The sequence below is a fragment of the Capra hircus genome, chromosome 5, assembly GCF_001704415.2.
Source record: "Capra hircus breed San Clemente chromosome 5, ASM170441v1, whole genome shotgun sequence".
Classification (NCBI taxonomy): Eukaryota; Metazoa; Chordata; class Mammalia; order Artiodactyla; family Bovidae; genus Capra; species Capra hircus.
The window spans coordinates 36,792,827-36,937,005 of NC_030812.1; positions in this window are offsets into that span (position 1 = coordinate 36,792,827).

The window sequence follows — 144,179 nt, forward strand, 5'->3', positions numbered from 1 at the left end:
GAAGTTATGCCTCGTTAGATCTTATATGGGATCCAACTGGTTCGGTTACAGAAAGTCCTGGAGTCACATTTCATGAAAAAGGCCACTGTAGAGAAATTGATCCAGATGCAAGACAAAGGGTATTTGGAAGGGGAGAAAAAGAACACAAGGAGGTCATTTAGATGCTTATTACTAAAAGTCAGGTTGCTAGCTCACAGCACTGAGATGATCTAGGCACTCAGAAAATGGAGAACCTTGGTCCAGAGGAAAAACCAATAAATCAGAATCCACATTTAAAAAAGCTTTTGTTGTAGTTGCAGTTCAGTCACTAAGTCGAGTCTGACTCTTTGAGAACCCATGGACTGCAGCACACCAGGCTTCTCTGTCCTTCACTATTTCCCAGGGTTTGCTCAAACTCATGTCTATGGAATTGGTGATGCCATCAAACCATCTCATCCTGTCACCCCCTTCTCCTCTTGCCTTCAATGTTCCCCAGCATCAGGTTCTTTTTCAATGAGTCATCACTTCGCATCAGATGGCCAAATTATTGGAGCTTCCACTTCAGCAGCAGTCCTTCTAATGAATACTTAGGATTGATTTCCTTTAAGATTGACTGGTTTGATCTCCTCATTGTCCAACGGACTCTCAAGAGTCTTCTCCAGCACCACCATTCAAAAGCATCAATTCTTGGACACTCAGACTTCTTTATGGTCCACCTCCCACATCCCTATATGACTACTGGAAAGACCATAGCTTTGGCTATACAGACCTTTTCAGCAAAATGATGTCTCTGCTTTTTAACACACTGTCTGGGTTTGTCACATCTTTTTTCCCAAGGAGTAAGCATCTTTTAATTTCATGGCTGCAGTCACCATCTGGAGTGATATTGGAGCCCAAGAAAATAATGTTTGTTACTGTTGCCAGTTTTTCCCCATCTGTTTGCCAAGAAGTGATAGGACTTAATGCCATGATCTTAGTTTTTTGAATGCTGTTTTAAATCAACTTTACACTGTCCACTATCATTCTCATCAAGATGCTCTTTCATTCTTCTTCACTTTCTGCCATTTGGGTGGTGTTATCTGCATATCTGAGGTTATTGATATTTTTCCCAGCAATGTTGATTCCAGCTTGTGAGTCATCCAAGCATTTCACATGAAGTACTCTGCATATAAGTTAAATAAACAGGGCAACAATATATAGCCTTCATGTAATCCTTTACCAATTTGGAACCAGTCCGTGTTTCATGTCTGATGTAACTCTTGTTTCTTGGACTACATACAGTTTTCTCAGGAGAGAAGTAAGGTAATCTGGTATTTCATCTCTTTAAGAATTTTCCACAGTTTGTTGTGATCCACATTGTCAAATGCTTTAACACATCAATGAAGCAAAAGTAGATGTTTGCCTGGAATTCCCTTGCTTTCTCTACAATCAACAGATGTTGGCAATTTGATCTCTGGTTCCTCTGCCTTTCCTAAATTCAGCATGTACATCTAGAAGTTACCAGCTCATGTACTGCTGAAGCCTAGCTTAAAGGATTTTGAGCATTACCTTGCTAGCATGTGAAATGAGTACAATTGTATGGTAATCTGAACATTCTTTGGCATTGCCTTTCTTTGGGATTGGAATGAAAACTGACATTTTCCAGTCATTTGGCCACTGGTGAGTTTTCCAAATTTGCTGATATATTGAGTGCAGCACTTTAACAGCATCATCTTTAGGAGTTTAAATAGCTCAGCTGGAATTCCATCACCTCTACAAGCTTTGTTTGTGTAATGCTCCCTAAGGCCCACCTGACTTCACCCTCCAGGATGCCTGGCTCTAGGTGAGCAACCAAACCTTCATGGTCATCAGGTCATCAGACCTTTTTTGTATAATTCTTCTGTGCATTCTTTCCACTTCTTAATCTCTTCTGCTTTTTTTAGATCCTTGTTTCTTTTATTGAGCCATCTCATAAAATATTACCTTCAGTTCAGTTCAGTCACTCAGTCATGTTGAACTCTGTTCAGTTCAATTCAATTACTCATCAGTTCAGTTCAATTCAGTTGCTCAGTCGTGTCTGACTATTTGAGAACCCATGGACTGCAGCACACCAGGCTTCCCTGTCCTTCACTATCTCCTGGAGTTTGCTCAAACTCACTCATGTGCGTTGAGTTCATGATGCTATTTAGCCATCTTGTTCTCTGTCGCCCCTTTCTCCTCTTGTCCTCAATCCTTCCCAGCATCATGGTCTTTTCCAATGAGTTTTCTCTTCATATCAGGTGGCCAAATTATTGGAGTTTCAGCTTTAGCATCAGTCCTTCCAAAGAATATTCAGGGTTTATTTCCCTTAGGGTTGACTGGTTTGATCTCCTTGCTGTCCAAGGGACTTGCAAGAGTCTTCTCCAGCACTACAGTTGGAAAGTATCAATTCTTTGGGACTCAGCCTTCTTTATTTTCCCTTGGTATAGCCAGTTTTCTTGGAGATATCTCTAGTCTTTCCAATTCTGTTGTTTACCTCTGTTTCTTTTGATTGTTCACTTAAGAAGGCATTCTCATTTCTCCTTGCTATTCTCTGGAACTCTCCATTCAGTTATGTATCTTTCATTGTCTTCTTTGCCTTTCTCTTCTCTTCTTTTCTCAGCCCTTTTCTCAGACCTTTTGTAAGACCTCATCAGACAACCCTTTGTCTTTTTGTGTTTCTTTTTCTTTGGGATGGCTTTGGTCACCACCTCCTGCACAATATTAAGAAACTCCATCCATGGTTCTTCAGGTACTTTCTACCAGATCTAATCCCTTGAATCGATTTGTCATATCCACTGTATAATCATAGGCGATTTGATTTATGTCATACTTGAATGGCCTAATGGTTTTCCCTACTTTCTTCAATTTAAGCCTGAAATTTGCAATAAGGAGCTGAAGATCTGAGGCATAGTCAGCTCCAGTCTTGTTTTTGTTGACTGTATAGAGCTCCTCTGCTTTGACTGCAAAGCATATAATAAATCTGATTTCAGTATTGACCATCTGGTGATATCTATATATAGAGTCCTTTAAAGGTTTATTGAGGTACACCTGGAAAATAAAAATTGTATAAATTTAAGGTGTATCTATGACATCAGTTCAGTTAGTTCAGTTAGTTCAGTTGCTCAGTTGTGTCTGACTCTTTGCAACCCCATGAATCACAGTACGCCAGGCCTCCCTGTCCATCACCAACTCCCAGAGTTCACTCAGACTCACATCCATCGAGTCAGTGATGCCATCCAGACATCTCATATTCTGTCGTCCCCTTCTCCTCCTGCCCCCAATCCCTCCCAGCATCAAAGTCTTCTCCAATGAGTCATCTTTTCGCATGAGGTGGCCAAAGTACTGGAGTTTCAGCTTTAGCATCATTCCTTTCAAAGAAATTCCTGGGTTGATCTCCTTTAGAGTGGACTGGTTGGATCTCCTTGCAGTCCAAGGGACTCTCAAGAGTCTTCTCCAACACCACAGTTCAAAAGCATCAACTCTTCGGCACTCAGCCTTCTTCACAGTCCAACTCTCACATCCATATATGACTACTGGAAAAACCATAGCCTTGACTAGACGGACCTTAGTCGGCAAAGTAATGTCTCTGCTTTTCAATATGCTATCTAGGTTGGTCATAACTTTTCTTCCAAGGAGGAAGCGTCTTTCAATTTCATGGCTGCAGTCACCATCTGCAGTGATTCTGGAGCCCCCCAAAATAAAGTCTGACACTGTTTCCACTGTTTCCCCATCTATTTCCCATGAAGTGATGGGACTGGATGCATTGATCTTCGTTTTCTGAATGTTGAGCTTTAAGCCAAGTTTTTCACTCTCCTCTTTCACTTTCATCAATAGGCTTTTTAGTTCCTCTTCACTTTCTGCCATAAGAATGGTGTCATCTGCATATCTGAGGTTATTGATAGTTCTCCCGGCAATCTTGATTCCAGCTTGTGTTTCTTCCAGGCCGACGACGGCGGCTGGGAGGAGCCACCCCACGTCCGAGGTCAGAGGAGACAGCCGAGAGGAGCCACCCCGCATCCGAGGCCAGGGGCAGTGCCCGAGAGGAGCCACCCCACGTCTGAGGCCAGGGCAGCAACCGAGAGCAGCAACCTCACGCCCAAGGCTAGGCGCGGCAGCCGGAAGGGGCAATCCCATGTCCAAGGAGTGGTGGCTGTGCGGGCGCAGGAGGCCCTAGAGGAGCCATCCCACGTTGAAGGTCTAGAAGGGCGGTGGGAGGAGACAACCCTCATCCAAGGTAAGGAGCAGCAGCTGTGCTTTGCTGGAACAGCCGTGAAGATACCCCACGCCCAAGGTAAGAGAAATTCAAGTAAGATGGTAGGTGTTGCAAGAGGGCATCAGAGGACAGACACACTGAAACCATACTCACAGAAATCTAGTCAATCTAATCACACTAGGACCACAGCCTTGTCTAACTCAATGAAACTAAGCCATGCCTGTGGGGCAACCCAAAATGGGTGGATCATGGTGGAGAGGTCTGACAGAATGTGGTCCACTGGAGAAGGGTATGGCAAACCACTTCAGTATTCTTGCCTTGAGAACCCCATGAACAGTATCTATGACATAATATTTATATATTATATATATATATATGCATTTATACATATATATCACTATATATAGTGAAATAGCACAATCCAGCCACTGACATTCATCACCTCATATAGTTTCTGTTTTCTATTCTCTTTTTCCTTCTTCTCCTTCTCTTTTTGTTCTGAGAACAAGAAAACTCTCCCACTGGAGTTATGGAGAGGGAGGGGCCCTCTGGAATGAATTAACATCTAGCCTGTAGGCAAATTTTAAGTATACATTCAGTTCAGTTCAATCGCTCAGTCATGTCGGACTCTTTGAGACCCCATGTACTGCAGCACGCCAGGCCTCCCTGTCCATCACCAACTCCCAGAGTTCACTCAAACGCATGTGCATCGAGTCAGTAATGCCATCCAGCCATCTCATCCTCTGTCGTCCCCTTCTCCTCCTGCCCCCAATCCCTCCCAGCATCAGGGTCTTTTCGAATGAGTCAGCTCTTCGCATGAGGTGGCCAAAGTATTGGAGTTTCAGTCTCAGCGTCAGTCCTTCCAATGAACACCCAGGACTGGTCTCCATGGCAACCCACTCCAGTGTTCTTGCCTGGAGAATCCCAGGGACGGCAGAGCCTGGTAGGCTGCCATCTATGGGGTTGCACAGAGTCGGACACAACTGAAGCGACACAGCAGCAGCAGCAGCATGGCATTTTTAGGTAGTTATGTTGCACGTTGATAAGATTCATGGGTAATTCATTCACATACTAACATAAGAGATGACTGGCCTATAATGTGAATAGTACTGATGGAAGCCCATCAAAGCCTGGGTTGGGCAGTGGCAGAGGGAGAAGAAAGGAAGCATTACAAATCCATGCCAGAGGGCCCCTCCCTCTCCATAACTCCAGTGGGTCATTGGAATTGTAGACCCACTGTTCCTGGTAGAGAGCTCATTAGAATTGTAAGAAAGAATAAGTGCTCAACTTGTTCTCCCCTCTGATGCCTCTGAACAGAGCAGACATGGAGCTAGGTTCTCCCTTTCTCAGCCTTAGAAACAAATTTGGGAACAGCTGCAAAGCCAGCTGAGACATTTGCAAATAGCCATTTGGCCTCACTTCCCACCCTGGTGTGGCATAAACATGGAGATGACAGTAGAGGGATGATTATCAGATTCAATTTGAGAACACAGGACTGGAGATTGGAGGATAAGTGAGAATTTGGTAAAATGTAGGCATGAGGTGTTGAATCCTTTAAAAAATGTCTTCTTGACACGATAGCTTCACAGATGACAAAGGTATTTGTAGCTCTTCTTCTGACCCTTGAGCAAGTCTCATTTTCCTAATTGAAGAAAGTTGCCTAAATGCTGGAGGTACCAGGATATGGTTTCTATGACGATGGAATGGATTACTGCCCACTGAGTTGAGCCCGGAAGTTTGTAGCTGCACAGCTGTCTCACTAATTACTCTCCTAATGTGACAGAGGGAAAAGCACATTGTAATTTTGATGTACAGTTGTTTCATGAGCATAACATTAGTGCGGAACTTCAGGGGTGCCTGTATTAGCCAGTGAGGCTGAATTAAATATGGAGTGACTCTGGAGGTAGCAGAGGTGTTCTATTAGCTGAATGGCAGAGCACACAATTTAGAAGCTATAGGCTCTGAGTTTTCTCTCAGTAACACTGTCTAAACATAATTAATCAGTTGCTTCTCACAGTAAGTGACACTAATTACTTGCACTCTAATTGCCATGTACGAAGTAATGTTACCCTGATCTAAGTGCTCTGTAGAGTAGCGACATGAGATTTTTAATACATTATCATGGATTTCATGTAATTACAATTCTTTCCTCTGGAACAAAAGTAAAATATTGTAGGCTATTTATCAGGAATCCATAAATAAATAACTACTATTATCACTATTAAGATATAGTGATTGAGCACTTTCCTAATTATTAGCATGTATGTGATGAGAAATGGGTATAGTTGGAAGTGCCAGTCCTTAGAACTGAAAAGTTGCTCTCTGATAGATGATTCTCTAGCAAGAATATTCTTGCTAGATGATTTTCTCTTCCAAAGAAAATTATTCCAATTTATCCTAAATTTTATGAATTTTCTAAAATCAGAGAGAGTGAATTGATAAATAGAGAAAAAGGAAATATTAACTTCTAATCTGATGTCATCTTTAGGTCCTGTATCTTTATTTGATTTTATTTTTCATCCTTTATGCCAGCTGTCCACAGTCTTTTTGGCATCAGGGACTGGTTTCATGGAGGACAATTTTCCACAGACCTGGGGTGGATAGATGACTTGAGAAAAATTCAAGCACAGTAGTTTGCACTCCTAATGCCACTGCTGCTCTGCCTTTGACAGGAGGCAGAGATCAAGCAGTAATGTGAGTGATGGGAGCAGCTTAAATACAAATGAAGCTTCACTTGCTTCTGCACCCCTTACCTCCTGTTGTGTCACCTGGTTCTTAACAGGCCATGGACTGGTACTGGTCCATGGCCCAGGGGTTGGGGACCTCTGCTTTTGCTATAGGTTCCTCTCCTACACAAGATTCTGTTCAGTTCCGTTCAGTTCAGTTAAGTCACTCATTCGTGTCTGACTCTGTGACCCCATGGATTGTAGCACGCAAGACTTCCCTGTCCATCACCAACTCCCAGAGCCTACTCAAACTCATGTCTATTGCATTGGTGATGCCATTCAACCAACCATCTTATCCTCTGTCATCCTCTTCTATTCCTGCCTTCAGTCTTTCCCAGCATCAGGGTCTTTTCCAAAGAGTCAGTTCTTCGCATCAGGTGGCCAAAGTATTGGAGTTTCAGCTTCAGCATCAGTACTTTCAATAAATATTCAGGACTGATTTTCTTTGGGATGGACTGGTTGGATCTCCTTGCTATCCAAGGGACTCTCAAGAGTCTTCTCCAACACCACAGTTCAAAAGCATCAATTCTTCAGCACTCAGCTTATTTCATAGTCCAACTCTCACATCCATATATGACTACTGAAAAAACCATAGCTTTTATTAGATGGGCCTTTGTTGGCAAAACAATGTCTCTACTTTTTAATATGCTGTCTAGGTCGGTCATAACTTTTCTTCCAAGGAGCAAACGTCTTTTAATTTCATGGCTGCACTCACCATCTGCAGTGATTTTGGAGCCACCCACCCCAAATGTCTGTCACTGTTTCCACTGTTTTCCCATCTATTTGCTGTGAAGTGATGGGACTGGTTGCCATGATCTTAGTTTTCAGAATGTTGAGTTTTAAGCCAACTTTTTCACTCTCCTCTTTCACTTTCATCAAGAGACACTTTCATTCTTCTTTACTTTCTGCCGTAAGTGTGGTGTCATCTGCATATCTGAGGTTATTGATATTTCTCCCAGCAATCTTGACTTCAGCTTGTTTTTCATCCAGTCCAGCATTTCTCATGATGTATTCTGCATGTAAGTTAAATAAGCAGGGTGACAATATACAGCCTTGACGTACTCCTTTTCCTATTTGGAAACAGTCTGTGGTTCCATGTCCAGTTCTAACTGTTGCTTCCTGATCTGCATACAGATTTCACAGGACAAAGGTCAGCTGGTCTGGTATGCCCATATCTTGAAGAATTTTTCACACTTTGCAGTGATCCACACAGTCAAAAGCTTAGGCATAGTCAATAAAGCAGAAGTAGATGTTTCTCTGGAACTCTCTTGCTTTTTCAGTGATCCAATGGTTGTTGGCAATTTGATCTCTGGTTCTTCTGCCTTTCCTAAATCCAGCTTGAACATCTGGAAGTTCATGGTTCACATACTGTTGAAGCCTAACTTGGAGAATTTTGAGCACTACTTTGGTAGCATGTGAAATGAGTCCAGTTATGTGGTAGTCTGATCATTCTTTGGCATGGCCTTTCTTTGGGATTGGAAAGAAAACTGACCTTTTTCAGTCCTGTGGCCATTGCTGAGTTTTCCAGATTTTCTGGCATATTGAGTGCAGCACTTTCACAGCATCATCTTTTAGGATTTGAAACAGCTCAGCTGGAATTCCATCACTTCCACTAGCTTTGTTTATAGAGATGCTTCCTAAGGCCCACTTGACTTCACATTCCAGGATGTCTGGCTCTAGGTGAGTGATGATATCAGCATAATTATCTGGGTTATAAGATCTTTTTTTGTGTAGTTCTTCTGTTTATTCTTGCCACCTCTTCTTAATATCTTCTGCTTCTGTTAGGTCCATACCATTTCTGTCCTTTATTGTGTCCATCTTTGCATGAAAAATTCCCTTGGTACCTCTAATTTTCTTGAAGAGATCTCTAGTCTTTCCCATTCTGTTGTTTTCCTCTGTTTCTTTTCATGATCACTGAGGAAGTCTTTCTTATCTCTCCTTGCTATTCTTTGGAAGTTTTTCATTCAAATGGGCATATCTTTCCTTTTCTCCTTTGCCTTTCACTTCTCTTCTTTTCATAGCTATTTGTAAGGCCTCCTCAGGCAATCATTTTACCTTTTTTGCATTTCTTTTTCTTGGGGATGGTCTTGATCCCTGTCTCCTGTACAATATAATGAACCTCCATTCACAGTCCTTCAGGCACTCTGTCTGTTAGATCCCTTGAATCTATCTGTCACTTTCATTGTATAACTGTAAGGGATTTGATTTAGGTCATACCTTAATGGTCTAGTGGTTTTCCCTACTTTCTTCAATTTAAATCTGAATTTACCAATAAGGAGTTCATGATCTGAGCCACAGTCAGATCCCAGTCTTGTTTTTGCTGAATGTATAGAGCTTCTCCATCTTTGGCTGCAAATAATATAATCAATCTGATTTCAGTACTGACCATCTGGTGATGTCCATGTGTAGAGTCTTCTCTTGCATTGTTGGAAGAGGGTGTACAAGATTAGCTTGTTATTTTATGCAATCCAGTGCTTCATATTTCAATTAATGCTTGAGCTTCTTTCTAAACATGTCTTACAAACATTCATGGTTCTAGGAAACTGTTTTGTAAAACCAATTTTAAATTATAGCTGAATAGGCAAAAATTCTTGAAAGGCCAACTCCAAGTTTCTTGACAAGGATGTTTCTTAGAAGGGAAAACTCCTTGGGTTTAAATCTTATAAGGTAAAGAATATCATGTGTGCTTTGAAGAAAGAAATGTGATGGAGTAAAAGAAAGGAAAATAAAATGTGTAGAACAGTCTTATGGACTCTGTGGGAGAGGGTGAGGGTAGGATGATTTGGAAGAATGGCATTGAAACATGTATAATATCATATGTGAAATGAAACACCAGTCCAGGTTCGATGCATGATACAGGATGCTCAGGGCTGGTGCACTGGGATGACCCACAGGGATGGAATGAGGAGGGGGGTGCGAGGGGGGTTCAGGATGGGGAACACGTGTACACTCGTGGCAGATTCATGTTGATGTATGGCAAAACCAATACAATACTGTAAAGTAATTAGCCTCCAATTAAAATAAATTTATATTAAAAAAAGAAAGAAAGAAACAGCAAAAAAGAAAAAAGAAAGAAAGAAAAAGAAAATAGGCCTCTCTTTATAATGCCCTAAGTATTAGAAATGAGAGTAGGATTCAAAATTTTGTGGCTTATACAACTTATTATTTCTTTTCTTCTGACTGTCTTATATAGATTTAATTATTCTGGACTTAATATTCTCATTCTTTTGAATAATTTCTCATTATATGATTTATGTTCAAGAATTCCTTAGTTATTTCTCTGGGGAGCATATTTGCCTTTCTATTGTGGTTTTTATTCATTCTAGAGTTTAGCAGTTTTTTCTTTAAGGAAATTCTAGCTCTTCCTGTATTTGCCAAATCATTCAGTAGGTTTAAGAACTTTTTCTTCAATTTCTAGGTTTGTACTATATATAAATTTTAGATTGTCTCTAAAGAAAAAAGCATGACTAGTGAAAAACTTGGTATACAAGCTAATGTGAGGATATTTCCTTATAAGGTCATCCTGAGGTTTGGAAACTTTATTTATTGGGTATATTGATTTACCACTTTCTAAATCAAAATCCAGATGTCATAAAAGAAAAAAAAATTGACAAACGCAAATACATAAAAATAAAAATGCATGGGAAAAAGTAAGCACCAGAGTAAAGGATAAGCTCAGAAATAATACTTGCAATCCATATTACTGGGGGAAACAACTAATTTTAATGTTTCAATCACTCTAAAAATCCATAGAAAAAATACTGATTCCTGCCCCAAAAGGACCAAAAATTTGAACAGACACCTAAACAAATGGCTTTTAAACTTATAAAAGAAGACTCAATCTCACTCATAGAAAGGCCATGGAAAATAAAAATTGTAATGAAATATATATATTTTTAAAGTTTTGCACATAAATAAACAAAAATCCAAAGCAGATCCAAAATTTCTGATGATTAAATTGTAGGAAACAGGAAACTGTAAGAAACTCATCTGTTACATTTCTGATGAGTTTAGATTGTTACATCTCCAATGAAGGACAGTTTGACAATATTAGGCATTACAAATGCGTACATTTTTAGTTCCAAATTCTATTTTTATTATTTGGGCTATTGATGTACATAAATATCTGCAAAATAAAGCATATGCAAGATTATTCATTGCCATAATAGTTGAGACTGGAATCCATCTAAATGTCCCTATGTAGGTGACTTAGTGAGATTGTTCATTATTTTACTTATTATAATAGGTAAAGAAGAAGCCATAAAAAGGAATGAGGGAATTCTCTATAATTTGACATGGAAATTATCTAATTTACATCTTTAAGTTAAGGAAAAATATAAATACTGTGTGAAGTATGCTATCTTTGGATAAAAAGGAACCAGCAATCAAATTGCCAACATCCGTTCCATAATAGAAAAAGCAAGAGAGCTTCAGAAGAACATCTACCTCTGCTTTATTGACTACTCCAAAACCTTTGACTGTGTGGATCAGAGCAAACTGTAGAAAATTCTTAGAGATGGGAATCCCAGAACACCTTACCTCCCTCCTGAGAAATCTGTATGCAGGTCAAGAAGCAACAGTTAGAACTGGACATGGAACAACAGACTGGTTCCAAATTGGGAAAGGAGTACGTCAAGGCTGTATATTGTCACCCTGTCTATTTAACTTCTATGCAAAGACCATCATGTGAAATGCTGGGCTGGATGAAGCACAAGCAGGAATCAAGATTGCTGGGAGAAATATCAATAACCTCAGATAGGCAGATGACACCACCCTTTTGGCAGAAAGCGAAGAGAAACTGAAGAGCCTCTGGATGAAAGTGAAAGAGGAGAGTGAAAAAGCTGGCTTAAAACTCAAGATTCAGAAAACGAAGATGATGGCATCTGGTCCCATCACTTCACGGCAAATAGATAGGGAAACAATGGAAACAGTGTCAGACTTCATTTTCTTGGGCTCCAAAATCACTGCAGATGGTGACTGCACTATGAAATTAAAAAATGCTTGCTCCTTAGATGTAAAGCTATGACCAACCTGGACAGTATATTAAAAAGCAGAGATGTTACTATGCTGACATGTCCATCTATTCAAAGCTATGGTTTTTCCAGTGGTCATGTATGGATTGGGAATTGGACCATAAAGAAAGCTGAGCACTAAAGAATTTGTGCTTTTGAACTGTCGTGTTGGAGAAGACTCTTGAGAGTCCCTTGGACAGCAAGGAGATCAAACCAGTCCAGGATGGAAATATTTAGGAAATCAGCCCTGAATATTCACTGGAAGGACTGATGCTAAAGCTGAAGCTCCAATGCTTTGGCCACCTGATGCAAAGAACTGACTCACTGGAAAAGACCCTGATGCTGGGAAAGATTGAAGGCAGGAGGAGAAGGGGGTGACAGAGGGTTAGATGGTTAGATGGCATCACCGACTTGATAGACTTGAGTTAGAGCAAGCTCTGGGAGTTGGTGATGGACAGGGAAGCCTGGCGTGGTGTGGTCCATGAGGTCATGAAGAGTCGGACATAACTGAGTGACTGGACTGACTGAACTGATATATATATTGTGTGATGAAACTCTGTATATACATAGGAGTAACTAAATAACAAGAGTTCCTGTTATTGTAATGAGTTACTGTTGGAGGTGACAGTGGTGATGTACAGCGGTGTGAACTAAGCAGAGCTGTGAGCCTCAGATAAGAGAGAGAATTTTTACTTCAGACTTTTTAGTATGTTTTTACTTTTAAGCCATGTGACTGTATTAACTATTCAATTATTAGATGAAGATTTAATTAACACTTTTAAATATTTACCATAAAGGAAAGAACATTTTAAATCAGTTGTGCGAAATAATAATAGCAAGGCCCTTTTAATGAGTCCAAGTGGTTGTATCAAGGAGTTTGCCTATGAGTTTGTTAATTCTAAAATCTCCTTAGTCATGGTTTTCCCTGTTTTGGTCCAAGCTTCCCTGGTGGCTCAGACAGTAATGAATCTACCTGCAGTGCAGAAGACCTGGATTTGATCCCTGGGTTGTGAAGATCCCCTGGAGGAGGGCCTGGCAACCTATTCCAGTATTCTTGCCTAGAGAATCCATGGGCAGAGGAGTCTGGCAGGCCACAGTCCATAAGGCTGCAAAGATTTGGACAAGACTGAGAGACTAAGCACATTTTGATCCAGTGGTTAATGGAGCCCTGAATGGGACGAAGTGTGTATGCAGAACCAGGCCAGGCTACATTGAGAAAGAAGTGTCACAGGATCAGAATATCTACTAGAAAAGAGTAAGAGGCAACTCCCCACACAAAAAAGAGCAAGGAGAGCTGTTTTATGTGTTTGTTTCATATTGTTTTGTTTAACTGAGTTGTGAGATACCTCTTGGAAACTTCTACAATGGTTGGTTTGGGATAGGACTAGATAAAACAGTGAAGAAGGCGATGGCACCCCACTCCAGTACTCTTGCCTGGAAAATCCCATGGACAGAGGAGCCTGGTAGGCTGCAGTCCACGGGATCACTAAGAGTCGGGCACGACTGAGCGGCTTCACTTTCACTTTTCACTTTCATGCATTGGAGAATGAAATGGCAACCCACTCCAGTGTTCTTGCCTGGAGAATGCCAGAGACAGAGGAGCCTAGTGGGCTGCCACCTATGGAGTCGCATAGAGTTGAACACGACTGAAGCGACTTAGCAGCAGCAGCATCAGATAAAACAGATTTGCTTACAATTATGGTGACCTTTGTTTTTACTGTCTTGCTTCATATGACCTAGTTAAATCTGGATTGTCAAGTATTAGCATTATGTGTGACAGCAAAGGAGAGAGAATATATTAACTCATCAAGTTCTGAGGACCAGAAAATGTCTGAAGATGAGAGTCTGAAGCTGCTCAGAGAGATTTTTGTTTTCCTTATAACATGAAGATCTATTTACCAGAAAGGCACAGATGATTCAACTGAGACAATCTGTTTATTTCTATTTGACTTTGTAAACAAGGGAGGGAAGCAGGGATGAGGATGGGGGGTGCCCTTGTTTTCTTTTTCCTTGAAATGCTTATCTGCTCCCTTCCATGAAATTTGTATCTAGATCCTGGTTTTAGATCTTTCCTTGAAAGTCTTCTCATCTTTTATTAATCCTTTTTCCAGCTACTTGATTTGAACCTGGTCTTCTATTGATATGTAGGAGTCACTCATCAGGTTTTCTAAGTATACTTCTCCAAAGGATAGCAATGTTATCATCACCAATCTCATAAGTGAAGGATAATAATTTATATGTACATGTACGTCTTCAGTGCATATTACTGGCTCTCGATAAAAAGAAAATAGTAATGATAAATTTTGAAATATGCCTTTCAAAGATACCAGACAGCAAACTGCATGAGTCCATTTTGAAAACAGATTCAAAGGAAGATGTCTTGAACTTTCATTTCCCATCTGCTAGGTTTCTTTGAAGTGGGAGTTAACCCTGACATGAAACAGCTCCAGAACCAGAGCCATGCCCAGTTGTTTTTGGCCTTAGAATTCCACCCCCAGTGACAACTCCCACACACAACTGTGTGCTTTGATGATTCACTCTTCTCCTCTTGGAGGTAGGCCTTCAATGTTTATGCACTTCCTATACAGCCTTCTTGGAAGAGGAAAAGACTAGCTTAGCTTAATTTAACAAATAAAATCAAGTTAATTATCTGCTCCCTCTCTAACCCAAGCCCCTTTTTTATACAAAATTCCCTCCCTTCTTTGTTTTTGTTTATAGTAAGTTCTTCTAATTCAGAATCCACTGTTAAACTAAAATAGAGAATTTGTCTTCTGAGCAGTAAAAAGCAGAAGGAAAGTATTGTATGAATAACGCAGGAAGAGTGATTTAAAGCTTTTTTTTTTGTTTTAATTTTTGGAGGACAAAATAAGAAAAAAAAATTTTTTTCTACGTAAAAACCATGGAATTTGGTGATATGTCTTTAAGACTAAAACCTATTTTTATGCAACTTTGTTGAGGGCTGGGTCCCGGGGTAGAGTGCTGACTTGAGAAGAATCCTCAAACTGCCTCTTTTTTGCACAAACACTATCCTGTAAAAATTCTAATTACCTTTTGCTTGGAAATGACTAGTCCACAAAATGCAAAACATGATTTCTATAGGGGATTCATGTTCTGTAAATTATTTTAAATCAGGGTCAAAATGATTTCCTCTAGAACTAAATGACTCCCTTTTGAAATCAAATTTTTATTTTCTTCTGTTATTAAGGAGTGAATTTTTAGTACAAAATAGGTAATGAATGTGAAGTTTGTATATTAAAGTTATATTTCCATCATTCACACCAGGAGCTCCTTCCCATTTCAGTCTCAAATACATAAAAGAGATATATTACTTTTAAAATATGCTTATTTTTTTCTTTTTATTTTTCTTTTTATATCCATGCTGACTTTATGGAGCTTTTATATGTATGCTTTATTTTATTTGGCAATAGACAGGAAAAAATTACTTGCAGTTTTTAAGTGAAGAAGTTCAGTTTCTCAAGATGCCCAGGTCCTATGTAGTCAAATTGAGTCTAAAGGTCTTATAAAAATCTCTAGAAGTGTTCCAGTTCTGTATTGTTCTATGTCTTTGGCCACTGAGATTGAATAAATATTTAAAAGATTCTTCTCTTGGGAATTTCCTGGCTGTGCAGTGGTTATGACTTGGCGCTGTCACTGCTAGAGTCCCGGGCTCTCCTGGTGGGGGAATTAAGGTCTTATAAGCCACGGGGCCATAAATAAATAAAATATTCTCTCTCAAATAAAATACTGAATTTAAAGTGGCAGGTTGTTGCATAACCATTTAATTAACATATTGTTATATACCTATTGCTGCTGCTAAGTCACTTCAGTCATGTCCAACTCTATGCGACCCCATAGATGGCAGCCCACCAGGCTCCCCCGTCCCTGGGATCTCCAGGAAAGAACACTGGAGTGGGTTGCCATTTCCTTCTCCAATGCAGGAAAGTGAAAAGTGAAAGTGAAGTTGCTCAGTTGTGTCTGACCCTCAGCAACCCCATGGACTTCCAGGCTCTTCCATCCATGGGATTTTCCAGGCAAGAGTACTGGAGTGGGGTGCCATAGTTATTTGATGCACATACTTAACTTACTCTTTAATCATTTGATTTATTTTATGTTTATTTTCCCAGTAAGATGATAGTCTCCCAAGGTCAAAAGGCTATGTCTTATGTCTCTGTATCTTAGAGAACCCGAGTAGTGTTGAATAGCAGAAATTGAATAAATACAGAATCACGTTACCTCTGCTCAGTCCCTAATTCTACCACTTGCTACCATTCAGATTCTTTGACACTAAAATGAAAATGCATATTTATTGCTTAAGATTGATGAACAGGGGATGTAAAAGGGCTTTATGAACTGTAAAGTTCTAAACAAATATTTGGGGAGCCCCAAAGGGTGCTTAGCAGTCAGCTAGATGAAATCTTTAAAAAGAGGGGCGTCTCAGCAGCACATGAAAAAGAAAGAAGTATCCAATCTTAGCTCTCAGCCTTTAGTGTTTCCCCACCAGTTCTTTCAGAGCTAAGATTTTGCCTGAGGTTCATACTTATGGTTATTGCCTTTTCTTGAAATAACATCCCTCAGTCTCCAAGGGCCAAAGCTATGGGCATGTTGCTGCTGCTGCTGCTGCTAAGTCGCTTCAGTCGTGTCCGACTCTGTGCGACCCCAGAGACAGCAGCCCACCAGACTCCTCCGTTCCTGGAATTCTCTAGGCAAGAACACTGGAGTGGATTGCCATTTCCTTCTCCATATGGGCATGTTACTGGTGGTCAGTCTCCCAGTCCCAGAAAGTTGTCAGGCTCAGTGTTTTACAGTCATCTATCTCTTTTTTGCTTCTTCTTCAGCCTCAATGCTCAGGCGAAGCAACTGCTCAACTGACTGTATTGTTCGTAGCTAGTCCTTCCTTTTGGAGAAGGCAATGGCACCCCACTCCAGTACTCTTCCCTGGAAAATCCCTTGGACGGAGGAGCCTGGTAGGCTGCAGTCCATGGGGGTTGCTAAGAGTCAGACACGACTGAGTGACTTCACTTTCACTTTTCACTTTCCTGCATTGGAGAAGGAAATGGCAACCCACTCCAGTGTTCTTGCCTGGAGCTAATCCCAGGGACAGGGGAGCCTGGTGGGCTGCCATCTATGGGCTTACACGGAGTTGGACACGACTGAAGTGACAGAGAAGCAGCAACAGCAGCAGTCCGTCCTTTCCTTACTCACAGTTACCTTCTTAGCCCCATTGGCACTTCATGCAGAGAATGGGAGAGATTTCAGAAGACTAGAAATAGGCAAATGTCCTCATTCAAAAATAAGTAGAAAGAGTCATAAACAGATTTTAGTAATGTGGATGTCAACTTTACTCTCAAAATTCTAGAATTTATAATTTAGAAAATAATGAAGAAATGATCTGATGTTCTTCTTAACACTACTGGCTGGTATTGCGTGAGAGGCTGTAGGTGGAACTATATAACGTGCCCCTGTATCTCTGTGCTTTGAAGTGAAAAGCTTTTGCTTTAATCACCAAGGCCTCTCTTGAGTCTCAAAAGTCTGACTCAAGAGTTAATGATTAGGAAATGTGAAGATGTAGAAGCAAAGAATAGCTGCTAGGCTAAGATACTGGTAACAATTTAGGCTATAAATCTACCACATGGCAGTATCACTGAACTCACAGTTCCCTGAAAGATAAAGATAAAGACATGGCAGGCATTCCTAAGTTGTTTTTACAGGAATCAGACCTCTCCCTCCACCCAGATGAAATCTGCTCATTGTAAGAATATAAACTCTAGACTGGTTGAAACCAGAAGGTTGATGATGGTTGAAACTTCACCTTGATGCCAACCAATCCAAGAATTATCCAAGAGCTTATGCACTCTGCAGTCCTTTCCCTCACACTGTCTTTAAAATGCCTTCCCTGAAAGCCATGGTGGAGTTTGGGTCTTTGTGGGTGAGCTGCCCATTCTCTTTGTGTGATGCCCTGCAATAAACACTGTACTTTCCTTCCTTACAACCCAATGTCAGTGGGTTATCTTTACTGCCCACAGACAAGGAGACTCAAGTTTGGTACACTAACATAAGCAATTTATGTGTAAACTCAGCATTTGAAAGAATTCACTCTCTCAAATCACATGAATTAAGCCCCTGTTGTATATTTTTCAGATATAGAGGTCACTACATTTTTATGCTTAATGGGCTCATAGGAAAGAGGTGGATTCATAATGTACAATATGCTCTGGAAGTTGGAGATGGACAGGGAAGCCTGGAATGCTGCAATCCATGGGGTCACAAACAGTCAGACACAACTGAGCAACTGAACTGAACTGAATATGTTCCAGATAAATGTAGTATGATAGATATGTTTCAGGGAGTGATATTTCAGGGAGTGTGTGATATTGTCAGCACCCAGGAGAGAATTTTACATTGCTGGGACCAAGGGATCAGGGAGGATTTTCTGGTAAAGGGGATGCCTAAAGAAAGGTAAGGATTTGTCAGAAGAATGGTTGTGGATGGAGAGAGGGTATTCCAGCCAGGGAAGAGAGCTTAGCCAAAGGCAAGGCAGTAGGACATGTTCTGATATGTCCACATTTGAAACAAGCAATTCAGCATTCCTGGAGTCCACAGCTCTCAGCAGAGTGTGACACATCTTGGGGGAGGTGTAGGAAAGGGCTGACTTCTTTCATGGTATTCTGAAGTCAAAGTGGAAAGACATAGACTACAGCTGAGGAGAATAGAAAAGATCAGTAACTTGTTGAAAATCTCTGCTACAGATTAAGGACAAAGAGAGGCAATTTAATTGGGATATACTACAGGACAGTTTTTAGCTCTGTTGATTTGTGTATTAATTCAACAATTATTTACTAAGCACTAACATGTGCCAGACCCTGAGATTAAAATGGTTTGGAAGAAAGAATACTTGCCCTCAAAAATTTACAGTCCAGTGAGAAGTCTGTTTAATATAGTTTTGGCAGTGATTTAAATTGACCTAATGAAGGCAGTTTCCAAATAGGAAAAGGAGTACATCAAGGCTATATATTGTCACCCTGCTTATTTAACTTATATGCAAAGTACATCATGAGAAACGCTGGGCTGGAAGAAGCACAAGCTGAAATCAAGATTGCTGGGAGAAATATCAATAACCTCAGATATGCAGATGACACCACCCTTATGGTAGAGAGGGAAGAGGAACTAAAAAGCCTCTTGATGAAAGTGAAAGTGGAGAGTGAAAAAGTTGGCTTAAAGATCAACATTCAGAAAACGAAGATCATGGCATCCGGTCCCATTACTTCATGGGAAATAGATGGGGAAACAGTGGAAACAGTGTCAGACTTTATTTTTGGGGCTCCAAAATCACTGCAGATGGTGACTGCAGCCATGAAATTGAAAGACGCTTCCTCCTTGGAAGAAAAGTTATGACCAACCTAGATAGCATATTCAAAAGCAGAGACATTACTTTGCCGACTAAGGTCCGTCTAGTCAAGGCTATGGTTTTTCCAGTAGTCATGTATGGATGTGAGAGTTGGACTGTGAAGAAGGCTGAGCGCCAAAGAGTTCATGCTTTTGAACTGTGGTGTTGGAGAAGACTCTTGAGAGTCCCTCGGACTGCAAGGAGATCCAACCAGTCCATTCTGAAGGAGATCAGCCCTGGGATTTCTTTGGAGGGAATGATGCTGAAGCTGAAACTCCAGTTCCTTGGCCACCTCTTGTGAAGAGTTGACTCATTGGAAAAGACTCTGATGCTGGGAGGGATTGGGGGCAGGCGGAGAAGGGGATGACAGAGGATGAGATGGCTAGATGGCATCACTGACTCGATGGACGTGAGTCTGAGTGAACTCCAAGAGTTGGTGATGGACAGGGAGGCCTGGCGTGCTGAAATTCATGGGGTCGCAAAGAGTCGGACATGACTGAGCAACTGAAATGAACTGAACTGAACTGAATGAAGGCAGGTAAAGTAAAACTGGAGGAAGTAATTTATATGATAGAGCAGACGTGGTGTTCCCAAATACCCTGATGGGCTGCATAGACAGGCTGATTAATCAGGAAGTTAGGAATAACAAGTATTGACTATTTCTGACCAGTGGAAAACTAAGCCCAATTTGAAAAGCCCTCTTTCCACCAAAATATTAGGGCCTAGAGAGCTCCTTTACTTTCATAGCAAGAGACAAAAACAGGGATATCATTCATATAGCACTCAAAGAGGAACTGACAGCTAACAGAAAGAAACCATTCTAGGGTCACATTCTTATTATCAGTTTTTACCCAGCATAATAATAATGCATATGATGGTCACCACTTATCTAAATGAGATTATATAACATGACTTTAAGTTAAACACTGCAGCCTATTTTGAGTTGTTTGGTCCCTCTGAAAACTCTGCTAAAGTAATAAAATGTGATAAGCCAGGGAGAGGAAGAGAATAGGGTATGTGACTACTCTTTCTTTTTTTAAGCCTTCAAGAATCGTTGGTATTTAAATTATATGCATGATATATAAATGAAAACTCAGTTATAAAATAACATATTAAAATAATGCCAGTCACACTATATCTTTTATTCCCATATTTCTTCTCTTCTTCCACCTAGGAGGAAGAGAGGTTCATAGAATAGAAAGTTCATAAAATTCTTTCAATAAGTTGCCAGTAAATGGTAGGTGGGATGCACTGTTCAAGTAATGTTATTTCCCTTCAATTTTAATTAATAAAATGCAGCTAGTAGTATCAAATATTAATTAAATGTAATAACTTTAGAATTTAACTTTAAAATTCCTCTGGTTTTACATCAACATATATACATGCAGTATGTAAACAGGTATGTGTATATATTTATACACTTGGATATATTCAATATTGAAGACTCTTGAGAGCCCCTTGGACTGCAAGGAGATCAAACCAGTCAATCCTAAGGGAAATCAATTCTGAATATTCATTGGAAAGACTGATGATGAAGCTGAAGCTCCAATTATTTGGTCAACTGATGCGAAGAGCCTACTCTTTAGAAAAGACCCTGATGCTGGGAAACATTGAAGGCAAGAGGAGAAGAGGACAACAGACGACGAGATGGTTGGATGCCATCACTGATTCAATGGACATGAGATGGAGCAAGCTCCGGGAGATGATGAAAGATAGGGAAGCCTGGTATGCCGCAGTCCATGGGGTCTCAAAGAGTCGGACATGACTGAGAGACTGAACCACAGTTGGTAAGTATTTGAAATCTAATATTTAACACAGCCGTTAGGTTTTCTCTGTGCAGGTGGCTGTATAATTCGAGGAATATTGTTTAGGAATTGTATCCTGAAGGTGAACTTGTTTCAAAATGAATTGACAGCATGAAATTTCAGTTATTTGTTCATTAATTTATTTATTATTGACCCCGAGTTATACACAATAAAATGCAAAAGCCTTGGATATTCTGGTTGATCAGTTTTGGTAATTATATCACTAAATAAAAATATAGACAGTTTTCCTTCCCTCAAAAATTTCCTTTGTTTCCTTTCAAGCAGTTTACCCTACCACCCCTCTTTCTGATTTTTATCAACATAGATTAATTTTACCTTTTCTTCAGCCTAGCATAAATGGACTCATACAGTTTTTTTTTCCTCTGGCTTCTTAATGTACATGAGATTCATCCATGTTGCTACAAGCAGCTGTAATTTAGAAACAAAATTTTAAGTTACTGAGTTTTATACCACAAGTTGCTTATCCATTTTCTTACCAATAAATATTTGTGTTGTTTTCCAATTTGAAGTTGCTGTGAATAGGCTAATATGAACATTCTGGATCAATACCTAGATGTGAAATTTCTGACTTTACAAGAAACTGTTAAACAGAACTCCAAAGTGATTGCAACATTTGTGTATTCTACTAGCAATATATGAGTGTTCCAGATGGCCTAAATCCTCACCATTATTTGTTACTGTCAGCTGTCTCAGCTCTGGCTGCTATAACCAAATATCGTAGACTCAGTGGTTTAAATAACAGATTTTTTTCTCACAGTTCTGGAGGTGGAAATCCAAGATCAGGGTTCCAGTATGGTCCACTTTTGGATGAGGGCCCTATTCCTGGCTTGTAGTTGGCTGCTTTCTTCCTGTGTTCTCATGTGGTAGAGAGCGAGAGCTCTGATCTCTCTTCCTGTTCTTATAAGGACACTAATTTCATAGTGAGGGTTCTGCTCCAATGACCTCACATCGAAACCTAATTACCTACCAAAGGTCTCACCTCCAAATACCATCATATTGGGCGTTAGGGCTCCAACATACAAAGTTTGGAAGAACACAACCATTCAGTACATTCTGTCAGTCTTTTAGCAGTTGTAGTAGGTGACATTGTAACAATATGATTTTAATTTACATTTCTCTGATGGCTAATGTTGTTTTAGACACCTTTCAATTTGCTTACTTAATATTCTTTTATTTTCTTTTGTAAACTGTCTTTTCAAGGCTTCTGCCCATTTTTAAATTGAGTTGTTTGTATTTTACATGTTGAGTTGCATGTGCTGTTTATGTATTTTGGGTATTAACCCTTTACTGAGTGTATTATTTGCAAGTATTTTCCCCCATTCAGTGCATTTTGTTGTTTTGTTGATGGTTTCCTTGGCTTTGCAAAAGCCTTTAATTCAGTCCATTTATTTAGTTTTACGTTTATTTCTATTACTTTAGGAGAAAGATCCAGAAAATATTGCTAAGATATATGTCAACTTGTGTACCACCCATGTTTTCCTCTAGGATTTTGATGAATTCTGGTATTACTGTTAGGTCTTTAATCACTTTGAATTTATTTTTGCATGTGGTGTCAGAAACTTTCAAAATTTCATTCTTTCACATGTAACCATCCAGTTTTCCCAGCACCACTTATAGAAGAGACCGTCTTTTCTCCATTATATATTCTTGCCTACTTTGTTATAGATTAGTTGACCATTAGTGTGGGTTTATTTCTGGCTGTCTATTCTGTTCAATTAATCTGTGTGTCTTTTTTTGTGCCAGTACTCTGCTATTTTGATTACTGAAGCTCTGTAGTATAGTCTGAAGTCAAGAAGTTTGATAACTTCAGTTTTATAAATTTTTTTCTCAGAATTGCTTTGAAAATTCGGGTTTTTCCTTGGTTTCATATTAATTTTAGGATTATTTGCTCTACTTCTATGAAAAAGGCCATGGGTATTTGATTATGATTGCATCACATCTGTAGATTGCTTTGGGTAGTATAGTCATTTTAACAATATTAATTCTTCTGATTCATGAACATGGTATATCTTTCCATCTGTGTCATCTTCAATTTCTCTTATCAATGTTTTATAGTTTCCTGAATACAGGTATTTTACCTCCCTAGGTAGATTTATTCCCAGGTATTTTATTCTTTTTGATATGGGTAAATTTTAAAATTTGTATTAATAATCTGCTGAGATTTTTTAAGTTGAAATTTTAAAGAATCTCTAGACTATGAGGAAATAATCAATTATCATTGAATATGATTTTAGTTATATGTTTTTCATAGATGCCCTTATGCAATAAGAAACATGTCTTATTTCTAATATGTTTAAAGTTTTTGCCATGAATGGGTGTTAAACTTTGTTTCATGTTTTTTTTTTTTTTTCTGCATCTTTTGAAACAATCACATTATCTTTCTCATTTATTCTGTTAATGTGTATAACTGCATTGGTTCATTTTTGCATATTAAAGTAACCTGGTTTACCTTGGAAACACTGCTACATCATGCTGTATTTTATACAGGGTTGATATATTTTATATAGGTTTATACGTTTCTTTTTCTAACATTTTGTTATTTTTTTTCCTTATTTTTCTTTTGCCTGTATGTTATCAGAGAAATCCGTAACTATATTTTCTGATAATATCTCTATCACATTTTCCTTTATATAAATATGCTGGTCTCATAAAGGGAGTTGGAAAGTATTTTCTCCTTTCCTATTTTTGAAAAGGGTTTATGTAAAATTAATATTATATTTTTTGTAAATATGATAGAATTGACCAGTGAAGCTTCTGAACTTAGTTTTATTGTAGGAAAATTTTGACTGTGAATTCAATTTCTTTAATAAATATAGATCTCTTTTGCTTTTCTAATTATTTTCATATCTATTTTGTTACATTACATTTTTTAAGAAATCTCTCCATTTCATCTAGATTGTTGAGTTTATTGCCATCAAGTTTTTCATAATATATTCTAATTATATGTTTAATATATATAGTATCAGTAGTTGTGACCCTTCTTTCATTTCTGATGTGAGTACATTGATTTTCCCTGATCAGTCTTGATAGAGGTTTATCAGTTGCATTAATATTCCCCAAAAAGCAAATTTCTAAAGTGAAAGCTTAGAGAGAAAATTTCCCTCTAAACACTAATTAGGAACACTTCACAAATTCTGATGTATCATTTAGTTCAAAATGTGTTCTATTCCTTGAAGGGTTTTTTGGTTTTTGTTTTTCTAGTTCATGGGCTTTTAGAAGTGTAACACTTAATTTTCAATATTTGAGTATTTTCAAATATCTTATTATTACTAGTTTCTAGTTAAACTTCATTGAAAAATATACTCTCTATGATTTCAGCTTCTTGAAATTTGTTATGATTTAAGGACCTATTAAATGGTCTATCTTGGCAAATGTTCCAAGATAGACGATATGCACTTGAAAATAAGTGTATTTTGTGACTGTTGAATGTAGCACCTTATAAATGTCAATTAGGTCATGTAGGCTCTTAGTGTTCTTCAAAGATTCTATTCTTTTAAGTATTGTCCACTTGCTCTATCAACCAAGAATTTGTTTCACAAACTCCAACCATAATTCCATATTTGCCTGTAACTTCTTTTATGTTTTTCCATTATATAATTTTATCTACTGTGTGCTTAGTCGCTCACTCATATCTGACTCTTTTCAGCCCCATGTATTGTAGCCCTCGAGGCTTCTCTATCCATGGAGATTCTCCAGGCAAGAATATTGGAGTGGGTTGCCATGCCTCCTCCAGGGGATCTTCTCAATCCAGGGATTTAACTCAGGTCTCCCACATAGCAGGTGGACTCTTTACCTTCTGAGCCACCAGGGAAGCCCAATTTTATCCATTAGTTATACGCCTGTTGTAAATAGTTAGAGACAAATTCTAGAGAACACTCAAAGGATTAGCTTTTTGTAATCAGTCATGAGATATTTCTATCTAAGCAGTAATAAAAGATAATATCTGATAAGACATCTTATTTTAAATTATATTTTGTTGGATATGTATATAGGCTCGCCAATTTCCTTTTGTTTATTGTTTGCATAGTGTGTCTTTTTCCATCATTCTACTTTTAAATCTGTGTCGATACAATTAATGTGCACTTCTTGTGAATAGTACATAGCTGGGTTTTCTTATATGCAGTCTAACAATCTCTGCCTTTTCTGTAGATAATTGATGTCATTTTATTAATATAATTCTTTATATGGTTTAGCTTGAGTCTTATGAATTTGTTTTCTATTTATTCCACCTATTTCTTAGTTCTTTTATTCTGCTTTCTTTTTGATCAATTAAATGTTTTTATTCCCTTTTATCTTTTCTGTTGACTTCTTAGATATACCACTTTGAATTTTCTACTAGCATTTTAGAGATTATATCATCTCACAGTTCACCTTCTAATAATGTCTTCCTTTGTGAACAATGTAATAAACTTCTAAAGGTATGATTTCATTTACTTCCTGTCCTCACCCTTTGTGCTTTTTTGTTATATATTTTATCTCTGTATATGTTGTGAACCCATAACATAATATTATTAATCTTTCTTTAGAGAGTAAATAGCTTTCTAAAACAATTAAGTATATACAAACACATATAATAAAGAAGTAAAAATGGTCCTCTAAACTTACCCACATATTTCTGGTTCTCTTCTTTCCTTCCTAAAGATCCAGTCTTTTATCTGCCATTATTTTCCTTCTGCCTAAGGCCTTTCTTTTAATACAAAATTGCTAGAGACAGACTCAACCTTTGTAAGCCAGAAAATATCTTTTCTTTTGAAGAATTTTTCACTGGGTATATAATTCCAAGTTAACAGAATTTTGTTTAGCACGTTAAGGATTTCATTTCATTTCATTGTTTAGCACTTTAAAGATTCATGGTTAGATGAAAAGCTAAACGTGGTTTTTATTGTTATTTCTTTAAATGTAATGTATCTTTCTTCTCTGTATACTTTATCAACAGTTTGAGTAGGAATGTCTATATATGATTTTTCTTCGTATGTATTTCTCTTGAAATTGGAATGGACTTTATGGATACCTGTGTTGATATAGTTATTAATTTCAGAAAATCTTAGCTTTTTCTCTTTAAATATTTATTCTTTTTAAAAAATTAATTAATTTATTTTAATGGGAGGCCTATTACTTTACAATATTATGGTGGTGTTTGCCATACATCGATATGAATCAGCCATGAGTATACATGTGTCCCCTCATCCTGAACCCCCCCTCCCCCTTCCCTCCCCACTCTATCCCTCTGGTTTGTCCCAGAGCACCAGCTTTGAGTACCCTGCTTCATGTATCAAACTTGAACTGGTCATCTACTTTACCTATGGTAATATACATGTTTCAATGGTAGTCTCTCATTTCATTCCACCCTCGTCTTCTCCCACATAGTCCAAAAGTCTGTTCTTTACATCTGTGTCTCTTTTGCTGTCTTGCATATGGGGCCATCATTATTATCTTTCTAAACTGCATATATATGCATTAATATACTGTATTGGTGTTTCTCTTTCTGACTTAGTTCACTGTGTATAATAGGCTCCAGTTTCATTAACCTCATTAGAACTGACTCAAATGCATTATTTTTTTAATAGCTTAGTAATATTCCATTGTGTATATGTACCACAACCTGTGTATCCATTTGTCTGCCAATGGACATCTAGGTCACTCCTATGTCCTAGCTATTGTAAATAGTGCTGCAATGAACATTGGGGTACATGTCTCTTTCAACTCTGATTTCCTTGGTGTGTATGCCCAGCAGTGGAATTGCTGGGTTGTATGGCAGTTTTATTTCCAGCTTTTTAAGGAATCTCCATACTATTCTCCATAGTGGCTGTACTAGTTAACATTCCCACCGACAGTGTAAGAAGATTCCCTTTTCTCCACACCCAAAACATTTATTCTACACCATTCATTCTTTCCTTTGTTTCTTGTTTTCAAATTATATGTTGGTAAACTGTTTGATATGACCCAAGAGGACTTAGATTATCTTTTAATTTTTTTTCTGATTTTTGTTTCTTTTAGTTTCAATTTAGATAATATATATTTACCTGCTTTTAAACTCACTAATCTATTCTTCTTTTGTATTCGGTCTTCTTTTGAATGTATCCAATGAATGCCTCAATTTTGGTATCACACTTTTTTAGTGCTACTATTTCCATTTGATTTTTTTTAAATAGATTCCATTTCTCTGCTGAAAATTTCAATTTGTTTGCATATGTTGCCCATCTTTTTCACTACACTTTTTCCCATAGTAATTGCAGTTATACTAAAGCTCCTGTCTGTTAACTCCAACAACTGAATCATATCTGGTTTGTGTCTACTGAATTTTTTTTTTTTTCCGTTGAGCCACATATTCCTGTTTCTTTTTGGAGTCTCATCTCATAGTTTTTCATTGTGTCTCAAACTTTGTGTATAAATGAATGCTGGAGACTGGAGTACATAGTATTTACCTCTAGAAAACGGCATGTGCATTCTTCTGTAAGGTGTTACTGTGGGGATTTGAGACAATCTAATCACTAATTGAGTTGGTCCTGGTTTATTATGGCTTTAGTTCGATTCAGTTTATTTATCTCTGGGTTCACAGTTTTGAGGATGGAATCTGCAGGGCTTGAGATCTACACACCAGCAGGATTCCAGAGATCTCCATATATTTTATAGCCAAGCTATTATCCTTGACCTGTGAGAAATCTCTCTGCTTTATAATACAGCAGATAGCTTAATTGTTTCCAGGGAGCCAGCCCCATGTACTCTCTGCACCTCAGGAGTTCTCCCAGCACCCATCTGTGGTTTGTCATGTTCCACATAGTAAAGCCTTGGTGCTCTTCAAGGTTAAAGATGGGATTCATTATTAATTTATCTTCATTGGACCTAGGACATGTACCAAGTGAAGAACCAATATAATTCTATGGAAAATCTCTTTTAGCTTTCCTACCCTGCCTTTATCTTTTGATTGGCTGCTGCCAAGCAATCAGTAATACCTGTGTGATTATGGGAACATTCTCTAATCTTTAATGCCCTGTTCCCAGTCTTTGTTAAAATGCTTATCATTTGGTAGAAGTTCCATGCAACTTGGAGGTATTTTCTCAGCCCTCCTATCCTGCTCCTAGACTTTGATATGCTGCTATTACACACTGCGTAAGGATACCATGGAAAAGAACTGATATATGCATACCAATTCACTTTGTGCCTGTTGCTCCTTGGGATTCAAATCCATCATGCTGGTACACATATGTCCATGAAATATTTAAAATTTTCCTGGTCTCTTTTTTCTATCAATCTGTGCCAGGTTTGCTCTTTCCCACAATGCTCATAGGGACATCTCTTCTCTTTTACAAAGACCTCATCTTTTTATCAGTACTCTGATTTGTTTTACAAAACTATGGTACAAAAACTTATCTGGCTTGTTTTTTGTCAGGGTGGGAGCAACAGTCTCTTGTGACTTTCTACTGTCTAACTAGTAAAACTTAGTAGCCTGAGTTGAAGGCTGCTTTATAGGCAACAGCTCAAAATACAATTGGAAACCAAAAAAAATTTGCCTGGAGAAGTTCCAAGTTGCTTTTGTGAGACTGCATATTGTTTCATATACTTTAGTAAGTAAACTATCCCACAAAGTTCGCCATTTCAAGTGACTTCATAATGAAGTCCTAGGTTTCAACGGGAGTTTGTAACTACCTAGGGAAACTAGAAAATTCCAGAAATTATAGCATGGACTTCACTGAGAATTTACCCATAAAGACAGTTAGATGACACATCCATAAAGCCTGGACCAACCCACAGAATTCAGAATTCTCCTCTCTCCACTGTCCATTATCTAGGTACAAGGATAGAATAACATTGTCTATTGTCCACGTTGCTGTGGCAATATGTATGCTTGGAGCCAAGCCAAGGGCTTAGACCTTAACCTTTAAGGAGATATGGTTCAGTTCAGTTCAGTCACTCAGTTGTGTCCAACTCTTTGCGACCCCATTAACTTCATCATGCCAGGAGTTGAATTCATCACCAACTCCCAGAGCTTGCTTTAACTCATGGCCATCAAGTCCATGATGCCATCTAACCATCTCATCCTCTGTTGTCCGCTTTTCTTCCTGCCTTCAATCTTTCTCAGCATCAGGGTCTTTTCAAATGAGTCAGTTCTTCACATCAGGTGGCCAAAGTATTGAGCTTCTGCTTCAGCATCAGTCCTTCCAAGGAATATTCAAGACTGATTTCCTTTAGGATTGACTGGTTGGATCTCTTTGCAATACAAGGGACTCTCAAGAGTCTTCTCTAACATCACAGTTCAACAGCATCAATTCTTCAGTGCTGAGCTTTCTTTATAGTCCAACTCTCACGTCCATACATGACTACTGGAAAAACTATAGCCTTGACTAGATGGACTTTTGTTGGTAAAGTAATGTCTCTGCTTTTTAATATGCTATCTAGCTTCGTCACAGCTTTTCTTCCAAGGAGCAGGCATCTTTTAATTTCATGGCTTCAGTCACCATCTGCAGTGAAAAATAGTCTCTCATTGTTTTCATTTTATCCTCATCTATCTGTCATGAAGTGATGGGACCACATACCATAATCTTAGTTTTTGAATGTTCACTTTTAAGTCAGCTTTTTCACTCTCCTCTTTCCCTTTCATCAAGAGGCTCTTCAATTCCTCTTCACTTTCTGCTGTAAGTGTGCTGTCATCTGCATATCTGAGGTTATTGATATTTCTCCTGGCAATCTTTTTTTTCTTTTTAATTTTTTAAAATTTATTTTAATTGGAGGCTAATTACTTTACAATACTGTGGTGGTTTTTGTCATACATTCACATGAATCAGCCATGGGTATACATGCGTTCCCCATCCTGACCCTTCCTCCCCCTTCCCTCCCTATCCCATCCCTCAGGGTCATCCCAGTGCACCATCCCTGAGCACCCTGTCTCATACATCGAACCTGGACTGGTGATAATATACATGTTTCAATGCTATTTTCTCAAATCATCCCACCCTCGCCTTCTTCCACAGAGTCTGAAAGTCTGTTCTTTACATCTGTGTTTCTTTTGCTGTCTCGCATATAGGGTCATCGTTACCATCTTTCTAAATTCCATATATATGCATTAATATACTCTATGATGTTTTTCTTTCTGACTTACTTCACTCTATTTAATAGGTTCCATTTTCATCCATCTCATCAGAACTGATTCAGATGCATTCTTTTTAATAGCTCTGTAATATTCTGTTGTGTATATGTACCACAGCTTTATCATCCATTCATCTGCTGATGGACATCTAGGTTGCTTCGATGGCCTGGCTATTTTAAACTGTGCTGCGATGAACATTGTGGGGGTACGCATGTCTGTTTCAATTCTGGTTTCCTCGGTGTGTATGCCCAGCAGTGGGATTGCTGGATAGTATGGTCTCCTGGCAATCTTGATTCCAACTTGTTTTTCATCCAGCCCAGCATTTTGCATGATATATTCTGCATAGAAGTTAAATAAGCAGGGTGACAATATACAGTATTGATGTACTCCTTTCTTGATTTGAAACAAGTCCATTGTTCCATGTCCAGTTCTAACTGTTGCTTCTTGACCTGCATACAGATTTCTCAGGACACAAGTCAGGTGGTCTGGGATTCCCATCTCTTTCAGAATTTTCCAGTTTGTTGTGACCCAAGTCAAAGGCTTTGGCATAGTCAATAAAGCAAAAGTAGATGTTTTACTGGAACTCTCTTGCTTTTTCAATGATCCAGTGGATGTTGGAAATTTGATCTCTGGTTCCTCTGCCTTTTCTAAAACCAGCTTGAACGTCTGGAAGTTCTCAGTTCACATACTGTTGAAACCTAGCTTGGAGAATTTTGAGCATTACTTTGCCAGTGTATGAGATGAGGGCAATTGTGCAGTAGTTTGAGCATTCTTTGGAATTGCCTTTCTTTGGGATTAGAATGAAAACAGACCTTTTCCAGTCCTATGTCCACTGCTAATTTTTCCAAATTTGCTCTCATATTGAGTGTAGCAATTTAACAGTGTCATCTTTTAGGACTTGAAATAGCTCAGGTGGAATTCCATCACCATCATTTACTTTGCTCATAGTGATGTTTCCTAAGGCCCACTTGATTTCACATTCCAGGATGTCTGGCTCTAGGTGAGTAATCACACCATTGTGGTTATCTGGGTCATGAAGATCTTTTCTGTATAGTTCTGAGTATTCTTGCCACCTCTTCTTAATATCTTCTGCTTCTGTTAGGTCCATACCATTTCTGTCCTTTATTGTGCCCATTCTTGCATGAAATGTTCCCTTGGTATCTTTAATTTTCTTGAAGAGATCACTAGTCTTTCCCATTCTATTGTTTTCCTCTATTTCTTTTCATTGATCACTGAGGATAGTGGTTGGTGTTTAGACGCTAAATTGTGTCCAACTTTTGAGAATTTCTTGGACAGAGGAGCCTGGTGGGCTGCTGTCCATGGGGTCACACAGAGTCAGACACAACTGAAGTGACTTAGCATGCATGCATGCATGCATGCATTGAAGAAGGAAATGGCAATCCACTCCAGTATTCATGCCTAGAGAATCCCACGGGTGGAGGAACCTGGTTGGCTGCCGTCTATGAGGTCACAGAGAGTCAGGCACAACTGAAGCAACTTAGCAGCAGCAGCAGCTTGCAACCCCATGGACTGTAGCCCACCAGGCTCCTCTGTTCATGGGATTCTCTGGTCAATAATCTTGGAATGGATTGCCATTTCCTTCTCCAGCATATCTTTTGCACCCAGGAATTTGAACCCAGGTGTCCTTCAGTATAGCCAGATTCTTTACTGACTGAGCTGAAGAAGGCTTTCACTGAGGAAGGTTGTCTTATCTCTCCTTGCTATTCTTTGGGACTCTGCATTCAGATGGGTATATCTTTCCTTTTCTCCTTTGCCTTTAGCATCTCTTATTTTCTCAGCTATTTTTAAGGCGTCCCCAGACTACCATTTTGCCTTTTTGCATTTCTTTTTCTTGGGAATGGTCTTAATCACTGCCTCTTTTACAATGTCAGAAACCTCCATTCATAGTTTTTCAGGCACTCTGTCTATCAGAAATAATTTCTAGTCTTATTGATACAATCTCTATCTACATTAGAATAGGAGGGCCTATCCCATTATGGCTTTAACCTTCTCTATATTGGTCACTATATTAAATCCTAGGTCATTCTGTATCTCCCTTGGCTTATATCTTTTTATTCCCATCTCTGTCCATCTCCCATCCTTTCTGAAGCCTAAAACATTTCCCTTGGGCCCCTAGATATGACAATCAACCCTTAGTATATTGCTCATATCTTTTACCCGTTTGCTATAACCTCTCTACCTTCAGGCTCTATAAAAACTTGAATCTCCCCTGAGGACACCATTTCCTCCCAGCATTCTTAAGTGGCAACTCTTCTCTCCTATACCTTTCTTACTTTTGAACCTGAAAATACTGGAAAAGTCTTCCTATTTCCCTGTTGCTCTAGCCCAGTCCCTGCCCATTTCCCTGACTCTGGTCCTCAGGCCAATCCTCTGGTGTATTTCTTTCTGCTGCCGTCATCTACTTCCCTGTCACTCCTCAAAGATCTGGCTCATGGCTCCTTTCATTCTATCCAAGACTACTTTGTCATAAGTCTTAGGTGACTTCCATATCCACATGGATGATGTTCTTGGTCTTCCATAACCATGACCTTTCTCTTCAAATGAGGAAGGTATGCTGACACACAAATGGAAATGAAAGTCTCAGTCATGTCTGACTCTTTGTGACCCCATGGACTGTAGTCTGCCAGGCTCCTCTGTCCATGGAATTCTCCATGCAAGAATACTGGAGTGGGTAACCATTCCCTTCTCCAGGAGATCTTCCCAACCCGGGGATCAAACCCAGGTCTCCTGCATATCAGGCAGATTCTTTACTGTATGGGCCACCCTACCTCAATGCTCAGGCTGGAGTCTTTCCCTAGACCTTGTCAACATTGAAAACTTCAACCACTTCATAGTCTTGGTTATGACTACATAGTATAAGCTTTTTATAGCTCAACTTAATCCCCAAATTTCTTTAATTAACCATCTCTACAGGGAACTTCAGGTATCCCAGGTGGCTCAGCAGTAAAGAATCCACTTGCAATACAGGAACCTCAGGTTAGAGCCCTGGGTTGAGAAGATCCCCTGTAAGAGGGAATAGCAAACCACTCCAGTACTCTTACCTGGAGAATCCCATGGACAAAAGAGCCTGGTTGGCTATCGTCCATAAAGTCACATAGAATCGACAGGAAGGAAGCAACTAAGCACACACACACAGGGAACTACCGTCCATTCCCTATCACCTTGTCACTGCCCTGTATATGCCCTCATTCCCTACTCAACAAGCTTCAGGCTTAAAGAAATGAATAAATATTAGATATAGCCATATAAAATATAAAATTATTTAAAAATACTAAATAATTTTTTAGTTCAAGAAGGACAACATACAAAAAATTATAAAAATAAATAACAATACTTACATTTCTATGTGTGTCATATCCAAATTAAAGCTTTAACTACATTAAAAAACAATATTGCATTCAAATATATTTATCAGGAAATAAAGTTAAAGATAAGTGAATCATTCAACTCAAGAAGTTATAAGGAAAGCAGTAGTACAAACATGAAGAAAATAGTACAAACATGAAGAAAATAAGGCCAAAATGAAAAAAATGCAAAGTAAAATAAAAATAGAGAAGATTGATAAAACCAAATGCTAATTCTTTGAAAAGTTTAGTAAGACCTCTGATAAATTAAGAAAAAATAAGATAAACAATACAGGATGAAAAGGGAGAAACAATCATAGACTTAATAGACACTAAAAGTGGTGAGTATTATAAATAAATATATGTTAATAAATATGAAACCCAATGAATATAAATACCCAGATGAAACATTAATTTCAAAGCTTAAATGAGCAAATTTGTATAAAAGTTTTAAAATGCCAAACTGGTACAAGAGGTTACCCAGTTGCTGATCGAAATTAGCAAAGGCATGCCTGGAGCATATTTCTCTAAGAAGCATATTTCTTTTTGGCTGTTCAGAAAAAATTGGCAAAAACTGCTATAAAAGAAGAATTGGTCTCTATAAATTAAGTCAATGTGGGTTTATAGCAGAAGGAGGAGGAAGAGGAAGAGAAGAGGAGAAAGAAAAGTGGGAAGGAGGACAGAGCAAAGTCCAAAGACATTTAAAGATATTGAAACAGCAATCAAAAATCTCTACCTCCAAAAAGCTTTAGTTACACTGCTATGTAGGTAAGTTCTACCTAACATGTAAGGAAGATTTAGTCCTATTTTGTAAAAGTTTATTTCAGATAAAATGTAAGATTGAAAGATACCTTGCTCATTTTATCAGACTAGCAAAATCTTACACAATGGAATAAAGACAATAAAAATGACTGAAAAAGCTTATAGGTCATTTAAAAATTAATACAGTTCAAATAGGAGTTATAGGATCATCATTAGACTTTCTATCAATGTGCCTCACCACATTAACAACCATGTGAAACAAAGTATATAACTATCAAATATCAGACATCAGATGTTGATAAAACTAAATGATTGTGGTTAAATTCTCAGAAAATTAATAATGGAAAGAAATTTCCTTAACTTGATATAACTGTATATAAAACACCTACAGGAAACATTATAAGGAGAAGCCTCATAATTATTCCCTGTAAGATCTGGAACAAGACAAAATTGCTTGCTATCACCACGACTGTTCAATTGAGTATGTTCTGGACAATACTCTAAGGAAAGAGAAAAGAAATGATAGGTATAAACATTGAAAAGAAGGACATTAAACTGTCATTACATACACACTATCTGATTATTTGCTTTGAAAACCCAGAAGTTTCAACAACTATCAGAGTGATACAAGTTCGGTATGTGCCGGGGTCCAGCCCCGGTGGATCCAGGGAACTCGAAGGGTGGACGGCGTTGGCGTGGAAAGACTTGTTTGTTTATTAATGTAAGATTAGATTAAGAAACTATAGTGTAGTAAGAAGGTTAAGTGGAGGAAGAGGGCTGAATAGCTTGGTTTACGCGGAAGGCCAATAAAATTCCAGACAAGGAATTTGCACCATCTACGTTGGGCCACCAGCGCCCGCTTGAATATCTAAGGGTGCCTCGCCTTAAGCTCCCTTTCGTGCGGGTCTTAACAGCCGGGGCAAGTAAGTAGACCTGGCGAGCCTCCGCGCCCCAGATGGAGATTCAGCCTGAAGTTAAAGTAAAGAGCAGAGAGAGGAAAGGGGAGAGAAGAGGAGAGAGAGAGACATGGGGGGAGCCAGAGTCCCAAGAAACCAGGCCGAGAGACTAGTTCGAGAAACTGGTCCGATCCTTTATTGTTCAGAAGGCCTTTTATACTTTTGATAAAACATGGAGATCAATGGGTAACACAGAATTATGTAGCGTTCGCAGCCCAGACTCTTTCTATACATCATTTTGTATACAAAAGGTCTCAGGTGATTTACATTATCTTCTGGCCAAGAAGCTTGTTAACACTTTTTATCTCTCTTCCTTAATGAATGTTGATTTTGTTTCCCCTGAAGTGTTTTTCTTTAATTTGCATCTCCTTAAAGCATTAAAGTTACATCTCTATAGAACAAAGGTGCAGTGGGATATAACAAAGAAGGTACTTAACTCGAAGATCTAATGTTGCTAATACCAGGTCTACTACTTGTTTTTCTATATACCAACTATATCTAAAAATAAAGGATATGAAAATTTGGCAGCAAGCATTGACCCAAAAAATGAAACTTTTAATCAGTCCTATTCTAAAGATTTTGACTCCTCGGAAGCTCCTGCATTCCTAGGATGTTTTAAGCTTCCTGTGCCTCCTGCGGTCAGGAGGCCTCAAACAATCACATGCGCAGCTGTACGAGTCCTGCAGGCAGGCTAGAAAGCCATCAGAGGGTTTTGGGATTGAAACACTCTTTCAAATGCAGAAGACTAAAGCCCTGAATTGACTTTTTCCAGAAAATGTCAGAAGAGTGGAAAAGCAGAGCACAAAAGCCGGCAGATTTTTGTTGGGGTACATGCTTAGGAATTTCCAGAGGGGTCCCTGAAGTCTGAGCACGCCTTGCGTATGTCAGCTTCCTTCCTCATGACCTTGTCACGGGCGGGATTCCTCACACTGGCTCCCGGCAGGTATGGATTTAAAAAACTACAAATCAGTAGAATTTATCTATGTGCATAGAGATTATATATCTGGATTATCCATACCCTCTACCATATACTAGGCAGGACGATCCTCTAGCTCTCATCATGGGCAGAGTATGTGTGTGAGTGTGTGTGCTTAGTCATGTCTGACTCTTTGCAACCCCATGAACTGTAGCCCACCAGGCTCCTCTGTCCATTGAATTTTCCAGGCAAGAATACAGGATTGGGTTGCCATTTCCTATGGCAAGGTATATTCCTGACCCAGGGATCAAACTCTGTCTCCTCAGTCTCCTGAATTGGCAGGTGGATTCTTTACCAGTGTGCCACCTCAGAAGCCCTTGGACAGAGGATATTTCCATACAAAGTGACTTTGCCTGTGCTATGTGACTTGATTTGGCCTATGGCCTGTTAGAAGACTGAGAAGAGATTTAAACCTGCCTGTATGGTCCACTCCTGCTAGTCATTAAGAGAAGAATATTTCTTGCATAGCTACTGTTGCAAGGAGAATAAAGATATGTAATCAGTTCAGTTCAGTCACTCAGTCGTGTCCGATTCTTTGTGACCCCATGAACCGCAGCACGCCAGGCCTCCCTGTCCATCACCAACTCCCGGAGTTTACCCAAACTCATGTCCATCGAATCAGTGATGCCATCCTGCCATCTCATCCTCTGTCGTCTCCTTCTCCTCCTGCCCCCAATCCCTCCCAGCATCAGGGTCTTTTCAAATGTCAGCTCTTCGCATAAGGTGACCAAAGTATTGGAGCTTCAGCTTTACCATCAGTCCTTCCAATGAACACCCAGGACTGATCTCCTTTAGAATGGACTGGTTGGATCTCCTTGTAGTCCAAGGGACTCTCAAGAGTCTTCTCCAACACCACAGTTCAAAAGCATCAATTCTTCAACACTCAGCTTTCTTCACAGACCAACTCTCAAACCCACACATGACCAACGGAAAAACCATAGCCTTGACTAGACGGACATTTGTTGGCAAAGTAAAGTCTTTGCTTTTGAATATGCTATCTAGATTGGTCGTAACTTTTCTTCCAAGGAATAAGTGTCTTTTAATTTCATGGCTGCAATCACCATCTACAGTGATTTTGGAGCGCCACCCCCCCTCCGAAAAAAGTCTGACACTTTCCACTGTTTCCACATCTATTTCCCATGAAGTGATGGGACCAGATGGCATGGTCTTAGTTTTCTGAATGTTGAGCTTTAAACCAACTTTTTCATTCTCCTCTTTCACTTTCATCAAGAGGCTTTTTAGTTACTCTTCCCTTTCTGCCATAAGGGTGGTGTCATCTGCATATCTGAGGTTATTGATATTTCTCCCAGCAATCTTGATTCCAGCTTGTGCTTCATCCAGCTCAGCATTTCTCATGATGTACTCAACATATAAATTAAATAAGCAGGGTGACAATAAGCCTTGACGTACTCCTTTTCCTATTTGGAACAAGTCTGTTGTTCCATGTCCAGTTCTAACTGTTGCTTCCTGACCTGCATACAGATTTCTCAAGAGGCAGGTCAGGTGGTCTGGTATTCCCATGTCTTTCAGAATTTTCTACAGTTTGCTCTGATCCACACAATCAAAGGCTTTGGCACAGTCAATAAAGCAGAAATAGATATTTTCTGGAACTCTCTTGCTCTTTTGATGGTCCAGCAGATGTTGGCAATGTGATCTCTGGTTCCTCTGCCTTTTTAAAACCAGCTTGAACATCTGGAAGTTCATGGTTCACATATTGCTGAATCCTGGCTTGGAGAATTTTGAGCATTACTGTAAATGTATTTTTAGTAATAGTGTGTGAGATGAGTGCAATTGTGTGGTAGTTTGAGCATTCTTTGGCATTGCCTTTCTTTGGAATTGGAATGAAAACTGACGTTTTCCAGTCCTGTGGCCACTGCTGAGTTTTCCAAATTTGCTGGCATACTGAGTGTAGCACTTTCACAGCATCATCTTCCAGGATTTGAAATAGCTCAACAGGAATTCCATCACCTCCACTAGCTTTGTTCGTAGTGATGCTTTCTAAGGCCCACTTGACTTTACATTCCAGGATGTCTGGCTCTAGGTGAGTGATCACACCATTGTGATTATCTTGGTCGTGAAGATCTTTTTTATAGTTCTTCTGTGTATTCTTGCCACTTCCTCTAGATATCTTTTGCTTCTGTTAGGTCCATACCATTTCTGTGTTTTATTGAGTCCATCTTTGCAAGAAATATTCCCTGGCATCTCTAATTTTCTTGAAGAGATCTCTAGTCTTTACCATTCTGTTTTTTTCTTCTATTTCTTTGCATTGATCACTGAAGAAGGCTTTCTTATCTCTCCTTGCTATTCTTCAGAACTTTGCATTCAGATACTTATATCTTTCCTTTTCTCCTTTGCTTTTTGCTTCTCTTCTTTTCACAGCTATTTGTAAGGCCTCCCCAGACAGCCATTTTGCTTTTCTGCATTTCTTTTCCATGGGGATGGTCTTGATCCCTGTCTCCTGTACAATGTCATGAACCTCAGTCCATAGTTCATCAGGCACTCTATCAAATCTAGTCCCTTAAATCTATTTCTCACTTCCACTGTATAATCATAAGGTATTTGATTTAGGTCACACCTGAATGGTCTAGTGGTTTTCCCTACTTTCTTCAATTTAAGTCTGAATTTGGCAATAATGATTTCATGATCTGAGCCATAGTCAGCTGCTGGTCTTGTTTTTGCTGACAGTATAGCGCTTCTCCATCTTTGGCTGCAAAGAATATAATCAATCTGATTTCAGTGTTGAGCATCTGGTGATGTCCATGTGTGCCCTGTTTCATTCTGTATTCCAAGGCCAAATTTGCCTGTTACTCCAGGTGTTTCTTGACTTCCTACTTTTGCATTCCAGTCCCCTATAATGAAAAGGACATCTTTTTGGGGTGTTTGTTCAAAAAGGTCTTGTAGGTCTTCATAGAACTGTTCAACTTCAGCTTCTTCAGCGTTACTGGTTGGGGCATAGACTTGGATTACTGTGATATTGAATGGTTTGCCTTGGAAATGAACAGAGATCATTCTGTCATTTTTGAGATTGCATCCAAGTACTGCATTTCAGACTCTTTTGTTGACCATGATGGCTACTCCATTTCTTCTAAGGGATTCCTGCCCGCAGTAGTAGATGTAATGGTCATCTGAGTTAAACTGACCCATTCCAGTCCATTTTAGTTTGCTGATTCCTAGAATGTCGATGTTCACTCTTGCCATCTCCTGTTTGACCACTTCCAATTTGCCTTGATTCATGGACCTAACATTCCAGGTTCCTATGCAATATTGCTCTTTATAGCATCAGATCTTGCTTCTGTCACCAGTCACAACCACTACCGGGTATTGGTTTTGCTTCGGCTCCATCCCTTCATTCTTTCTGGAGTTATTTCTCCATTGATCTCCAGTAACTTATTGGCCACCTACCGACCTGGGGAGTTCCTCTTTCAGTATCCTATTATTTTGCCTTTTCATATGGTTCATGGAGTTCTCAAGGCAAGAATACTGAAGTGGTTTGCCATTCCCTTCTCCAGTGGACCACATTCTGTCAGACCGCTCTACCATGACCCTCCCGTCTTGGGTGGCCCCACATTGCATGGCTTAGTTTCATTGAGTTAGACAAGGCTGTGGTCCGTGTGATTAGACTGGCTAGTTTTCTGTGATTATGGTTTGTGTGTCTGCCCTCTGATGCCTCTCCCAACACCTACTGTCTTACCTGTCTTTCTGTTACCTTGGGCGTGGGGTATCTCTTCACAGCTGTTCCAGCAAAGTGCAGCCACTGCTCCTTACCTTGGATGAAGGGTATCTCCTCACAGCCGTCCCTCCTGACCTTGAGTGTGGAGTAGCTCCTCTCAGCCCTCCTGCGCCTGTGCAACCACCACTCCTTGGATGTCGAAGATATGTAATAGATTAGACTTATATCCAACTTGTAACCTAGAGCTGAGTCCAGCAGATCTTAGTCAAGTCTGCAGATAACTAACCAATCTGTAGACTCTTGTGATAGAAATAGACATGCTTAGATTTGTAAGCCAATAAGTTTTGGATTGACCTGTTATCCCACATTATTGGAATGATAGCTATTAATATAACCATCAATAAGTAATTTGGGACAGCTATTAAGACAGCCAGAAATAAGTAATCTTAAATATAATAAAAATTAAAAATTAAATCTTTGTTATAGTTAGTCACTGAGCTTGAGGCTGTTTGTAGCTTATCATTGTTATTTGTGTGTGCTAAGTTGCTTCAGTTGTGTCAGACTCTGTTTGAGCCTATCCATGGGACCCTCCAGACAAGAATGCTGGAGTGGGTTGCCATGCCATCCCCCAGGGGATCTTCCCAACCCAGGAACAGAACCCACATCTCTTACATCTCCTGCATGGGCAGGGGGGTTCTTTACCAGTAGTGCCCCCTGGGGAGCCAGTAGTTATTCTGGTAATAGCTAAATACAGCAGTCAATAATAACACACTGAAAATATAATTAAAAATGAGATTCCAAACGTAACAGCAATAATTCTAGATACAAAATGTATAAAAAGACGATATATAGGCATTAACCTAATCAAGAATATAGATACCTCTATTATGTACCATTCATTCTTTCACATTAGATAAAGATAATATGAGCAAATGGAGTAAGTTCCATTTATTTAAATTAAAATTGCCTACCTATGTTTTATAAGGATGCATGGAAATAAAATAACATATTAATGATATTAGAATGGTAGTCTAAGGATGGAGGGAGGCAGATGAATACAGAAAAAGGAGACAGAAGGCAATCAGTCTGTCAGACAAATCAGGGCTCTTCATTATCAGTTGATACGAAAGTCTTAAACCAAGATGCATTTTACTTCAAGCCTCTACACCTGAGGTCGGGAAAAAAAACTGGAACAAAAATCATCCCTTCTAGACAATACTGAATACTAAGAAGAAACTATTGTTGTAAAACATACGTAAACAACACAATACAGTATTTCTAAAATGAGGGAGAATTAAGCTTTTTAAGCAGAGATTTGTTTTTATTAATTAATTTTAATTGGAGGCTAATTACTTTACAATATTGTAGTGTTTTTTGCCAAACATCGACATGAATTAGCCACGGGTGCACATTTGTTTCCCATCCAGAACCCCCACCCCCACTTCCCTCCCCATCCCATCCCCCAGGGTCATCCCAGTGCACCAGCCCTGAGCACCCTGTTTCATGCATCAAACCTGGACTGGCAATCTGCTTCACATATGATAATATACACGTTTCAATGCTACCCTCTCAAATAATCCCACCTTCGCCTTCTCCCACAGAATCCAAAAGACTGTTCTTTACATCTGTGTCTCTTTTGCTGTCTCACATATAAGGTCATCATTTCTAGCTTTCTAAATTCCATATATATGCATTAGTATACGGCACTGCTGTTTTTCTTTCTGATTTACTTCTCTCTGTATAATAGGCTCCAGTTTCATCCACCTCATTAGAACTGATTCAAATGTATTCTTTTTAATGGCCGAGTAATATTCCATTGTGTATATATACCAAAGCTTTCTTATCCATTCGTCTGCCGATGGACATCTAGGTTGCTTCTATGTCCTGGCTATTGTAAACAGTGCTGTGATGAACATTGCAGTACATGTGTCTCTTTCAGTTCTGGTTTCCTCAGTGTGTATGCCCAGCAGTGGGATTGCTGGGTCGTATGGCAGTTCTAGTCCCAGTTTTTTAAGGAATCTCCACACTGTTCTCCATAGCGGCTGTACTAGTTTGCATTCCCACCAGCAGTGTAAGAGAGTTCTCTTTTCTCCACACCCTTTCCAGCAAAGGAGACTTTTTGATGGCAGCCATTCTGACTGGTGTGAAATGGTACTTCACTGTGGTTTTGATTTGCGTATCTCTGATAATGAGTGATGTTGAACATCTTTTCATGTGTTTGTTAGCCATCTGTGTGTCTTCTTTGGAGAAATGTCTGTTTAGTTCTTTGGCCCATTTTTTGACTGGGTCGCTTATTTTTCTGGAATTGAGCTGCGAGTTGCTTGTATATTTTTGAGATTAATTATTTGTCAGTTGCTTCATTTGCTATTATTTTCTCCCTTTCTGAAGGCTGTCTTTTCACCTTCCTTATAGTTTCCTTCATTGTGCAAAAGCTTTTAAGTTTAATTAGGTCCCATTTGTTTATTTTTGCTTTTATTTCCATTACTCTGGGAGATGGGTCATAGAGGATCTTGCTGTGATTTACATCAGAGAGTATTTTGCCTATGTCTTCTTCTAGGAGTTTTATAGTGTTTGGTCTTACATTTAGATCTTTAATCCATTTTGGGTTTATTTTTGTGTATAGTGTTAGAAAGTGTTCTAGTTTCATTCTTTTACAAGTGGTTGACCAGTTTTCCCAGCACCACTTGTTAAAGAGATTGTCTTTTCTCCATTGTATATTCTTGTCTCCTTTGTCAAAGATAAGATGTCCATAGGTGCATGGATTTATCTCTGGACTTTCTATTTTGTTCCATTGATCTTATTTCTGTCTTTGTGCCAGTACCATACTCTCTTGATGACTGTGGCTTTGTAGTAGAGCCTGAAGTCAGGCAGGTTGATTCCTCCAGTTCCATTCTTCTTTCTCAAGATTGCTTTGGCTATTTGAGGTTTTTCGTATTTCCATACAAATTGTGAAATTATTTGTTCTAGTTCTCTGAAAAATATTATTGGTAGCTTGATAGGGATTGCATTGAATCTATAGATTGCTTTGGGTAGTATACTCTTTTTCACTATATTACTTATTCCAATCCATGAACATGGTATATTTCTCCATCTATTTGTGTCCTATTTGATTTTTTTCATCAGTGTTTCATAGTTTTCCATATATAGGTTTTTTGTTTCTTTAGGTAGATTTATTCCTAAGTATTTTCTTCTTTTCATTGCAATGGTGAATGGAATTGTTTCCTTAATTATTCTTTCTGTTTTCTCATTGTTAGTGGTTAGGAATGCAAGGGATATCTGTGTGTTAATTTTATATCCTGCAAATTTACTGTATTCATTGATTAGCTTTAGTAATTTTCTGGTGGTGTCTTTAGGGTTTTCCATGCAGAGGATCATGTCATCTATAAACAGTGAGAGTTTTACTTCTTTTACAAACTGGATTCCTTTTATTTCTTTTTCTGCTCTGATTTCTGTGGCCAAAACTTCCAAAACTATGTTAAATATTAGTAGTGAGAGTGGGCACCCTTGTCTTGTTCCTGACTTTAGGGGAAATGCTTTCAATTTTTCACCACTGAGGATAATGTTTCCTGTGGGTTTATCATATAGGCTTTTATTAAGTTGAGGTATGTTCCTTCTCTGCCTGCTTTCTGGAGGGTTTTTTATCATAAATGGATGTTGAATTTTGTCAAAGGCTGTCCCTGCATCTATTGAGATAATCATACGGTTTTACCTTTCAATTTGTTAATGTGGTGTATCACATTGATTGCTTCACAGATATTAAAGAATCCTTGCATCCCTGAGATAAAGCCCACTTGGTCATGATGTATGATCTTTTTAATATGTTGTTGGATTCTGTTTGCTAGAATTTTGTTAAGGATTTTTGCATCTATGTTCATCAGTGATATTGGCCTGCAGTTTTCTTTTTTGTGTGGCATCTTTGTCTTCTTTTGGTATTAGGGTGATGGTGGCCTCATAGAATGAGTTTGGAAGTTTACCTTCCTCTGCAATTTTCTGGGAGAGTGAATAGGATAGGTGTTAGCACTTCTTTAAATTTTTGATAGAACTCAGCTGTGAAGCCATCTGGTCCTGGGCTTTTGCTTGCTGGAAGATTCCTGATTACAGTTTAAATTTCCATCTTGTGATGGGTCTGTTAAAATTTTTTATTTTGTCCTGGTTCAGTTCTGGAAAGTTATACTTTTCTAAGAATTTTTCCATTTTTTTCCAAGTTGTCCATTTTATTGGTATATAGTTGCTAGTAGTAGTCTTTTATGATTTTTTGTATTCTGTGTTGTCTTTTGTGATTTCTCCATTTTAATTTCTAATTTTGTTGATTTGATTCTTCTCCCTGTTTTTCCTTGATGAGTCTGGCTAATGGTTTGTCTATTTTATTTATCTTCTCAAAGAACCAGCTTTTAGCTTTGTTGATTTTTGCTATGGTCTCCTTTGCTTTTTTTTTTTTTTTTTCATTTATCTGCCCAAATTATTATGATTTCTTTCCTTCTACTAACCATGGGGTTCTTCATTTCTTCCTTTTGTAGTTGCTTTAGGTGTAGAGTTAGGTTATTTATTTGACTTTTCTCTTATTTCTTGAGGTAAGCTTGTATTGCTATGAACCTTCCTCTTAACACTGCTTTTACTGAGTCCCATAGGTTTTGGGTTGTTGTGTTTTCATTTTCATTCATTTCTATGCATATTTTGATTTCTTTTTTTGATTTCTTTTGTGATTTGTTGGTTATTCAGAAGCGTATTGTTTAGCCTCCATGTTTGCATTTTTTGTAGTTTTGTTTTTCCTGTAGTTGACATCTAATATTACTGCATTTTGATCAAAAAAGATGCTTGGAATGAGTTCAATTTTTTTGAACTTGCCAATGATAGATTTATGGCCCAGGATGTGATCTATCCTGGAGAAGTTTCTGTGTGCCTTTGAGAAAAAGGTGAAATTCACTGTTTTGTGGTGAAATGTCCTATAGATATCAACTAGATCTAACTGGTCCATTGTGTCATTTAAAGCAGTGTTTGCTTGCTAATTTTCTGTTTAGTTGATCTATCCATAGGTGTGAGTGGGGTATTAAGTCTACTACTATTATTGTGTTACTGTTAATTTTCCATTTCGTATTTATTAGCATTTGCCTTATATATTGTGGTTCTACTATGTTGGGTGCATATATATTTATAATTGTTATCTCTTCTTCTTGGATTGACCCTTTAATCATTGTGTAGTGTCCTTCTTTGTTTTCACGGCCTTTATTTCAAAGCCTATTTTATCTGATATCAGTTCAGTTCAGTCACTCAGTCGTGTCTGACTCTTTGTGACCCCATGAATCGCAGCATGCTAGGCCTCCTTGTCCATCACCAACTCCCAGAGTTCATTCAGAATCAGTTTCATCGAGTCAGTGATGCCATCCAGCCATCTCATGCTCTGTCGTCCCCTTCTCCTCCTGCCCCCAATCCCTCCCAGCATCAGGGTCTTTTCCAATGAGTCAACTCTTCGCATGAGGTGGCCAAAGTATTGGAGTTTCAGCTTTAGCATCATTTCTTCCAAAGAAATCCCCAGGTTGATCTCCTTCAGAATGGACTGGTTGGATCTCCTTGCAGTCCAAGGGACTCTCAAGAGTCTTCTCCAACACCACAGTTCAAAAGCATCAATTCTTCGGCGCTCAGCCTTCTTCACAGTCCAACTCTCACATCCATACATGACCACAGGAAAAACCATAGCCTTGACTAGACGGACCTTAGTCAGCAAAGTAATGTCTCTGCTTTTGAATATACTATCTATGTTGGTCATAACTTTTCTTCCAAGGAGTAAGCGTCTTTTAATTTCATGGCTGCAGTCACTGTCTGCAGTGATTTTGGAGCCCAGAAAAATAAAGTCTGACACTGTTTCCACTGTTTCCCCATCTATTTCCCATGAAGTGATGGGTCCAGATGCCATAATCTTCGTTTTCTGAATGTTGAGCTTTAGGCTAACTTTTTCACTCTCCACTTTCACTGTCATCAAGAGGCTTTTTAGTTCCTCTTCCCTTTCTGCCATAAGGGTGGTGTCATCTGCATATCTCAGGTTATTGATATTTCTCCCGGCAATCTTGATTCCAGCTTGTGTTTCTTCCAGTCCAGCGTTTCTCATTATGTACTCTGCATATAAGTTAAATAAGCAGGGTGATAATATACAGCTTTGACATACTCCTTTTCCTGTTTGGAACCAGTCTGTTGTTCCATGTCAGTTCTAACTGTTGCTTCCTGACCTGCATACAGATTTCTCAAGAGGCAGGTCAGGTGGTCTGGTATTCCCATCTCTCTCAGAATTTTCCACAGTTTATTGTGATCCACACAGTCAAAGGCTTTGGCATAGTCAATAAAGCAGAAATAAATGTTTTTCTGGAACTCTCTTGCTTTTTCAATGATCCAGTGGATGCTGGCAATTTGATGTCTGGCTCCTCTGCCTTTTCTAAATCAGCTTGAATGTCAGGGAGTTCATGGTTCATGTATTGCTGAAGCCTGGCTTGGAGAATTTTGAGCATTACTATATTAGCATGTGAGATGAGTGCAATTGTGCAGTAGTTTGAGCATTCTTTGGCATTGCCTTTCTTTGGGATTGTGAAAACTGACCTTTTCCAGTCCTGTGGCCACTGCTCAGTTTTCCAAATTTGCTGGCATATTGAGCACTTTCACACTTTCACAGCATCATCTTTCAGGATTTGAAACAACTCAACTGGAATTCCATCACCTCCACTAGCTTTGTTCGTAGTGATGCTTTCTAAGGCCCACTTGACTTCACATTCCAAGATGTCTGCTTCTAGATTAGTGATCACATCATCATGATTCTCTGGGTCGTGAAGATCTTTTTTGTACAGTTCTTCCATGTATTGTTGCCACCTCTTCTTAATATCTTCTGCTTCTGTTAGGTCCAGACCATTTCTGTCCTTTATCGAGCCCATCTTTGCATGAAATGTTCCCTTGGTATCTCTCATTTTCTTGAAGAGATCTCTAGTCTTTCCCATTCTGTTGTTTTCCTCTATTTCTTTGCATTGATTGCTGAAGAAGGCTTTCTTATCTCTCCTGCTATTCTTAGGAACTCTGCATTCAGATGCTGATATCTTTCCTTTTCTCCTTTGCTTTTTGCCTCTCTTCTTTTCACAGCTATTTGTAAGGCCTCCCCAGACAGCCATTTTGCTTTTTTTGCATTTCTTTTGCATGGGGATGGTCTTGATCCTAGTCTCTGGTACAATGTCATGAACCTCATTCCATTGTTCATCAGGCACTCTATCTATCATATCTAGGCCCTTAAATCTATTTCTCACTTCCAGTGTATAATCATAAGGGATTTGATTTATGTCATACCTGAATGGTCTAGCGGTTTACTAGTCAATCTAATCACACTAGGACCACAACCTTGCCTAACTTAATGAAACCAAGCCATGCCCACGGGGCAACCCAAGACGGGCAGGTCATGGCGGAGAGGTCTGACAGAATGTGGTCCAGTGGAGAAGGGAATGGCAAACCACTTCAGTATTCTTGCCTTGAGAACCCCGTGAACAGTATGAAAAGGCAAAATGATAGGATACTGAAAAAGGAACTCCCCAGGTCAGTATGTGCCCAATATGCTACTTGAGATCAGTGGAGAAATAACTCCAGAAAGAATGAAGGGATGGAGCCAAAGCAAAAACAGTACCCAGTTGTGGATGTGACTGGTGATAGAAGCAAGATCTGATGCTATAAAGAGCAATATTGCATAGGAACCTGGAATGTCAGGTCCATGAATCAAGGCAAATTGGAAGTGGTCAAACAAGTGATGCCAACAATGAAAGTCGACATTCTAGGAATCAGCGAACTAAAATGGACTGGAATGGGTCAGTTTAACTCAGATGACCATTATATCTACTACTGCTGGCAGGAATCCCTTAGAAGAAATGGAGTAGCCATCATGGTCAACAAAAGAGTCTGAAATGCAGTACTTGGATGCAATCTCAAAAATGACAGAATGATCTCTGTTCATTTCCAAGGCAAACCATTCATATCACAGTAATCCAAGTCTATGCCCCAATCAGTAACGCTGAAGAAGCTGAAGTTGAACAGTTTTATGAAGACCTACAAGACCTTTTTGAATGAACACCCCAAAAAGATGTCCTTTTCATTATAGGGGACTGGAATGCAAAAGTAGGAAGTCAAGAAACACCTGGAGTAACAGGCAAATTTGGCCTTGGAATGCAGAATGAAGCAGGGCAAAGACTAATAGAGTTTTGCCAAGAAAAGGCACTAGTCATAGCAAACACCCTCTTCCAACTGCACAAGAGAAGACTCTACACATGGACATCACCAGATGGTCCACACCAACATCAGATTGATTATATTCTTTGCAGCTAAAGATGAGAAGCGCTATATAGTCAACAAAAACCAGACCAGAAGCTGACTGTTGCTCAGATCATGAACTCATTATCTAAGTATTGCTACTCCATTAAGCAGAGATTTTAAGAAAGAAAAACAACAAAAAAGTAATCTCATTTCTTTTTGTTGTTGTTGTTGTTTTCCCTTAAAATTTCTCTTTCCACATATGACTATTCATGGCTGGATTTTCAGATTCTTGGCACTCTTCAAGTAAGAAGCACCAATAATTTCTACATCTGTCCATGCCAGCAATCATCCTCATAATCAGTCAAATCCAGGTGAATGATCTTCGAGAACTTCAAGGCTCACTTAGAGTCTGATTGCACAATCCATAAATGCCCACATCCAGCTGCTTGGTGGGAAGAAATATGTACTATCTACTTTGAAAGTTGAAAACTAGTGAGAAGATAGGTCAGTCAGGAGGAGGAGTGGGCCATCTCCTTCTAATTCATGCCTCCCCCACCACTTGCTCACTCCTGGCCCTGGACCTTCAAGACAGGGTAGCTCCCTGGAATAGAAGAACAGGGTGGCAGGGGCATGAGGCAGACCTTGGAATCCCAGTCATACCACTCCTACTTTTCCCTGGGAATGAGTTTGCATCTGCCTTCACCTAAGAAGTACGTTCTCCTTGAAGAGTTGTATATTAACAATAGGCACAGTTTAATATATCCATCCCCTGTACTCAGTCCAATGCTAGGCACTCTGCTTATATTAATTCTCCTCCCAATAATCCTGTTTTTTTACAGATAAAGAAATTTAAACTTAGAGAACTTAAAATAATTCATCCAAGCCCAGCAATTCATTAAGAACTCAGGTCTACCTGATTCTAAATATCCAGCTCTTTTAGCTAGTGAATCCTAACTGGAAAATGGCAAAAACCAGATTTAAAGTGAGCTCTTGACTCTATGTTTTGGTTTCGCCACTCAATGAATAGCTTTTAAGCTTATGAATAAATGAATGAAGTGATCAATCAATTGGTATTATTTAAAGTGAGCTATACCTGATGAATTTTGGGAGTGAATGTTAAAAAATATGCTAATATCATACATCTTTATTTTTTATTGAAATATAATTGCTTCACAATGTTATGTTAGTTTCTGCTATACAATGAAGTGAATCAGCAATATATATTTTCTCCCTCTGGGACCTCCCTCCCACTGAGGGAGAAGAACATGGACATAATACGTCTTTGTTAATAGTGGTTATTTTGGGTAGGAGTTAAAGGCAATTGTCTTAAAACAATGGACTCAGAATGGGAGTTGAAATCAGTTAAGGTAGGACCCACAGTTGAGATTGAAAGCAGGACATTAGACCCAAGTTACAATGTAAACCTACCACATAACTACTCTGTCCTGGGATTTATGTTAGGTGGAGTTAGATAAATATGAAGACTCTAATATTAAATATACTTTCTGTGCCTCAATTTTCTTATCGGTAGGTGGAAATAACAGAAGTACCTATCTCAGTGGTCTTGTGAGGATTAAATGATATAATATGGCAAAGTGCTTGGAACAGTGCCAGGTACAAAGTTGCACTTAATGAATAATAGCTCTAATCATCATTAATATTGTCTCAGTTCCTGCCTTTAAGGAACAAACTGTTATGAGTCAGGAGGTGTAACAGCTGATAGTGCTTCCTGGATAATGATGGGTGAATCACCTCAAATTGAGAAAAGCAGAATTGTATCCAAAAATGTCTATTTTTCTAAAACTAAATATGTACACTAAAGATCTATCTCTAAGAAGATAATTTTAAAATACCTAATAAAAACCTAAAGTGTGTCTGTTATATAAATTCACACCTCTTAAGCAAGGAGTGAAAGTGAAAGTCGCTCAGTTGTGTCCGATTCTTTGCGACCCCATGAACTGTATAGTCCACGGAATTCTGCAGGCCAGAATACTGGAGTCGGTAGTCTTTCTCTTCTCCAGCGGAATCTTCCCAACCCAGGGATCCAACCCAGGTCTCCTGAATTGCAGGCAAATTCTTTAACAGCTGAGCCACAAGGGAAGTACAAGAACACTGGAGTGGGTAGCCTATCCCTTCTTCCTGACCCAGGAATTGAACTGGGGTCTCAAGAGTGGCTAAATCCAGTTTCTGTGGGGAGAGAGGGCCTTAATGACAGTTCTTTCTAAGGTTCTGCCCCACATTACCTTTTTGTGACCAAAAAAATGTCACTTGATGCCATTTTCTCAATCAAGTGAATTACCAAACTGGTTAAAACAAGTTCCCAGATCCTGCCTCTAACCGAAACCATGCTGTGCACACATCTTTGCCTCCTGCTCCTTCTCTGCAATCAGGGAAATAGCAGTTGACGTCTTAATTGCTGCTATCTGGCAGGAAACACATACACCTGTTGACAGATTGTCTCAAAGCAATTTTAAAGGGAAACTTGAAAAGTACCACAAGATTCTCCTCAGGCCAGCACCACCTCAGACAGGCTACTGGAGGGAAAGTCCAGAGCCCTGATTTGATAGGATGGGATTTCCATGGAGCACAGGTTCAAGTCACCATTCGTCCTGACTGACATGAGGTCATCAACAACTCAGACAATGTTAGAACAGGAAATCCAGCAGATACTTGCCAGAAATCCTCTCACTAAAACAAGAGTTCGAGTTCTTTAATAACACTTGGATAATGTATTTATAAAAGATGTTGGGGATTTTCAACCCGGGCAAGTGATACGTGTTTATAAATCCATTCTTAAGGGGACACATATTGTGAACAGGCAGGTCAGCTTAACAGGGATCATCTGCGAAGTGTCTTTAATAAATAGACAATTAAAGAATCAAGCTTGATGGCTTTGCTAGATGGAATTTTGTTGTCGCTTACCTTCAAATCCTATAGTTCAGGTTTGTATGTTGAAGCTTCTTCTAACCTGAGAAGACTGACTGTATTCTCTGACTCCAGCCTCAAGCATTTATCTCATTCTGTTTTTTTCTTGGTTTTCCTAAAGTCTAATTTGGCCAGCTCTACCTACATGTGTTCTGCTTTGCAGTGATTTATTTCATATGTCCTTCCTGGTTATTTCACTTTGGCATGTGTTCCTATCATTCCCATATGTCAACTGGTTACTTTGAATTCTGCTCTCTTACATAGGCCCTCAAGATAGCCACAGTTTTTCTACCAAGGAAAATGGTTATAGGAAAATAACCTCTGTATTAGAAGGAGCTAGTTGATTCCACAGTGCTCATTTCCTGTTGATTCTTGATCCCTGCACAAATGAAACTTGAGAAACCCATGTCCTCATTCAGGTGCTACTGGGATCAACCCCTGCTCCTCAGACAAGACTTCTGATTTATTTTCTGTCCACCCCCAACTCTCCTCTGAAGAGTGATGGTTCTGAGTGCTTCATAAACACCATCAGTCCAAAGTGAAAGCGTATGCTACTCAGAAGCCTTTATCACCAAATTATATAGATCCTCTTCTCAACCTTGTTCTCTTCTGTTTATGGATCCCGGAGCCTGCTGCACTCATCCATCTTCTTATTAAATGCTACTGTATGTTCCACAGCTTGAACAAACGAAGGGATGCTTTGAAATCCCCTTTTCTTTAAGCAAGTGATATACTGATATTTTTTTAAAGACAGATTATTTGAATATGAAAACATATTAATTTTGCCAAAATTCCCTGGAGAAATGATGGTTGATTTTCGGAAGACTTGTTCTTACAAAAGATAGATTTAGCATCCTTGTGGCACTCAATCAATCATGCATTTGTTCAGCTGATACAAAGTACCAAGGCTGTGTCAATACATAATAAGAACATCTGGATGAAAAGTGAAAAAGTCAAATATGATACTTCAGTAGTTGGCACTGAGTAGTCAAGTTTCCATAGAAATGGTCCTTTCTTAACTAACCATTTTGCTATCCTAGCATCTATGTAAATAAATGTATTTATTTGGTATAAAGTGCATTCTAAATCCCCCAACAGTTTTCCCCTGAGGTTTCCTGACAAGGTGACATAATACAACTTCCATTTGACAGATGCAACCAATACCTATAGAGACAGCTACCTTTGATTGCCTCAGATTCAAGACCAAAGTGTTATATGGCTTTAGCCTGATTTGTCACTGTAGCATTTCAATTTAATTGCAGTTTTACAAACAATGGCTATTTTGTACAGAGCTTTTTTTTTTTTTTTTGGTCTCTTCTTAAACAGGGATCTTAGCAGTACAGTTCAGAACAAAGTCATTTTTTCTGTGGCCAGGGAAGCTTTGCAGCCATTTCAATTTCATCCTCTTAGCTTGTTAGTTCTTTGACAAAAGCAGACAAACACTGCATTTGGGTTTTTTGTTGCTGGTGAGCAGTTCCTGAAACCGACCTGCTTTTTAATGCAAACATTATGCAGACTGCACCCAGACAATGGGAAGTCTGTTTGCAACCTGAGCAGGGCTGGATGCAATCTTTCCCAGTGGGTATCCATCATTTCAGGTGCTGCCGAAGAATTCATTGTAGAATTTTCATTTTCCAACTGTTTGTTTGAATCACATACCAAGTCAAATTTAATTAGTTCTATTCATCCGGCAGATGGTACAGTACTCTATACTAAAGTATAAATGCCTTTACTTAATTGAGTAACGCATTTCATACGATCTCTTTTTATAAATTTCAAAACTGATTCTCTTCAAACAGTCCTGCGCATTATTTGGACACAGGCCCAAACAGGTTAAAATTGATTTAATACTTTCCCCTACAAGAACCTTATGTAAATGAGAGCTTGTCTGCCCTGAGTGACTTACTTTAATGTCCTCCTCTACATAAATTACATCACATCGGCATCTGGGAGCAAGAAATGGGAGTATGTTTAAACTATGTGGGAATGAGTTTCTTAAACTTCAAATGCCAGCATGTCATCAAAACAGTCATCTCAACCGTTTGTTTCACAGTGAAAAAACCAAATGTCCATGATCAGTTTGTCAAAACCAAGTCTTGGATTGTATTAAATACATTGTTGTTTAGGCGCTTTTGTTTGTTGTTTAGTCATTTAGCTGTGTCCAACTCTTTGCGACCCTGTGGACTGTGACCCACAAGGCTCCTCTGTCCATGGGATTTCCCAGACAAGAATACTGGAGTGGGTTTCCATTTCCTTCTCCAGGGGATCTTCATGACCAAGGGATTGAAGCCTCCTGCATTGGCTGCTGCTGCTGCTGCTGCTAAGTCGCTTCAGTCGTGTCTGACTCTGTGCGACCCCAGAGACGGCAGTCCACCAGACTCCCCAGTCCCTGGGATTCTCCAGGCAAGAACACTGGAGTGGGTTGCCATTTCTTTCTCCAATGCATGAAAGTGAAAAGTGAAAGTGAAGTCACTCAGTCAGTCGTGTCCGACTCTTAGCGACCCCATGGACTGCAGCCCAGCAGGCTCCTCCGCACATGGGATTTTCCAGGCAAGAGTACTGGAGTGGGGTGCCATCGCCTTCTCCGAAGGCATTGGCAAATAGATTCTTTATCTCCGAACCACCAAGGAAGCCCTATTAAATACATTACCATGCTTAAAATATGTATTAGTGGGAAATTGCTGTATGACACAGGGAGCTCAGCCTGGCACTCTGTGATGACCCAGAGGGGTGGGATGGGGGGAGGTGGGGAGGAGACTCAAGCACACACACATATATATGTGTGCGTGTGCTTATGGCTGATTCACACTGTAGGGCAGAAACCAACACAACATTGTAAAGTAATTATCCTCAAAGAAAAAAAAAAACTAACAAAAAAATTATTCCCCATAGATACATTGATATTCCTTCCATGATCTCTAGTTAACCTGAACATTAGAATTAAGACAGTGGGGCCATCAATCACTCTATGTTAGTTATATTCTGCTACAGGCATCTGTAGCACCCAAACACAGTTTGGATAAAAAGGGGTGTGATGGAAACCTGCATCTTGGTACAGCTTGGATTGCTCTTTCCCTGATCACCCCAGATTCAAAAAGGACTTTATTTCTCCTCTAAACATTGTATTATTGCTTCAGACATCTGCCTATTTTTTTCTTCTGGTGGAATTTGAAGCAGGCTGATTTTTCCCAGCCTGTATAAGCAACCCATTAAAAGGCACACGCCAATTTATTGAATGCTAGATGAAAATAAATTTTATCCATCTTTTAAAAAATCTATCTTTTATTCCACAGAATTACAAATATTCTGCACGTATATGGAGTTAGTCAGCTCCAGTGCCTATTATAGTTGTTAGCAGTCAATCATGATGCGTGTGGCTTCTCAATCTTTGATCAAGCCCTCCAGTCATGAAGTGATTCCTATTTGCCATCCTCTTCTAGTCTAACTCTTCTGTTTTTCTGATAAGGAAATTAAGGCACAAAGATTTGTAGTAGAATCATTTTAACATAGTCCCAGAAGTAACTAAAGTCCAGGCCAAGACTGATAAGTACCTCAGTTCCTAGGCAGGTATTTTCCCCAACACATTATATTATCTCTTGAGTGAAAAAAATCTAGGGTACAGATTGGAGCAGAAGGAAAATAACTTTCCTTTATGCTTGTTAGTTACTGAATCAAATTTATGTTCATGCAGTAAAGCCAATTTACTGACCCCTGGTTGTGGTAAAGGAAAACACAGCATTTATTGTAAGGTTCCAGACAAGGAGTCTCAAAAGGCCCAAACTACCTAGCGGGTTTCAGGCATTTTTAAAGGTCAGATGAGGAAGGGGAATTGCACGGTATGTGTTCAGCTTTTGCACAGTTCTCTGGTTGATGGTGAGTAACTGGGCAGTGTCACGGGGATTGATATGATCGGTCCTAAGGCTTCAGTAGGTCTGGGGGCTAGTGTCATGATCAGCAGGTAGTTAACATCTTCCATTTTCTGAGGATTTTAGCATCTGTAAAACAATAAGTCAGGAAACGTGCATCTGCATGGTTATTGAGTATCCCAGAAAGTACTAAAAGAGCAGAAGCCGTAAGAGGAGAGGCCATCCAGGAGAGCCCCACAGGGTCCCACGAGGTTATACCCTTTTGTGTGCAGTGATGAGGCTTGCAAATTAAACTGACAAAAGATAGATTAATGGGAGAAAAAGTGCAATTTTTATGGATGTTAATCATTTTTACATGTAATGAAGCTTCACAGAAAAGGCATGAAAACTAAAAGAAGTAGATAGACTTTGGGGCTTATATACCATTTTAACAAAGGGCAATAAACTGTGGAGAGGTAACTAGAAAGAGGAAATGAGTTTTGAGTTTCTAGCAGTGGTAAATTGTGGGGAAATGACTAGGAAATACACAGGGGATAAACATAATGGAAGACAGGGGTTATTTTAGTAAGATTTTTTTTTATACAGATTTATCTCTGTGTGACTCTACCTCTGGTGATGTCAGACTCCTCTTCCTAAGCACCTTCCTCAAAGAAAAATTTATGCCCTCGTTTTAGTCAGAGCAGAGAACTCCTTGTATGTGTTGATTCTCAGTTGCCTTCAGCTTAAAATAATCCTTATGCCAAAGTGGTATACTTGGGGGTAGCATATTCTGATCCCTTTCAAACTACCAAGAGTGAAGATATGTAGCAACTATACTTTCTCATGAAATAGCTAATTTAATGAAAGCTCTGAGCAACGTCTCCAGGCACAATTACCAGTTGCTCTCCCCTACTTAGTCTCTGGATATTCTTTCTAGGCCCTGCCACTTAGAGTTTCTATATTACTCTTTAATAATCTTCTTTAAATTATCCAATATTTTCAGCAGTTCTTTTGGTTTCTAGATAGAAGAGATTCTACTTCTCTGAGCCTTATACAGGTCTCTTTGGGTACCATCAAGTTCAAGCAATTAAGCTGCTCCTTTACTGTAAAACATGTGTATGTTTAGTTTCTCAGTTGTGTCCAACTCTTTAGGCTCCTCTGTCCATGGGATTCTCCAGGCAAAAATACTGAAGTAGGTTGCCATTTCTTTTCCAGGGGATCTTCATGACCCAGGGATCGAGCCCACATCTCCTGTGTCTCCTGCATTACAGGCAGATTCTTTACCCACTGAGTCATTGCAGGGAAGAGTCAATTTTGATTCTTCAATTTTAGATCTGTTTCTTTAGCCAATATTGTTATTATAATCACACCTAATGGCCTGCCTCAGAGAATCTTGCTGCTGCTGCTGCTGCTGCTGCTGCTGCTGAGTCACTTCGGTCATGTCCAACTCTGTGTGACCCCATAGACGGCCTCCTACCAGGCTCCTCTGTCCCTGGGATTCTCCAGGCAAGAACGCTGGAGTGAGTTGCCATTTCCTTCTCCTATGCATGAAAGTGAAAAGTGAAAGTGAAGTTGTTCAGACGTGTCTGACTCTTAGCAACTTCATGGACTGCAGCCTACCAGGCTCCCCCGTCCATGGGATTTTCCAGGCAAGAATACTGAAGTGGGGTGTCATTGCCTTCTCCACAGAGAATCCTAACCCTCTGCCTATGAAACAAACAAGTTTCAATGCACCTTTCTTCAAAACCCTGTCCACCTGTAGATGGCAGGAAGGAAGAAATTAACACATCCCCCTACCTACATTCTAGGAGATATGTGCAAGGTTAAATAGCCTTTTTACTTTGTTTCCTCACCACCACCCCCCACCCCTCATCTCTGATCCATAAAGGAAACTGGGGTTCAGACCTAGGTAACAAGATGGTCATCTTGTTACCATCTTGTTGGTAAAAAGCAAGATAATTATTTTGAGATGTTAGTCTGCCATCTAAGGGAAAGGGCATATCTTCTGAATCCAGTTCTTGCTCTGCTATTTGCTATCAGCAAGACCTTAAATAAGGTTATTATGAAAACTAGATTTCAATGCATGTTGGTCACCCTGGACAGAGTTGAGGCTCAATAAATAGTAGTTTTAATGATGATAAGGATGATGATGACTGGTGGGGATATACTTCTCTGTCTTGTATGGTTTTCTTCAAAAGAACCTAGTTATTTCTGTACAGATTTCTTCTTTCCTCCTCCTCCTTTACCCCATTTTTCTCCCTTGCACACACATCAGGCACAATCATACTTAAAGATCTACAATATTTGTTTACTTAGAAAAGACAACCATGTCCTGGCTTAGAGAGATTCTACTAACTTCATTACATGCTCAGTTCAGTTCAGTCACTCAGTTGTGTCCAACTCTTTGTGACCCCATGAATCGCAGCACACCAGGCCTTCCTGTTCATCACCATCTCCCGGAGTTCACGCAGACTCACTTTCATTGAGTCAGTGATGCCATCCAGCCATCTCATCCTCAGTCGTCCCCTTCTCCTCCTGCCCCTAATTCCTCCCAGCATCAGAGTTTTTTTCCAATGAGTCAACTCTTCTCATGAGGTGGCTAAAGTACTGGAGTTTCAGCTTTAGCATCATTCCCTCTAAAGAAATCCCAGGGTTGATCTCCTTCAGAATGGACTGGTTGGATCTCCTTGCAGTCCAAGGAACTCTCAAGAGTCTTCTCCAACACCATAGTTCAAAAGCATCAATTCTTTGGCACTCAGCCTTCTTCACAGTCCAACTCTCACATCCATACATGACTTCTGGAAAAACCATAGCCTTCACTAGATGGACCTTAGTTGGCAAAGTAATGTCTCTGCTTTTGAATACGCTGTCTATGTTGGTCATAACTTTTCTTCCAAGGAGTAAGCGTCTTTTAATTTCATGGCTGCAGTCACTGTCTGCAGTGATTCTGGAGCCCCAAAAAATAAAGTCTGACACTGTTTCCACTGTTTCCCCATCTATTTCCCATGAAGTGATGGGACCGGATGCCATGATCTTCATTTTCTGAATGTTGAGCTTTAGGCCAAATTTTCACTCTCCACTTTCACTTTCATCAAGAGGCTTTTTAGCTCCTCTTCCCTTTCTGCCATAAGGGTGGTGTCATCTGCATATCTGAGGTGATTGATATTTCTCCCGGCAATCTTGGTTCCAGCTTGTGTTTCTTCCAGTCCAGCGTTTCTCATGATGTACTCTGCATATAAGTTAAATAAGCAGGGTGACAATAGACAGCCTTGACGTACTCCTTTTCCTATTTGGAACCAGTCTGTTGTTCCATGTCAGTTCTAATTGTTGCTTCTTGACCTGCATACAGATTTCTCAAGAGGCAGGTCAGGTGGTCTGGTATTTCCATCTCTTTCAGAATTTTCCACAGTTTCTTGTGACCCACACAGTCAAAGGCTTTGGCATAGTCAATAAAGCAGAAATTGATGTTTTTCTGGAACTCTCTTGCTTTTTTGATGATCCAGCAGATGTTGGCAATTTGATCTCTGGTTCCTCTGCCTTTTCTAAATCCAGCTTGAACATCAGGGAGTTCACGGTTCACATATTGCTGAAGCCTGGCTTGGAGAATTTTGAGCATTACTTTACTAGCATATGAGACCAGTGCAATTGTGCGGTAGTTTGAGCATTCTTTGGCATTGCCTTTCTTTGGGATTGGAATGAAAATTGACCTTTTCCTGTCCTGTGGCCACTGCTCAGTTTTCCAAATTTGCTGGCATATTGAGTGCAGCACTTTCACAGCATCATCTTTCAGGATTTGAAACAGCTCAACTGGAATTCGATCACCTCCACTAGCTTTGTTCGTAGTGATGCTTTCTAAAGCCAACTTGACTTCACATTCCAAGATGTCTCGTTCTAGATTAGTGATCACATCCTCATGACTATCTGGGTCATGAAGATCTTTTTTGTACAGTTCTTCCGTGTATTCTTGCCACCTCTTCTTAATATCTTCTGCTTCTGTTAGGTCCAGTCCATTTCTATCCTTTATTGAGCCCATCTTTGCATGAAATGTTCCCTTGGTATCTCTCATTTTCTTGAAGAGATCTCTAGTCATTCCCAATCTGTTGTTTTCCTCTATTTCTTTGCATTGAGTGCTGAAGAAGGCTTTTCTTATCTCTTCTTGCTATTCTTTGGAACTCTGCATTTAGATGCCTATATCTTTCCTTTTCTCCTTTGCTTTTCACCTCTCTTCTTTTCACAGCTATTTGTAAGGCCTCCCCAGACAGCCATTTTGCTTTTTTTGCATTTCTTTTCCATGGGGATGGTCTTGATCCCTGTCTCCTGCACAATGTCACGAACTTCATTCCATAGTACATCAGGCACTCTATCTATCATATCTAGGCCCTTAAATCTATTTCTCACTTCCACTGTATAATCATAAGGGATTTGAGATTTAACATTTAAAAATCTTACACAAACATCAGCTTAGATCTTTCTTTCTTCAGGCATTAGTCCTTAATGAGGTAGACCCACCAGCACAGTAACTGAGCAAGGACTCTATGGGGCCTTCTCCATGTATCCTCTGCTTTAACTCCTCTTTGAAGTAACTAGGTAATGGTATTTGATGCAAATTTCCTGAGTATTTGGTGCAAATATTGGAGAAGTGGACCCCCTCTACCACCACACCCTCCCCCCCACCACACACATATGCACAGCACACACTAAATAGAAGATGCTAACTTCTTAATGATCATGTGCACATAGCCCCAGGCCTCCTGAAGCCAAAGGACTGATAATGTTAAACCCTGTGACACCACCCTGCTGCCTCCCCATCAGCTAATGAGAGAACTGTGTTCAAGCTGATCATGAACCCTACACTCTCCCTCACTTGCTCTTTAAAAATGCTTTGCCAAAGCCCTTCACGGATCTTGAGTTTGTCAGGGCATGAGTCACTGCGTTTCCTAGCATGGCCTTGCAAAAAACCCTTCTCTGCCTCAAACTCCCTACTTGTCAATTGTTTGGACTCACTGGGTGTTGGGCACAGGAACTTGCACTAACAGCATCTGGTACTCAAAGGCTGTACTGGTCCCTGTTGCTTACTGATTCATACCTCTTTTCTTTGGACTATAAACTCCTTTGGGGGAGAGTTAGTGTTTAATTTAGTGTGTCTAGTATCATGGTGGTGGTCGTGGTGGTTTAGTTGCTCAGTCATGTCTGACTCTTGTGACCACATGGACTGTAGCCTTCCAGGGTCCTCTGTCCATGGGATTCCCCAAGCAAGAACACTGGAGTGGATTGCCATTTCCTTCTCTAGTCTAGTATCATAGTAGTTAATTATTTCTGAAAAGATAAATGAATTAGCATTATCTGGATGGAAGGTAGGAAAAAATAGGGAGGTCAATTTCCCAGTTATTATGATTTAGGGATAATAAACATTTGGAAATTATTTGGACAAAAAATAGAAATTACTCAATTTATAGTGATTTACTTGAAGCTATTTAATTAACTCTTTTCCCTTTGAAATACAAATAGCTGATACAACAGATTCACATTCTGATGCACTTAAGCAGAGATTCATTTCATTTTTCTTTTTTTTCATGCAAAGCCAAAGCACTGAATGATTCATATTTCTAGGAAAATATTCCTATAGGCATTTTCATCTCTGAATATACATTCATCTTTAAAAGAATATCTTCAATAAAAAGGGAGATTGTATATTTATTTTGTTATGTTTCTTTGTGAATGATCTACAGAATTTTTTTTTTTTTATTGCTATCTACAGTGGCCACTCTGAGCAAACATTGTCATACAGAAACTGGTCTTTACTTTTCTATAACAGGTCCAATCAATCCTAGCAATAAGCAAAGGAGATGTCAAGACTGTGTTATGACTAAAGAGATACCAGGAAGGGCTATGATGAAATTCTCAACATAGTGAATTGGTGATGGGAATTCTACCATTAGACTTTCATCCTTTGACAAGCCCTTTATGTCCCTGTTACAAGGCAAATAGCCTTGTCCTGAAAGGAAATATTTATTATGTCTTTCATAGAAAATATTTATTATGTCATTTTGATTGAGGAAAGTTTAAAAAGCATGCCACAGAGTGGAAGAAGATATTTCCTATATATACAATAAATGGCTCATATGTAGAATGAATAGTAATGTGTTAATCACTCAGTTGTGTCCAACTGTGTGTGACCCTATGGAGTATAGACTGCCAGGTTCCTCTGTGTATGGAATTCTCCAGGCAAGAATACTGGAGTGGTTGCCATTTCTACCTCCAGGGGATTTTCCCAACCCAGGGATCAAACCAGGGTCTCCTGTAATGCAGGCAGATCCTTTACCATCTGAGTCACCAGCGAAGCCCCATGTAGAATGAATACATATATTTCCATTTTGCTTACTTTTATTTTCTACTGCATTCATATATAGAGTGAATACATATCCTAAAAATGATAATTCTGTAGATAACCCAACAGAAAAATAGATGAATGACTTGAACAGACATTTACAATTCAGGCTGTTCTGGTCATGCCAGTCACAGCTTAGCAGGAAACCCTCAAAAGGATCAAATTTGTTTCTAAGTAAATAACTGAGCCCCAGAACAAATCCCCCAAATAATTACAGAAAAACAAAAATATCCAGCACTTAACAAGTTAAAATTCACACTACCTAGCATTCCATAAAAAAATTACAAACAGTTAAAAGAAGCAGAAAAACATCCAGAATGCAAAGAAAATCAGTCAATAGAAACAGACCCCCAAACTACTCAGAGGATAGAATCAGTTAAAAAAAAAAAAAAAAAGCATTAAGATCTACTTTTGTTACTATATTTCATGTTCAAAAACGTAGAAAAAACATAAGTATGTTAATGAGACATATGGAAAATAAAATAAAAATGAGCAAAATGGATATTGTAAAAGTCTAGACAGAAAAGAACAGAACTGTAGGGGCTTCCCTTTTTGGTTAAGAATTCACCTTCTAATGCAGGGCACGTGGGTTCAATCCCTGGCCAGGGAACTAAGACCCACATGCTGTGGAGCAACTAAACCCATGAGCTGCAAACACCGAGCCTATACTCTCTGGAGCCGGAGCGGCACAACTAAGATCCAACGCAGTCAAGTAGATAAATACTAAAAACAAACAGACAAGCAAAGTTTCAGGGAACAAAGCTAAATCAGATGGAATTAACAGGAAATTAGATGTTGCAGAAGAAAGAGCAAATGTGAAGATGTAGCAATAAGCTGCAAAATTTAACACAGAAAAAAATAAGAGAAACAAACAAAAAACCCAGTAGAACATCAGTGAGCTATGGGGCAAATTCAAACAACTTGATATATGTGTAATCAGAGTCACTGAGGGAGAAGAGAGAGGAGGAAACCAGAAAAAAATATTTAAAGAAATAATGGCCAGATTTTTTTCAAATTAAATAAAATAATGAACCCACTGTTTGTGAAGTACAACAAAGCCCACCAAAAGAAATTTAAAGAAACTGACACCAAGACACATCAAGTGATTTTAAAACAGCAACAAAGAAAAATCTTAGAAGCAGTTAGAGGAAAAAAAAAAAAAAAAGAAGAAAAACACATACATGGGAACAAAGATATCAGTGGTTATCCTGGGGGAAATGGAGAAAAGTGGGGACAGGATGGAACAGGTACAAAGGGGTATGAGGAAACTTTTAAGGGTGATGGATATGTTCATTATCTTGATTGTGATGATGGTTTCACAGGCACATACATTTATCAAAATGTATCATAATATACATTTTAAATACGCACAGTTTATATCATGTCAGTCAAACCTGTCACAACTTCATTATGGCATACTGCCATGGCCACAAAAATTGATAAAATCAAAAAGCAGAAAGTACCAGATATTAGCTAAAGTGAAATTTTCACACACAGTTATGACAGTATTGTGATAAACTACTTTGGGAAATTATTTGATGATGTCTCCTAAACCTGAACTTGTACACAATGTACCAGCAGTTATACTTCTAAGTATGTAGCCAACAGAAATAAATGTATGTTTTCCAAATTATATGTACAAGTAGCTTACCCTGGAAAATCTCAACATCCAACAAAAATAGAGTGAAGTATGATATATTCATAATATAGAAAACTATAAAAAAAAAAAGAAGAAACTGCTAAACAACCATGTGGATGATTCTTGGCAACATAATGTTTAGCAGTCACAAAGAGTATATATCACATGATCCCAACTATAGAAAGTTCAAATATCACAAACTGGAATCAAGATTGCTAGGAGAAATGTCAACAACATCAGATATGCAGATGATCCTATGGCAGAAAGTAAAGAGAAAAAAGAGCCCTCTGATGAAGGTGAAAAGAGGAGAATGAAAAAGCTGGCTTAAAACTCAACATTAAAAAAACTGAGATCGGGGCCTCCTGTCCCATCACTTCATGGCAAATAGAAGGGGAAAAAGTGAAAACAGTGGCAGATTTTATTTTCTTGGACTCCAAAATCATTGTAGACAGTGACTGCAGACAAAATTAAAAGGCACTTGCTCCTTAGATGAAAAGCTATGACGAAACTAGACAGTGTATCAAAAAGCAAAGACTTCACTTTGCCAACAAAGGTCTGTATAGTCAAAGCTATATTTTTTCCGGTTGTCATGCATGGATGTGAGAGTTGGACCATGAAGAAGGCTGAGTGCCAAAAAACTGATGCTTTCTAATCATGGTGCTTGAGAAGACTCTTTAGAGTCCTTTGGAACACAAGGAAATCAAACCAGTCAATTCTAAAGGAAGTCAACCCTGAATATTTTGGCTATCTGATGTGAAGAGCCAACTTACTGGAAAAGACCATGATATTGGGAAACACTGAGGGCAGGAGGAGAAGGGGTGACAGAGGATGATAAGATTGAATGGCGAATGGCATGAGACTCAGTGGATATGCGTTTGAGCAAACTCCAGGAGATAGTGAAGGATGGGAAAGCCTGTTGTGCTGCAGTGCATGGAGTCACAAAGAGTTGGACATTGTTGCGACTGAACAATGAATATAGCGACTGAACAACAAACATATAGCGACTGAACAACAACTGTTAGAAGTCATTATGAGGATTCCCTTTCTAGGAGGAAGTGACTGAGAGGGGACTTTAGGGGACAGTTAGGAAATGGCAACCCACTCCAGTGTTCTTGCCTGCAGAATCCCAGGGACGGGGGAGCCTGGTGGGCTGCCATCTGTGGGGTCGCATGGAGTCAGACACGACTGAAGCAACTTAGCAGCAGCAGCAGCAGGATACTGCTAATGTTATATTTCTTTTTTATATAGTTTTATTTATTTTTGGCTGCACTGGATCTTTGTTGCTGTGTGCATGCTTTCTTTAGTTGAGGCAAGCAGGGGCTACTATTCTTTGCAGTGTGTGGGCTTCCCGTTGCTGTGGCTTCTCTTGTGGAGCACAGGCTCGAGGTTCACGGGCTTCAGTAATTACAGCTTGCAGGCTTTAGAGTGTGGGCTCAGTATTGTGGCCCACGGGTTTAGTTGCTCCTTGGCATGTAGAATCTTCTTGAACCAGGTATCGAATCCATGTTCCCTGGATTGGCAGGCAGATTCTTATCCACCGTACTATCAGGGAGGTCCAATGTTATATCTCTAGATGCTGATAACTCATGCATGTTGAGTGTGCAAACATTCTTTAAGTTGTACATTTTTCACATTTTTCTATATATATATATCTTAGGTTAAATATATATATTGCGGTGTCAAATATATAGTTTTGGGTGAAAAAGAAACAAGGATATATGTACAAATGTAAAATATATATATATAAATATGCAACATTGTTTATGTAAAAGTAAATGTATACAAAAAAGTAATATGCATTTTATAAAAGAGCTCCCAAACAAAAGGATATACATTAAAACATTTTGTCCCTGGTGGGGAAAGAGAGAGTGGAATGCAGATAAAAAGGGGTGGAAAGAAGGATAGAAAAAAGGGTTTAGCTATAGTTTGTCTCCTTATGAAAAATAATCATTTATATATAAATGCATTGTTGAGAATGAAGTCATATGTGTTAGCCACTTTTAGCTTTTTAGGCTCAAATCTATCCTTATCTAAACTTCTACACCTGCTGTACTCCTCCCATCCATCTTCCCCACTAACAATAAGAAAAAAAGTCAACATTAATTAATCATTTGGTGGTAAAATTAGATAAGAGGTACAGTTTCAAACACAGTTTAAAGAAATCCTCCAACTCAGATGGCAATATCCCTAGAATTTCCATGTATTTAATTATGTCATTTGTGCTCAAACCCATGCTTTCACACCTGTATTTAATAAAATTCTGGCACTACCACAAGTCTCTCAACTTAGCATTTCATGTAATAGGCAGCCCACTAATTATGTAAGAAACCTAAGGACAATCCAAATTCCTGAAGAAAGGTTAACTGTGAGCCACTTAAAATCTATAAAATATACAAGAAAAAAGAGCTCATAAATCCTAAATCTAAATGGAAATTTCCTAATGAGGGGAATAGAAATATGCATAACCCCTTACATTTCTAACATACTCTTAAATGTTCAGACATGAAGGTCTAATTGCAATTTATACTCTATTCTCTTTCTCTGTCATTCAGGTTCAGGAATGAATGGATAAAGAAAGTGTGCTCATTCCCTCAGTGATACCCAACTATTTGCTACCAGATAGACTGTAGCCTGCCAGGCTCTTCTGTCTATGGGATTTTCCCTGTAAGAAATATTAGAGTGGGTTGCAATTTCCTCCCCCAGGGGATCTTCCCAATCCAGGGATTGAGCCCACAACTCCTATGTCTCCTGCGTTAGCAGACAGATTCTTTACCTCTGAGCCACCTGGGAATCCCAAAGAAGGTGTGATATATATATATATATATTTCAACATGAGAGAGAAGAAAATTCTGTCATGTAAGACAACATGAATGGGTCTTGAGGGCATTATGCTAGTGAAATAAGTCAGAAAAGAAAAATACTGTATGTTCTCATTAATATGTGGAATCTAAAAATGTGAACACACAGAAACAGAATACAGAAAGGTAGCTACCAATGGCTGGGGCTTGGATGGCTGGGGTGCACGTTGATTGGGAGATGTTAGTCAAAGGGTTTACATTTCCAGATGTAAGATGAATAAGTTCTGGGGATCGAACGTATAGGAAGGTGATTATAATGAACAATACTGTATTCTGTGCTTAAGAGAGTAGATCTGAAATGTTCTCACTACAAAAAAAGAAATGATAATTATGTGATAATGGAGGTATCAGAGCTAATGCTACAGTGGGAATCATTTTATAATATATAAGTATATCAAATCAACACATTAGACACCCTAAACTTATACAATTTATATGTCAATTATAATTCCATAAAGCTGGAAAAATTTAGGAAAACCTAGTACAAATAAACAGGTAATATGTAATATGATGGCAGATTATATGGCCATTAAAAAAATAAACCATAAAAAGTAAAATATTATGGATTATCAATTAGAACAATGAGCAGGAAACCAGAGTCAAATAATGTTAGAAATTTTGCTGCATAAAAATTCAGTTGTGAATTTTTTATTATGAGCATCGTATTAGAGTAAAAATGCTTAAAAGAAGAAACCATTATATTAAAGTTTGAGACAAATGAAAACAGGCTCACGCACTCTGAAAGAATCAGATTCAGTTCAGTTCAGTCGCTCAGTCGTGTCTGACTCTTTTCAACCCCATGAATCACAGCACACCAGGCCTCCCTGTCCATCACCAACTCCCGGAGTTCACTCAGACTCACATCCATCGAGTCAGTGATGCCATCCAGCCATCTCATCCTCTGTCATCCCCTTCTCCTCCTGCCCCAATCCCTCCCAGCATCAGGGTTTTTTCCAATGAGTTAACTCTTTGCATGAGCTGGCCAAAGTATTGGAGTTTCAGTCTCAGCATCAGTCCTTCCAATGAACACCCAGGACTGATCTCCTTTAGAATGGACTGGTTGGATCTCCTTGCAGTCCAAGGGATTCTCAAGAGTCTTCTCCAACACCACAGTTCAAAAGCATCAATTCTTCAGTGCTCAGCTTTCTTCACAGTCCAACTCTCACAACCATACACGAACACTGGAAAAACCATAGACTTGCCTAGACGGACATTTGTTGGCAAAGTAATATCTCTGCTTTTGAATATGCTATCTAGCTTGGTCATAACTTTCCTTCCAAGGATTAAGCATCTTTTAATTTCATGGCTCCAGTCACCATCTGCAATGATTTTGGAGCCCAAAAAATAAAGTCTGACACTGTTTCCATTGTTTCCCCATCTATTTCCCATGAAGAGATGGGACGAGGTGCCATGATCTTAGTTTTCTGAATGTTGAGCTTTAAGCCAACTTTTTCACTCTCCTCTTTCACTTTCATCAAGAGGCTTTTTAGTTCCTCTTCACTTTCTGCCATAAGGTTTAGGGTTACATATTATAATATCTTTAATCCTCTAAGGAAAGACAGGAGTAATTTTAAAGAAAAGTGTTTGTCCAGAGTTCAATGGGAAATTTAACTCTCTAGTAATATTTTTTTATTACAGAAAGACATTTTATTAAACTACTTATAGTGTTTACTGCTAGGCATGTAACATATGTTTAGTATTATAAAATCAGCTTACATTTGGGTAGTACAGCATTCGAGTATATAGAAAATATACATTTTGGTTTGAATCTAATCCTTCTGTATAGATACCTGCCCTCTAGTCTGCCCTTCAGTCTGCCTTTAGATGTCAAATGTAACTATTTCAACCTTGTTAAAATGAAAGTTTACCTTGTGGTGAATGAGATTTTGTCACTATTCTTCCTTGTCACTGATAATTAAAAGCTAACTTTTTGCAAGATGATACTTTAAAAATGACTTCCTTACACTTACACATAACACTTATTAATTCAGTTTAGGACAGTTGATAATTTTATATGAACTCCAAACCCTACTTATTACAAATGTAATAGCATAACACCCATGCTTTAAGCAGCGATTAGCAAACCACAATTGTTCTCTCTTTAGCATTTGCTTCTTAACTTGTACATCTTCTAATCCTTGGCATGCATATTGAAAAGGTCACCATGAAACTAATCATGTTTTCACATTTGAACCAGACAAATCTTATTTATTTGCCTAAGTCTCACATACTTCAGGAAATTCCAAACTTCAGAAAGTTCTTTTGATTTGTATTGTTTCTAGAAAAATAAGACAAAATCACCTAAACTCATTCTGATAAAAACAACCTTCTCTTTTGTTAAAATATTTTCTAGTAGTCTAGGAAGAATACTTTAAAGCAAACATAGTCTCCCATATATTACAAAATTATTAGACCTTGGTTAGGTTGTTGTTTTGTTGGAATGTGATAGCATACCAAAGAATTAAGGTCTCTGAAGGCAGAACACTAAGAAGAAAACTCAACAGTAAAGAAAGATAAAAGATACATGCACCAAATATTCATAGCAGCATTATTTACAATACCCAGGACATGGAAAAAACCTAAATATCCATTAACAGAGGAATGGATAAAGAAGTGGTACATATATACAATGGAATACTACTCAGCCATAAAAGAAATGAAACTGGATCATTTGGAAAGACATGGATGGACCTAGAGACTGTCATACAGAATGAGGTAGGTTAGAAAGAGAAAAATGAACATCATGTGTCAATGCATATACATGGAATCTAGAAAAATAGTATAGATGATCTTATTTGCAAAGCAGAATAGAGACACAGATAGAGAACAAATATATGGATACCAAGGGAGAAAGGGGAGGGGGAAAAGAATTGGGAGATGGGGATTGACACATATGTATAAAATAGATAACTAATGAGAACATACTGTATTGCGTAGGGAACTCTACTTAATGCACTGTGGTGCCCTGAAGGGGAAGGGAGCCCAGAAAGGAGAGGATATAGGTTTATGTCTGACTGATTCATTTTGCTGTACAGTAGAAACTAACACAATATTGTAAAGCAACCGTACTCCAATAAAATTTAAAAACTAAATAAATGTTCCTATTGACTGAAACATATTAAAATCAGACCTAATAAAGTAGGCTTCCTAGGTGGCGCTAGTGGTTAGGAACCTGTCTGCCAGTGCAGGAGACATAAGAGATGTGGGTTTGATCCGTGGGTTGGGAAGATCCCCTGGAGAAGGAAACGGCAACCAGTTCCAGTATTCCTGCCTGGAAAATCCCATGCACAGAGAAGCCTAGCAGGCTACAGTCCATAGGGTTGCAAAGAGTCGGGCATGACTGAAATGACTTAGCACACATGCACATGAATAAAAAAATAAAAAGAAAGATTCATACATACTGACACTCTCCTTTGAAGACAGTATGAGAAAGAAGACGGAAAAACAAATTTAGGATCTAACCATAATTATTCACCTTTACACATTCAGATCTGGCCAAGACATTTATGTCCATCTTCTCTGACTTCTGATTTCATGAGCACAGATCACTTTTAAGCGATAATGTAGAGTTGAGTGCTAATTTACTCCCTCTCTAAAGACTTTAATTTACATGATTATTTGCTATGCTCTACCAATCCATTCTGAAGGAGCTCGGCCCTGGGATTTCTCTGGAAGGAATGATGCTAAAGCTGAAGCTCTAGTACTTTGGCCACCTCATGCGAAGAGTTGATTCATTGGAGAAGACTCTGATGCTGGGAGGGATTGGGGGCAGGAGAAGGGGATAACAGAGGATGAGATTGCTGGGTGGCATCACTGACTCAATGGTGAACTGAGTGAGTTCCGAGAGTTGGTGATGGACAGGGAGACCTGGCATCCTGAGATTCACGGGGTCACAAAGAGTCGGACCCGACTGAGTGACTGAACTGAACTGAACTGAACTGAACTGAACTGAAAGATAGGTGATTGTCCTCATCTTTTCCCTTTCTTAAATCAGCTTTTTAACACCATTTCTAGAGTCTGATTTTGTCATTAAAAAAATACTCTTTCAGGAAACTAATTTATAAGTTAAAGTATGTAAAACATGTATTACTCAGATTTTATAGAATTGTTTTGTCTGTATTTGACTACAATACATGTTGCCAGCATTTATTGACATTGAGTGTAAACCACCCAAGACAAATGCTGTCCCTCCTGGTCCAGGGGCTTACAGATGATAGCCACACATACATGCACACATACACCCTGTTGAATAAGCTAATCACAATTGTATAAAAATTGCTTTCCAGAATCAATCTCAAATCTCTGAAATTTTAAATTACCTATTAAATCCTCTTCCTTGCAAACTAGTGATTAGGAAAAGAAGAATGTATATACAATGTGTCATGCTTTCTATTTTTACATTCATTGAAAAACAAGGCAAAACTCATTAATTTAAATGAAAGGAAAATTTCCATGCCATTGTTTATTTTCAAAAGAACACAAAACCTTCATTTAAATTCAAAAGACAATATAAAGTGAAGTTTCATCCATTACATTCATATTTTTTATTACCTTATTACCTATTTAGATCATTTATGTATTTTCTCTTTTCCTGTTATTTACAGGAAATCAGTAATCATGGGGTATAGTTCTCTGTAGTACTCACTTAGAGACAAGGCATTATATGTGTTCCAGAATTTAATGAGGTCAGTTTTCACATATTTGGGGTGCATTATATTCTAATGTTAAGAGCATAAGTTCTGAAGTAAAAATGTCAGTGTTTGAAACTTGGCTCCATCACTTTTCAATCATATAAATTTGAGGCATTATATTTGATGTCTCTGGGCTTCCATTTCCTTATTTACAATCTAGATAAAATACTATCTAGATCAAAGCACATTTTAAGAGAATTAAAAGAATGCATTTGTGTAAAGCAAAGAGAAAAGTACTTAGCACATAGTTCTCAGTAAATGTTAGTTACATTTTTATTATTTGTGTATAACATTGCATCTTTACTAAAATAATATTCTATGTAGATAAACAGTTTTTAGAGATTTAAGTTTTTCTTGGGTGGAATATCTTGAACAAGGACAGAAAAAAGGAAAATAGAAACTAGGACAGAAAAAAAGGAAAATAGAAGATAAAGAAATCACCAAACTAAATCTGAAGAAAAAATTAATGACAATCAAGAAAACTGGGAAAACTACAGTTGAGAGGGGGGAAAAGCTATCAGAAAGATCCAGGATGAAAGTGTGAGTAACAGGGTAAGGAGTGGTGGCAGGGAAGGGGGAAGACAGGGAGCTGGAGAGCCAAGAGCTGGAGTCAGAATGGGAGGGGCACAGACTTGTGTGCATCGCAGCCCTCACTGACCTGTAGGGGTGGGGAGAGGTGGACCACTGCAAAGAACTGGACCTGAACTTGCAGGTCCAGCAGCTGCCACTCTGTGAGATCATTAAGAGGCGAGAAGTCAAGGCCTGATGCAGTAAGGATGGAGAGCAACATGCAGAGCCTGGACTGGCTAGTCACAGCATAGGGCTTCAGCCAAGGATGATTCTATGACCTCAGGGAGCTGTTCAGAGAGAGTGGCCATATCCCTGGACCATCTACTTCTTCAGGGAAGACTTTGTGGATTGCAGTTTTTATGGCATCAAGACAGCCCAGCTCTTGGAATTTAAGCTTGGCCATCCTGACACATTACCCCAATCCCAGGCAACCAGACAGTCTCCAGATTGCCCAGGCCTATAGCTTCTCTGTGAGCACTGACACAATGTGGCCCCATGACCATGGAGCGCTACTGCTCTGAGATCTTTGACTACCTCAGCCTGTTAGCCGTCACGGATGACCCTGGGCCTCTCCCTCTCTGCCCAGACCCTGAACCAGATCCAAGATGACTGATCCAAAGCAAGATATGCCTCTTGATGGCTTGTGTGTGACCTGCTCAGCCGGACCCTCAAGATACAACAGGCCTGCGTATGAGCCCTCGTGGGACTGGTTACCTATTTGGCAGTGATGTGATGGCCCAGTTTCATGCAGCAGGACATTGACATGATCTGAGCCCTCCAGCTGGTAACAGGTTACAAGTGGTACTTCGTCACACAGCTGCTGCTAGAGCTGTGCAAATATGGCAGCCATCTTAGAGCTGAATGAGCATCTTTAGGAAGGGTTTAGCATCTTTAAGGCCCTTGCCAGAGAATCACGGGGCATCCCCTTCAAGAAGCCAGGGGCTGAATACGTTCTCTGAGTCTTTGGGCCCCTGCCCCTTTTGAAGCTCCTCTGGCCCTCAAACCACTGTTGACTCTGCCCTCTTCTCCAGGTGGAAGCTGGGTATTAAGGATGGGCATTGTCCCCAGCTCAACTCTCCCACTGTAAAGGGCACTTCAAGGAGGAGAATTTTCTCTGGAGGGCCTCAGAGCCTCAGCTCCAGACTTCTCATTTCCTTTCTCCCCACTTGAACCATGAAGTTTCCAATAATATTTTTTGTTTTTAATTATTTTCTTTTTTCTTTTTAGATCAAAATTTTTAGAATAAAGAAAAATGTATGATTGATTAAGTTAAAAACAGACAATCTGAAGAAAAATATCAGGTAAATAATAGTTCAGAAGTTAATACAGAAAATTATAAAAATGTGACTCAATGACTATAATTTAGATAACACCATTCTATTCCATATTTCTTTCTGATGAGGGTCCCTGCTTTAAGTTTCCCTAGCATGTAACTTACTTGAGTTATTTCTGGTAAACTATGTTATTACATCTCAGTCAGTTTATCAGATGGGTTTATTTAACATTTATTTCACATTAGGGGATATATATTTCAAGCATCAACTTCATGATAAACCTTGGTAAGAAGGATACACATTCCTAGAGATGAAATTAGAGGCTCTCTCCAGTGCTTACATCTACTTAAAAGATTCTGGTCTAGAATCGATTTCAGTGTCCACGTCCAAAGAACTTTACCCCTAAAACAATATATTTGATGACTGTGTGACATTCATCATGTTCTCATATTTGCAGTTGATGAAAATGTGTGTATGATCAAAGAATAAATCATTTCCTTACATTTAGTGCATGTGTAATGTTTGAGTATACAGTTTTACAGATGACTGCTTCTAAGATGCAGTGTTGAAGTATTTCAAAGCCCCTTAATGGGCAGCAAGTTGGTTCCCAACTGCCTATTTTTAAAAACACAAACATAACATCAAGATTCTTCTTAAGGTAACTTTTATACCCAAATCCAATATGCATATCTACCTGCATCATTTCTCAAAATGAAGTTTTCTTCAGGCTGGGAATCTTTGTGATTGCAATGATGCTTTTTAACTCAAGTGAGCTTTTAGGGGGGAATCAAAAAAGTTCTTCTCTGAAGCATACACTATGGCAGACTGGAATTCAATTTCTGACATAATATCTGAGGCTAAGGGCTGAAGTTTGCACTGCTTTACAACAATGTTCACTAGTTTACAGACTTTTGAAACCTATACTAGAGAATAAATTGCTTTTTCAGAAAAAATAAGAGAAAAACTGTACCCTTACCAAAAAAAAAAAAAAAAAAAAAGAATTTACTAAAGCTGGCATGGTGACATGCATAAAAATGTAGAATTAATTTGTACATAGAGTCCTAAGCTTAGGTTCTGGATTCAAGAGAAAAACTCTTTATTGCTCTACATAAATTATAAAGATAATCCCGAGAAAGGACAGCTAGCATAAATCAAAGCAAAGAACAAGAGCTTTGGAATAATATAACCCTAGGCTCACATCAGTTTTTTAAATTAGTTTTTGTTGGAGTGTAGTTGATTTAAAATGTCATGTTAGTTTCATGTGTTCAGCAAAGTGAATCAGATATATATATATATATATATATATATATATACATTCTTTAGATTCTACTCCCATATAGGTTATTACAGAGTAATGAGTAGAGTTCCCTGTGCTATAAGTAGGTTTTCCTTAGTTACCTTTTTATATATAGTAGTATGTATATGTCAATCCCAATCTCCCAGTTTATCCCCCTTCCCCCTAGGCTTACATCCTAACTAGAATTTTAATTTCTCCTAGGAGCCTTAGTTTTTCTTCTTTCACAAAAAGCACTCACAAAGTATATTGCTCCTCACCCAGAGTGCTGCGCAGTCTTTCCCCTACTCACCTGTTAAGTCGGAGACTCTATAAGGCTCTAGGTTTTCTGGAAGGGAATTCAGTTCCAGCTTCTGCCTCCATATGTAAGAAGACTCATTTTCTACATCTTTGTGGGTGTTAAAACTCTAGTACCCAAGACTAGAGGGGCAGGGGTGGGATCTGACAAAGAGATGAACCAGGGCAGGGTTGGGATGGCCAGGGCCCTGGGACTCTTGGGACAAATTACAGGAGCTCTTTTTTGCATAACCATTGAGGTTGTAATGACTTGATTGTCTAAATCATATAACAGGTTTGAGAAGTGGCTTTGCACATTTTCCACAAACTTCTGGCACCATTTAATATGTAACTATGCAATTACGCTGTGAATTTAGACTATGTAGAAGATTGCTGAAGCTCTCACATCTAAACTGATTTCTCTGCTCCAGGTTAGTTGCATGTATTTATCAAATAATTTAAAGTATTTTCATATATCCACAACATTTCACATCATAAAATTTTGACTTCAGAGTAATACATATCATTCAAAAATAATACACTAACTGTGACTTGCATGATAATCATTATTATAGGAGGATTTTTAAGTTTAACTTGCAAGAGATATTTTCTCCTATCAAATATTTGTCTTTTGGTAAAGTGTGCTGGCAATTAAAACGTGTCTTGGTTATGGTTGTGCTTTTCTAGTAATGCAAGCACCACATTCCTTAGTTTATTTGTGAGGAGCTGTTATACTATTTCATATATATGGAAGAGTGTTTGCTTCTTGAGATACTAACTAGCTCTTAAGGCAATTTTAACCTGCTATGTGAATCTCATAAATACCATATTACCAACTGAATCAACCAACACATAAATATCCATGCCCTATGTATTATGGAAGATTGAGGTTAAAATTGCTGTGTTTCCAGTATCTGCATATATCCAGTGCAGGAGTAGAAATGTAATGGAAACATAACCCAGATGTTTATATTCTCTGCTTCATTATTGATAGTTATCTTGGTCTATTTTATTTGCATTTGTGTTTGTATAAAATGGAAATCTGGTTTAGAATATGCAGTAAGGTGATCTAAGTGTTAATATTTTGGCTTCCTTATCCCTGTTTTTACTTGAGAAACATAGGAGGTCATAGGTGGGACTAGTGTGCTGCGGGTGTGTCACAGGCTGGTTCTCCCAAGGCAAGAAGACAGTCAAGTCCAAATACAAACCAAGTTCAAGGATCAGGCTGCTCAGCCCTGATTTTAGGTTTCCAAACTAATAGATAACCTAAAAGTGCCAGATTCAAATGGGAACAATGGAGAGAACTTAATGTTAGAAAATGGACCAAGAGTAGATTATGGATAATTTAAAAGCTGGCAAGGATCTATCTTAAATTTTAAATACAGATGTTGGCCTACAGAAGAATGGGGCCATATTTTGGACCAAAATTATCAGCAGGGAAGAGACACTGACTTTAAAATACTAAGCGTCTGATTAATGACAGGATAGTAGATTTCAAACTAAAAAAACCCCAAATGTGATCTTCTGCTCTACTTTTCTTAGTTATAAACATAGATCATTTTCATAGGTTATTTGCACTTTAGTGTCTGTAATTCTAAAGCCAAAATAATAAACTAACTTTTACAACATTGTGAGGCTAAAATGGGATGATGCAGTCTGTAATAGTGCTCAGTAAATTATTTTATCTATTTATTTGCAATTTTTTAATTTCTTAAGTTGATTGATTTTTTTATAATCAACAATAAAGATATTAAGCACATATACTATTTTCATCAATTATTGAAGTAAAATTTGTCCTGTGAAAAAGAGAACTGAATTTGACCATAATTATATTGACTCTTCTATTATCTTTTTATCTACACTCTATCATCTTTTAGTTTAGGACAGTGGTTCTCAACCTTGATGAACAGTAGAATTATTATATGAGCTTTTAAAAAGTGTCCATGACCAAGCACTACACCAGAATAATAAATTCAGAACTTCAGATGGGATCCAGTCAACAGTATTTTTTAAAAGCTTTACAAATTTTTTTCAATGTAAAATAAAGATACTGACCCATGAACTGAGGAGATAATCTACTTATCTTAGCTGGGCTGGTCCACATGGTTTTCTCAACAATGTCTTATTTTGAAAAATCATCTAATAAAAGATAAGAATCAGGAAAGAAAGCTCTAATTGTGTGAAATTCACTTTGGAAAATGTTATGCCAATCTGATGTTACCAAACCTCATGAGGTACCAAGACTGGCAAATTCTTCTGGTATTAAATGAAAACTGCATTCTTTTCTCATTTTTGCAAAAGGAACTTAGAAAGTACTCATGTCGTATACATTCTACCACAGACAAAGAAAAATTCTTAATCTGCACATATTTTCTAAAGAAATAAGATATTTTTAGATATTTAACTCTTTTGCCAAACATATACACAGCATCAATATACAGCCATCTTTTTCCATTCAATACACAGACAACATTCAAATAGATCCTTTTTCTACCTTTCAATACCATCACAAATTCTGTGTGATGAAGGACTTAGCTGCCTTATAAGTCATGAGCATAGTAGGCATGCGCCATTGCTTAATCACCAGAGGACTTGCTCTCCTCCTTGAACACCAGCTGAGGCTGAACAATGAGAAAGGCACTAACAGTTTCCCCAGACAATCTGGAGTAAGTGGACCCTCCTGCATAAACCACTGAAAGAAAGTTGTTTGGAATGCTTGAGAAAAACCCAGCTGGGTGAGGTGACTGAGGGGGCCACCCAAGGTAGACTAGTAACTGTGTCTTGGGTGAGAGATCAAGGCATGAAAAATAACCTTTCTGCATAAATATAATCCCCTGGGTCAATGTTATTCAAAGTTGGTCTATGATAGATAGTGTTCTAATAACTGTTGCCAGTTGAAGTACAGAAATTGAAAGTTAGCACTTAGAAACTTTACAGAAATTGACAAAGTCATCGTATACCTGTTAAATCTAATAACAAAAATTTGGCTTGTATTTTGTATATCTTTTCTCATTTTATTTTTCTTATAATTACTTGTAATTATATTGATGTATGGGCAAAAACCATCACAATATTGTAAAGTAATTATCCTCCAATTAAAATAATTTTTAATTAAAAAATAATTACTTGTAATTATATTTTACAGAAAAATGTCAGTAAATGACAGATTGAAAATAAAAAATAAAATAGCTCCTTTATCACAGATAGTTCCAGAAGCACTGCTATTCTTTACCTCAAAAGGAAATTTTGTAACATTATTTTGCTTAAACTACAATGTTGAAATGAGACATAGATTTAAATTATAGTCATAAATCCATCACACAGCTTTTGAACTTTAAATTAAAAAAATGTCATTTAGCCTGATCATTTTCCTTACTAAATTTAAATATAAACTTAAACCCTAAAATGTATGGATATAAATAGGGCAGATATACCAGATTAAATTAGAAAATGTAAAGCAGTGCAGTCTTCAGCAGAACATATATGGCCTTTCTGATCTGGTCCCTGGCTATCTTCATATCCTCATCTCTTACCCTTACTCCTTATGTATGTGGAACTAAAGCTATAGTCACCTAGAAACAGATTTTAGTTGTTTACTCTGTGCTTTCTTTTAAAATTTTTTTAAATAACAAAAAATGTTCTAAATTCACCCAACTTAAGGGAAATACAGTCGTTTATCTGATTCAAATAGCTACAAAGTAAAAATATACCAATTGCGCAGAAAGAATTTACCTGACAGTTATACCAGAAAGCAATATCTTCTATTATAACCTATATAGAAAATACTATAGAGTGATTGTTAAATGTTTTATAATATGGGGATTGAAATAAATGGCTGCAAGTTCTTTGACCCTCTTGTGTGAAGAGATGGGGTTTAAGATCCTTTTCCTTCCATTAGAACTATGTGAATGAAAAGAATATGAAGAAAGTGACCTTCTATGACATTTGAGGCTAATTCAGGAAAGTCTAGGCAGCTTCTATCTGGTTTTTTGGAGCGCTTGTTCTTGGGTCTTTTCCTCTGAGGAGATTCCCTCTAGAACCAGCCTTTCTACTAGGAGAAAGAAGCCCAGGAAACCTAGAGAATTCATGTACAGTCATTCTTAGTATCTACAAGGTGATTGGGTTCCAGGAGACCCCTGGTCCCCAAATCCATGGATGTTCAAGTCCCTTATGTAAAATGGGCGGTAAAATGGTCCCCAGGTTCCATATACATCTATGGCTCAACCAACAGATGTGCAAATGGTAGGCCAGCTTTAAAACCACCTCTGCCTTGATGGTACATGTCAGTGAAAGAAACTCCAGGTGACTCCAACTCCCAGCTATCTAAAGCACCCACAACTTTTCCAAACTTCCCATGTGAGTACCTAGCTTCTTGAAGTCGTCAAGCCCTCCCTGCTTTTCTTCTTTGGCTTACCTGTTTTTTCAGATTTTCTGGTATGTAACCAGCACTGTAACAATGCATCTTGTATTGGTTGATCATGAAATATGTTAGGTTCTATGGCTTCCAGATGGTTTTGATTCCTGGGTTATACACAGGCCAATAGTGTTCTACATTGCCACACAACGAATTACACTCTTTAACAAAAAGGTCAGTAAACAGATTTGCTGCACACAATACCTGTTCACTTACCCACACTTTCCAAACAATTCTTTCTTTTGATATAGTGACCTTTATTTCCTCAAGCACATAAAGAAAATGAGCATAAAAATAATATTTCAACTTTGTAGTTTTTGGAGAAACATGCATTTTCATGTGACTCATTTATTAGTCATCAAATATAGAACAAATTTGAACTGTGCACCATGCTTGAATAAACTAAAAACATTTTAATTGGCTAAGTATGCCTGGTCAAAAAGATGGAAAGGTAACATTTTTGGTGACTTTTCACTCTAGGTACTAAGTAAACTTTATTATCTTTCCAAGTACTCACATCTACAGCTATTATTTTGACTAAAGATATCTTTCTGTGCTATAACTTACTTATTTTATTTGTTCATTTATTTGACTGTGCTGGGTCTCCATTGTGGTGGGTGGGCACTTCCTTGCGGCCTGCAGCTTTTCTCTGTCTTTGGCACACAGGGGCTTCTCCTGTTGAGGAGCACAGGCTCAGTAGTTGTGATGTGTGGGCTCAGTTACCATACAGCCTGTGGGATCTTTAGTTCCCTGACTAGGGATTGAACCTAGGTCCTTGTATTGGAAGGCAGATTCTTAACCATTGGGCCACTAGGGAAGTCCCTATACTATAATTTTAGATTTTAAGTCCAGTCTGAGTGCAAGATAACCATGATCCTCTAAATTGTTAAAAGACATTAATAATAATAATAATAAATTGTTCAGAGGGAAGAATGTACCTTACAAAGAACAACTACCTTCAACACTCCATCAACAAATACCTACCATCACATCTTTTCCTGCTCTTCTGAGTATAGTGAATTGTCATGTCATTACTTTTTATGCAAAACTATTTTATGATCTTAAATTTCATGTTAATTATGTACATAATGGCATAACAGTTGAAGAATATTTTGATTGTTCAATTAAAATATTTATCTATCTGCAGACATTTTGGGGGTATCCTGGGTTGGGATGAAATTTATAATAATTTTTCCAATAAAATTAATGAAAAATGCTTTTCATATAATAGCTTTTCACTTACCAGCAGGGTTTTTAGAAACAAATTAAAGTTGTTAAACAAGACACAGGTCCATTATGGAAGCTTGGCTAACATAACAAACTCCAAGATTATTTTCAGTAATGTATGGAGGAGAAAAGGGTAGAGGCAGGCAGCCCCCTAAGAAGACTTCTTTAACTGCCTAGAGAAGAAATCATGATGGCTTGGATGAAAGTGGCAGTAATTTGAGTGGTATGATAGTCAGATTCTGGAATATTTTAAAGATAACCTCATCAAGTTGTGCTGTTGAACTAGATATGGACTGTAGGAGAAAATTGAATCAAAAATAACTTCAAATTCAGAGATATCTATAGCTTACCTCATGCCACATAAAAAATAAACTTGAATTAGAACTAGGATCAAGGTGTTCTTTGATGTTTCTTCTGGAGTTCTGTCTACCCTCTCCCATTATCTCAAAGGAGAGCAACTTGTATTTGATGTCTCCAAAGGTGCTTTGTGACAAGGGAGCTGGAATCCTTTTTAGTTACTGTGAAAAGAAGGTCTTTTTCAGGAATTTTTGCATAAAGAACTTAAAATATCTATTCTGGAACACTGAGGACCTGCAGCTGCTTTGAGAATTTATTCCAAAGCATTCTAAATTCTTAACCAGTTATTATTGAGGTCAGAAGGGGGGGGGCATTGTTTTGATGTTCTTGCAGATTTTTTTGTTTGACTCAAAATAACTGCATTCAACTGGGAAAGTGCATTCAATTGGGAAACACACCAATTTTTAGTTCTCACTAGTACCACCAATTGGCCAAGTAACAAACTCTGAGATCCAGATTCTTTGTCTCTAGTTTGAGTGAGTAGAATTTTTCAACTAAATATAAATCTTATAAAGCACATAAAGCCTTCCCCAGGAACTGTCTTCTTTACCATTTCTGAGCTGACAGAAATGTCTCAGACACTTACCTTTAACCTCAAGGTTCTAAAGACGGAAATGATAATTCCAATTGCTCATAAACCTGGGGAAAACTTTGAATCAGTGGTTCTCTAAGTTCCTCTAGTTCTCAAACTTTTATTTGATATTATTAAATCGCTATCACTGTGTTTATGTCTTAAAACACTTTTTGAAGTAGATTAGATTTTGATTATAATTTTGTAAAAAGGATTTTGAAAATAAGAAAACTAATATTTTTGAGCTTATATTATGTGTCAGGTAGTTTGATAGAATAGATATTTTATGTATCTAATTATATCCTCACAATAAGTAGGTTGTATTATTTCCTGTTTTACAAATAAGGACACTGAAATTTAAGGAGGCAAAGTCACTTGTCCAAGGTCACACAATGGCGGAGCTTGGTTTCAAACTCAAGTTTGTTTAATTCCCAAATCTTTTCTTTTATACCAAACTTATCAGTAATGATAGCAGTTTTCATCATTATTATTTTGTTATTAAAAATTCCTAGAAGCTAGGCATTGAATTTGTCCTGTTCATTCCTCCAAGGTTCTGCCAAGTATTCCTAAAGCACACTCAATCTTGGCTACAGCAATTGGGCAATGGTCCCTTCCTAACACTCAGATGCTGATGTGTGACATATTTCCAATATGAAGCAACTGATTGTGTGGGGAAAGGTTAATTTTATTGCAGCTTACAAGACTAAAACAACAACCAAAAAAACTACATTGTATAAAAGTTTTTTTTTTTTTTAACATAAATATTTTCTACTTGTTTTTCCCCTTTTGGCTAAGAATTGATGATCAACTACTTGTTAAGAAAAATTTCTAAAACTTGAATGAAATATTAATTTAAAAGTGGAATGTGATTTTGTTTTTAGTCAATGAATGTTGACTCCATAGAGGCATGAAAGAGACAAGAGTCAGCTAAGATTCCATTAAGACATAACAAAATTAAAGCCAGAAAGTTTGTTTTTGGAAATGGTTTTAGGGGAGAAAAAGCAATAAGAAATGAACCAAAATAAGGTAAAATCAAGGCAAATGGGTACTAAAAAGAGGGGAACTTGTGATAAAAATAAGTCTAGAATTATTGAATATTTATTTGGATAGAGATATTGGGGCCAATTCAAATATTACAGCTAGAAAGAACTCTCCTACTTTTTAGAAATAAAGTAGGGAAAAAGATATTTCTAAAGGGAAACATGGTACAAGGATTGAAGGACTTTTATCTGTGTTTGACTAAGATTGGAAGTCATATTAATTTTACATTATAATTTGCTGTATAATGATAGTTACGTTGGCTCTACAGAGATCCAGTCCATAAAGCCTAGCAATATTATATTTGAAAATTGGTAAACTCTGATTGAAAAGTGAACTTCCCTGATACCTCAGCTCTGAAGAATTTCCTTGTAGTTCAGGAGGTGCAGGAGATTTAGATTTGATCCCTGGCTCAGGAAGATCCCCTGGAGAAGGAAATAGCACAATCAAACAGTATTTGAAAGGTAATCTTGTTACTGTTCTGGGTTAAAAATAATTATTATGTCATAAACCATGGTTAATTCTTCATTTCACCTGGAGAATGAAAAGAATAACTAACCTTCAGTGGTGGCAGTGGACTCTGAGATTGGATACAAACAGGGAGATATGTTCAACTGCAAAGCATTCATGAAGGCAGTTGTGAAAATCTGCCTCTTTTGAGAACAAGTTAGACATGCATATGGAATGGTTTAGGGGACAGTATTAGAGACCCTGGCAGCCCTTTGAGACATGATTTCATGGCAGACTGTCCAGAGGGCTTGGTCATATTTGTTATTTATCTTCAGTTCTTCATTCCTTCACTGTACCTATTCATTCGCTTTCTCTGAGTCAGATTTTTTTGGATCCAAGACTTACTTCCAGTCCTTCTTTTGAATTTACTGTTTGATTTTTCTTTTGTTCCCAACTTATGTTAACCCTCAGTGGAGCAAGGGAGAGAGGGGGACAGAAACTGCATCCTAGCACTGAGAATGTTCTTCCAGGCTAAGTGCAAAATAATGAAGAGAAATGCTTCCCTCAAGCTGGGAAAATTCCAGCTCACCGAAGCAGATGTTGGTTGTACATTTGCTCACCAATGAAATGTTATTCACTGCTTATTAAGAAATAAAGTTGAAACTAAATTACTTAGCACATTAAGACTGTATATAAAAGTAAAGACCAACAGTAGAGGATTACATTGGAACATGTTTCAACATAAAAAGATATTGAGGGTCTTCATTATTTTGAGACTTGTACAAGACTGGATGGTAAAGTTTTTCAATGAAAAAAAGATAAACCTAATCTGCTATGGAAAGAGATGTTAGACATGAAGCAGATTTCCAGCTCTCCAAGAGCTATAAAAGTCATTTGAGATGGAATGCAAACTAGACCCCACCCCTTCAATTATGCAGTTTTGCAAGAAGAATGCAATACTATGGTCACTGAAATAACACTAACACTTCTGGCTTTTAGTTAGTTGTTAGGCAAGATGACTTAGAATGTTAACCATCTCTTTTATTACTTGGTAACTTTGTGGTATCCAATTTAAGCCATGAATAATCCCCTTTGAAAACAAAACATCTCCTCCAGAGGGATAATTAGACTATTACTAAGGACAAACTATCCAACATCAAAAGCATAGACCCTAAGAAGTCACACAACAGGCAGTCATCTCCCCAAATTAAAAGCATACTTAGCATTAGAGGTCACTGCAATAAATAAAGGGATGTAAAATAATTACTTACAAGGTTCAGTCAAAGAACTACAGCACAAACTATAATAAAAAATGACTGACTTCTGAAAAGCAAATATGCTAATTATATTTAGTGTTTGAATTGGTGCTTGGAAGCTTGTCCCCCATTCTCTGATTATGAGTCATTAATCATGCTTGTGAGGCCACTATTATTCCAAGGGATCCTCAATAACAGACTCAAGGATATTGCTGCTAACAGTATTAGAAATGAGGGTGGGGACGTAGTCAAAGGAAGGCCCAAATGGTAATAATTACTTTAAGACTACCACCCAAATTATAAGACTATTTTCTATTAAGGTCTAGATATGTGCAAACCCCATAATCAAGTGACCTATTATTAATCACAACACCAAGCCCACATCCATTTTGTTCATCAACTGATGATGATAAAATAAACAGCTCTACTCATGGCATTTTTAAAGTTGGCTGCTAAGTCATCTATGATCCTTTGTTTTTTTTTTAAAGTTACTAATGAATTATCAGAGTGTAGTAATTTTTAATTGAGTATTTCTAAGTTCATCCTACTCAAGGACCCTTTTATACCATCAACACTAATTACTTGTGACAATGGAAGATGATCATGAAATAAATATTTTAGATTTCCTAAGGATTTTATTTAAATTACAATCACAACCATTTTGGGAATCTGATAGTGCATAAAAACTTACTGAATTTCTTCTTTCTTTGCCTTTTTTTCTTCTGCAGGAGATATGAAATTATAGTAAAATCCTCAAAAGGAAGATATTTGAAGAGAAGAGTAAATATAAAAGGTTCTGGTCAAAGAAACTAATTGCAACATTTCCTAAAAAGCTGTTCAGGCAAGATTATAGAAACAGAAGACTGAACAGTGATTTCCAGGGAGGAGGGCATGGGGCTGGCTATAAAAGGCCAGTAGGAGGGATGTGGTGGTGATAGAATGTTCTGTATCATGATAGTATCAATGCTGTCCTCTGGCTGTGAAATTACACTCGAGCTTTGCATATTGTCATGAGGGGAGACTAGGTAGCTCTGTATTGTGCTTTGGAACTACAAGTGAATCTCCAGTCATCTTAAAATAAAAAGTTTAATTTTAAAAAAGCCATTCAACGGATAATTGTCCTTATAAATTAATTGTTATCCATAATGTTGTTATGAACCTGAAATTGGGTCAACTATTTGAAAAGTAATAAAATCAAAATGTATTTCTCATTCAGCAGAATGCATTCGCTCTATAAAACTTTGGCATATTAAGGCCTAGAAATTTTGTGATCAAGATTTGTTGCACAGCCCCAGCCAATTTTACTTTTACCCTTTTTGCTTCAGGTCACTTATATAGAAATGACAGTAGTGCCTTTCTTTTATTATTATTATTATTATTTTTTTAAATTTACAATATTGTGTTGGTTTTGCCATATATCAACATGAATCCACCATGGGTGTACACGTGCTCCCAATTCTGAACCCCCCTCCCAGCTCCCTCCCCATACCATCCCTCTGGGTCATCCCAGTGCACCAGCCCTAAGCATCCTGTATCCTGCATCAAACCTAGACTGCGATTCATTTCTTACATGATATTACACATGTTTCAATGCCATTCTCCCAAATCATCCCACCCTCTCTCTCTCCCTCTCCCACAGAGTCCAAAAGACTGTTCGATACATCTGTGTCTCTTTTGCTGTCTCGCATACAGGGTTATCATTACCATTTTTCTAAATTCCATATATATGCGTTAGTATACTGTATTGGTGTTTTTCTTTCTGGCTTACTTCACTTCATATAATCGGCTCCAGTTTCATCCACCTCATTAGAACTGATTCAAATGTATTCTTCTTAATGACTGAGTAATACTCCATTGTGTATATGTACCACAGCTTTCTTGTCCATTCATCTGTTGATGGACATCTAGATTGCTTCCATATCCTGGCTATTATAAACAGTGCTGCAATGAACATTGGGGTACATGTGTCTAGAGGTCTTTATTTGAGCATTAGAGGAGATAGCACAAATCAAATTCTTAAAATAAAACCTGAAATATAGTAAGCAGCAAATAAATGTTATATGTTGGTGGTGGTTATGCTAAGTTGAAGGGGAGAGATTATCCAGTGTGTGTATTGACCTTGGTGTATGTGCCAACCCAGATCAACTCAGCTCTGCCAGTTGCTAGTACTTGAATAGGGAAGAGTCAATTTTAACTCTTCCATGATATTAACAGATGTGTTTCTTTGGCCACTTTGTTATTTGAATCATGTGTAATGGCCTGCCTCAGAGAACCCTGCCCCTTTGCCTGACTATTAAGCTAAAGTACCTTTATTCAGAACCCTGTCCACCCTGACCCTGTAGATGGCAGGGAGGAAGAAAATAACACATCCCTCGGCCTGAGACTTGCCATTCTAGGAGATATTTGCAAGTTTAATGGTCTTTTACTTTTTTACTCCTCACCTGCCCCCATCTCTGATCCATAAAAGAACCTGGTATCCAAATACCGATGAGATGGTTATTCTGAGACGTTAGTCTGCCATCTTCTCAGTTAGCTAGCTTTCCAAATAAAGTATTCCTTGCCTTAACACCTCATCTCTTGAATTCACTGGCCTTTCGAGGGGCAAGCAGAGCAAGCTTGGACTTGGTAACAGTGAGAATGACTCTGGAGATGGCTCATCCCATCCCCCTCAGTCATAAAATTCCTGCCACTCACCGAGAAGCCCCTCACACACAACTGTCCTCAGGAGCCATCCTAGAACCACCCATTAGCACAAGGCCAAAGTTCAGAGGTGATAATGTTTCTCAGGCTGACCAGTGAGACATATGGTACTAGAAATAACCAGCAGATAAGTGGTACACCCCTTCTCCTCCTGTCATGGACCATTCTGAGATGCCTCCCAGTGGCCCTCTCAGACAAAAGCAGTCAACTGTGCCTTTTGTGATGCTCTGGACAGCATGGGGACAGACCTCTCTCTCTCTCTCTCTCTCTCTCACACACACACACACACACACACACACACACCTTCCTCAACTATATCCAGAAATTTCCTGCCATGCCCCTCTGTCTACTGCCCTGTTTCTCCAGGGTCTTGCTCTTTGGGGGTGATTATGGACCTACTCTTCAGCTAGTGATTGACAAAGAAGTTGTCACCATATAGAGTTATCAAATGAAGTTAATTTTATTTCATTCTCTGTTTAAAATAGATAATAGTATGTTAAGGTAGGGTCATTGATTATAACCAACGTACCACGGCAGCGTGGGGGATGATCAATAGATAGACAGGAAGACCATGCATGTGGAGGGACAAGGGTTTTATTGGCACTCTCTGTACTTCCTATTCAATATTGCTATCATTCTATTTAAAAAATAAAAGTCTACTTTAAAATTAAAAAAAAAAATAGACACAGCTAAGAGCCATTCTCTGGAAATTTCCATGCTCCTCATTAATTTTATTTTTAAAATCATTCTTGTTTTCTTATTTTTACTTGTTTAAATGTAGTCTCCAATGCAATTTTATGCAGCTTTAACTTTTTTACTAAGCAGTTGGTAGCTGAACATTTGTTAAATAGATGATAGTTTATTTTTCCTATTCCCCTCTAATCCAATTATTCTATATCAAATTGCCAACATCCATTGGATCATAGAAAAAGCAAGAGAATTTTAGAAAAACATCTACTTCTGCTTTATTGATTATGCCAAAGCTTTTGACTGTGTGGATCACAACAAACTGTGGAGAATTCTTCAAGAGATGGGAATACCAGACCACCTGACCTGCCTCCTGAGAAATCTGTATGTAGATCAAGAAGCAACAGTTAAAACTGGACATGGAACAACAGACAGGTTCCAAATCAGGAAAGGGGTGCATCAAGTCTGCATATTGTCACTTTGTTTATTTAGCTTATATGAAGAATACATCATGAGAACCGCTGGGCTGGATGAAGCCCAAGCTGGAATCAAGATTGCCAGGAGAAATATCAATAACCTCAGATATGCAGATAATACCACCTTTATGGCGGAAAGTGAAGAAGAACTGAAGAGCCTCTTGATGAAAGTGAAAGAAAAGGGTGAAAAAGTTGGCTTGAAACTCAACATTCGGAAAACTAAGATCATGGCATCTGGTCCCATCACTTCATGGCAAATAGATGGGGAAACAAGGGAAACAATGAGAAACTTATTTTGGGGGGCTCCAAAATCACTGCAGATGGTGACTGCAGCCATGAAATTAAAAGATGTCTGCTCCTAGGAAGGAAAGCTATGATCAACCCAGACAGCATATTAAAAAGCAGAGACATTACTTTGCCAACAAAGGTCTATCTAGTCAAAGCTTTGGTTTTTCCAGTAGTTATGTGTGAATGTGAGAGTTGGACTATAAAGAAAGCTGAGTGCAGAGAATTGATGCTTTTGAACTGTGGTGTTGGAGGAGACTCTTGAGAGTCCCTTGGACTGCAAGGAGATCAAACCAGTCTCATACTAAAGGAAATCAGTCCTGAATATTCATTGGAAGGACTTGATGCTGAAGCTGAAACTCTAATACTTAATGGCCACCTGATGAGAGGAAATGACTCACTAGAAAAGACCCTGATGCTGGGAAAAATTGAAGACAGGAGAAGGGGAAGACAGAGGATGGAATGGTTGGATGGCATCACTGACTCAATGGACATGAGATTGAGTTAGTTCCAGAAGTTGGTGATGGACAGGGAAGCCTGGCTTGCTGCAGTCAATGGGGTCACAGAGAGTCAGACAAAACTGAGTGACTGAACTGAACTGATATTGATTTGGCATACTGGACAAAGAAAATTACAAATAAAGGTTTTGATTTTATGGTTTGTAAGCGAACACAAATGACAGATAAGCAGGAAAATTCCTTTACTGAGTAAGTGATTGAAAAGAACATCCTTTGTAATACTAATTATCCATCCTTCACTGTATTTGATGATGTGGACTGTGTTCATTTTCTTTTCCCACAAAAATGCATCAGTAAAGCTCAAATCTAGGCAAAGGAAGTGCCCAGATCACAAATTTTGCTCAAAAAATTTACTAATAAGGCGATTTGGAACTTGGATCAAAATGATGTTGCAAAATTATGATTAGTCTTCCCTGGTGGCTCAGATGGTAAAGCGTCTGCCTGCAATGCAGAAGACGTGGGTTCGATCCCTTGATTGGGAAGATCTCCTGGAGAAGGAAACGGCAGCTCACTCCAGTACTCTTGCCTGGCTCAAAAATTGTACTTAGTTTATATGTGTCTAAAATATGTGTGTGTTCACCATTTTTTTTTTTAACCACAGGTAACTACAAGTTAGAACACTCTTTCTGTGGGAGTTAAAGTCCCTGTGCCAGGCTGGGATGCCAGGAATCCTTTGCCTGGGGCTCAGGCAGCAGATTCCCAACACTCCCTCTGCAAGCTCTGCAGTAGCAGAGCAAGTATTGGGGTTTGAAAATTGGAAGCCTACCCCCCAAACTTGCTAGCTCTCTGAGGCTGCATAATTGCATAATAGAAGTTATCTCTATCCATGAGTCTTCTATAGGCTTAACTCTCTTTTTCTTTCTTACAAAAGAATAAAGCTATTCTACCAGAGGTTTTCAATTCAAGTCTAGAAACAGCCACCTATCCCATGGTAGGTTTTAAAAAAATAGGTCAGTAAATGCGTAGCACCTGTTCATTTGAATCTTCTATTAATTTGTAGCCCATTATTTTCAGAATGGTTTAAAGCTTCTCATGATTTGCTTCAACCCAGCAGGGTAACCTATGTATTTAAAATCAGGAAAAAATGGGCAAAAGAAAAATAGGATAAAAGAGTTTAGTGGTATAAGGAATTTCATCAGTGTATATTATCTGAGGTTATGAAATCTTTTATGATTGCTAGAGTTGGGCCACTGTCTATAAGCTTGCTATCAGCCAGCAGAAAAAAGAAATTTGATCAATTGTGTGATTCACAATGTCCACAACACACAAAAAACAAGCAAACAACAACAACAAAAAAAAACCCCTACACACGTAGGGCATGCAACCAATCCTGGTGCTAAAACTTGAGAGAAATTTTTGTTCAATATGTGGAGTGAAAACTTTGTGTTAATATAGTCCACATTTTTATTTTGCTGCAGCAAATTTTGTAAGATTGTCTCTGTTATATTCAATACCATGCATTCTAAGATGTGTTATTCCAAGATTGGCTTGATCAAGGCAGAGAGCTGTGAGTTTCTTGATGATGGGATCGATGTTTTCCAGGATGTTCTCCACAAATATTATTTATTTCAGCTGAGCTTTCAAAGGTATTCATCTTTCAAGTAGCATAAAAAACAGCTGTATTTCATTGTTAGTTGAGGCAAACAGAAAAAAATCAAGTAGAAATCCCTGAGTAGAAGACTGCCATTGAGCCACTTTATGGTGAGTTAAGGGATAACTCCCCTGGTGGCTCAGAGGGTAAAGCGTCTGCCTACAATGTGAGAGACCCAGATTCAATCCCTGGGTCAGGAAGATCCCCTGGAGGAGGAAATGGCAACCCACTCCAGTACTCTTGCCTGGAAAATCCCATGGACGGAGGAGCCTGGTAGGACACAGTCTACAGGGTCGCAAAGAGTCGGACACAACTGAGCAACTACACTTCCCTTCACTTCAAGGAATAACTGGGCAGGATAAGATTATCATCAGAAAGTCATATCTGAATCATTTTAACAGTAACAATAAGAGGGCACACTGGACTTCATGAAGTATTACTACAGTATTTTTAAACAGGAAATATGTAAAAATCATATATTCCCAAAAGTGCAACTTAAAATCTCTGTATATAGACAGTGGGGGATTATCTTTGGCATTTTCTCCTGAATCTTAATGAAAATATTTATGAAATGTGCTACTTGTCTCCAGCATTATTCAACAGAATGCATAACACATTTTAAACTTGTAGGTTAATTTTTAGGAAACTTGTAAAGAAAACTTACAATGGTAAAACTGATCTCAAAGATTGCTGAAATTTCTTTCTTCATTTGTACTGTAAACTATGAATGTACAACAATAGGTGCAGATGTAGATGGTTTGCGACATAGGATGGAAGAGGTGCCAATCCTAGTAGAAGTCACAAAATATCTAAACATTCCTGATATTATTTTATTTATCAACTTAACCTCTTTCTTGATAAACAAAGGTTGGATCCAAGTATCTGTGGTATGTTAAAGAGAGCCAAAAATTATTCGCTTTTCCTCCCACTGAGAGGTAGAATCTAAAGATCTTTCCTTTGACTCTCAGCCAACCTTTGCTATTTAGCTGATGAAAAATATGCAATGGATGTGAATCTTATAGCTTCTGCCTTGGTATTTTGTAGCACTTGCTTTTAAAGTTCTGAGCTGCCTGTAGGTCCAACTACCCTGAGACTGACCTGCTGTGAGGAAGTCCAAGCCAGCCACATGGAGAGAGAAAGCAATGCTAACCAATCTGCAGTGTTCCAGCCACCTTGGTACAGGAGCCACATGTGTGAATGAGCTTCTTTTGTACTCTCCAGATCAGGTCTCTCTGGCTCCAGTTGACCCCATGTGGAGAAACAGAACCATTCAGCTGAACCCTGTCTGGATTTCTAGCTCACAAAAATCACATGATGTAATAAAATAGTTCCTTGTGTGGCTTACTTTGTATGATAGTATACTAGTGTGTACTATATAGGATGGCTCAGATGGTAAAGCCTCTGTCTACAATGCGGGAGACCCGGGTTCGAGCCCTGGGTTGGGAAGATCCCCTGGAGAAGGAAATGGCAATCCACTCCAGTACTATTGCCTAGAAAATCCCGTGGACAGAGGAGCCTGGCAGGCTGCAGTCTATGGGGTCGCAAAGAGTCGGACACAACCGAGTGACCTCACTTCACTTCACTTCATACTTACAAAGTGTGATAATTTCTAGGTACCTCCACGTTGCTGCAACTGGTATTATTTTATTCTTTCTATGGCTGAATAATATACCACTGTATATACGTGCCGTATCTTCTATATCGATTCCTTTGTCGATAGGCAACTGGGTTGCCTCCATGTCTTGGCTATTGTAAATAGTGCTTCAATAAACAATGTATCTTTTCAGATTATGGTTTTGTCCAGATATATGCCCAAGAATGGCATTGCAGGATCATATGGTAGCTCTACATTTAGTTTTAAAAGGAACCTCGGTATTGTCCTCCATAATGGCTGTACCTGTCTAAATTTCTACCATACCAGCATTTATTATTTGCAGACTTCGATGATAGCGTTCTGACTGGTGTAAGGTCATAGCTCATTATACTTTTGATTTGCATTTCTCTAGCTGGGAAATATGGCACCTCACTCCAGTACTCTTGCCTGGAAAATCCCATGGATGAAGGGGCCTGGTAGGCTGTAGTCCATGGTTTCGCCAAGAGTCGGACATGACTGAGCGACTTTCCTTTAACTTTTCACTTTCATGCATTGGAGAAGGAAATGCAACCCACTCCAGTGTTCTTGCCTGGAGAATCCCAGGGACAGGGGAGCCTGGTGGGCTTCTGTCTATTGGGTCACGCAGAGTCGGACACGACTGAAGCGACTTAGCAGCAGCAGCAGCAGCTGGGAAATATTGAGCAGGAGGAGAAGGGGACGACAGAGAAAGAGATGGTTGGATGGCATCACCAACTCTATGGACATGAGTTTGGGTTAAAAACTCTTGATGTTGGTGATGGACAGGGAAGCCTGGCGTACTGTGGCCTTCCTGTCACAAAGAGTTGAATACAACTGAGAGACTGAACTGAACTGAACTCAAAAATTAGTGATACTGAGCATCTTTTCAACCTTTTGGCTACTGTATATTTAGATCTTCCACCTATTCTTTAGTTGTGTGTGTGTTTTTTTAATTGAGCTATATGAGCTATTTGTATATTTTGGAGCTTAATCCCTTGTCAGTTGCTTCATTTGCAAATATTTTTTCACATTCTGTAGATTGTCTTTTTGTTTTATTTATGGTTTCCTTTGCTATGCAAAAACTTTTAAGTGTATCATATGATATTGCTTATATGTGAAATCTAAAAAAATGATACAAATAAACTGATTCATAAAACACAAATAGACTCAGTTCAGTTCAGTTCAGTCGCTCAGTCGTGTCCGACTCTTTGCAACCCCATGAATCGCAGCACGCCAGGCCTCCCTGTCCATCACCAACTGCCAGAGTTCACTCAGACTCACGTCCATCGAGTCCGTGATGCCATCCAGCCGTCTCATCCTCGGTTGTCCCCTTCTTCTCCTGCCCCCAATCCCTCCTAGCATCAAAGTCTTTTCCAATGAGTCAGCTCTTCACATGAGGTGGCCAAGGAACTGGAGTTTCAGCTTTAGCATCATTCCCTCCAAAGAAATCCCAGGGCTGATCTTCAGAATGGACTGGTTGGATCTCCTTGCAGTCCAAGGGACTCTCAAGAGTCTTCTCCAACACCACAGTTCAAAAGCATCAACTCTTCAGCACTCAGCGTTCTTCACAGTCCAACTCTCACATCCATACATGACCGCTGGAAAAACCATAGCCTTGACTAGATGGACCTTAGTCGGCAAAGTAATGTCTCTGCTTTTGAATATACTATCTAGGTTGGTCATAACTTTTCTTCAAAGGAGTAAGCGTCTTTTAATTTCGTGGCTTCAATCACCATCTGCAGTGATTTTGGAGCCCCCCAAAATAAAGTCTGACACTGTTTCCACTGTTTCCTCATCTATTTCCCATGAAGTGATGGGACCAGGTGCCATAATCTTTGTTTTCTGAATGTTGAGCTTTAAGCCAACTTTTTTGCTCTCCTCTTTTACTTTCATCAAGAGGCTTTTTAGCTCCTCTTCACTTTCTGCCATAAGGGTGATGTCATCTGCATATTTGAGGTGATTGATATTTCTCCCAACAATCTTGATTCCAGCTTGTGTTTCTTCCAGTCCAGCGTTTCTTAGGATGTACTCTGCATATAAGTTAAAAGAGCAGGGTGACAATATACAGCCTTGACATTCTCCTTTTCCTATTTGAAACCAGTCTGTTGTTCCATGTCCAGTTCTAACTGTTGCTTCCTGACCTGAATACAGATTTCTCAAGAGGCAGGTCAGGTGGTCTGGTATTCCCATCTCTTTCAGAATTTTCCACAGTTTCTTGTGACCCACACAGTCAAAAGCTTTGGCATAGTCAATAAAGCAGAAATTGATGTTTTTCTGGAACTCTCTTGCTTTTTCCATGATCCAGTGGATGTTGGCAATTTGATCTCTGGTTCCTCTGTCTTTTCTAAAACCAGCTTGAATATCAGGAAGTTCACAGTTCACATATTGCTGAAGCCTGGCTTGGAGAATTTTGAGCATTACTTTGCTAGCATGTGAGATGAGTACAATTGTGCGGTAGTTTGAGCATTCTTTGGCATTGCCTTTCTTTGGGATTGGAATGAAAACTGACCTTTTCCATTCCTGTGGCCACTGCTGAGTTTTCCAAATTTGCTGGCATATTGAGTGCAGCACTTCCACAGCATCATCTTTCAGGATTTGAAACAGCTCAACTGGAATTCCATCACCTCCAGTAACTTTGTTCATAGTGATGCTTTCTAAGGCCCACTTGACTTCACATTCCAGGATGTCTGGCTCTAGATTAGTGATCACGTCATCATGATTATCTGGGTCATGAAGATCTTTTTTGTACAGTTCTTCCATGTATTCTTGCCACCTCTTCTTAATATCTTCTGCTTCTGTTAGGTCCATACCATTTCTGTCCTTTATCAAGCTCATCTTTGCTTGAAATGTTCCCTTGGTATCTCTAATTTTTTTGATGAGATCTATGAACTTATGGTTGCCAAAGAAGAAAAGTAGGGAGAGGGATAAACTATAAGTCTGTGATTAACACATGTGATGCTGAAGTTGAAGCTCCAATACTTTAGCCAACTGATGTGAAGAACCAACTCATTGGAGAAGATCTTGATGCTGGGAAAGAGTGAGGGCAGGAGGAGAAGGCAGTGACAGTGGATGAGATGGTTGTATGGCATCACCAACTTGATGGACATGACTTTGAGCATGCTCAGGAGTTGGTAATGCACAGGAAAGCCTGGCATGCAGCAGTTCATGGAGTCTCAAAGAATCAGACATGATTTCATGACTGAACAACAACAACAACACTACTATATATAAAATAGATAACCAACAAGGACCTACTATACAGCATAGGGAACTATACTCAATATTGTATAATAACCTATAAGGAAAAATAATATAGAAATGAATATAGGAGAAGGCAATGGCAACCCACTCCAGTACTCTTGCCTGGAAAATCCCATGGGCAGAGGAGCCTGGTAGGCTGCAATCCATGGAGTCAGTAAGAGTCGGACACGGCTGAGCAATTTCACTTTCACTTTTCACTTTCTTGCATTGGAGAAGGAAACGGCAACCCACTCCAGTGTTCTTGCCTGGAGAATCCCAGGGACTGGGGAGCCTGGTGGGCTGCCGTCTGAGGGGTCGCACAGAGTCCGACACGACTGAAGCGACTTAGCAGCAGCATACATATAAAACACTAAATCACTGTGCTATGCACCTGAAACTAATATGATATTATAAATCAGCTATACTTCAATTAAAAAAATAGAAATTATTTAAAACATTTTTCATTAAAAAATCAAAAATAAAATGACATATTTTAAGCTACTAAGTTTGGGGCTAACAATGAAAGATAATTGGAACATCTGAACTACTTTACAATGTGACATCTTTCCTATTCCATGGATCAGTTTATTATTCACTTACACAATAAAAACTTCTTCAACACTATGAATATGTTAGGAAGCTTGCTGGGGACAGGGATGCAAAGTTGGGCCTGACATCATTCTCATCTTCAGATATCTTTCTCCCGGGTGGGGGAAAACAGACAGCGAAGTTAATAGTTATGGTTTAAAGATATAAACAGGGCCACAACTCTAACGGTACATTTGCATTGCAGCCTCTGCAAGTGATTCCCACTGGGTTTGAATGCACATAACTATTCAAAAGGCCATAGTGTAAATTGTTCCCTAATGTTGGATAGCATGGAAGCTCTGGGGATAAGCACTAGGCTAGATGTATGTACAGAATGCTGGAGTAGTGCAGAAGAGAGGAGAATCATGGGCTCACCAGGAGCTTTTTTTTTTTTTAATTTTTATTTGTACTTTATTTTGCTTTACAGTACTGTATTGGTTTTGCCATACATTGACATGAATCAGCCATGGGTGTACATGAGTTCCCAATCCTGAACCCCCCTCCCACCTCCCACCTCATATCATCTCTCTGGATCATCCCCATGCACCAGCCCCAAGCATCCTGTCCTGTATTGAACATAGACTGGCGATTCATTTCTTACATGATAGTATACATATTTCAATGTCATTCTCCCAAAGGAGCTTTTTTATTTATGCTTTTAAGATATAGAGAATTAATGAGCCCCATGAAATGTCACTGATATTGATAACGTAGTTTAGGAATGGCAATATTTATCCTAATGTGTATAACACAGCTGGGCTTAAACCCTAAATGTTTGTGTGTGTGTTTAGTTGCTCAGTTGTGTCTGGCTCTGTGACCCCATGGATTGTAGCCTGATAGGCTCCTCTGCCCAGGAAATTTTGCAGGCAAGAATACTGGAGTGGTTTGCCATTTCCTACTCCAGGGGATATTCCCAACCCAGGGAATGAACCCAAGTCCTTGCATCTCCTGCATGGGCAGACAGGTTCTTTCCCACTAGCACTACCTGAGAAAATTGGGAAGATCCCTTGGAGAAGGGAATGGCAACCCACTCTGGTATACTTGGGACTTCCCTGAGTGCTCAGATGGTAAAGAATCTGCCTGAAATGTGAGAGATCTGGGTTCAATCTCTGGGTGTAAAGATCCCCTGGAGAAGGGAATGGCTATACTCTCTAGTATTAAACACACTTAATTTAGGTTATTACTATACATATATTTTCATATCCACCTTAGCACACATATAAACTTGTATCAAGTACTAAAATAACAGAGCTTAAAAATTTGTTTGAAAAAACATATTGAAGAAAATAAAATACTTTCATAGTTGTTGTACTGTGATTTCAACTAATCATTCTTAGTGAAAATATACTGAATATAGGCAAAATATTACATCACACTAAATTGTGGAGAACACACACAAAAACTTAAAGAGGTCAATATCAGTTTGAATTTTGACAGATGAAAACAACAATTCAACAGACTCAACAAGAGAGTTAAATTATTATCTGTCTGATCAGAGCCTAGTTATTTCCAATCAGTTCGTACAGCATTGTTTTGTTTATCTCTTCTTTTTCAAAGAATATTAGGGGGGAGGGAGGGGATAGGCAAAAGACAACCTGCATACCTATTCAGTACGTAAGGGCTACATGAATTGGAAAATCCACTCTTACATGACAAACCACAGATTCAACTATCTAATTTATGATGCTTTGGTAGAGCAAGTCTTATGTTAGGGTTTTTACTAGTTGAACAATAAAAGGGAAACAGGACTGGATTCTTCAATCCAGTGGTCAATTTTTCAGTGTAAATGAACAAGTGCAGAGCTCTAGGACTAAGTATACAAGTTTATTCAAATATCTTAATATAACTTGAAAACAAAAATATCTGAAGTAGATTGTACGGTGAGAGACTTTATCTTTTGGGGGCTCCAAAATCACTGCAGATGGTGACTGCAGCCATGAAAATAAAAGGCGCTTGCTCCTTGGAAGAAAAGCTTTGACCAATCTTAGTTCAGTTCAGTTCGCTCGCTCAGTCATGTCCGATTCTTTGTGACCCCATGGACAACAGCGCACCAGGCCTCCCTGTCCATCACCAACTCCCAGAGTTTACTCAAACTCATGTCCATTGAGTTGGTGATGCCATCCAACCATCTCATTCTCTGTCATCCCCTTCTCCTGTGGCCCTCAATCTTTCCCAGCATCAGGGTCTTTTCAAATGAGTCAGTTCTTCCCATCAGGTGGCGAAAGTATTGGAATTTCAGCTTCAGCATCGAGTCCTTCCAATGAGCATTCAGGACTGATTTCCTTTAGTATGGACTGATTGGATCTCCTTGCAGTCCAAGGGACTCTCAAGAGTCTCCTCCAACGTCACAGTTCAAAAGCATCAGTTCTTCAGTGCTCAGCTTTCTTTATTGTCCAACTCTCACATCCATACATAACTACTTGGAAAACCATAGTTTTGAGAAGATGGACCTTTGTTGGCAAAGTAATGTCTATGCTTTTTAATATTCTGTCTAGGTTGGTCATAACTTTCCTTCCAGGGAATAAGTGTCTTTTAATTTCATGGCTGCAGTCACCATCTGCAGTGATTTTGGAGCCCCTAAAATAAAGTCTCTCACTGTTTCCATTGTTTTGCCATCTATTTGCCATGAAGTGATGGGACAAGATGCCATGATCTTAGTTTTCTGAATGTTGAGTTTTTGTTTGTTTGTTTGTTTCATCACATTTTTTGTCCTTTTTAAAAAAAAAATTTATTTATTTTAATTGGAGGCTGATTATTTTACAATATTGTATTGGTTTTGCCATACATCAACATGTATCCACCACAGGTATACACGTGTTTCCCATCCTGAACTTCCCTCCCTCCCCATACCATCCCTCTGGGTCGTCCCAATGCACCAGCCCCAAGCGTCCAGTATCATGCATTGAACCTGGGCTCGCAACTCATTTCATATATGATATTATACATGTTTCAATGCTATTCTCCCAAATCATCCCACCTCTCCCTCTCCCTCAGAGTCCAAAAGACTGTTCTATACATCTGTGTGTCTTTTGCTGTCTCACATACAGGGTTATCGTTACCATCTTTCTAAACTCCATATATATGAGTTAGTATACTGTATTGGTGTTTTTCTTTCTGGCTTACTTCACTCTGTATAATATGTTGAGTTTTAAGCCAACTTTGTCACTCTCCTCTTTCACTTTCATCAAGAGGCTCTTCAATTCTTCTTCACTTTTTTCCATAAGGGTGGTGTCATCTGCATATCTGAGGTTATTGATATTTCTCCTGGCAATCTTGATTCCAGCTTGTGCTTCATCCAGCCCAGCGTATCTTGTGACATACTCTGCATAGAAGTTAAATAAGCAGGGTGACAATATACAAATTTGACATACCCCTTTCCCGATTTGTAACCAGTCTGTTGTTCCATGTCCAGTTCTGTTGCTTCTTGACCTGCATACAGATTTCTCAGGAGGCAGGTCAGGTGGTCTGGTATTCCCAGTTTTGAAGAATTTTCCAAAGTTTGTTGTGACTCCAGAAAGAATGAAGGGGTGGAACCAAAGCAAAAACAACACTCAGGTGTGGATATGACTGGTGATAGAAGCAAGGTCCAATGCTGTAAAGAACAATATAGCACAGGAAGCTGGAATGGTAGTTCCACAATCAAGGCAAATTGGAAATGGTCAAACAAGAGCTGGCAAGAGTGAACATCAACATTTTGGGAATCAGTAAATTAAAAATGGACTGGAATGGGTGAATTTAACTCAGATGACCATTATATCTACTACTGCAAGCAAGAATCCCTTAGAAGAAATGGAGTAGCCATCGTAGTCAACAAAAGACTCCAAAATACAGTACTTGGATGCAATCTCCAAAACAACAGAATGATCTCCATTCGTTCTCAAGGCAGACTGTTCAGTATCACAGTAATCCAAGTCTATGCCCAGATCAGTAATAATGAAAAAGCTGAAGTTGAACGATTCTATGAAGGTCTACAAGACTTCTAGAACTAACACCCCCCAAAAAGATGTCCTTTTCATCATAGGGGACTGGAATGCGAAAGTAAGAAGTCAAGAAACACCTGGAGTAACAGGCAAATTTGGCCTCGGAGTACAGAATGAAGCAGGGCAAAAGCTAATAGAGTTTTGCCAAGAGAATACACTGGTCATAGAAAACACCCTCTTCCAACAACACAAGAGAAGACTCTACACATGGACATCACCAGATGGTCAAAATGGAAATCAGATTGACTATATTCTTTGCAGCCAAAGATGGAGAAACTCTATACAGTCAGCAAAAACAAGACTGGGAGCTGACTGTGGCTGAGATCACAAACTTCTTATTGCCATATTCAGAGTTAAATTGAAGAAAGTAAGGAAAACCACTAGACCATCCAAGTATGACCTAAATCAAATCCCTTATAATTATACAGTGGAAGTGAGAAATAGATTTAAGGGACTAGATCTGATAGATAGAGTGCCTGATGAACTATGGACGGAGGTTCCTGACATTGTACAGGAGACAGGGATCAAGACCATCCCCAAGAAAAAGAAATGCAAAAAGGCAACATTGTTGTCTAAGGAGGCCTTACAAATAGCTATGAAAAGAAGAGAAGTGAAAAGCACAGGAGAAAAGGAAATATATAAGCATCTGAATGCAGAGTTCCAAAGAATAGCAAGGAGAGATAAGAAAGCCTTCTTCAGTGATCAATGCAAAGAAATAGAGGAAAACAGCAGAATGGGAAAGACTAGAGATCTCTTCAAGACAACTAGAGATACCAAGAGAACATTTCATGCAAAGATGGGCTCGATAAAGGACAGAAATGGTATGGACCTAACAGAATCAGACGATATTAAGAAGAGGTGGCAAGAAATCTTAGAACTATACAAAAAAGATTTTTTATGACCCAGATAATCATGATGGTGTGATCACTCACCTAGATCCAGACATACTGGAATGCGAAGTCAAGTGGGCCTTTGGAAGCATCACTACAAACAAAGCTAGTGGAGGTGATGGAATTCCAGTTGAACTATTTCAAATCCTGAAAGATGATGCTGTGAAAGTGCTGCAGTTAATATGCCAGTAAATTTGGGAAATTCAGCAGTGGCCACAGGGCTGGAAAAGTCAGTTTTCATTCCAATCCCTAAGAAAGGCAATGCCAAAGAATGCTCAAACTACTGCACAATGCACTCATCTCACACACTAATAAAGTAATGCTCAAAATTCTCCAAGCCAGGCTTCAACAGTACATGAACCATGAACTTCAAGATGTTCAAGCTGGTTTTAGAAAAGGCAGAAGAACAGAGATCAAATTGCCAACATCCATAGGATCATGGAAAAAGCAAGGGAGCTCCAGAAAAACTTCTACTTCTGCTTTATCAACTACGCCAAAGCTTTTGTCTGTGTGGATCACAACGAACTGTGGAAAACTGACCATCCTAGACAGCATATTAAAAAGCAGAGACATTACTTTGCCAACAAAGTTCTTTCTAGTCAAAGCTATGGTTTTTCCATTAGTCATGTATGGATGTGAGAGTTGGAGTATAAAGAAAGCTGAGTGCTGAAGAATTGATGTTTTTGAATTGTGATATTGGAGAAGACCCTTGAGAGTCCCTTTGGCTGCAAGGAGATCAAACCAGTCCATCCTAAAGGAAATCACTCCTAAATATTCATTGGAAAGACTGATACTGAAGCTGAAACTCCAATACTTTCGCCATCTGGTGTGAAGAACTGACTGACTGGAAAAGACCTTGATGCTGGGAAAGATTGAAGGCGGTGGGAGAAGGGGATGACAGAGAATGAGATGGTTGGATGGCATCGCTGACTCAATGGACATGAGTCACAGCAAACTCCAGATGTTGGTGAAGGACAGGGAAATCTAATGTTCTGTAGTCCATGGGGTCACAAAGAGTCAGACATGACTGAGCAACTGAACTGACTGACTAATAGTTTTCCTTGTGATTATGTTCATTTCAGTATTACTTTAATTTTAAATTGTTAAACAAAGTATATTTGCAAATTGGAAAGAAGCTTCTTGGTCACATGCTAAGGAAGACAAGAAATTCCTACCTTTCCTTTTTTGTTGTTGTTGTTTTTGAGATGAAGGGTTTATTCAGTTTTTGTTTCAAGGCAAGTGTTTATTTTGATTAGCATAATTTTTTTTTTTGTACAGTCAGTGCTATTACTTTATACTATCTCTATACAATTTGTGGGATTTATTTGTTTTTTGTTTTTTTAAATTTTTTATACAAGTTTGAAAGATTATTTTCCATTTACAGTTATTACAAACTTTTGGCCATATTCCCTGTGTTGTACAATCCTTGAGCCTATCTTAAATCTTATCCTTTTACTTCTCATTCCTTCCTCCCCATATTTCTCCTCCCCCTCTACTGATAGCCACTAATTTGTACTTTGCATCTGTGAGTCTGCTTCTTTTTTTGTTATATATACTAGCTTGTTGCATATTTTACATTCCATGTATGTCATATTATACATTTGTCTTTCTATGTCTGACTTATTTCACTTAGCATAATACTCTCCAAGTTCATTCATGTTGTTGCAAGTGGCAAAATTTCATTCCTTTTAATAGCTGAGTAGTATTCCATTGTGTATGTATGAGTACATATATATATGTAAAAGTGAAAGCAAAGTCACTCAGTCGTGTCTGATTCTTTGCGACCCCATGGACTATAGCCTACCACACTCCTCCGTGCATGGGATTTTCCAGGCAAGAGTACTGGAGTGGGTTGCCATTTCCTTCTCACACACACACACATATAAATACATCTTCACATCTTTATCTATTCACCTGCTGTTGAGCCTTTAGTTTGCTTCTATATCTTGACAATTATAAATAATTCTGTTATGACACTGGGGTTCAGGTATTAATATTTTTTGATTTGGGTTTTTTTGCCTTTTTTTAGAAATATACTGAGGATCTGGAATGCTGGGTCATATAGTGTTTCCACAGTGGCTCGAACCAACTTACATTCTTACCAGCAGTGTGCAAGTGTTCCCTTTTCTTCATTTCTTTGCCAACATTTGTTATTTATGATCTTTTGATGATAGCCATTTTGACAGGTTAGTTGATATCTCATGGTGGTTTTGATTTACATTTCCCTGATGATTAGCAATGCTGAGCATCTTTTCATATGCCTGTTGGCCATCTGCATTTCCTCTTTGGAAAAACAGTTTTTCTGGCCATTTTTTGCTCAGTAATGGGACTATCGACACAATGAAAAGACAACCTGCTGAATGGAAGAAAATATTTGCAAATAATATGACTGAAAAGTTATTAATATTCAACATATGTAAAGAGCTCATACAACTCAACATCAAAAAAACAAACTGACTAAAAAGCAGAAAAAAATGTTTTTCATATTTTGAGTAAAGCAATCTTCCTTTAAGTCTTTTTCCTTAAAGTGAGTTGTTAATACTCCTACTATATGGAGGAGTAGTAGCTGTCTATCTTATTCTACTGCTTAATTATTAGGGTCACCAATGGTTCATATTAAAATGTATTCTGTGTGTATAATATTGCCATTATATTTATATTTTTCTCCAATTACCTCTTCTTTCATCTCAAGACACTAGCTATCCTATTCCAGTTTGTGGACCTACACAGAGATCAGCAATTCCAGAGCCCAGAAATTGGTACAGAGTATGGGTTTAACAGCACTGCTTAAATAAAATGAATGAAAGCATGCTGTAGTTTCACTGACAAATTGGAAAACTTGGCATCAGAAAATAAAGGAGTGAAGATTAAGTCCTGTTGTTAGGGTATAAGATTATGCCTCTTGTTGTTCAGTCGCCCGGTCATGTCCAACTCTTTGCAGCCCCATGGAATACAGCATGCCAGGCCGCTCTGTCCCTCACCATCTCCCAAAGTTTGCCCAAGTTCATGTCCATTGCATCGGTGATGCCATCTAGCCATCTCATCCTCTGTCATCCTCTTCTCCTTATGCCCTCAATCTTTCCCAGATGCCTTTTAGACACAGGTATTTTGATTTTGGATGAATCCAAGAACAAAAAATAATGCTTTGAATGTCATATATCACAACCATAATCATAGTCTGAACTAAGTCCCAGACTAGGAAGAAAAAATCCTGGGTTATAGATGAGGCTCCAAGGCCACAGGGCTTTGGGCAAATCACTTTTATCTTGCAAGGCCTCATGGCTTCTATATCTACTCTTTTTTAAAGTGTGGGGGAGGGTAGATGCTCTCTAAGGCCCCCTGAATCTTAAGCATTCCATTGTGTCTGAGTAATCTACAAGAAAAAGAAGCCTTCAGTATTTCACAATTCTTCATGCAAACCACCAGCTGAGAAGCATAAATGTGGTTCTTTTGATCCTTGTTTTTTGTAATTTCTACTCTATTACAGAACAGTCATGAGATGAAGAAATTGCATCAATATATACTAACAGAAAAAAGCCATGTAATTTTTTAAAATGTAATTTTTAGCATCTATCTTTCCTAAGAAATTTTAAAACAGCTCTATTCAGATGTAATTCACACAGCTTATAATTCATCCATTTAAAATATATAATTCAATGGTTTTCAATATATTCACAGAGTTGTGCAAACTCATCACAACCATCATTCCAATTTCAGAACATTTTATCACTCGTCACCCTAAAATCTTGTACTATTAGCAGTCAATTTTCCAATTACACCTCCTCACACTTCTACCAGTAGACTCATACAATATGTGGTCCTTTGTGACTGGCTTTTCTCACTAAGCATGTTTTCAAGTTTCATCCATGTTGTGGCTTCAGTATGTTTTATTGGAAAATAATATTCTACTCTGTGGATAAACTATATTCATCCATTTATCCACTGAATGAATTTATCAATTGGCTATTATTAATAATGCTTCTATGAATATTTGTGTTCAAGTTTTTGTTGGGCATGTTATCCTTTCTTTTAAGGACGTAACTAGCAGCAAAATGCTGTCATATGTTGACTCTGTTTAACCTTTGAGAAAGTGCTAGACTATTTTCTAAAGCAACTGCACTGTTTTACATTTCTACCAACAATGTATCAGAGTTCCAATTTCTCAGCACTCTTGCCATCACTTTTCATTAACTGACTATTTCAGCCATCATAGTGGATGTAAAGCGTTATTTCACTCCGGTTTTGATTTGCCTGGAGGCTAACGTGTTCAAAACCTGTTTATGTATTTATAGACCATTTGTATCTCTTCTTTGGGAAAATGTCTATTTAAATACTTTGCCCATTTTCAATTGGGTTATTTATATTTTGATTATGTTGTAATATTTCTTTATATATATTCTGAACTAAAATCCCTTATCAGATATATCATGGATGTGCTGGCCATACAGAATAGTCAGAAAGTATACCCTCCTTGATTTTTTGGAAATTTTACGAAGAATTGATATTGTTTCTTTAACTGTTTGGTAGAATCTAACAGTAAAGCCATCCAGGTTGGCTTTTCTTTGTTTTGTTTTGTTTTGTTTTGTTTTGTTTTGTTTTTTTTCATTTGAAGTATATAGTTGATTTACAATATTGTACTATAATAATTTCAAGAGTATAACATAGTGGTTCAGTATTTTTGAGATTAGATTTTATTATAGGTTATTACAAGATGTTGGGTATAAGTCCCTGTACCATACAGTAAAGCCTTGTTGCTTATCTATTTTATGTATAGTTATTTGTATCTGTTAATCACATACCCCTAATTTGCCCCTCCCCTTTCCCTTCCCCTTTGGTAACCATAAGTTTGTTTTCTACATCTGTGAGTCTATTTCTATTCTGTGTATGCACTCATTTGTATTATTTTTAAGGTTCAACATATAAGTAGTACTTGTCTTTTTATGTCTAACTTATTCATTAAGCATAATATTCTCTAGGTCCATCCACATTGCTGCAAATGGCAGAATTTCATTCTTCTTTATGACTAATTTTCCATTATATCTATATATGTCTGTATCTATATCTATATATATATCTAACATTTTCTTAAGCCAATCATCGGTCAATGGCCCTTGGGTTACTCCCATATCTTTGCTATTATGAATAGTGCTGCTGTGAACATGGGGTGCCTGCATCTTTTCAATTTTATTTTATTTTTATTTATTTATTTTATTTTTAGTTTTTTATTTTTTAAATTTTAAAATCTTTAATTCTTACATGTGTTCCAGTGTTTTGAGATTTTCTGGATATACATGCAGGAATGAAACTGTTGAATCATAGGATAGCTGTTTTTAGTTTGTTAAGGAACCTCCATATTTTTTTTTCCATAATGTCTGCACCAATTTACAAACCTAAACAGCGTATTAAAGAGCAGAGACATTACTTGTATGACAAAGGTCTGTACAAGTAAAAGCCATGGTTTTTCCAGTAGTCATGTATAGCTGTGAGAATTGGACCATAAAGAAAGAAAACTGAAGAATTTATGCTTTTGAGTTGTGGTGGTGGAGAAGGCTCTTGAGAGTCCCTTAGACTGCAAGGAGATAAAACCAGTCAATCCCAAAGGAAATCAACCCTGAATATTCATTAAAAAGACTGATGCTGAAGCTGAAATTCTAACACTGGCCACCTGATGCTAAGAGCCAACTCATTGGAAAAGACCCTGATGCTGTGAAAAATTGGGGGCAGAAAGAGAAGGGGGTGGCAGAGGATGAGATGGTTGTATAGTATCACTGACATGGACAAAATTTAGCAAATAAACATTAACAAAAATACTGTTTTCCATAGTGTCTGTACCATTTTACATACTTTGTGGGAATTTTTAAAAATTATTAATCCAATCTCTTTATTTGTTATATTTATTCACCTTTTCTATTTTTTGGATCAGTTTTAAGAGTTTGTGTCTTTCTAGAAATTTGCTCAGTTCATCTAAGTTTTCTAATTTGTTAGCATATGGTTCCTTAGAGTATTCCCTTATAATTCATTTTATTTCTGAAAGGTCAGTAGTGATATTCTTTCATTCTTTATTTTAGTCATTTATGTCTTCTCTCTTTTTCTTGGTAAATTTACCTAAATTTGTAAATTTTGCTGATCTTCCCTGTCCTCCACTAATTCCCAGAGTTTTCTCATGTTCATGTCCTTTGAGTCAGTGATGCTATCTAATCATCTCATCCTCTCTTCTTTCTTCTCCTTTTGCCTTTGATCTTTCCTAGCATCAGGGTTCTTTCCATGAGTCACCTCTTCACATCAGGCGGCCAAATATTTGGAGATTCAACTTCAGCATCAGTCCCTAACAATAATTTATGCTCTAATATTTATTATTTCCCTCCTTCTACTGTATTTATTTCACTTTGGTATTCTTCTCCAATGTCTTAAAGTGGAAACTTGATAATTGATATGAGATCTTCTCTCATAGTATTTTCTAATTTCCTTTGTGATTTCTTTTATCCTTTGGTTATTCAAGAATCTGTTGTTTAATTTCAACATGACTGTAAATTTTCCGAATTTTCTTCTATTACTGGTTTCTCATTTTATTCCATTTTGGTTAGAGACATACTTTATATGATTGAAATTCTTTTAAAAGTACTGAGTCTTGTTTTATGGTCCAGCTCTTACATTTATACATGACTACTGGAAAAACCATAGCTTTGACTATATGAATCTTTATTAGCAAAGCGATGTCTCTGCTTTTTAATACACTGTCTAGGTTTGTCATGGCTTTCCTTCCAAGGACCAAGTGTCTTTAAATTTCATGTTTCCATTTTCATCTTCCTGTAGATTTGAGTTATGAGCTGGTATCACTTTATCACTACAATACAGCCTTGCTGTCACTCACTTCTTTTGTGAATATATTGTATTTCTGAATGTTACAATCATAGCAAAATAATTATATATATATTGATTTATACAACTGCTTTTTAAATAAATTAAGAGAAGAACACCCAATTATAGTCTTTTATAATTACTTATATAATTACCTTTACAAATACTCTACGTTTCTTCATATGGATTTGAATTACTGTTTGAGATTACTTGTCTTCAGCCTGAAGAACTTTCTTTAGTATGCCTTGTAAGACAATTTAGCTAATAAAAAATTTTCTCAGCTTTGTGTCTATGGAAAGATTTTTACTCTGCCTTCATTTGTTTTTATAAAAATATAATTGTTTTGCAATGTTGGGTTAGTTTCTGGTGAACAACACTGTGAATAAGCCATATGTGTTACATACATCCACTCCTTCTTGAGAAAGATATACTGATGAACATATTTGGGGGCAGAAATGGAGGTGCAGACATAGAGAATGGACTTGTGCGCACAGGGGGAACAAAATGAGAGTAGCATTGATGTATATACATTACCTTGTGTAAAATAGCCAGCTAGTGGGATGCTGCTGCTGTAAGGCACAGGGAGCTCAGCTCGGCACTCCGCCTTCAGTTTTGAAGAATATTTTGATAGACATAAGAACTCCATTTTATGGTATTTTATTCCACCATTTTGAATATTCACTGCCTTCCAGCCTCCTTTGTTTTGAATAGGTCAGTTATTGGTTTTCAGTTCAGTTCAGTCCAGTCCCTCAGTTGTGTCCAACTGTTTGCGACCCCATGGACTGCAGCACACCAGGCCTCCCTGTCCATCACCAACTGCTGAACTCTACCCAAACCCATGTCGTTGAGTTGGCTAGGAAATAATAATAAGAGGAACAGGTGGCTAGGAGATAATCTGATGGATGAGTTGTGGGCAGCTTCGTATTCTGTGCAGATTGCGACACTTGCCAGGAAACCTGCTCTCATCTGCCCTTTAACCCTGTCTTGTTCTTTTCTTTATCTCTGCAAAATTGACTTAGTATACTAAGTGGCATGCATACACAAGGTCAATTTTGAAAAGTATTTATTTTCCCTAAACTACATTGACTCTGCCACCAAAATAAGAAGCTTCTATTGATAGCTTTACATGATAACTTTTTAAAGATTACAATAATAATTGCCATTTCAATTTCAGTATTTTTAATTCAGTTCAGTCACTCAGTCCTGTCTAACTCTTTGTGACCTCACAGACCACAGTACTCCAGGTCTCCCTGTCCATCACCAACTCCCAGAGTTTACCCAAACTCATGTCCATTGAGTCAGTGATGCCATCCAACCATCTCATCTTCTGTTGTTCCCTTCTCCTCCTGTCTTCAATCTTTCTCAGTATCAGGGTTTTTTTCAAATGAGTCAGCTCTTCACATCAGGTGGCCAAAGTATTGGAGTTTCAGCTTCAGCATCAGTCCTTCCAATGAATATTCAAGACTGATTTCCTTTAGGATGGACTGGTTGGATCTCCTTGCAGTCCAAGGGACTCTCAAGAGTCTTCTCCAACACCACAGTTCAAAAGCATCAATTCTTTGGTGCTCAGCTTTCTGTATAGTCCAACTTTCACATCCATACATGACTACTGGGAAGATCATAGCCTTGGCTAGATGGACCTTTGTTGGCAAAGTAATGTCTCTGCTTTTTCATATGCTGTCTAGCTTAGTCATAACTTTCCTTCCAAGGAGCAAGCATCTTTTAATTTCATGGCTGCAGTCACCATCTGCAGTGATTTTGGAACCCAAAAAATAAAGTCTGCCACTGTTTCCTCATGTATTTGCCATGAAGTATTGGTACAGGACTCCATGATCTTAGTTTTCTGAATGCTGAGCTTTAAGCCAACTTTGTCACTCCTCTTTCACATTCATCAAGAAGCTCTTTAGCTCTTCTTCACTTTCTGCCATAAGTGTGATGTCATCTGCATATCTGAGGTTATTGATATTCCTCCCAGCAATCTTGATTCCAGCTTGTGCTTCAACCAGCCCAGCTTTACTCATGATGTACTCTGCATAGAAGTTAAATAAATAGAGTGACAATATACAGCCTTGACATACTCCTTTTCCTATTTGGAGCCAGTCTGTTGTTACATGTCCAGTTCTAACTGTTTCTTCCTGACCTGCATACAAGTTTCTCAAGAGGCAGATCAGGTGGTTTGGGATTCCCATCTCTTTGAGAATTTTCCACAGTTTATGGTGATCCACACAGTCAAAGGCTTTGGCATAGTCAATAAAGCAGAAATCAATGTTTTTCTGGAACTCTCTTGCTTTTTCCACGATCCTATGGATATTGGCAATTTGATCTCTGGTTCCTCTGCCTTTTCTAAAACCAACTTGAACATCTGGAAGTTCATGGTTCACATATTGCTGTAGCCAGGCTTGGAGAATTCTGAGCATTACTTTACTAGCGTGTGAGATGAGTGCAATTGTGCAGTAGTTCAAGCATTCTTTGGCACAGCCTTTCTTAGGGATTGGAATGAAAATTGACCTTTTGAAGTCCTGTGGCCACTGCTGAGTTTTCCAAATTTGCTGGCATATTGAGTGCAGCACTTTCACAGCATCATCTTTTAAGATTTGAAATAGCTCAACTGGAATGCCTACACTTTCACTAGCTTTGTTCATATTGATGCTTCCTAAGGCCCACTTGACTTCACATTCCAGGATGTCTGGCTCTAAGTGAGTGTGAATGATCACACCATCGTGATTATCTGGGTCATAAAAATCTTTTTTGTACAGTTCTTCTGTGTGTTCTTGCCACTTCTTCTGAATATCTTCTGCTTCTGTCAGGTCTATACCATTTCTGTCCTTTATTGAGCCCATCTTTGCATGAAATGTTCCCTTGGTATCTTTAATTTTCTTGAAGAGATCTCTAGTCTTTCCCATTCTGTTGTTTTCCTCTATTTCTTTGCATTGATCACTAAGGTAGGCTTTCTTATCTCTCCTTGTTGTTCTTTGGAACTCTGCCTTCAAATGAGTATATCTTTCCTTTTCTCTTTTTCTTTTTGCTTCTTTTCACAGCTATTTTTAAGGCCTCCTCAGACAGCCATTTTGCCTTTTTGCATTTCTTTTTCTTGGGGATGGTCTTGATCCCTGTCTCCTGTACAATGTCATGAACCTAAATCCACAGTTCATCAGGCACTCTGTCTATTAGATCTAGTCCCTTAAATCTATTTCTCACTTCCACTGTATAGTCATAAGGGATTTGATTTAGGTCATACCTGAATGGTCTAGTGGTTTTCCCCACTTTCTTCAATTTAATTCTGAATATTGGTTTTACTCTAGGTAATCTGAAGTCTTTGGCAAGTCATTTTTCTCTTGTTACTTTCACAATTTTCCTTTTGTTTTTGGCTTTCAACATTTTGGCTATGATGTGTTTGGATGTGGATCTCTTTGTGTTTATTCCTTGTGGAGTTCAGTAAGCTTCTTGAAGGCACAACTTTATTTTGTTCATTAAATTTGGAAGGTTCAACCATTGCTCTTTGAACAATTTCTCTGCTTCTTTCTTTTAAAAATGTTTTCCAGTATTTTTATTTTATTTGATTTTATCTCACATATAGGTATTTCCAATTTTCTATTATAATCAATGGCATCCCAAACTAGGTTCTGTCAGTTTTTTTTTCATACTTTTTTTCTCTCTGGTTTTCAGATTACATAATCTCTATTGATCTGTCTTCAAGTCCATTGGTTCCCTCTAGTGAGTTTTCATTCTTCACATGCTTTATATTGATCATTATATTTTCACATTCACAATATCATTTAGTTTTTTTTTTATAATTTCTATTTCTCTTTGCAGGTAATCTCTGATAAGACTTTGTCATCATGTCTTTCATTCTTTAAGGGTGGTTTATTTTAGTTTTTTGAATATATTTATAACAGTTATTTTGAAGTCTCTGCTAAATCTACTATTCGGATCTTTTCAAATGTAGCTTCTGTTGCTTGTTTTTTTCCCTGGGTATGGTTCACACATCCATGTTTCTTTTCATTTCTTGTGAATTTTTTTGAAAACTTGATGTAATAACTCTAGTTACTGATCCTTCTGCCAACCTGGGACTTACTGTATTTGTGACTTGTTTAGTTGCTCAGTAACCTTGGAGAATATTTCAGTGAATTCTAATTCTGCTTATGGTAAGTCCTTTAATGTCACTACTCTGGTAGTGAAGCATAGCCTTGGGCATGTGCAGTCACCTTGATACCCATTTTGCCCAGAGATGATAGTGGTTTTAGCTAAGATGTCCTCAAATGTCTCTTTTCCTTATCTTCATACTAAAATTCTAACTGGCCTGCCTCTAGTGTTATTATTCCACAGCTGTTAAACTTTAATAAATGTTAGCTGATTGATTTTTTCTTGGAAAATGCCCAAGGGCATAAATCATTCTGCATTCTGAACCAATTAAAAACTCTTTTTTTTTTTTTCTTTCTTCAGAAGCAATCTTTTAGGCCAGTCTTTATGACTTGATCGTACCCCAGGAGAGCTTTTCTTAGCTTCTCTTCCCCCCAACTTTGTTTTAAAAACAAGACTACTAAGTAATCTAACATTTCACTTGTTGCTATCATGGAGCTACTAGTTGTCCCTTGAAAGTGAAAGTGAAGTCGTTCAGTCATGTCCGACTCTTTGTGACCCCATGGACTGTAGCCCACCAGGCTCCTCTATCCATGAGATTCTCCAGGCAAGAATACTGGACTGGGTTGCCATTTTCTTCTCCAGGGGATCTTCCTGACCCAGGGATTGAACCCAAGTGTCCCACATTGCAGGCAGAGGCTTTAACCTCTGAGCCACCAGGGAAGCCCAAGCCACCAAGTTGTCCCTTAACTGCTCATAAAAATCTTTTTCCTTTTAATATAGAATCTTTAGGTTTGAACTTCCCCACTCTGTTCCAAATAATCCTATTTCACTGGGATGAGTTACAGACTCTCTGTGCTTACAGCCTGCTTTCCTTTCTGAGCAGAGCCTATAAAGCCATCTGCCTGTCTTCAAGGGATATCCCTCCTCCCTGAGTAGGGTGCTGGGTGGGGACAGCAGCCCTTGGTCTTCTTGGCTTATCTCTCAGTGTGGAGTCTCTGTCCTGTGAGCAAACTGAGATGAATGTAATCCCTCAGTCTGTGATTGGGAGTTTAGTGGAATAAGAGAGTCCCAGACTCCAGGGTTTGTCTGACTAGTTTCTGCTGCACAGAACTGAAAAGGATGAGATATGCTTGTGACCTGCACCTCCCTGAGAGAAAATATAATCATAGATCATGAGCTGAGGGAAGAGGCAGCCCCTATCTTCTTGGTGGTACAATCTGGAGTAGAGTTTCCCTCACATTAAGCTGAGGGAGTGGGGCAAAGTCTTGATTTAATTAAAATTTCAAAGTTTAAAGGGCTGAAGAGGGTTCATTTTTTTTTAGTAAATATAGTGATTAGGTATTCTGAGAGTTTCAAATACAAAACATCTAAAAATGTCAGTTTACATGCAAAAACTGGCATGGGGAAATAGCAAATCATCTTTTTAAATACATCAATATCCTGTCAGGAATGTAATGAAAATCATCAAAGCAACATCTTTTTCTCTACAATCATTTCTGTAAAATGATTTTACTAAATAAAAGCTTAAATTTTTCACTAACCAGCAACACAGAGATGGGCAGTTCATAGCCAATACATCAGCCCCATCAATGACCCTGCATCCTTTTATCTTTCTGTTACTGTACATCATCGTTATGGCATGCTTTTCACTCTCATACTAGTACTTCATGGGCTAAAGATTACTATTCCATCTCTAACATCATATCTGTACTGCAGAGCAGTTCAAAAACAAGGAAACAGCCAAAGAATGGTTGGCACTTATAAGACAGATGAAAAACTTTAGAATCACCCAACAGATTTTGAGTATATCTCCTTGGCCAGAACTAAGCCACATAGCTACCTCTCTCTAGTTAGCAAAGGATGCTGGGAAATGTAGTTTTTGAAGTTGGACATATTACCACTGAAAGAAACCTGGCTTCTATTAGTAAGAAAAAATGGCAAATGGATATCAGATAAACTAGTAGTGTCTGCCATAGCAATATTGTAGGAAAATGGGCATATGCATACCCTTGTGTTGGGAATATAATTGTCACAACTTCAAGGAATAAATTTGCTATAGCTACAAAAATTGGAGAAAAAAGTGAATAAAATAGGACTACTCATAATAACATGGACAACATTCACAAACAATTTTTAAACTAAAAATTTCAAGTTGTAAAACAATGTGTGTAATATAATACTTTATGTATGAAATTTTATATATTATATGAGGACTCCACCAACAAAAGACTTTATTTTATTTTTATTGACATATAGTTGAGGTACAACTTTATATATGTTACAATTTAGAGATTCACAATTTTTAAATGTTATCCTCAATTTATAGTTATTATAAAATATTGGCTATATTTTCCTTGGTGTACAATATATCCTCATAGCTTATTTTATACATAATAGTTTATACCTCTTTCTCCTTTGCCCCATACTACCCCTATTGCCTTCCTTCTCCCCCCGTGAATCTGCTATTTTTTTCTGTTACATTAACTAGTTTGTTATATTTTTTAGATTTTACATATTTCTTTTAATGAAAAGAGTTTAGTTATATTATTTAAATGCATAAGTGGCCTGCAAATGAGTAAGGGAGATCCATGGGGAAATAGCAAATGGAATCAGTGGGTGGGTAAGTGCCAAGCCTGGGGCTGTGAGAAGAGCTGCAGGGCTGGTTGTCTAAGGTGCTTGGAATTAATGGGCCACTGAAGGTGAGAGAAGAGAACCCAGAATCAGTTAGCCTAAAATCAAACACTGAAAGACAATATTTGTCTTTCTCTGTCTGACTTATTTAACTCAGGATAATATGCTCCAAACCCATCTATATTGCTGAAAATGGCAGCATTTCATCCTTTTTTATGGCTCAGTAATATTCCAGTGTGGTATGTGTGTGTCTGATATCATACTTTTATCCATTTATCTGTTTATTGACAGGTTGCTTATAGTGTTTCACTGAGACTCTGGAACATCATCTCAATTCAGTTCAGTTCAGTTGCTCAGTTGTGTCTGACTCTTTGTGACCCCATGAACTGCAGTACCCTATACTTCCCTGTCCATCACCAACTCCCCGAGTTGACTCAAACTCACATCCATTGAGTCAGTGATGCCATCCAACCATCTCATCCTCTGTTGTCTCCTTCTTCCTCCTTCAATCTTTCCCAGCATCAGGATCTCTTTCAAATGAATCAGTTCTTCACCAGCATCAGCATCAGTCCTTCCAATAAACATTCAGGATGATTTCCTTTAAGGATGGACTGGTTGGATCTCCCTGATGTCCAAGGAACTCTCAAGAGCCTTCTCCAACACCACAGAACATCATCTCAGGTACCATTATTTTAAAATTTATTCCAGAAATTGTATCATATAAAAATTAAAGCAGATCCCAGTTTTGAAAAAAACTAAACACCTTTTCAGGGGCACATCTTTCTCAAGGTTTAATGGCAAAAACATGGGTTTGGGAGCCAATAGTCTAAGCTTTGAATCACTGCTTGAAAACCTCTGATCTCTGTATCTTGAAGCCTGTTGCTGTAATTCTCTGTTACCCTTCTGTAAAGTCACAGGACGAATTCCTACCCTCCAGGATTTCCATGAAGATTACTGATAACAATGTGTCTCACCTAGGTCAGATGCTTATTGTGTGCACTGCAAATTGTTGCTCTGGTGCATAAATTGCTTTCTCAGTTTCTGTGCCCTGAATGATTTCCTACACAAATGGTGGTATCACCTGAATTTGCTATCAGTAACCCCCAAATCACTTAACCCATCATTCTGCATTCCCATCACTGTTAACTGCTTAAGTATTCAATGACACACCCAGGGCCAAATAAAAGAGAAAATAGAAACTAAGTGGTTTGTTGAATAAACATGAATCAAAGGCCCCATGATTTTTAAGGCATTCAAACATTTACAAGTTTTTCCTTTTACAAGAGAGGGAAAATATTACAAGTGTCTGAATGTCTGGTGTAGCTTTTACCTTCCTTAGATTTACAAAAACTCATAATTTCAAAAACATAAACTAAGATTCTTACCAAATTACAGGGAAAAATGTTCTTTATGTGTATTATAAGCAATGTTATTAAGGCTCATTGTTCTTTTAGAAGATGTTAAGAGAAAAATTATGGTAAGAGGTCAATTGTTCATAAAAAAAACTTTTCAAAAAGAGATGCCAATATAAACACACATGTTGAACAAGGGCCACTTGGACCAAGATAAGATCTCTACTATGTGATAAAATACATTTCAATCTAAATCCCTCATCCTTTCTGTAATGTAAGGACAACATATTTCTTTATGGCCATTTTAAGGGTTTTATTTTTATTGAAATGTTTCATTGTCGTTCAAAAAAAAATTATGGAGCATTAATATATGCAATCTGATAATAGATTCTTTTTAAAAATTGACTTGCTCTTTTCAAGTTCTAAAAGCAAAAAAAAAAAAAAAAAATCCAATGGAGAATGTGTATAAATACTTTTAATCAACATGAAAAAGCTAATTAGCACATTTTACTCTTAAAGGAGAGACAAGGATAAATAGTCTGAGGTATTTGAATGGCAGGACTGGACCAATGATAGTACTGAAAGGGCCATCTCTGACGGTGAGAATATGATTGCACTGCTACTTGGCTGCTTCTTTTCCAGAAGGTCCTTCTCCTCCATTTATGATAAGTTTGTCAACAACTCTTTTAGCATTAAGCAATTTTAGTATATTTCAGCCATCAATAATGTATTTTAAATTATTTTACACATGAACTTCTCTTGAGAGTGAGATCACTAGCTAAGCTGCCTCTGATGAGGATACTGATGGAGAAAGAAAGATTTAGAGTCCCAGACAATTGTCAGAATGGGGACATTTTGAAAGAAGGGAAAGTGAAGGAAAAAGGGAAGAAGGAGAGAGCTGGCAACAGAATTGGTATACTTTCTAATCATGTCTCAACTTTCAAAAGGGAAAGAAGACAGATAGGAGAAGGAACAGTAAAGGTGTCAAGAGAGTAGAGGCCTGTGCACTGAAGACATGAACCCAAATATTGGGAAAAAAGGAAAAGATTTTATTCTTGGGAAGGATGTAAATAGACGCATGTTCTCTGTATTACTCAGGGTTCTCCAGATAAGCAGAATCAATAGGATATATCCCTCAGGATAATTATATATATATATATATATATATATATATGTAAAATTACAAGGTATTGGCTCATGTAATTATGGCAGAAGAAATTCAGTGATTTTCCATCTGCAAGAGGGAGACCCACAGGACTAGTCCAAAAGCCTGAGTACCAGCTGAAGGATAGAAGATCGTTGTCTCAGCTCAAGTAGTCAGGCAGAGAGAGTAACTTTATGCTTCCTCCACATTTTGATACTCTCCAGGCCCTCCATGGACTGGATGATGCTGTGGGACTGGATGCCATGGTCTGGATGACCCACTCCAGGGAGGAAAAGCCACTTTACTCCCACTAATTCAAATGTTAATCACTTCTGAAAACATTTTCATAGTCACACCCAGAAATAATGTTTAATCTGGGCAACCCATGTTTCAATCAAGTTGACACAAAAAATTAACCATCATATCATCTAGCTTTCAATCAGCTGCAAAACTTGGGGCTCTATTTCTCAGCACAGGAAAACTGAGAATATCTGAATGCAAAAAAAGACAAAAAGAAAAAAATTATTTTTGGAAAGATAGAAAAGCTTGGGGGTGGAAAAATGGGAATAGAGCACCCTTTAGCTGCAGTACTCTTGCCTGGAAAATCCCATGGATGGAGGAGCCTGGAAGGCTGCAGTCCATGGGGTCGCTGAGGGTCAGACACGACTGAGTGACTTTACTTTCACTTTTCACTTTCATGCATTGGAGAAAGGAATGGCAACCCACTCCAGTGTTCTTGCCTGGAAAATCCCAGGGATGGGGGTGCCTGGTGGGCTACCGTCTATGGGGTCGCACAGAGTCGGACATGACTGAAGAGACTTAGCAGCAGCAGCAGCAGCTCATGTAATGGGAAAATCACTAACAAAAGAAATTTTTTAACTGGCAGATTAAAACTTGGATTTTTATCTTTCTTTATAACGCTTTCTTTAAGCATTTTAGTGGAAGAATTACTCAAAATTGGAAATATATTGAGCTCCATGCAAAAAGGTTAGAGTTGTTTTCATCTTTTTTTAGCAAAAAGATAACATAGACATTGTAAGCAACATAAGATGTCAATACAACTGCCTTATATACATTTTCTTCTAAACAACAAAGCTCATCTGGCTACCATTACTTTCCTATCTTGATGGGATATCCTCCATTTATTCTTCCATTCATTTTTGTTTAGAAAGTACATTGGGTGTGTTGCTAGAATCACTTGAGCCCAGTAACAACTGTACATTATACGCCCTCACTTTACAGTCTCGACAGGGAGAAAGTTCTGACAATCTGAATACTGCTATTCAGACAGTCTTCCTGGAAGGAAAAAATGCCAAGGGCTTATCTAACCACAAAGAGAGCAAAACCTTCCAAGAACCACAGAAAAGACAAGGTTCCCTCTCTCAATTCAATTTAAGACAGCTTTAGTCAGGATGCAGTTTCAAAAGATTTTGCAATGATATATTGGGTTCTTTTTCAGCGAATCCAAATCAGAAGGTCCTGACCCATTAAAGTGATATAAAGCATAGCATTAATGTTTTGGTCAACAGTTTCTTAATAATATCTAGTAATCTTAGCTCAGATATCACCAAATGCCTTTTTTATGTGTGTAAACTTTTTTTTGAATTTGTCTAAATAGAGACTCTTTCCTATTGATTTGTTCCCTGGCTCAGAATGTGCTATAGTATACTAGAGTTTGAAGTCAGAAAACTAAGATTCAAACCCTGCCTCTGTCATTATTATTATCTGAACATGGACAAATTATTTCACAATTCTCACACTCACATTCCCATATATAAAGTGAGGATAATAGAGCCTACTTGATGAGGCTGTTGTATTAAATAATGCACATGCCAAGCCATAGCCCAGGGCTTAGCACCTAGGTATGACTCACTCAAGTAAGAACTGTTCATTTTTCTTAATTGATTTGTATTGCCTGATGTATTTTTCCCTCTATAAGACATGGGTGAAGAAAAGTCTGACATTATTTTCTATATTCAAAATTTTGATGCATTTTATAAGGTTAACTTATACCTGTGATATCATGTAAAAGTAAAAATGCCTCTTTTTAGAAAAATAAGTATCATGTATTAATGTATATATATGGAATCTAGAAAGATGGTACTGATGAACCTACTTGTAGAGCAGCAAAGAAGATGCAGACATAGAGAACATAATTATGGACAAGGGCAAGGGGAGGAAGGTAAGGGTGAGATGGATGGAGAGAGCAGCATGGAAGCATATACATTACCATGTGTAAAATATATATCCAATGGAAAAGCTGTGTGACTTAGGGAGCTCACACTGGGGCTCTGTAATAACCTAGAAAGGTGGGATGGGCTAGGAGGTGGGAGGGAGGCTTAAGAGGAAGGGAAATATATATATACCTCTGGTTAATTCACGTTAATGTATGGCAGAAATCAAGCCAATATTGTAAAGCAATTATCCTTCAATTAAAATCAAAATAAATTTAAAAAAATAAACAAATGAACCTCAAAAAATGCCTCTTTTTTATAGCAACAACAAAATAAGAAGAGCTAGAGAATCTACCCAGGCAGTAAGCATTTACTCAGTGATAGGTCTGTGTTGTATTTGGGTGCTAGAAAGATGATTAAGAAATGGCTAATCTACCCATAATCTGGTGAAAGATATTTGGATTAAGGATTTTATGGGACTTGATGGCATCAGTGATCCTTTATTATCAGGCCTCTGCCCCTCTCTCCAGTCTCAGCAATCCCTCAGGACTCTTGTGTCACCCTTCATTCCAGTGCACCCACAGCTTTTTATGGTTTCCTTTGCCCACGCTGATTTCTAGGTCTGGTTCTCATCTAGGTATCCCAGGAGACTCAACTCAAGTATCATCAACTTCTCAATTCACCTTCCCTTCTTCTCCTTGCCTCTCCTACAACCCTCCACTAAAATGGGTTAGACACCACTCCTTGGGGTTCACCTAATACTTTTGCTTATTCCTATCACTGTAATTAGACATTATTTGACTGTAAACTCTTTAGACTGTACCTTACTCACCTCTGAATTTCTTCTAAGCACAGAACATGATATTTAGTAGAAACTCAAAAAGATCAGTGGGATAAACAAATAGATCAATGACATCATGTTAAAAAATAGTTTAATATTAATTGCTATAGACTGAATGTGTCCCTCCAAAATTCACATGCTGAAAATCATTACTGTGAGGGTGTTTAGAGATGAGAGTCTTTAGAAGATGATTAGGTCATGAGGGACATCCTCTTGTGAATGGGATTAGTGTACTTACTAAAGAGGCCCCAGAGACATCACTTACCCTTCTTCCATGTGAGGACACAGTGAAAAGACAATCATCTTAAACTAGAAAATGGGTCTTTACTAGAAACAAAATCTACCAGCCCTTTGACTTTGGATGTTGCAGCCTCCAGAACTATGAGAAATAGGTTTCTGTTATTTATAAACCACTCAGTTTGTGACAATTTGTTACAGGAAGCTGAATGAGCAAAGGGAGTAGCATTAGGGACAAAAACAATGTTCCTGAGTGAAAATCTGCACTCATCAGATCATCCAGCATTACAATTCCTTGGGAAGTTCTGGACAGTGTTAATGTATTGTCCTGTTTTTCAAATAGAAAGATTAAGGAATAAAAAGCATGATTCGTCACGAGTCATGGCTTGAAATAAAGTCCATATCTCTAATTTCCCAACTTGGGTTTATGTAACTCTACTGTGCACCCTCTTCTAGAATAAAAATTCTAATAAAAATTCCTTGATATTATTCAGTAGCAGGAAATTGTGACATGATATCCTAAAATAAACAACTCTGAGCACACCAGATTTAAGTTGAGTCTGGATGATTTTAACAGAAAACCAAAATTCCTCAGACATTTTTTTCTGTGACCTTGCAGGCTACCTTAAGTCTGAGGCCAAATATGTCCAGAGATTTGACAGAATTGTTTAAAAATTCATATGATTTTGTTGATTATGCAATGGAAAAAAATTGGAATTGGTCTTATATTGTCATTGGCATTAGTGAGGTTGAGAGTTTTTGTTTGATCTCCATTCAACCTTTCTAGAAGCTTGGAAACTACAGACTGAAGCAATTCAAATTTATGCAGAGTTTGACAGTAAGTTAATTACCAGAATTATGTAAAATTGAATTTTCAGAAAACAATTCTGGCATTTTTGAATAGTTGTATGTTACAAGTACACTTCTCCATAAGCATATGCAAGCTATCTGTCAACTAGCTGGCTCATTCTGAAGACGTGTCCACTTAAGAGAAAATATTATATTTCAAAGAGTCTTAAGAGGCATAGAGAAAAGACTACAAGTACTTTGCCCTTTACCCTTGAAATGTATGCAGAATCCCAAACTTGAGTTAAACTCATAATAACTGAACTCCCAGGCACCATACTTGTTAAAATAGATACAGACACTAATCCAAACAGGCAGGGTGGTCTCTTCTCAAATACTCACATTCCACACCCTGTCACAGACATACTCAAATCAGAGCAAGCCTTAACAGGGAAACAGAGGAGACAGCCAGGCATCTCTGCAGTGTGATTTCAAACATGTTCAGGTTGCCCCCAAGTTATGTTTCTTTACCAGCTGAAATTTCCCAATTCAAGATTCATTTGATGACTTAACATTCTGAATACTGTCAAAAGGGGAATTCTCTGACATATATGCATGAATAATGAAAGAGTCAAAGTAGCTTTAAAATTATTTTTCCTTCCTGTAAATAAATGTATAAGGTGATTTTTTGAAATCAATTATAAGGAGAAAGATGAAAGCATGAGTCCTTACACACCAGAAAATAAGATTGTCCCTTTATAAGTTAGAGAATAGATAAAAGGAATGACTGAGAGCATCAAAAGCAAACTTCTGCTTGTGATATCTGCCTACTAGGGGGTTGGGGCCTACAATTTCTAAGGAAAAGGATAACAAAGCAGGAGTGGGGGTGGAGGAGGCAATGTTTTTCTTGCTTGTCACCCTGTCTCTTCAATGAGTCACATTTTCCATCTGAAAGTTTACATATTTGTTTTCAAATTCTCAATATGGTACAAAGGATGAGCCAGGAATCATTTGGTTGCAAGAAACATACACCCACTTATACTTCGCAATTACTGAATTTTATTGAAAAGATATTAGAGAATCTCAAGGAAATAAAGCATTTGCAGGATACCTGGACTCCAGATGATCCAAAGTCACCAGGCAGCCATCCTGAATATTTCCCTCCATAACCACAACCTTTCTGTGCTTCTCCCTGCATGTCTGCCTTCTTCTTGACATGTATTCTGGAAAAGACTCTTTTGTTTTAATTCTGCTATTAGCATAGCTTTTATAACCCTTATCAACTTAAAGTCCAGCTCTAGGTAACTGTCTAGTTCAGTAGTCACAACAAACTGACTCAATATATTAACTCCCAATTCTCAGGAGAGACAGACACACACAGAGAGAGACACACACACAAAGAGAAAGAGAGAGAGAGAGAGATCCCAACTTGAATGAAGTTGCTACCCTAGATCCTATAATGGCCAATAGAGAGTTCTCTGGTTTTCATCCCCCTCTAGGGTTAAGTTTTTCAGCAGACATTTAACAGGAGATAAATTTAACAGGAGATAAATTTAACAGGAGAACAATGTATGTGAACAGATATTGACTAGGCATTTCTAGTAAATTAATGTTGCAGAGATAGATGGATAAATAAAAAGGGATTAGGAAAACTGTGAATCAGCTCCACCCAATTTTCCTCATCCCTTATGCAGACAATTTTAGTTCTGAGTCTTCTAAATACAGTGTGTGTAACATTATTAATCAGAATAGAGTGAATGATCTCAAAGATAAGTCCCAAAATATGTGAGCCAGATATTTTCCAAAGCAGAAGTTTTATACCCAGTTTAGGCATAAAAATTGGTATTTGACATACACCATTGGAATGATTAGGTGGTGTTTTACAATAAGTAAAGAAATGAAGAGCAGGAAAAGAAGTTAATTCTAAAAATCAGGACCTTCCAAATAATTTTAGTCAATAGAACATTTTGAAATACCCAAGGAAGAGATTGACTGGAGATAAGAGAAATGGACAGAAGCATCTTGGCTAACAAAACCTTTTTATGTGTTGTGGAAATTTTCCTAGAGTCTTTTCTGTATCCAGAAAAAATAAAATAGTTTTATTTGGTTTATTCTCCTTTTTTCTTGATTATACAGTTCCCAGCCCTCTGAACCAAAAACTCAGGCTACAATAATGTGGTATTACTTCAACTTCCATATTAGTGAGGACTTTTTGCAGAATTTTGTGAGCCTTATCCATTTCTTATCTCACATGACAGAGTGTGTTTTAGGACCCAACTTGACAAACTTACAAATGAACTTCAACAACTATTTTTAAATTGTGATCCATCTCTAGATCTCATAGAAACCCTAAGAGACTTCCACTTAATCAGCTCACAGATGAACAAACAATGCCCATGTCTGTACTCACAGCAAGTTATTTCTGCTTTCATTGGTTCAGCTATGTGTCAAGCAAGAGTCAAGGTTTTGACCTTAAACTTCTTTATGCTAATTGCATTTGTATTTGTGATCACATAGTTAAGGTAAATATTATATAAACCAATGATATATGAGTGGGGGAAAAAAAGTGTTCTTTCTCTCATAACTAAGTTGAATACTTTGGAAAGGCTAAATAAACATGAGTTGTTAAAAATTTCAGTGTAATTAGAAGCCATTCACACTTGTCATTCATTCAACATTCAATGAATATTTATTGAGTCCTTTCTGTGTGTCAGCCTTTATTCCAGACATTGAAAATACAAAGATGAATAAAGCAATATTTCCCCTTCTCAATTTGCTTATAGTCCTCTGTGTGAGACAGATTATCAAATACTGTGTTATTCTCTTTCCATAGATATCGGTCCCCAGTAGCAGGGACACACTATATAATCTTGGGAGTTAAGGAGAGCTTCCTGGTTACATCTGAGCAGAAACATGTAGGACTAGAAGGATTATTCAGAGGTTGAGGAGCAGATTAAGAAGCGAACTTTAGCTAGAGGTAGTAATGCTAGCTGATGCCCAGGGGTGGGGTGTCCTAGCATATTCTGGGAATGGAACTAAAATGAGAGAAAGATATATATGTCTTCAGCAAATTTAATCACTTTTCTGTACACCAGAAGCTAACACAACATTGTAATCTTTTATGAAAATTTTGATACATCAATAAAAAACATTTTTAAAGGAGATCAAGGTGGCATACGGTCCCATCACTTCATGGGAAATAGATGGGGAAACAGTGGAAACAGTGTCAGACTTCATTTCTGGGGGCTCCAGAATCACTGCAGATGGTGACTGCAGCCATGAAATTAAAAGATGCTTACTCCTTGGAAGAAAACTAAAATCATGGCGTCCAGTCCCATGACTCCATGGCAAATAGATGGAGAAACAATGGAAACAGTGACAGACTTTATTTTCTTGGGCTCCAAAATCCCTGCAGACGGTGATTGCAGTCATGAAATTAAAAGATGTTTGTTACTTGGAAGAAAAACTATGACAAAACTAGACAGCATGTTAAAAAGCAGAGACATTACTCTGCCAACGAAGATCCGTCTAGTCAAGGCTATGGTTTTTCCAGTAGTTATGTATGGATGTGAGAGTTGGACTAGGATACAGCATGCTTGGGGCTGGTGCATGGGGATGACCCAGAGAGATGTTATGGGGAGGGAGGTGGGAGGGGGGTTCATGTTTGGGAACGCATGTACACCCGTGGTGGATTCATGTCAATGTATGGCAAAACCAATACAGTATTGTAAAGTAAAATAAAGTAAAAATAAAAATTTAAAAAACAAAAAGAGAAAGCTGAGCGCTGAAAACTTGATGCTTTTGAACTGTGGTGTTGGAGAAGACTCATGAGAGTCCCTTGAACTGCAAGGAGATCCAACCAGTCTATCCTAAAGGAAATCAGTCCTGAATATTCATTGAAAGGACTGATGCTGAAGCTGAAACTCCAATACTTTGGCCATCTGATGTGAAGAGACATCTCATTTGAAAAGACCCAATTCTGGGAAAGATTGAATGCAGGAGGTGAAGGGGATGGCAGGAGGTGAAGGGGATGACAGGATGAGATGGTTGGATGGCATCACTGACTCAATGGACATGAGTTTGAGTAAGCTCTAGGAGAGGTGATGTACAGGGAAGCCTGGTGTGCTGCAGCCCATGGGGTCGCAAAGAGTTGGACACGACTGAACAATGGAACTGAACACTTATCACAAGCTATTATCGTGAGACGGTATCTTCATAACCTTTTAAAACCTTTATCTTTCCACTAGACTTAAATTATATGACATTCAAAATAGTGCCAAATTATTTTACCACCGTACTTACTTCAATGACTACAATGATAGTGCTTAATAAATATTTATGGAATAAATGAATGCTAATAAATGGTGAAATACCAAAGGCATTTCCATTAAATTCAGGAACAAGGAAATTATTATTTCTGTAAACTTTGTTATTCATTATTATTCAGAAGTTGCAGTCACTGAATAGAGGAGGGAAATGAATGAGAAATGCATTTAAGAAAAGAATAAGATGATCGTTATTTTTAGAGGCATTTTTTAAAAAATCTGAACAATGCCAGATTCCAAATTTCAGCATGGAGCCCAGAAATCAATACAGAAAATTTAAATAGGCTTAACTTATGTTGGCAATAGCTAGTTGAAAAATATTACAGAAAAAATCTCATATAAATGAAGGAAACACCTAAGAAAAAGCTAATAAGAAATATGGAAATATATATATATGTTAAGAAGCAGAAGGAAGAAGAGTAAAAGAGGACCGCAGTACTTTTTAAGCCTTTGACCTTTATCATGCCCTTGTTTGTTACCTGATTCCTTCTGTTTTATTGGTCAATATTCTCATACACTTTCCAGAGTTATTTCAAACTATTCCACAATTCTTAACCCTCCCTCCATTCTCTCAACAGATGAGCTTGACTGCTATTTCATAGGGAAAGTAAAGCCACCAGCTTAAAACCCTTTGAAGTTTCCATTATCTATAAATAAACAGATATGGTTCTAATTCTTCCTTCCTTCCTGTTGCAATGCATTAGATGTCTTTCCTCCCATCTAAAAATAAGCTAACTGTGCAATCGCCATGGAGAACCTCACTGTATTGATTTTCTTCTTCCTTGATTCCATATCTTCCTCCAACCACTGTCCTCTTTTTCTCCATTTCACAACAAACTTTTAGAAAAAGTGGTCTACTAATATTGTGTCCATTACCTCGGCCTTTTGTGTACTTCTTATCTCACTACTTTTTTTGTTTCTTCACTGAGTCCACAAATCTTTACTCTTCAAGACTATCAGGATCTTCATTGAAATAAACTTTTAAAAATATCTTTTTAGTTATTATTTTACCTTTCTCTGAAGCATCTAATACCATTTCACTCTTCCTTATACTTGAAACTCTTAGTTTAGCTTGAATGATCCCCAGTTCTCCTGGCTTTTCTCCTACCTCTCTGTATCTTTATTCTCTCTTCTTTCTCTTCCCACCATTAAATGTAGCAGCAGAGTCCTGGTCTTAGCAGCAGAGTCTTGGTCTTTCTTTTCTTATTTTTCACATTCTTCACAGGCGAACTTGCCAATTTCAATTGTTTCGGTTACTAACTATAATTCTAGTCACTCATCCATCTATGTATTTCTAGCCCAGATAAATTTACTGAACCCTGGTACTGAATATATACCTCCCTCCTCACATTTCCTGTTGATTCCTCTACATACACCTGTATTTTTTAACAAATGTAAATGTTACTGGATCATCTTCTCCATGGAAATAGTTTCCAATTTTATGCTCTTTACCTGAGAATGGTACCTCTATCCACAATTTAGTCATTGACTTTGACTCCTCTCCTCTTTACCCCCTACATCCAATCAATCACCAAGTCCTATTGACACTGCTTTGAATATTGAGTTGGCCAAAGAGTTCCTTCAATTATTTAAGTAAAAATAAAAGACATTTTTCATTCTTACCAAGAAGTTTATTGAACAATGTGTTCACTGTTCTATTCCACTTTATTGTTGTTTAGTCATTAAGTTGTGTCCAAACTTTTTGCAACACCCATGGATTCTAGCCCACCAGGATCCTCTGCCCATGGGATTTCCCAGGCATGAATACTGGAGTGGGTTGCCTTTTCCTTCTCTAGAGACTCTCCCCAACCCAGGGACCAAACCCTCATCTCCTGCATTGGCAGGTGGATTCTTTACCACTGAGCCACCGGGGAAGCTCTTTTGTTCCACTACCTTCTGCCATTTTCCAGGCAACTTCATAATTTCACCTTCCCAAAACTTTTCATCTTTTTTAGCAAATGACTGTTCTGGGTACCTTTTGATTGTCTTCCAAGAAACTGAAATATTTCCCATTAAGAGGACTTTATAAAGACTGAAATAAATGGGCATCCAAAGATCCAATGTCTGGTGATTATGGCAGATGAATCAGAACTTCCCAACCAAGCTTTAATAATTCTTGCCTGGTCATTGAAGAAACATGTAGTCTTGCCTTACCTGATGGAATATTATGCACTTTCTGTTGACGAATTCTGGACACTTTTCACCAAGTACTGCTTTCAGTTGGTCTAATTGGGAGCAGTACTTATTCATTTGGTTTTCTAGAAGGAGCTCATAACAGAGGACTCCCCCCAATCCCACCATCTACAAAACATCACCTTCACTGAATGAAGACCGGCCTTTGGTGTGGTTGGTGGTGGTTCATTTTGCTGCCCCACAATCTCTTCCATTCCACATTATTGTACAGTATCCACTTTTCATTGCCCATCAGTTTGTTTTACAAATGGAAACTCTCATTTCATTTAAGTAGAGAGTCACATATGGAAATGCAGTCAAGATTTTTTAAAAAATTTAATTTATTTGGAACCAAAACATCAAAGTGATTAATGTAACCAAAGTAGTACAAATGATTTTCAATGCTTGATTTGGATATTTTGAGAATGCCGAGTCTCCCTTGCATGGTATAATGTTGATTGTTCTCAATTAATGTCTTGATTTGATCACTATCAACTTCAGCTGGTCTACCTGACAGTGGGACATTATCCAGCGAGAAATCTCCAGCGTGAAACTTTACAAACCACTTTTGACACATTCGATCAGTCACAGCACCTTTTCCATATGCTGCACAAATCATTTATTTTTTTTTTTGCTTTTCAGTTGCATTTTTACCTTTTTTGAGATAATAAAGCATAATATGCCAAAAATGTTTCTTTCTTCTTTTATCTTCAATATTAAAATGGTTACACAAAAATTAATCAGTTTTGATAAGCTTCACCAAGGATATGTTAAAAAAATGACTGCTGATATGATAACTGTCACATTATAATCTAACAAAATTATTTTGAATGAAGTTAAGGGCAACTAAACACTACTAGAGCCATCTTAGAGGAAAAAAGCAAACGAACCTTTTGGCCAACCCAATACCTTCCAAATACAACTTCTCCATGTCATTGCTATTATTTTTCTGTAGAGTTCTATAGCTAACTCTGGTATCATTTCAGATGCTATTTTGCTGCATATACTGAAAAGCCAAAATATTTATGACTCGCCCAAAACAGAAATTTATTTCTCTCATATAAAAGAGTTTAGGAAATAAGGTTTCCAGGCTGAGGTACCTTAATCATCCAAGTTCTTCCTGTATTCCCACTCTATCATCCTACTTCACGTTTCTGTCCTTGTGATTAGCTCACAGTCCAAGGTGGTTGCCTTCTATACAGAAAGAAAGCGGAAGGGTCAAGGACTAAAAGCCTTCCTCCCATGTGTCAGGTATCTTTAAACAGCTTTCACTGAAAATGCATCAAGCACTTCCATTCAACACATTCACTCTGGCCAGAATATATGGGTATTAGACCAAAGAAGGCTGGGACATTACCTTTTAGCTGTGTTCTTTACAGTTCAAAATAAAATCATCAATCTTTTAAAAATAAATAAAGGAAAAATGAATATTGAGTGACAAGAGGGTATCTTATTAATATGTTAGATTACATTGCATACATTTAGATGTATAATTACTTATTCATATGTCCAGGCATTAACTGTCAATTGCATGCCCTCTGATGGAAATACAAAACTATTACCATAATCAATAGTATTTAATGCTAGCAAACAAAAGCACCTGTAGGTCTAGCCTTAAATGTAACTTGTTTGACTCTACTGAGTTCCTCCTTAGAACTATAATTTTATAGTGGAAAGTGATCCTTGTTATTGTCTAAATTCCTCTACTTGGAAGAGCAAGAGAAGTCCACAGGGTGAATTATTGCCACGATAGTATAGTTACTAAACACAAACTCCACAGTCAGACCACTTGGACTAGAATTCTAGTTTCCCTTCTTGCTAACTGTGATTTAACCTTATTGTGCTTGCTTTCATAAGACACACATAAACATAGGTCTATTTATAAGAATTAAATAAGTTATCCCATGACAGGTACTTAAAATAGTGCTTAGCACAGGTGAGCACACCACAAGTCCTGACCAGATCTATGGCTTCAACCTCTTATTTCCAGCCCAATGCTCTTTCTGCTCCTACCATGCTGCCCTCTGACCACAGCTAGGAGTAGAAAGCTGGGAGAATGAGAACCAAGACAGTTAAGATTCGATGATACAAAGGAAGAAGGACAACGTTCAAGGCTAGAGAGGTAAGTCCAGATTCCAGATTTAGTGCCTCTGACAAGAGTTCAAGACAACCAGGGAGCAGTAGAGGAGATCTCAGCTCCTAGAAGGTGGCACCAAAAGAGAAGTGGGAGGAAATGGCTGACAAGTTCCACCTACTGCAAAAATTGCCAAAGAATTGTCATACTTGATCAAAGGGTAATAGCTTTGTTTTAAAAATTAAAAATCAGGAAAGAATGGAATATTACCCAATGCCCTTAATTCTAAATTCAAATGAATATGGAATTTTCCTCTCACCCACCCTTCTTAAAACCGTTTGCAGAACATCAAGAAACCAAAACATCAAATGCCAAGAAAGGACAGAAAAGGCTAATACTGTAAGAAGCAAAATATATACAGGATTTAGGCATGCAAATTGCTTGTGATACCTAGATTCATAATTTTCATCTTATCTATAAACATCCCATGAGAAGTATATAAATAGGACTTTTGTATCATTAAGGGTTTGTTTAAAGATTTAGAGCTATACCTAATCCATTTCTACATAATAGCTTTGAGGTGTATTTCTCCAGTTTTTGTTAGGAGTTTGAAACACCGAGTGAGATTTGTATGAGCTCGGATCAGACAAAGGATGACAATGCCATGTTATTGTAGAATGTTAATGCTTAGGGGATTCTATTATACTTCTGTCATTCAAAATAAGCTGAAGCACCAAGTGCTTTCACATGTGGATTATCTTTCCATCATCACAGATAAAAGAATGTTGGTGCTGTTACTTTCGCTAAACCTTTCACATGGAGGATTTTCTATCATTTTCTGTGGATAAGGAATGCACACATGAGAAAGAGCAGAATGCTGACATAGGAAAATAAATAGTTCTTTTCTAAACGGAGTTTAAAATATGAATAGATGAACAAGTAATGATTAAGAAGATAAAGTTAAAGAACATATTGGTTTCTTTCTTAACTCAGAGGAAATAACATTTCCTTTAGTTTAGATTCCATGAACTTGTTCAAAGAAACCCTATGAAATCTTAAGTAGAAAAGTGTTGATTATTTTTCTACCTAGAGACCCAACTTTTAGTCTAAGTATGAAACCACTTCCTTATTCAATAGACAGTAGTTTTGATCAGGGAGTTTTCTCATAGCTACTTTTCTTCTTACAAAGGAAGAATTTTCTGGAAAATAATTTTCATTAGAGATAGACTGCTAGAATTTTCATGCAATTTTATGACTCCATTTGTTATTTCATTATTGACTTAGGAAAAACATGATGATAAAGGCCAGATGGCAATGACAGACTTAGAATTTTCAAAAAATCCTTATTAATAAGAATAGCAACAACAAGAATAATAATTACTGCCATCAATTGTGTTAGATTCCTTACAACTATTATCACATTTCATTCAACAATCATATGAGGAGTAATATGATGGGGAGTAATCATATGGGGAGTAAAAGATGAAGTAATTGAATCTCAAAGAGACCCTACACAGTCACTCAAAAACTAATCATGTATGTTAGGATTTGAACACAGATCTGTCTAAAGCTCCCTGGGACAATCCTGCTGTGTTCTTCTCATTTCTTATGCTACGTTTCTTTTATTTATTATGAAGATATAGTTGACCATGACTCCAAAGTTCAGCATCAACCACTTTCTCTTTATGTTTGACCTAGAACATTTTCATGTATGTATAGACTGTGGCAGACTGTGGCAGACTGTTACACTATCATATTCAGTCTTTCCTCAACCCTGTTGTAAAGTAATTATTTCCCTTTTTTTGCAGATTCAAAAGCTGAAGCTCTCTATTAAGTAACTTTCTACACACATAATAAGGATATGTTATCCTCTAATACAGAGTCTAACACATAGTAAGTGTTTAGTAAATATTTTCTAATGGATGAAGGAATATAAGTAATACCATATCTGGACTATTTACCCAGATCATTTTTATTTTTTATTGAAATATAGTTGATTTACAATGTTGCATTAGTTTCTGCTGTACAGCAGTCATTCAATTATACATATATATATTTCTTTTTATAGTCTTTTTTATTATATTTTATCACAAATATTGAAAATAGTTTCCTGTACTATACAGTAGAACCTTGTTGTTTATCCATCCTATATACAACAATTTGCATCTGTTAACCCCAAATTCCCAATCCATCATTCCCTCTCCCCACATCCCTCTTTGCAACTACAAGTCTGTTCTCTCTGTCTGTGTGTTTCTGTTTTGTAGATAGGTTCATTTATGTTATATTTTAGGTTCCCCATATAAGTGATATCATATTAACTCAGATTATTTTACTTAAAAATCCCTGATTTTTTCCTTATATCTCACTGATTCAAGCCTGGGGTAAACTAAACAGATTATTGAGTATTAGTGAAATTTAACTGTTGAGTTCTCTGATTACCTTTTTTTAGATTCCTGATTATAAACATTTGCTAGGTACAGAAGATCTGTCTAGAAGAGAATTTATATATATCATAAATGTTATATATATATATATATATATGATGTATGTATATCCAGACATATATATAAGAAAAGGTTTGGACTTACTCTATTATTCCCATAAAAATATTGGACAATTCTCAGGAATCTTTCTAGATTTATGAAACAGATGTGGGCTAATCCACAGAAACATCATGTGCTAAATCATTTGATTACTAAAATGCTTGGACAAAAAGTAAGAAATTATAAATATAAAATTTAAGTGACTACTTGGCCTCTGTGTTCCCCACTAAGAATATATTTAAAGTTAATAGATAAATAATTTTGCAAAGATTTTTTTCTAGAGAAATTAAAGATCTGCAATGCGGAGTATATGTAATTGCCAAAAAAAAGATGAAATCGAGTCATTTAAAACCTTAAAAAGTCTTTCACTTTATTAGGAATACCTAAATTTGTCATAAAAATCTGATTTCTTTGTTTGCAATGAGGAGTCTAGTAAAAGAGAAATGATAGAATCTTATCTGTGGTAGACAAAACTTTCTGCTTTCCAGTTTTGTGGGTTTCATTATATATTTATTTGTGAAAATATCATACAAAAAGAATCCTTCCACTAAAAGCTATCCAGATTGAATTATTTAAAGCAAAATGGTAGAAAGCATAAACTAAAAGACAGCTATGAGAAGCTGGAAGCCTCAGCATGCCTGCATTCCAAACACCTAGCATTGGTGTAAGAACAATTCTACCTGTCCATGTACACCATTGTGGTCTGATTTAGAAGTGGTCAATGATCCTTTGTCTCATGAATTAATTTTTTGATAACTGATCCAAGGGGTGTGAAACTATGACCTTTGAAATCCCTTCTTTGTGCAAAGTCATTCTCTTCCCTAAGTTGGTGCTTTGGCATCCAAACACTCATTCACAGTAATTCACTTATAGTTTTAGCTAGTTCTTACCTAGTTAAAAAGCAGAGTCATTACTTAGCCAACAAAGATCCATATTGTCAAAGTTATGGTTTTTCCAGTAGTCATGTATAGAAGTGACAGTTGGACCATAAAGAAGACTGAGCATCAAAACATTGATGTTTTTGAAGTGTGGTGTTGGAAATGACTCTTGAGAGTTGCTTGGACAGCAAGGAGACCAAACCGGTCAATCCTAAAGGAATTCAGTCCTGAATATTCATTGGAATGACTGATGCTGAACTTAAAACTCTGATACTTTGGCCACGTTATGCGAGGAAATGTCTCTTGAAAAGACCCTGATGCTGGGAAAGATTGAAGACGGGAGGAGTAGGGAACAACAGAGGATGAGATGGTTGGATGGCATCACTGACTCAATGGACATGAGTTTGAGCAAACTCCAGGAGATGGTGATGGACCGGGAAGCCTAGCATGCTGCAGTCCATGGGTTCACAAAGAGTTGGACATGACTGAGCAACTGAACAGCAACAAGCTCTTACCACTAAGAATGAGACTGTGTGTGCTGTGCTTAGTCTATCAGTCATGTCTCACCCCATGGACTGTAGCCCACAGGCTCCTCCATCCATAGGGATTTTCCAGGCAAGAATATTGGAGTGGGTTGCCATGCCTTCCTCCAGGGGATCTTCCCAATCCAGGGGTTGTACCCATGTCTCCTGCATTGCAGGCAGATTCTTTACCATCTAAGCCACCAGAGAATGAGGCTGGGAGAAATGAATCACTAGGCTGCTAGAAGATGAAAATCCAGAGAAATATATTTTAATATGGAAAATGATTTCCAAACAAGTTTCAATCAAGGAGCTCATGACACATGGTTTTAATTATGCAAAGAATTATTCTTAAAGTGATGGGATGTTCTCCCATGAGAAAAAGCTTGCTATGTCAGATACTGTGGGTGTTTAGAGTATGGGAACAATAGGACATTAGAAAGACAGTTTACTATAAAAAATGATTCCTTGTTGCCTGATTAGATTAGATCTTTAACTTACTTTTTTAATGATAATTTTTAGACACAACTTAGAACTGGGCTTCCCTTGTGGATCAGCTGGTAAAGAATCTGCCTGCAACATGGGAGACCTGGGTTCAATCCCTGGGTTGGGAAGATCCCCTGGAGAAGGGAAAGGTTACCCACTCCAGTATTCTGGCCTGGTGAATTCTGGACTGTGAATACAGTCCATGGGGTCCCAAGGAGTCTGACATGACTGAGTGACTTTCACTTTCACTTTAGAACTTTATCTTTTAATTGCAACGAAGTTTTGTCCCTTGCTCTTTATCCAGATGCAAAAAAAAAAAAAAGTAGGACAAGAGTAAGAAGATCTCATTTTATAAAAGATTCCAATCACAGTTGAAATTTAAAAAAAAAAAATTCCAGAGAGTCTTAGAAAGCAGATTTTTTTAAATTAGAGAAATTCAAGGAAAGTTATAGGTTTTTAAAATTAATACTCTAAATTTTCTGAAACAATAAGATAGAAATGATGTCATTTGAAAGTATCCTATGCATGATTATAGCTGATTGATGGATACCAAGAGCTTCTGTCTTTCAATGGCTCTGTGTTTCTTTTCTTTCTTTTCTTCATATGACTGCTTAACAAAAGGATTTGAGATTGAGGAGGGCAATGTTGACAGAGCAATCCAACACTCCCCAGTCAGACATGATAACTTTATTGTGACTTGGAAGACAAAGAAGGTGGGCTTGGGATAGATCTGGATTTGAGAAGCAATAGAATCGATGGAGTGATAGTGTGCTGCAAATGGTTGCAAATGGATCTTTAATCAATGACTTTTGTTCGAGTGACATCTCAAGACATAATCATTTCTTCTTATTTTAGTTCCCTGCTTATGTAATGGAGCCCAATATTCTTACATATTCCTGTCACTCGTGCTTTAAGAAAGAAAAAGTGCACTCAGTATAGTCCTGATTCTGGGGCAGATTTCTTTAGGCAAGTGGATCTGGAGACAGATGTGTGTCTTTAGTAAAGGGGCTAGTCTCTTGGAAACATTTAAATTTTAAATGAATTAATGACAGATGGACAAACAAATAGTATTAAATTATGCCAAAGAGACTATTCTAAAGTAATTTATATTTTGACAGGAAAAAAACATTTTTTGTAAGTATGATATAGATTAGGAATGGCAAGTAGATAGGAACCAAAAAGGATCCCAAGCTCAAGAAGAGACTGTATCCATTCTCAAACTTCAATTGCTATCCATAGGTCGACAGTTCCCAATTTTTTTTTCTGCTCCAAACCTTTCTTCCAAGCCACAGATCCTCGTTTTCAAGTCTGTAGAGCAAGTCTTACACTACTTGACTAAAACCAAACTCATGATTCACTGTTATTCACATCTTATCCAGCTGCCACTGTTAACTCAGACCTTACTCCTCGCATCCATGGATCACGTCAACAGATTTCATATCATAGTGGTATCTCTGTTTCAATCTCTTTTCTTTCCATTGCATGCTAGATACTTTTGCAAGTTATGTGAACTGAAATGAAGTGAAAGTCTCTCAGTCATGTCTGACTCTTTGGGACCTCATGGGCTATACAGTTCATGGAATTCTCCAGGCTAGAATACAGGAGTGGATAGCTTTTCCCTTCTCCAGGGAATCTTCCCATCCCAGGGATTGAACCCAGGTCTCCCACATTGCAGGTGGATTCTTTACCAGCTGGGCCACCAAGGAAGCCCAAGAATACTGGAGTGGGTAGACTATCCCTTCTACAGCAGATCTTCCTGACCCAGGACTTGAACCTGGGTCTCCTACATTGCAGGCAGATTCTTTACCAACTGAGCTATGAGGGAAGCCCCAAGCCAGTTATACCCTACTAATTTTTTTCCAAATTCTCTTTGAACCTGATTCTTCTGCTTGAAATCTCACTTTTTCTCTATTGCCTGAAGAATAGATTCTCATAACTTACTTTCGTGACTTTCATCTTTACCCAAACCTACTTCTCCAGCCCCATCATTTGCAAAAGCCCTTCATCTAACCCTCCCATTCAGAATGCATCTGGATTCTCACATTCCTTAACCTGCCATATTTACTTGTGTTTCAACACCTTTACACATGTTCTTTCTTTTGTATGGGATGCCCTTCCTCACATTTTCCACCTAGTAAACATCTACTTGACTTTAATTACACCCTTTAAATATTATTTCCTGGAGTCTCCACAAGTAAGCTTATTAAGAGTTTGCTCCTTTGTTCTCCCATGAGATTTTGTTCATAATTTTGTTATAACCCTTATTTTATTGTCCAGTAATAATTAGTTTTCAAATATGTTTCACTTATTTATTTATTCTTTTAATTCAGTCAGTAAATAAAATTGTCTGGTATATGAAAGGCTCTGGAACATAATAACAAAAAGCTGCTATCATACTAGTCATATGTATTTCTTATTCAAACTTTGTCACCCCTTTTGAGACAGAAATTATGTTTATTTTAAAGATGGGGAAATTAAGGTTTAGGGAAAGCAAGTATGTGCTGATGATTTGCAGCTAGTAAATGGTGGACCATAGTTTCCATAAAGATCTGACTTATTCCAAAGGCCAAACTGCTTATCCTGTCTCTCTTCGAGGTACAGAGCCAAGTTGGATGAGGTATGGTGTTCATTTTTTTATCCCCAGTGGCTACCAGAATATACAGGATATTTGACAAATGTTCTTGAATAAATGAAAGAATGAATCAGTGGGGACTTCCCTGGTGGTCCAGTGCTCCTTGCTCCCAATGCAGGGGGCATGGGTTTGATCCCTGGTCAGGGATCTAAGATGCATGTTGCATCTAAGACCCAGCACAATCCCCCCGCCCCTGCCAAAAAATACAGAAAGAAAAGGAATGAATGAATAAATAAATGCATATTGTATACTTCATTTCATATCATGTTCTCAGTAATTACAGTTGTTGAAATATAGATTTTAAAAACAAACATTATTTGGAAAAAAAATTTTTTTCCAGAAGTTCTCCTATGGTGAATCTTATTGCAAATTTTCTTTTAAAAGTCTGTCTCGATTGTCACATGTTGGGATTACATAAAGCTAGATGTAGCCACATGGATAGAATGACATCAGACTCATGCTATGAGCCTCCAAGGAAGTAACTTCCTACTTGGTCAGCACTGTTTAGGAGTCTACACTGCAACACTCTGACCATGGGGGCCTACCCAGGGAAGGAGAATTTGGAGCAGATCCAAAGAAGAGCAATGAAAATGATTAAATGGTTGGAAAATTGTCTCTCTGACTTAAGGTCACGGGAACTGGGTCTGTTTAGTGCAGAAATATGAAGGGACACAGCTACCAACATATTTCAAGGATGTGAAAAAGAATAAGCAGAGGTAAGCAGCTGTTTTTGATTTTTATTTATGATGGCAATAAGTGCAGGACAGTGATTTTCAATGCAGCATAAAGTTAGGTTAGTCCCTATAAAGTCTTTATGAAACAATAGAGTTAATTAACCCTCAAAGTTATGGCATTTCTTTCTTTGGAAACTTTTGGGAAAAGAGCTTCCATAAAAAAGAAATGTGCTATGCTTGGACCAGACTAAATAGAAGAAATAGATGTTTAGGAGTGCGGTTAGAAAGAAAGGGCCCAGTGAAGATTCATGCATCTGTGTTATGCACTTGGAAAATAAAAATTGTATCCAGCAAACTTGGCTATTATACAAAGCCTTAATTTTTTTTCTTTATGTTTTTTCCTATGATTTTGAAAATTTGAAATCCAAGTATCTTATGAGTAAACTATTTTGGAAAATCTATCTAATATTCAGTGAAATGCTTTTTGGCAAGAAACACTGGAGTCATGAGCAATTTAAGCAACGATTTATGAACAATTATCCAGAGAATGACAAACTAATAATGCTAAAAAGGAGAATATTTAGGGTTATAAAAAAAAGGCAGAGCTCACAGTGTAACTAGTCTGAGTGTCTGCTTTCCTTATCTCTGGACAGCAGTGTTGGTGTTGAGAAAAAGACAGTTTATATGACTCAGAGGCACCCAGAATACTGTCTATTTTGCCTTTACACAGACATAAGGTCTGTGAGCTGGAGTTGACAGTAATGGTTTTGGTCCTGCGGAGCCATGTGAAACTCTTAGGGGGTGAGCAATGTTTCTGTTGGATCATGTTACTGCTGCTTTGCTCTAATGTAGTATTAATATGATACAGATGTATTAATTTATTATGGCCTCATAGATATTGAAATATGTTGGCAAAAGAAATGTGTGGGAAGAGTTATCCAGGTCTGCTGAGACTTCTTCAATGATCCAAAAGAAATCAATTCCCAGAAAGAAGCCCACTTACCAGAGAGCAACCACACTGTCTAGACCGCCAAAATTGGTGGTATGGGAAAAATGTTGAAAGCAGACAATTGAATCAAAATGGTATATACCTACCATTTGGGTCTCCAGGAAAAATAAAAATCCTAATTGTAAATGCCAGTGATCTAAAGTATGATCTGACTCTGTTTTCTTCCCCCAGAGCCCATTGTTTCAATTTAGTTCTTCAGTGAAAAATTCAAAAAACAGGCGTCTTCACCATAGAAGGAATTCTTTTGTTCAGACTGTCTACTGACATTCCAAACAAACTTACACTCGAGATAAGGTTATCCTCTCTGAGAACTCAGACACTGTTTTCTTCCCCGTCATCAGCTTGCCAACAATAAAGGCAGTCTCCACTTTTAGACACAGCGCTTGCTACAACTGCAACTTACAGAGGATGGCTGCAGGGCCAAGGATGGCTGGTCTTGTGTTACATCCGGATTATGCATGAGCTGTCGGATATGAGGGGAAGCCACCAGATGAATGACTCTGGAAGGTAAAAAAGTGAAATATGAGTCTTTGATTCAATGTCCAATAAGAGGTATGGTGACAAGCAGGCCCCCCAAAATGAACTGATCAAAAGTGAAAACTATCAGTATCTTTCCACAAAATAAGCAGAGACCTTTCTTCTGAACATAGTAAGTAGTCACTATTTATAATTGCTACTTAAATTGAGAAACAGAAGGCATCTTTAGACCATCTTCAATTACAAAGCAGGCTCACTTCTCCATTCTCTTTCCAAGTTTCCCATTCTCATTAACAGTATACATGGTAGTTTGGTTCATGCCTTGAGGGACCATTTATGAAGCCACTGAATTATTAAAAGCATGTAGTTGTTCATCGGGCTTCAATTTAAGACGAATTTGGAGCAGCTTTTTTTCCCCTTGAATTGGCAGGAGGAAAAAGGAAAGTAATAGAACTTTCATGGAAACTACTTCCCAAAAAGTTGTTTTTTTAACAGTATTTTTAGTCATATCAAAAATAGGAAACACCAGAAAGAAATATTCTCTTGAGTTTTCTCCCAAATTTTGTGGAGTCAGCTGCTTATCTGTTTCATAAAACCCTAGAAAACTTTCAAACATCTTCTGCTCCACACAAGGTGGGCAAGGAGGTGAGTGTGAATGACATGGCAATTATTTAGATGAACATTTTATAATAAATTTTGCAATAAATGTTCCATGATTCTTTGTTAGGAGGAAGAAAATGACATTCCATCCTTATGTTATGCTAGTACTTTATGTCACCAAAAAACTTACAGGGAAAAAGTGTTACCCCATGTCCATAACTTTGGCAGACTGATTATGACCATGTATTTATTTACCTTTAACTATCTATCTGGGCTTCCCAGATGGCTCAGTGGTAAAGAATCTGCCTGCAATGCAGGAGACATGGGTTCAATCTCTGAGTCAGGAAAATACCCTGGAGAAGGAAACAAGAACCCGCTCCAGTATCCTTGCCTGGGAAATTCCAAGGACAGAAGCACCTTGGTGGGCTATAGGCCATGAGGTTGCAAAAGAGTTGGACAAAGCAACCAGACAACAGCAATAAGAATCTATCTATCTACCTACTTATGTGATTTCTCATCAGTTCAGTTCAGTTCAATCACTCAGTTGTGTCTGACTCTTTGTGACCCCATGAACCACAGCATGCCAGGCCTCCCTGTCCATCACCAACTCCCAGAATTCACCCAAACTCATGTCCATCAAGTCAGTAATACCATCCAGCCATCTCATCCTCTGTCATCCCCTTCTCCCCCTGCCCCCAATCCCTCCCAGCATCAGAGTCTTTTCCAATGAGTCAGCTCTTCACATCAGGTGGCCAAAGTACTGGAGTTTCAGCTTGAACATTAGTCCTGCCAATGAACACCCAGTACTAATCTCTTTTAGGATGGACTGGTTGGATCTCCTTGCAGTCCAAGGGACTCTCAAGAGTCTTTTCCAATACCACAGTTCAAAAGCATCAATTCTTCAGTGCTCAGCTTTCTTTATAGTTCAACTCTCACATCCATACATGACTACTGGAAAAACCATAGCCTTGACTAGATGGATCTCTGTTGACAAACTAATGTCTCTGTTTTTTAATATACTGTCTAGGTTGGTCATAACTTTCTTTGTTTTTCTCATAATTATGTATTAATCAAATACTTATTTTGAATCCAGTGGTGATACATCTCTCAATAGATAGATATAAAGATACTTATAATATGTTCTTTTCCTCCATAAGTGTTCAATAATTTTAGAAATATTTTCAGGAAAACCCAAAGTCACAACACAGAATGTGGCCATCAAATACTGAGAAAGCTAAACCCAGTAGTATCAAGATGCTTTCATAGTTCAGATAAGAAATATTAAAAGAATAGAATGGAAGGTCCAGATCTGAGAGATACTTTCAGGCATAAAAGTAATCAAATTCTGTGAGCAACTTGAGTTATTGGTGAGAAAAGTAAAGAAAAGTAAAGGAGTATTTGTTGATACAGAAGATTGGAGAAAATGATCATGGATTTAAGAGGAGGTACATGTTTGGGAAATGAGAAGTGGATAAAAGCAAAGCTTGAGGTAAGTTTTAGGCAAATAGTTTAAGGTAGGGTACAAAAGGAGATGATGTGAAGAGCCCAGACAGGAGCCAGTTCATGAAAATCTTTAAGCTGTAATAAGAAGCTTAGGTTGATTCAGTAAATAATGGTGAACCATGGCAATGTTAGAAGTAGGAAAGTGACCTGGCCAAATGAGGATTTCAGATACAGCATCCAGATTGTTTAAAAGGCAATGTAATGTGGAGAAGCCAGTTAGCAACCAGGATGAGCAGAGATTTGGTTAGGGAAATATTCCAGGTACACAATTATGATGGACTGAACTGGGAGAATATAAAATATTGAGAAATAATCATAAGATAAAATTGGTAGGATTGGCTGGTGGATTGTATGTGGGAGATAAGGGAGAGGAAGTGTCTTAGGATGACTCAGTTTCTGGCTGGAGTAATAAATGAATAATGTTGCAATTAATTAATACAGGAAACATCAGAAAAAAGAGTGGGTTTGGAGAGAGGGAGAAAATTCAAACCCACTTTGAACATGTTGTATTTGTGCATGTTGAGTAAGACATCTCAATGGACTAAACTGGAAGGTAGTTAAATATGTGAGTCCAAAGATCAGGTGAGAACTGCAAACCTGATTACAAGGAAACAGGATACAGCAGTAGTTGAAATCAACCAAATGAAAGAATTTAATCCAAGGAAAGTAAAGATAGAATGTCAGAAGACCAAAGACAGAAACCCAAGGATACAACAAATATTTGGGAATACAAAAAGAGGAGCAATGCACAAGGAAGACTAAGAAATACTTAGGAAAATACAGAAGAGTCCTGAAAGAGCCCCCTCAATTGATGTTAATGCAGTAGAGACTAAAGACTTAATGTGTGGTTGATAGTGTCAATACTTCAGAGATGTTCAGTAAAACAGGAATTGCAATAACACAGGAAGTTTATCAACAACTTGGCTTTTCCCATATAGGTATCAGAAGCTAACCTCGTATCCCATGGTGTCATTCAGCTAAAAGATACCTTTCTCCTGACCCCTTCTCTTTCTTCCCAGCACTATGGAGTCCGATCGTCACCATCCATATACCTAGGTTTCTGCCTTGACCATCAGTCTATATGTAAGTCTGTTCTGTGACTTTGCTTTTTATTCTAGGACCCTCTCAGGAATCCTACCTAATAGCTGCATCCATAATGCTTCACATGTTTCTTACTTGTTCATTTGACTATATTTGTCTTATATTTTCCATATATCCAACTATGAATTGAGGACTTGTTAAGGATAAACACCTTCCACACATCTACCCTTTCCCCCAACTGCTGCTAATAATGTTTTAGACCCACTGATTTGGCCTACCTGAAAATGACCATATCTACTGGATTAATGCCTTTGGGACATTTCCCACTGATGTTTCTGGGGCTGACTCTATAGAAAAGTTAGCTTTCTCTGTGCCCTCATCCCAGTTAGGATTCCTGTCCTTCCATAATTCAATGTCTCAGATCTATATCACATCTATGATCATGTTGAAACTGAGGTGTGGCAGGGGGTTCAAACAGAAACACTGGATATGCCATTTCAATTATAGGCTGCAGAGGAGGTACAAGATATAACTTTAGGAGCTGAGATATAATTCTAGGAGCAGGACAAAGGAATGACAGTGAGAAATCTTTAACACATATCAATATAAAGATTTCTCACTGTCAACCCTTGATAGAGTGAATAAAGAGAAAATATTATGGGATTTGTGACACTTTAAAGGACAATCAGACTTAAAGTGAGAGAGGAGATAAGAAGTCTGAGACATGAAAGGAGAACCAGAAAAATGGAAAACAGAATAGAAGACAAAGTGAAGTTAACAAAGAGAATGAGAACAGAGAAAAGATCTTCTCAAAAAACGAAAAAAGTCATCATTTTATCTTAGTACTTGAGAGAATGGTATCAATGAAAGCAAAGCCAGACATAAGTAACTTCTATGGGAATGGCTAGAATAAAAGGAGAAGAAGTGAATTTAGGACATTTGAGAAGTTTTTGAAGAAAGTAAAGAACTTTAACTAGTATTTTAAAAAGAAAATGCACACAAAATTTTCCGTACATTGAATCTTATTTCCTTGCATCCCAAACACCTACGAAAGTGCCTAAGTAGAGGAGCAGTTCAATAAATATTTGCTAAATGAACGACCCTTGGTTTTGCTTTTGTTTTTATTTCAAACACTTGTGTCTACAGATTGGTGTAAAGTGAAGATGTTAGACAAAAAGCAGATCCTTGTGATATTAATATCCTGAAAACACTCGTCATGTTTAGAGTCCAGAATTTCAAGAGATGAAGTTTAAATTGGAGAAAAGTGGAGGAGAAAGAGACATAGGAGAACATAGATTAAGAGTTGAAAAAGTAGGCAAATCTGATATGTATTTCATCCTAAAGTAGTGGGGTCTCATAACAGTATTGGGAGGTGAAAGGAAACAATACTTCTAAACTGGTTGCTAAAGCTGAATTAAGATGCAAATTTTCAATGTTAAGGAACATTGAAAACATTCTGTAGACTCAAAAATAAAATAAAATTTAATTTAATTTAAAAGGCAGGGAAAATAACTCGTAGTGGTTATCCAAGGTTGAGAGTTGATGAGCTGGGCAGAAAGAAGAATCAGAGAGGCCAACCGAGAAAGTTGGCTGTGGATACAAGGCTGGCTCAGAAAAGAGAGACAGGAGTCACCATTTGAGTATGTACGGGTGAAGAACCGAGAATAAAAGTTGGATTAAATGGGGAAAAGAGGCAGGTAAAAAACTGGTTGAAACAGTTAAGTGCTGAATGAAAGAACTTGGAAAGAAAAATATTGACTTGGACTGACAAAGTTCAGGCTGAGTGACTCAGCAAAAAAGGATCTATAGGTCCATAGAATCAGGAATGAGAAGAAATCAAATCAAGAAATCTTCAAGGTCAAAAGTGTAAGTTTTGAAGTTATTGAAGAAGATGGAAGAGCACATAGAAAGGGAACTTTTGTGCCAAATCATTTATATAACTTGAAATAAATTACAGGGTGTGGTAGACAAGAGCAGTGATGTTTTAAGGAAGGTCACATAGAGGAAAATAATGGCTTAAAAGTGATAAAAATGGGAGGTGCTTCAAAGGACAAGGTCCTTCAGTTCCAACTGTTATGTTGTCATGTGGAAGCAGAAACATGTAAAAATAAAATAAAGTGTTCTTCTGTTTAGTTTACACCATAGTTGCTCACACGCTTGGTTCATTGATCAAGAAATGGAGTACAAAGGAAAGCCAGTTCTCATACAAGCCCACCTATTCAAGGTCAGTTTAGGCAAGATCTGCAAGGAAAATGAAAATGGGAATAAAGATTCTTAGTGAGAGAGCAATATTTACATTAGATGAAAAATAAGCACAAAAAAAGATACTTTTGTCTTACAGAGACAAGTGGTAGGCACAATCCACAGGTACAATGGAGCAGAACACTTAGAGAAAGAACAACTTCACAACACAAAGAAGGATGCACAGATGCAAACATAAAAGCACATTGCACAATGCCAAGCCCAAACTCTACCACGTGAGTGGAACATCTTTGAGGTAGAGTTTACATAAACTGTTTCATGTAGGCAACTATTTGCAATATACTGGTGTTAATGTTCTTCCAGCTACATCTTGCCTGGGAATCACTGAGAAACAGGACCGGATGGAGGAAGAAAGGGCTCTCTAAACAGTTCTTTTTGAGTTTTTTTCAGCTTTGGAGACATCCGTACTACTCAGCAATCAAGAGTTATGGCTATACCAATGCTTGGAAGCCTTCTGCTATCAAGCATTTAGAAGAAGTTTATTTTTAACAAAAGAGAAGCTATAATTGAATCTGGATGGGTATGTTTTAGCATATCTTATCAAATACATTGTGGTAGTTAGGTCCTTAACACAGACCAAAAATTGAAAAATGTGTCACTCCTTATTATGTAATTAATTTCACATCTGTGCATACTTCTTTGTGTTGTGAAGTTGTTCTTTCTCTAAGTGTTCTGCTCCATTGTACCTGTGGATTGTGCCTACCACTTGTCTCTGTAAGACAAAGTTATCTTTTTTTCATGCTTATTTTTCATCTAATGTAAATAGTGCTCTCTCACTAAGAATCTTTATTCCCATTTTCATTTTCCTTGCAGATCTTGCCTAAACTGACCTTGAATAGGTGGGCTTGTATGATTGAATACAAGCTATAATTGAATCTAGATGGGTATGTTTTAGCATATCTTATCAAATACATTGCGGTAGTTAAGTCCTTAACACAGACCAAAAATAAAAAAATATGTCACTCCTTATTATGTAATTAATTTCAAGCTGATTTGACAAACTATGAGGGCAGT